Genomic DNA, 113,973 nt, shown 5'->3' on the forward strand with positions numbered 1-113,973 from the left:
ATCTCAGAAAATTATGGAAACACCACGGAAATAGACAGGAAACAGCAGGGGCAGCATGCATGGATGCCTCTGAGGCTGCCTAATCGCACCATTACGCCAGATTCTGGGCAACACCCTGGTGGTAACCCCCAAGACAATTTTGGGCGACAGTGTAGTGGTGAGCCTCAAAAAATCATAAGTGAGAACCTGGAGGTGACCCTCACAAACAATTGGTTTGAAAAAGTACAGAGGTGCACCCCTGAATGACAGTCTGTGACTGAGATTGCAGGTGAACCCCCTAGAATTGTAGTCTGGCACACCTTGGTGGTGAACCCCTAAATTACATAGTTTGACTGAGTTTGCAGTTTACAGCATAAGGATGAATCCCAGGATGACTTTTTAAGACTGAGATTGCAGTTTACAGCATGTCATTGAACCCCAGAGTGGCTTGGTTAGACTGAGATAGCAGCGTAACTACCCAAAAATCTATCCTGACACAGCATGGTGGTGACAACAGAATGACCAAGTTAGATGAGGTAGCAGGTCAACCACCCAAAAATTCAGCCTGACACAGCATGGTGGTGAAAACAGAGTTACAAAGTTAGATGAGGTATCGGGTGAACCACCCAAAAATTTTACTTGACACAGCATGGCGTTTACAACAGAGTGACCAAGTTAGATGAGGTAGCAGATGAACCACCCAAAAATTCGGCCTAAAGAAAATGTAACAGCGCTACATAGCACAGATCAGATGAGACACACAGGTAAGAGCAATAATATAGAAGCTCTCACTTGATGAGGTTGTGCAAAGGGAGGCACAACACTCAACAAAGGCATATAGTAGGACCTCAGCTGCTCCCCAACTTATCCATATAATAGATAATATTACGACCAGAATCAACCTCCCTCCAACCGTAGTTTAATGAGGTGCAGGTTCAAGGAGTCCACGGAAAAAATGATGATGAAAATATTTATTTAACCTCTTAAGGACGGGGCCAATTTTTGTTTTTGCGTTTTAGTTTTTTCCTCCTTGTATTTAAAAGGCAATAGCACTTGCATTTTTCCACCTAGAAATCCACATGAGCCCTTATTTTTTGCATCACTAATTGTACTTTGCATTGACAGGCTGAATTTTTGCATAAAGTGCACTGCGAAACAAGAAAAAAATTTAAAGTGTGGTGAAATTGAAAAAAAATAAATAAATAAAATTCTTTTATTTATGGGGTATTTGTTTGTATGCCATTCACCCTGGGGTAAAACTGACTTGTTGTGCATGTTCCTCAATTCATTAACGATTAAAACGATATATAACATGTATGTATAACTTTTATTGTATCTGATGGCTTGTAAAAAATTCAAACCATTGTTAACAAATATACGTTCCATAAAATCGCTCCATTCCCATACTTATAACGCTTTTATCCTCTGGTCTATGGGGCTGTGCCAGGTGGCATTTTTTGTGGATTTGATGCGACCAAAAATGTGCAATTTTGCACTTTGAGATTTTTTTGCGCTTACACCGTTTACCGTGCGAGATCAGTAATGTGATTAATTAATAGTTCTGGCGATAGCAAACATGTTTATTTATTTATTTATTTACTTTTTTACTTTTATTTAAAACATGGGAAAAGGGGGGTGATTCAAACTTTTATTAGGGGGGGGGGGGCTTTTTACTAATAAGAACACTTTTTTTTTTACACATATACTAGAAGCCCCCCTGGGGGACTTCTAGTATATACTCACTGATCTCTCATTGAGATCTTTGCTGTATACTTATACAGCAAAGATCAATGAGATCGGCACTCGTTTGCTCTCGGCTGCTGCACCCGAAAACAAACAAGTACCGAGTCGGGGTCAGCGCCATCTTGGAGCGGACCCCGGCCGGCACCAGACACGGATACCGCTCCTCCGAGACAACGTCCCGGAGGAGCGATCTCCGCCACTAGACACCAGGGAACGGCTGCATACGGTAACTTTGACAGCTGCCTCCGATTACCTGATTAGTGGGCAAGGCGATCGGACCGTGCTCGCTAATAGCCGCGGTCCCGGGCTACACGCAGCACCCGGGATTGCGGCGGTTCAGAGTGGGGTCGCCGCGCGGTCCCGCTCTGAACACCTCTTGAGGACATATGACGTACGGGTATGTCATATGTCCCTAAGAGGTTAAAACATTCATGGCGACACAACGCGTTTCCAAACCGCTCTGGTTTCTTTCTCAAGTGTCATCTTGTGTTTATAACCCTCCAAGTGTTTATGACCCTCCATAAACATTGTTTGAAGAAAGCTAGTTAGTCCTCTGAAAAATTGCCAGTTGGCTCAGCTTTGTGTAAGAAGAGATGGAGGAGGAGGAGAGGATACATGAAAAATCTTCATTTTGATCAGCTTTCCCCTGGTGGAGAGTTGAATTCTGGTAAAATCTAGGTTTTATTCATTTTAATAAGCGCCAGCTGCACTGAACACCCACTCTGACAACATGCTAGGGCAGGCCAACACCTCCAAGGCGTACAGCGCAAGTTCGGCACACATGTTCAGCTTTACAACCCAGTAGTTGTATGTGGTGGTGTCCTACCACGGGTGTTACAGTTATATACACTCTTCGCAAAAGTCTGTACTTATTGTACTTGTGTGGTGATGAAATAGTACTAAAGTTCGTCACTAGATGTTGCTGTATTGCATATGTGTATTTGGAAGACGCACAGCTAAAGGATGTAAAGGGTTATTCTTTCTCTATGTGCTACCTGAATCAGTAGCATTCTTGTTTTCTTCTCTCCTATCACCTCTCCATTTATTTTTTCTGTTGCACTCTACCTACTCACTGCGCACGTGGGTGAAGAAGGAGCAAAAGGTCTTTCGTGTTGGGCATTGTGGAGGAAAGATGCAAGCTAGATATCTCTCCACAGTGGTCCTATCCGAGCCCTGTGCCTCTGCCAGGTCCCCTTACCCCTTAAGTCAGTCTTAGCTAGAACCCCGTATGGGAAGGACGCAAGACAGTACACCTCTAACAACTTTCTTACAAGTAATGCTACACAGCACTATGCACTGTTAAACACCTTTTAGGAGAGGAGAAGCCCTAGACAACCTCACCGTGGACTAGGAGAAGTAACAGAGCAGGACAGTATCCACAAAAGCCAAAGAGCAAGGAACTGATCTAGATAGAGCAAGGTTGCAGTAAGCCTCTGAACTCTATCTCGCAGCGCAGGTGTCAGCAGGGAACCCTCAGCATTCCGCTCATCCCAGGTAAAAAGGTCTGGTGCCTATGTCACTCTCTAGGAAGGTTCAGCCGAGTCTAGTGGGCAGAAGGTGGTGTGAAGACTAACTCAAAGTCAATACATGGTCACAGGTGTTCTTCTTCTTCTAAGTATTCTACCTCATCCTCCAACATCCCGGCAGAGCACAGTACTACATGGGTTTTGACACTCACGGCATCCTCCTCTCTACTACTCTGTTTCTCCGTATCACTCAACGCACTATCCAGTCAGCACGACTATATCCTACACTGCACTTCTACTACTAATCAGGTTGCTGTATTGTCAATTATTTATTCAGAACTATTATCAAGTGTGTTATCAAGTGCTTTATCCAGAGAAACCTCATACTGTTGATTCTGTATGACCTGCTGAACTAGTAAACCAGTCTTCCTTACAATAAAAAGACTCTGGGATTTCTCGCTTTCCACCGACACAGCACACACCATAACCTTGGGACACTTCGCCTTTCTGCGGGTGGCAGTTCCGATAGTCCGGGAGGGTCACTACCCCACTCTGGCCATCTGTGATCACTCTAACCCAAGGGACCCGGTAGCATCCCGGCAGGACACTGACCACAGGGGAAAAGGGGACAGCCGGCCTTTAAAAATAAAAGCGGGCATGCCATCACACCTGTGTGCCTCACTGGCACTGACACTTAACACCTTAAAGAGAACCAATCATGGGGGGGGGGGGGGGGTGTTTGGGGTTTAATACTTTATTAAATTTGATTTTACTTTATTTTTATTTTTGTAAATAACTTTAATTACTTTATTTGTAGATTTCACTGTGTTTCAATTATGGTGCGTTTACACAGGCAGATTTATCTGACAGATTTTGGAAGCCAAAGCCAGGAATGGATTTGAAAGGAGGAGAAATCTCAGTCTTTTCTTTATGACCCGTTCCCTGTTTATGGTCCGTTCCTGGTTTTGGCTTAAAAAAATCTGTCAGATAAATCTGCCTGTGTAAACGCACAGCGAAGCAGGGGGTAGTCATTATTATGGGGGACTTTAAATACCCAAATATAAACTGGAAAGCAGAAACCTGCAGCTCCAGGAAGGGAAGCGTGTTTTTGGAAATAGTAAAAGATAATTACCTTTCCCAACTAGTACAGGAACCAACAAGAGGGGGGCACTCCTGGACCTAATCTTAACCAATAGGCCAGACAGAATATCAAAAATAGAGGTGGGGGGTCACCTAGGTAATAGTGACCATAATATAGTAAGTTTTCAATTATCCTTCAATAAAATAATTAGCAGAGGGGCTACAAAAACATTAAATTTCAGGACGGCTAATTTGCAAAAACTAAGAGAGGACCTTGGGAACATAGACTGGGACAATGCCTTCAGAAATAAAAGTACACAAGAGAAATGGGACATATTTAAGAGCATCCTGGGTAAATCATGTGAACGGCACATACCAATAAAAGTAGTAGAAATAAGAGAAATCCAATGTGGTTAACTTCAGCTGTAAGGGGTGCAATAAATGATAAGGAACAAGCATTCAGACTACTAAAACAAGAAGGTAGTGGGGAAGCATTGAGCAACTATAGACAGAAGAATAGAATGTGTAAAAAGCAAATAAAAGAAGCAAAAAAAGCAACAGAAAGAAGGATAGCCACAGAAAGTAAAACGAATCCCAAAATGTTCTTCACTTATATAAACAACAAAAGACTTAAAACTGAAAATGTTGGTCCCCTCAAAAATAAACTGGGTGTAATGGTAGAAGGGGAAGAGGAAAAGGCCAATCTACTAAATACATTCTTCTCTACTGTATTTACAGAGGAGAATCCCATAACAGACGACATGACTAGGGATAATATAAATCCTCCCATAAATCTCACCTGCCTAACACAACAAGAAGTGGGGAGACGCCTTAAAAACATTAAAATCCATAAGTCACCGGGCCCAGAAGGTATCCATCCTAGAGTTTTGCAAGAATTAAATACTGTGTCAGACAGACCGTTATTCCTAATATTTAAAGATTCTATTACGACAGGGATTGTTCCACAGGACTGGCGTATAGCTAATGTGGTACCAATATTCAAGAAGGGGTCAAAGAGCGATCCTGGAAACTACAGGCCCGTAAGTCTAACATCTATAGTAGGTAAAGTATTTGAGGGGTTTGTAAGAGATGCTATACTGGAGTATCTTAATGAAAACAATCTTATGACGCAGCACCAGCATGGATTTATGAGGGATCGATCCTGTCAGACTAATCTGATCGGCTTCTATGAAGAGATAAGTTATAGACTGGACCTGGGGGAGGCTGTGCATGTTGTGTATCTGGACTTTTCAAAGGCATTTGATACTGTGCCGCATGAAAGGTTGGTCTACAAAATGAGGATGCTGGGACTCGGGGAAAACGTATGCAAATGGGTAAGTAACTGGTTGTGTGATAGAAAACAGAGGGTGGTCATTGATGGAACATATTCAGATTGGGTTTTAGTTACTAGTGGGGTACCACAGGGGTCAGTGTTGGGTCCACTTCTTTTTAATATTTTTATTAATGATCTTGTTGAGGGGCTACAGAGCAGAATCTTCATTTTTGCAGATGATACTAAACTGGGTAAAGTAATCAGTACAGAGGAGGATAATATCATATTACAGAGGGATTTGGAGAAGCTAGAGGCTTGGGCGGTGAAATGGCAAATTAAGTTTAATGTGGATAAATGTAAGGTTATGCAGTTGGGCCATAGAAATATTAAATACAGTTATGTGCTAAATTATAATACACTAGTGATGCACGATGCACCGAAATATCGATACTAATATCGATATTCGGGGCAAAAAAACGGTTCGGTACCAGGATTTCCTGGTATCGATACTTTATGTTAAGATGTGCAATAGCGCAGCTTAACATAAAGTATAGTGCAGAGAACACGGCGGGCAGCTAGCTTAGCACCAGCCGTGCTCTCTGTCTGCTCCCCACCCCCCGCGCGGCTCACCAACTCCTTCTCCATGCTGCCTAATCCAGGTGTCATCTCGGACATCTCTCTCCCCCTCCCCAGCAACCAGCGGGGGCCGCCCGGGTACGGCATGCCGCTGTCACTATGGAGCGGCATTCATACTGGACTGGATTGCGTTGTGACTCCCGGCCCCCGCACACAGGCCGCAGCCTCCTCACTACGGGACAATCTCCAAAGCAATCGGCTGCTGCGCACGGAGCGGCTCGGATGCTGCTGACACAGCGGCATCTACACAGTTAAACCGGCTATTTAACTGTGTAGATGCCGCTGTGTCAGCAGCATCCGAGCCGCTCCGTACACAGTAGCCGATTGCTTTGGAGATTGTCCCATAGTGAGGAGGCTGCGGCCTGTGTGCGGGGGCCGGGAGTCACAACGGAGCGAGGAGAGTGACGCCGGGACCAGGCAGCATGGAGCAGGAGGTGAAGGTTCTGCTCCACTACAACTATTACTATCCCCAATGTACTATACTAGTGCTGGGTCAGCACCAGTATAGTATGTTGGGGATAGTAGTTGTATAGCTATATGTCCATAGTATAGCCATACTACTACCCCCAACCTACTATACTGTACATCTGCCCTACTACCCCCAACCTACTATACTGTACATCTGCCCTACTACCCCCAACCTACTATACTGTACATCTGCCCTACTACCCCCAACCTACTATACTGTACATCTGCCCTATTACCCCCAACCTACTATACTGTACATCTGCCCTATTACCCCCAACCTACTATACTGTACATCTGCACTACTACCCCCAACCTACTATACTGTACATCTGCCCTACTACCCCCAACCTACTATACTGTACATCTGCACTACTACTACTACTCTACTGGCATCTGCCATACTACTAGTACCCCCAACATACTGTACTGTACATCTGCCCTACTACTACTACTACTACCTCCAACCTACTATACTGGCATCTGCCATACTACTAGTACCCCCAACATACTGTACTGTGCATCTGCCGTACTACTACTACCCCCAACATACTATACTGTGCATGTGCCATACTACTACTACCCCCAACATAATATACTGTGAGTCAGCTTCACTACTATTACCCTCAAAATACTATACTGTGTGTTAGCCATACAACTACTACCCCCAACATACTATACTGTGTGTGACCCATACAACTACTACCCCCAACATACTATGCTGTGAGTCAGCCATACTACTACTACTACTACCCCAAACTACTAATAAAAACAAAAAAAAGGGGGAAATATTGGCATCACCACATGCGTAATTGCACGTTAAAATGATCACCTTCCCAATCTCGCACAGTATACAGTGTTCCAAAAAAAGTCATATATCCAAACATGGTACCAATCAAAGCTGCAAATCATTGCGCGCAAAGACTCTCAGACAGCCCTACAGGCTGAAAGATATGAGAATCAGAAAACAGCAATTTTTAACACATGTATTTAAAAAACAAACAAAAAAAAAAAACATAACTTTTGTAAAATTTGTACAGTGTAAGTTGTAAATTAAAATGAAAATATATTGTACCATTGTAATAGTACGGACCTGAAGAATATAGATAACATGTCAGGTATATTACATAGTGAACATTGGGGAGTGTTATATCTGCAGTTGAGGGGGGGCATTATATTGAGTTATTATTGGGGGGGGGGGGGGGGTTATACGCTAAGTATCGAAATGGTATTGAGTATCCAAATAAAAAAGTTGGTATTGGTATCGAACTCAAAATATTGGTATCGTGACATCCCTATAATACACTGGGTAAAACTACTTCCGAAAAGGACCTGGGGGTATTGGTGGACAGTAAACTCAACTTTAGTGATCAGTGGCAGGCAGCAGCTGCCAAGGCTAATAAAATAATGGGGTGCATCAAAAGAGGTATAGATGCTAAAGATGAGAACATAGTTTTGCCTCTTTATAAATCACTGGTCAGACCACACATGGAATACTGTGTACAGTTTTGGGCACCGGTATATAAGAAGGACACAGCTCAACTAGAGCGGGTGCAGAGGAGGGCAACAAAGGTCATTAAGGGAATGGGTGGGTTACAGTACCAGGACAGGTTATCACGCTTGGGGTTATTTACGCTATAAAAAAGACGTCTTAGGGGCGATCTGATCACAATGTACAAATATATGAATGGACAGTACAGAGGTCTTTGTAGTGGTCTTTTTACTCATAGGTCTGTAACCATGACAAGCGGGCATCCTCTACGTCTAGAGGAAAGAAGATTTTATCATCAGCATCGACGCGGGTTCTTTACTGTACGAGCGGTAAGACTGTGGAACTCTCTGCCACATGATGTTGTCATGGCCGATTCATTAAATAAGTTTAAGGAGGCCTGGATGCTTTTCTTGAACAATATAATATTACAAGTTATGGGCATTAGATTTCCGATGATACGTTGATCCAGGGATTGTTCTGGTGGCCACTGGAGTCGGGGGGGGGGTTGGGGGGTTGGGGGGGGGGGGGAGTTTTCTCCCTGTGGTGGGGTGGTTGTCGTCTGCCTCGTGGGGGTTTTTGCCTTCCCTGGATCAACACAATAGGGTTTCCCTAGGTTGAACCTGATGGACTCTTGTCTTCTTTCAACCTTATTTACTATGTTACTATGTTACTATGTAGCATGCCCTGACAGCCGGTGTATAATTACTACTACTCCCAGCATGCCCTGACAGCCTGTGTATAACTACTACTACTCCCAGCATGCCCTGACAGCCTGTGTAGAACTACTACTACTCCCAGCATGCCCTGACAGCCTGTATAGAACTACTACTCCCAGCATGCCCTGACAGCCTGTGTATAACTACTACTACTACTACTCCCAGCATGCCCTGACAGCCTGTGTATAACTACAACTACTCCCAGCATGCCCTGACAGCCTGTGTATAACTACTGCTACTACTACTCCCAGCATGCCCTGACAGCCTGTGTATAACTACTACTACTACTCCCAGCATGCCCTGACAGCCTGTGTATAACTACTACTACTCCCAGCATGCCCTGACAGCCTGTGTAGAACTACCACTCCCAGCATGCCCTGACAGCCGTTGTATAACTACTACTACTCCCAGCATGTCAGCAGTATACAATGTGTGTGTCTGTGTAAGCAGTATACACCATGTGTGCCTGTGTAAGCAGTATATACCGTATGTGCCTATGTAAGCAGTATATACATTGTGTGCCTGTGTAAGCAGTATATACATTGTGTGCCTGTGTAAGCAGTATATATAGTGTGTGCCTATGTAAGCAGTACATACTGTGTGTGTCTGTGTAAGCAGTATATATCTTGTGTGCCTGTGTAAGCAGTATACACTGTGTGTGTCTGTGTAAGCAGTATATACCGTGTGAGTCTGTGTAAGCAGTATATACCGTGTGTGCCTGTGTAAACAGTATATATAGTGTGTCTGTATAAGCAGTATATACATTGTATGTATGAGTGTCTGTATGTATGTGTATATGTGCCTGAATGTTTGTCTGTGCTTGTATGTATGTGTGTGTATATATGTCTGTAAGGCCTCTTCAGCTTCCTCACACACCCCAGCCAACCCCCAGCTTAGCCTTTGGAGTCTATGTACCATGAGATGTGATGGTGGCAGTGAAGCGGGACCTTAGAGCGATTCACTCATTTGCATCAGTACGCCTGCGCTGCCACAATAGCAAAATTTAATATTAGGTCTCTCTGTGCAGTCATATAGTATTGGGTCCCTCTGGGCATCCGCCATAAAGTAGATGGCCCTCTGTATAGCCCCCATATAGTAGATGACCCCCCTGCAGTGACAGTATAAAAATGCATGTGTGAACACAGCCTTATAGATAGATAGAAACAAACAAACAAGCAAGAACAGCTCAACTTCACACATGACAGGCATAGATGTAAAGATTTTCATGGATTTAGATACACTGGCTCACTATCATGTATCTGAATTACCACAGGATTAGATACACAGGCTTAGCAGCACAGTGCCAATTATCTTGATATCAGATGCAAAGCACAGATAAACTCTCTAAAATATGTTGGGATACACTGGCCCAGTAGCTTCAGGTATTGTAGGTTTAGATACCCATTTTCACCAGACATTATCACACATAATAGGTTTAGTTACACTGGAGAAACGTTATTGTCCAAAGTACTGACTCTGCTGTTGATTAGAGGCTGCGGTGCACACAAGCTTGGAATACTGCAGCAAGCTTGGAATACTGCAGCAAGTTTGAAATCTGGGGGCCTGGCTTGTGTGTACAACTGCCAGCCCCAAGATGGCAGCTCCAGTGAGCTGTTTCCATGGTATGTTCCTTACCTTATAATGACAGAATTAAGAGCTCTAATGCTTCCAGGGGTGATTTGTTTTATGTTTAGTTATATTTACTTCCTCCCTACTGTAAAATGACTGAGTATAATTTTTGGTGATTGGTTCTCTTTAAGGCCTGGCTGTATCTCAGCCAACCACCACAGGAGTAGCGTCACACTTCACCACCTAGCAAGTGACCGTACGATCCTCCAATATAACTTCATCACTGGGGGTATACACCACATATGGAGCAGAGTGATCACGCAGGACGTTGGTTTGGTCAGCTAGGTACTCCCTCACCATCTTTCTGAACAGCTCCCCCTACCCTGTCTAGACTGGGGACAGGTGACTTAAGGCCCTATTCCATCAACAGATCTGTCGACAGATTTGCCAAAGATTTGAAGCCAAACCCAGGAGTGGATTTGAAAAGAGGAGAAATCCAGTCTTTCCTTTATGGCCTGTTCTGTTTATAGTCTGTTCCTGGTTTTGGCTTTAAATCTTTGGCAGATAATCTGTCGTCAGATCTGTTGGTGGAATAGGGCCTTTACTCTCTGAGGTGCCATAAAACTGGCAAATGCCTTGGAGAGTGTCCCCCCTGCTACAGAGTGTTCCTCTGCCTCTACATACTCCTTTCCTCTGCAGGAATGAGAGTGGAAAAGTTCTGCTTGTACCGAAGGTCCAGGAGGGTGAACACCCAGTAATCGGTGTTGTCAAAAATGTTTCTAATGTGAGGGTCCTGGGAAACGCAGCCTAACATGAAGTCAGCCATGTGCGCCAGAGTCCCAACATGCAGGAATTCCCTCTCCTCAATAGACTGAATCTCCATTTCCTCCTCCTCCTTAAACTCCTCCTCTTTAGCCCATATGTGGTGTCGTACAACAGGTGTTACAGTTAGATACACCCTTCGCAAAAGTCTGTACTTACTGTACTTGTGTGGTAATGAAAGTATTACTAAAGTTCGCCACTAGATGTCGCTATATTGTATGTGTGTATTTGGAAGCCACATGTCAGGGAGTCCTGGGGTCCGGGAAGATGGCAGTCCCTATACTTGACCTGCAACCCCTCTCCCTGCCTACTTGCCCCCCTGGGCTAAACCCCAGAGCAGCAACTGGGCGACAGTCCCTAGCCTAACTAGGGATGCAGGGCGGTAGACAGAACACACAGACAGGTATATAATAACAGGTCAGACAGTCCGAGTAGGCAACAGGAGGTAATGTCAAAATCCAAATCAGTAAGCAAAGGGTAAACAGAGTCCGGTCCAAGGTCAAGCACAGAAGGTAATGCAGTACAGAGGATGAGGCAAAGGCAAAGTCCAAGTCAAGGTGTCAAATAACAAGCAGAGTAATGGATACGCTGGTGTAGCTAGAGACCAAACATACACTGCCAACTTCTGCTAGTAAAGTCCAGACTAAATGCTGCCAGAACTCCCGCCCCAGCCACTGATAGGAACAAGGACAGTCTGACAGCTGAGATGGAGACCAATAGCAACCAGGGATCAGCTCCTGTGCTCTGAATGGAGCAAGCCTCAAGAGCAGCTATCAACACCTGAAGGCTTAACCCCATGAGCACCAGAGAAGAGGAGTCAGGAGAAGCATGAAGCTGGATGTTGGCTCCCTGGCAGCACAGTGTGATATGTGGGAATCAGGTCAGAGAGACATTGGGCGTTGGCTGGTTCTTCCAGCCAAATTCCCACACAATGAACAAACTCTAGGGGTGGTATTACACGGGCCGATGGGGGCCCGATAATACATGTAAACGAGCAGCGATCTGCTAGATCGTCGCTCGTTTACTGGGCCTATTACATGGCCTGATAATCGTTTAACAAGGGCTGCAAGGACATCGTTACCGTGGGCATGTCACACAACAGTCGGTGAGCAAGCAGTTGTAAGTGCCATTGCACTGTCCTAAGGGTGGCAGTATCTGTGGTTGACTTGCGGGAATGCGCACAGTTGCGTCGCACCTTGGTGAGCAAATCAGACAAATTTGGATAGGTCTTAAGGAACCGCTGAACCACAAGATTGAACACGTGGGCCAGATATGGAACATGTGTGAGTCTGCCGAGGTGCAGAGACACCACCTGGTTATGCCCGTTGTCACACACAACCATGCCTGGTTTGAGGTTCAGCGGCATGAGCCAAAAAACGGTCTGCACCAGGATGCCCTCTAACAGCTCTTGGGCGGTGTGCCTCTTGTCAATTAAGCTCATCAGTTTCAGCACCGCCTGTTGCCGCTTACCCATGGCAGTGCTGCTGCACCTAGAGTTACCGACTGAAGGCGCTGTGCTCGCGGATGGTAATTGAGAGGAGGAGGAGGAGTTGGAGGAAGAGTCATGATAAGCCTTAGAAACCATGGCTGAGATAGGACCCTTAATCCTCGGTGTGGGCAGCACATGAGCGGACCCAGGACCAGACTCGGTGACAGCTGCTACCCCATCTAACTTGGTCACTCTGTTGTCAACCCCGTGCTGTGTCAGGCTACATTTTTGGGTGCTTCAGCTGCTACCTCATCTAACTTGTTCACTCTGTTGTCACCACCATGCTGTGTCAGTATACATTTTTTGTGTGGTTCGGCTGCTACCTCATCTAACTTGTTCACTCTATTGTCAACCCCATGCTGTGTCAGGCTACATTTTTGGGTGGTTCTGCTGCTACCTTATCTAACTCGTTCACTCTGTTGTCACCGCCATGCTGTGTCAGGCTACATTTTTTGGTTGGTTCAGCTGCCTCATCTAACTTGGTCACTCTGTCCAGAAGATAGAGGAGTTTAACTATTGTAGAAGTGTGAGACTGACCAAAATTTCTCAAATTTGTGAGGCTGGAAGTATTAAAAAACTGGAAGTATAAAAAACTGGAAGAAATAGCAGGAAAAAAGATCATGTGGTTGCGATACGGTCAGCTGAGGAAAGCACTAGAAGCCTCCAGCGGGAAATGGTGGGGCCCTTTTGGATGTGGACTGGGGAGAGTTGGGGTCCTCTTCAGGACTGCCCGTCGATAGTTCGAGGGGGGTCCAGATGGGAGGCCTGAGACTTTGACCTGGGTCAAGAAGGTGAAATATGAATGGGATGCTAAAAGTGATATAGAAGAAATATATATAGGAATGTGGAGGAGTGAATTTGAAGAATGGATGGTGATGATCTTGTTAATTTTGTTTCCTTTCTTCTTGTGCTCTGGTAGGGGCATAAAAAGGGGCATTCATTAAGAGTTAAAGTAGGATATGACAAGGAGTAGGGTGTCAGAATTGAAGTGGGTATAGAGTCCAGTAATTTATTGGTGTGTAAGACGGGCGAAACCAGGCCTGCCTTTTGGGAACTGATGAATGGAAATAGTTGGATAACCTTGCTTAGGATATCAAATTGATATAACGTCAGCTAGTGAAGGTGTGGGATGGAAGTATATGTTACTACCTCTGATTTCATTTTTTTTCTTTAATATGTTAATGTATTTGTCAGTGGTTTTTGGAAAGATTAAATAAATTGAGAGGAAGAATGACCTGTGTCAAAAAGATATATAGAAACAAGTGTGTGCAAAATATGTATCTTTTTGACACAGGTCACTTTATTATACACTTTTTTATTTTATTGGATTCACATGTTTGTTGCCTGTTAGCTTTTATTTATTTGCATTGGTCATCTGATTTTATATCATCTGTGGTATGGATTAATTTGGGCTCCCTGGTTACAATATTTCTTTAGGAGGTTACATGATACACATTGAACCTTATAAGGCTCTGTGTAGTTTTTTGTCTTATATGTTTTTAAATGGTTTTATATTGTCTGTCTATTTTCTTGGTTGTGTTTAATAAAATATTACTATTATTATAAAACAAACAAAAAAAAAACTAAAATGTGGTCACTCTGTTGTCGCCACCTGGTGTGATACAGGTTGCACACCACAGTCCGTAGGTCATCCTAACTTTTTTTTAAAGAACCTCCAGACTTGTGAATATCTAGGCCTCAACACAGGAGCTTCACTCTGTGAAACAGTTGCTGATCTACTTGCTCTGGCCCTGCTTCTCACTCTGGCCACCCCATTGCCTCTTCCAACCTGTTCTGGTGCTTTTGGGCTTTGGGACAACTGCTCAGGTGGCTGCTGAGCATTGGTTTGTGACTCTGGGAAGGGTCCTGAAAAGAGTTCCTAGTAGTATACCGCAGAGGGGCAAAGATTCAATCTGGCGTCCCCCCTCCCCCCCTCCCCCCCCGAAACTCACTGCGGATGCCATCCCTGTTTACTCAATGGCAGACAAACTCGCAGCCCGCCCCATTAACCCGCCGGCCGCCGGAGACTATACATTACCAGTTCCCCCCTCCTACTTGCTTCGGCGGTTCCCGGTGTCTTCACTTCCCGCTCGGCCAATCAGTGCACTGCGGCGGGGCAGCGCACTGATTGGCCGAGCGGGACGTACCAGGAACCGCCGAAGCAAGCAGGAGCGGGGACCCGGTAATGTATAGTCTCCGGAGGAGGCGCCGTTGTTCTGCTACCTGCTGTCTGTACCTGTGAATTAGGCGGCGAAGCTTCCTGATCTATCTCCAGTGTGACACCCAGTGTAATGTGATTCTATGGTGCTGTCTCCTAATGCACAGGTACACTCAGCAGTAGAGTTGATCGTACTTCGGGAAATCCTAGGTTCAATTGAACTCGAACATTCACAAACCTGTTGCATTAGATTGCTGATGCCTTCCCGATTTGTGGGGAAGGAGCAGAGTGCCCGGGTACCGACTGGAAATATGGGATTCAGCCTGCGTAATAGGAATTCCAGTCGGCACCCGGGCTGTCTCATCCTTCCCCACGGACCGGATCAGCAATCTAATGCGGCAGGTTTGTGAATGTTCGAGTTCTATAGAACCTAAGATTTCCCGAGGTTCTATCAACTCCACTCAGCAGTGGAGACAACAGCAGTAACACCTCCAGTAAGGTATAACCTCACCAAATTCAAAATAGAAATAATTTAGAAAAATGACAAATACAGGTGCTTTATAGATCGGCGTAGGGAACTTTGGCTCTCCAGCTGCCTCAAAACTACAACTCCCATCATACATGGACAGTCAAAGCTAAAACTTTGGCTGTCCAGACATGATGGGAGTTGTAGTTCTGCAACAGGTGGAGAGCCAAGGTTCCCTACCCCTGCAGATAGTAGGTAAGGTTTATATAAATGTGATCTTTGGATAGGGCAGTTATTAAGGAGTTAAGTATATAATAATGTACAACCAGAACAGACCCCTAAATAGACACTGGACCCAGCTCTCTTTTGTGTCTCCCCCATCCCAGACAAGTGTCACCCTGTACCCCCCTGTACCTCCTACCCAGACTGTGCACCCCTGATTGTCCTCCCCAACCCACACGGTAATGTCTAAATCACACCTGTATCTTCTTTCTACCTTCTCCATAGTGCAGTGTGCATACAGGACCTGCGGTGACATCATAGTCACATGTCAAGGTCCTTCACCATCTCTTTACTCTACTGTTTCCTGGCTGCTGTTTAGCCTTAATTTGGGCAAAATCGTGGTAAAAATGCTGCGATTTTGCGCAAATTATAGCTAATCTGCAGCCAGGTAAAAATCGCCCCTGTCTCCTCACACTGACAGAGGGCAGGAGCTTCCAGGCTGCCTCATCCACTGTGATCCTCTCTCTCAGCTCCCTGTGATGGCACCCCCCCTGGTCTCGGTGCCCGTGGCAGCTGCCCCGCTTGCCCCCCCCCCCCCCCTAGCTACGGCCACTCCCTTGGCAAGTGTGGATGGACTGCGTGGAAGACTGGAGTGAATGTAACTCAGAGGACACATTGATTCACTGGACTGGAGTGAACGTAACTGAGAGGACACACTGATTCACTCCAGTGCAGTGATTCAAACAGATAGCAAAAATGTATTCACTAGACTGTGGTTGGTGTACCGCAGAGCACACACTTTTTCACTGGACTGTAGTAAATGTATCTGAGAGCAAACACGTATTCACTAGACTGTAGTAAATATAACTGAGGGCAAAAACGTATTCACTAGACTGTTGTGAATAGTATGGAAGAGCATGCACCAGTATTTGGCGAGCTTAAAATGTATCGCTGAAATGCTATGACAACTAACAGACAGCACTCATCATTATTAGGCAAGCCAAGAATGTACCACTAAGGTTATTTTTTTCTTAGTTTTTTTTTTTTTAAATAGCGCAGTTGCAGTATGCGGCCAGGATAGGTGTAGCTGCTCTACAGGTCCCAGCAAGCCAAGATGCTGCAGCAAAAATGAGCACTGGAAGGACTTTTGGTGTAGTCCATGGAGTCTGTGTGTATCAGGTGCTGTTTCTTTTAGAGCACCCGTTACACTGCACACTGCACAATCAGGATAGTTGTAGCTGCACTACAGGTCCCAGCAAGCCAAGATGCTGCAGCAAAAATGAGCACTGGAAGGACTTTTGGTGTAGTCCATGGAGTCTGTGTGTATCAGGTGCTGTTTCTTTTAGAGCACCCGTTACACTGCACACTGCACAGCCAGGGTAGGTGTAGTTGCACTACAGGTCCCGGAAAGCCAAGATGCTGCAGCAAAAATGAGTACTGGGAGGACTTTTGGTGTAGTCTATGGAGTCTGTGTGTACCAGGTACCAGGTGCTGTATGTTTTAGGGCACCCATTGAAATGGACACTCCACAGCCAGTATAGGTTTAGCTGCACTACAGGTCCCAGCAAGCCAAGGTACAGCAGCAGCAAAAATGAGTACTGAGAGGACTTTGGGCAATTTCTTTGGGGTCTATGTTGACCACGTGCTGTCCCCTTTCTGGCACCAGTCACTCTGCACAGTGTGCAGCCAAAATGGAGGTAGCTGCACTACAAGTCCCAGCCAGCAGCCAAGAGGAGGCCACTATTTTTCCCACCGTAACACTCTCCCTGACAGACAGCAGCTCTCTCCCTAAGCTCATCCAGCCTGCGTCTGAAGCGAGCATCGTGGGACCTGATTCTATGCCCAGGTCATCTGATCTAGCCACCCAATCACTGCTATCGACGTGCAGAAGTTCCCACGTGATGCTAGGAGGTCCCAAAGCCTCTCCTGCATGTTGATTGGCTGAGAAAAAGCCGCCAAACATGCAGGAAGAGGAATATGCCATTTCCTCGAGTATCACGAGATGCTCGCCCAAGTACCGAGCACCTTTGAGTACCCTTATACCTGAAAGAGTACCAATCTCGGACGAACATGTTCGCTCATCTCTACTCACAACAATTACCCTTTCATGGACCATTGTGCGACATCTAACTACCATCCTAACGTCTTAAAAACCATGTGTCACCATGTGTGTCTGTAAAAATAGGATATGAATGCTACTATTTCTTGTCACAAGTGCCAGTGAATAAAAACTCCACTGCTCTGATAACAAATGTGTTGTGTTGTAAATGGTTTAATTGGTCTACACCATGGGCACTAAAACTATGTGTTTCGTTGGGGATTATCATATTATTGGGGGTGTAAAGAGGGAACATTTTATTTAAAAAAATACTTATGGTGGACTTTTCTTAGAGAGACACAGACTTGGTTCAATTTTATAAAGGCCAGCCTCTCCACACTGGGGCAAGACAGCCCCCTGTTATCCCCCTTATGGATGCCTCCCTAATATCCCCCTTATAGATGCCCCCCTAATATCCCCCTTATATATGCCCCCCTAATATCCCCCTTATATATGCCCCTCTAATATTCCCCTTATAGATGCCCCCCCCTGCATATTCCCCCTTATACATCCCCCCCTGTTATCCCCCTTATAGATGGTCCTCTAATAATCTCTCTTATACATGCCCGCCTAATATCCCCTTGTAGATGACCCCCCCATCCCGCATATTCCTCCTTATACATGCCCCCACTATCCCCCTGATAGATGCCCCATGGGCAGAAGAAAAAAAAAAGAAAAAGCACAATTCACCTAACAAATCGTTCCTCCGTCACTGCTCTCTTCTCCTCTGGCTGCTGCTCCGCTCCCTGGGGGTTTCCCAGGGAGTTCCGGGCGGCGCACACATTAGGAAGCTCAGTATGCGCCGGGGCTGGTCAGAAGTTTCGGCCCCAGCGCACACTGAGCTTCCTGATGTGTGTGCCGGCTTGGACACCCCCAGGGAGTGCAGCATCAGCTGGGGGTCAGATTGCCTCTTGTGACCGCAAGTAGAATACTGCTTGCGGTCACAAGAGGGATTGGGAAGGGGGCCCACGACAGCACTTTAACTGTCGGGGGGCTCTGCCGCCTGACAGTTAGTGTGCCGCATCAGCGTGGTGGGCCGGGGCCTACAGGAGGATCCGATGCTGAGCCTGACAGTGGTGGGCTTGCAAAGGGACGAGACTTCAGGGCAATAATGTACTGGGAAAATGGGACGGGGGACCATCCCAGGGACCAAAAAAGATATATATATATTAGTATTATCTAGTTGTATTTTTTTTTGTATTATGTCTTGTTTAGCTGTGGTTTGTTTGTGTACAATGTCTTGTTTAGTTGTAGTTTATTTGTGTATATTTCATTGTTTTGGGTGGTGTTAGGTCATGTACAATGCAAGGTTAATTGTACATAGTTTTTTATCGTATATAGTAGTGTATATCATTCATTACATTAATATGTTAGGGTTAGTATTAGTAAAAATAAATTTAGGATATATTGTAGATATAGCTTTTATAGGCTGTTAGTGGGGAGGAATGAGTGTGGTGTGTTCGTGATGTTTTGCTAATTTTTAAATTTTTTCTGTTAAGATATGGTATGTTTATTTTTGTATGTTAAGGTATGGTATGTTTATTTTATTTCTTGCTATATTTAAAATTTTAAGAATAAAAATAGTGTAGTGCCTATTGTGAAGACTTCAGACAGCGAATGTTGTCTCAGCAGTGGTGGTGTTTTTCCCCTGGTCCAGATGGAGGAGGCAGAGGTAGATGTGAAGGACCCACTGCTTGAAACTGAGGCAGCATAATGCTGACTTGCAGAGATGGGGCTGCGTGATTGTAGCTGTATCCATTGTTGGTTATGGACAAGGAGTGGCATGGGTGGGGGTCCCAGTTCTTCCAGGCAAAGGGGTGTTTGCATTCTGTGTGTTGATGTATAGAAGTAGTACCTGGGTTTGAACCAAAACCCCAACCCACTCTATGGTCACAGATGCTGCAGATAGCATCATGGTCTTTGCTACCACTGATCGCAGTGGATGATTCTTTGTAGCAGGCACACTGCTAAACTGTTGTGGAGTGCCGCCACTTCCTTGACATACCCTTTGAGTACCTATGCCTTCCTGAACACCAGTCTGGAGACTAGCTGACGCTCTAACCTTTCCACCTTTGCCTCTAAACCGACAAGCTGTGGATGGGACCTGACGCTGGCTTGGTTAAACAAAAAAAATCTTCATCCCCTGATGATGTTGTCATCTGAAAACTGAGATTTCACATGGGGTCTGCAACATTATTATTGTAGTCTGAGCCCTCCCTTACTCTGCTGACTGCTTTGTGGCGTAAAAACCCCTGGAGTCTCAATGCTGCCTTCCAATTGCTGACTGTCCTGACATTACTTCAAAAGATCTTTAGAGTACAGAAGCTGAGACTCTGAAGAGCGTGCTAGGATTGACAGAAGCTCTCTTGCTGTTGATCCTCCAAAGCTGACTTGCGGCTGAGACACAAAAGAAGACGGAGCAAAGGAAACGTCCTGCCCTTGGCACGGATTGCTGTTTGCTGAATGATTTCCATTCCATAACAGAAGCCTGGCTGGTATTCCCCTGACCACTGGGTGCTACTGGGGGTTGCAACCTTTTGTCAAAGGCTGTTAGGATCACTATCTCTGCCGCTGCCATAGGCCATACCTTAAAAGGGGTCAGACTTCTTTGGACGCTTTGACATCCTTACAGAGGAAAATTCACCCGGAAGAACTGGTTTATTTGAACTGAAGTGACACGTATTGTTGCCACCTTAATTACGGGGGATACAAGAGGTGCCACACAAGGAGAGGTGAAAGTGTTGTTGAAGGGGGATTGGAACATGTTTTATGGTTTATTAGAAAGAATATAGATTTTACGCCGCTAATCCACAAGTGTCCACTGCTGTCCAGGGGTAATATTGTCATTTAAAAAAAAAAACTCTGTTATAGTCCCACTATTGTAGCTACAATTCGCGAATATTCGAGAATCTGACCGAAAAATTGTGAATCTTGCTAAATAAATTTTTGACTGCTTTGCTCATTTCTAATTACCACATTGCACAGCAAACACAAACCAACCCTGACAGAGCAGACCAACCCATGAGAATAGTAAATAGTGAAATTACTCTAAAATATAGTATTATATACCTTAAAACACCTCCTGGCATTATATTCCTGCAACACCTCCTGGCATTATATTCCTGCAACACCTCCTGGCATTATAATCCTGCAATGCCTCCTGACAATACTAATGAAACCCCTTCTGGCATTTTACTCCTGCAGCATCTGCTGGCAATGAACACCTCCTGGCAATACTCCTGCAACACTTCCTGGCATAATTTATTTTTATTTAGAGTTTACACAAAGTGGGCTTGTAATTACTATTGACCGAGCCCACTATAATAAACATTGGTAGTGATTGGTGAATTACGTTATCACAAAATAGGGCCAGACCCTATTAAAGCGTAATATAGCGTAATATAGCCAGTAGTACTGTTTTTCAGACATATAAGTACTCTGTGTAAGTGTTACCTAAAATGTCTGTGCCATATGTAAAGAAACTCCTATGGATCATATTCCACTACACAGAAATCACTACTACAGTGTGATATGATGTTGTAGGCTTATTTTGTAATCCTGGGCTGTGTTCCTATCGGATATTTCTTTTACCAAGGTTTCTGTGTAGGGGAATATAATCCACAGGAGTTTCCTTGGTGAAGAGCCCATCTGAACCACTGCATAATGACCCGGCGTCTCTGGATTGTTTTTCCATCTGACAGAGCGGGAGGTTAAGCTTCTGGTTGAAGGCAATTTTACCTTAGAAGTCCAATTATCTAGTGTCCCATTCAGACTGGAAGAACGGTACTGCTCAAGCAAAATTATTATTTTTTCTTTGTTTACAAATGGGACCCCATGCATTCTTAACAGTAACCTATTGACCTGCTTCTGCATACAATCCTAAAAGCAATGTCTAGGAGACTGCAACTAAACCTACTGAGGCACCAGCTCAGAAAAAACTAATCAAGCCCTAGGGATGAGATGTCTAGCCTTCATGAAAGACTGTTTCATCTGAAAAACCAGATCCATAGTGCTATAATCATAATGTCCAATGTCATTACTACCCAAATGGTATGCAGAGTATGGACATGTTCCCACTGCATAAGACACCGTCCGTTCGGTGACCCAGCCAGGTCACGGAATGTCCGGTGTCAGAGAAGATCATCCTGGCCGGTACTGCAGAACCGGCAGGAAGATCTTCACTGCCAATGAATTTGGACGCGGGCACATCCATGTGCGCCCGCATCCAAATTCCCCGCTGCACACAATGGAGCGTGCGGCCAGGGCTGCATGCCCCATTCTGTGCCCTGAATAGCAGCTGCAGAAAACTGACATGTCAGTTTCATACGGTGCCGCTAGGGATCCCGGCCGGAGTGTATACCATGTGTCAGAATTCCTTAGAAGGCAGCACTACGTAATTTCCGTAGTATTCAAGACCGTGATTATTACGAAACTTACGTAGTGGCAACATAGCCTATATTGAAGCACAGTAATCTATTTGAAGAAATATCAACCTCACTCAAGATATACACTACCGTTCAAAAGTTTGGGGTCACCCAAACAATTTAGTGTTTTCCATGAAAAGTCACACTTATTCACCACCATACGTTGTGAAATAAATTGACAAGGTTTGCTTTCGTCAAAGAATCCTCCTTTTGCAGCAATTACAGCATTGCACACCTTGTTGAGGTAAGCTGGAGAAATTGCACCCCACGCTTCTAGAAGCAGCTCCCACAAGCTGGATTGGTTGGATGGGCACTTCTGGCGTACCATACGGTCAAGCTGCTCCCACAACAGCTCAATGGGGTTCAGATCTCGTGACTGCGCTGGCCACTCTATTACCGATAGAATACCAGCTGCCTGCTTCTGCTGTAAATAGTTCTTGCACAAGTTGGAGGTGTGTTTAGGGTCATTGTCCTGTTGTAGGATGAAATTGGCTCCAATAAAGCCCTGTCCACTGGGTATGGCATGGCGTTGCAAAATTGAGTGATAGCCTTCCTTATTCAGAATCCCTTTTACCCTGTACAAATCTCCCACCTTACCAGCACCAAAGCAACCCCAGACCATCACATTACCTCCACCATGCTTAACAGATGGCGTCAGACATTCTTCCAGCATCTTTTCATTTGTTCTGCGTCTCACAAACGTTCTTCTTTGTGATCCAAACACCTCAAACTTGGATTCATCCGTCCACAACACTTTTTTCCAGTCTTCCTCTGTCCAATGTCTGTGTTCTTTTGCCCATCTTAATCTTTTTCTTTTATTGGCCCAAAATCCTGCAGCCGCCTCTTCACTGTAGATGTTGACTCTGGTGTTTTGCGGGTACTATTTAATGAAGATGCCAGTTGGGGACCTGTGAGGCGTCTGTTTCTCAAACTAGAGACTCTAATGTGCTTATTTTCTTGCTTAGTTGTGCAACACGGCCTCCCACTTCTTTTTCTACTCTGGTTAGAGCTTGTTTGTGCTGTCCTCTGAAGGGAGTAGTACACACCTTTGTAGGAAATCTTCAATTTCTTAGCAATTTTTCGCATAGAATAGCCTTCATTTCTAAGAACAAGAATAGACTGTCGAGTTTCAGATGAAAGTTCTCTTTTTCTGGCCATTTTGAGCATTTAATTGATCCCACAAATGTGATGCTCCAGAAACACAATCTGCTCAAAGGATGGTCAGTTTTGTAGCTTCTGTAATGAGCTAGACTGTGTTCAGATTTGTGAACATGATTGCACAAGGGTTTTCTAATCATCAATTAGCCTTCTGAGCCAGTGAGCAAACACATTGTACCATTAGAACACTGGAGTGATAGTTGCTGGAAATGGGCCTCTATACACCTATGTAGATATTGCACCAAAAACCAGACATTTGCAGCTAGAATAGTCATTTACCACATTAGCAATGTATAGAATGTATTTGTTTAAAGTTAGGACTATTTTAAAGTTATCTTCATTGAAAAGTACAGTGTTTTTCCTTCAAAAATAAGGACATTTCAATGTGACCCCAAACTTTTGAACGGTAATGTATAATTTTTAATTGCTCTTATGCAATAAGGTTTATAAGGTACTGTAAGTATTTACATATTGCAAGAACTCGAAAATGATAATCAGTGTTTGAACATTCATCCATTTTGTTAGTATATCATCATAGAGGATGTTTCAGTTCTATAGACTTTTATTAACAGTTATCTAGAAAATATAAATACATTATACTATTAACCCCTTAAGGTCAAAGCCAATTTTCGTTTTTGCACTTTTGTTTTTTCCACTTTATGTTTAAAAGGCCATAGCACTTGAATTTTTTCACCTAGAGACCCACATGAGCCCTTATTTTTTGCGAAACCAATTTTACTTTGCAATGACAGGCATTATTTTTCCATAACATATGCTGCGAAACTGGAAAAAAATCATTTGCGCTGTCAAATTTAAAAAAAAAGGAATTTGTTTTGATTTCGGGGAGTTTTGCATTTACGCCGTTCGCCCTATGGTAAAACTGACTTGTTATGCATGTTTCTCAAGTCATTACGATTACAACGATATGTAACTTGTATAACTTTTATATTATCTGATGGCTTTTAAAAAATTCAAACCATTGTTAACAAATATATGTTCCTTAAAATCGCTCTATTCCCAGGCTTATAGCGCTTTTATCCTTTGGTCTATGGGGCTGTGTAAGGTGTCATTTTTTGCGCCATGATGTGTTCTTTCTAGCGGTACCTTGATTGCGTATATATGACTTTTTGATCACTTTTTATTAATTTTTTTCTGGATTTGATGCAACCAAAAATGCGCAATTTTGCACTTTGGAATTTTTTTGCACTGACGCTGTTTACCGTGCGAGATCAGGAATGTGGTTAATTAATAGGTCGGGCGATTACGCGCGCGGCGATACTAAATATGTTTATTTATTTGTTTATTTATTTATATTTATAAAATGGGAAAAGGGGGGTGATTTGGACTTTTAATGGGAGAGGTTTTTTTTTATTAATAAAAAAACATTTTTACTTTTATTTTTACTTTAACTAGAAGTCCCCCTGGGGGACTTGTATATAGACAGCACTGATCTCTCATAGAGATCAATGCTGTGTATATACACAGCAAAGATCCATCAGATCAGTCATAGATTGCTATGGCCTGCTGCAGGCCATAGCAATCTATTGCCGAGCAGGGATCAGCGTCATTCCGACGCTGAGGCCCGGCACAAGCAGTAGAACGGATCTCCCCCCAGCGATCGCATCGCGGAGGGGAGATCCGTCCCACTAGACACCAGGGACAGGGAGAGCACAGCATCTAAGTGCAGCTGTCAGGTTTGACAGCTGCACTTAGAGGCTTAATTAGCCGGCGCGGCAACGGGACCCGCGCTGGCTAATAGAGGCACTGCCCGGCTGCACATGTCAGCCGGGATCAGCGCCGTTCAGAGGGGGGTCCCCGCGGGAGTTAGCCTGCAGCAGAAAGCCAGAACAAAGGGATTACAGGCACAGAGCTGGGTGACAGCTGTAATCAGAGCTCAGAGAGGTCAGTGCTGATGGTCAGAGGAGATACAGGGTAATATATTTGTAGATTAACTCTTTGTTGCCCTGTTTTGGTCTTTTATTTAGCTCTCTCCATAGGAGAACAATGAAGACGGGGGGAGAGCTTCATATTGCTTTTTCATGATAAAAATGCATTTTTCGGCTAATAAACCCAATGACAAAGTTTCTTCAAATCGCCTGGACTATTGATTTCTGCCAAAAAAAATGTTCACGACAGTGACACTTTAAATCCACATACTGTATATAGGAACATATACTGTATGTAGAAACATGAATGACCACTAGGTGGCATGATAATGCTGTAGTAATAATTATGAGTGAAATAAATAGCACCAGTAAATGTTGGGAAATTGTCCGTAATAATATTAGTATTGACAAGGTTGTAGATGTAAAAGCATTATTAGCAAGAATAAGTATGAGTGAAGACTCAACTATAAGAGAAAATAGGATTCAAATTACATAGAAGGTGGCATGGAAAACATACTAACACATAAGGATACTCAAGAACAAGGAGAAAGATGGTGCCTGAAACATGAATCAAGGGTATTAGTGTATTGTAAGGCTAGCTATCGGTAAAACTGCTTAAGGTCCAATGCACTTACAGATTTGTGTATGGAATGGGTTTTCAGGTCCAAACGACGACTGAATGCTGCTTTCAGGTTTATATGGGGGAGTTACATTATTGCATATGCACGTATGAGCTTTCTGTAATGCGTTACAAAACTCAATGTAATGATGATTGTAGGTAAGGTAATGTATATATCCTTTACCTAAAATTATACAGAGGAATGATGCATTACTTGATGAATATATTTGTAAAGGTACAATTAATTATAACACTTTTACCTTCCTTAAAAAACAGGACCATGTGACCCTGGTATTTAAGATCTTGCTGAATATACATAAGCAACTAGAAAAGTCACCAGGGAGGCCTATTGTTGCCTCAACTGAATCATTATTATCCTCTCTGGCCATTTAGCTGGACCGCATTTTTACCCCATTAATATGCCACGCCAGATCATTCATCCTTGATACATCAGATTTTTTGAGCATTTTCTGCATGGGGGGGAGGGGGTGGGTTATTGGAGTCTCTTTAAGACTAAAAGTCAAGCAACACAAAAGTGAGGATACAGTCAGTTTTCTGGATACCCAGGTTGAAAGGGATTGGCGACTGGGTGGACCTATAATAAAAAAACACTGACCATAGCGGCCTATTCCACTATCAGAGTAACAATTCTTTACCTAAAAAAAAAAAATCTTTAGAAAAAAGGTTTTTCTAAAGATTCTGTACATATGCATTTATGTTATTTTGTTCTAAGAACTTGTCTAAGCCTGTTTTAAAGCCTTCGACTGGCTTTGCTGTGACAAGATCCTGGGATAGACTGTTCCACAGATTCACTGTTCTCTTTGTAAAGAAGGCTTGTCGCCTCCGGAGATTGAACCTTTTTCCTCCAGGCGGAGGCAGTGATCCCTTGTCTTTTGAGGGGTTTTTACCTGTAACATCTTTTTCCCTTATTTCTTGTAGGGGCCATTAATGTATTTAAATAAATTATTCATATCTCCTCTTATATATCTCTTCTTAAGACTAAACTAATGCCCATCTTAGTACATTTTCCAGCTCTAGGATATCCTTTCTATGAATCGGGTTTCAAAACTGAACAGCATACTCCAGATGAGGGTGCACTAAAGCTTTATACAGCAGTAATATTATATCCCTGTCCTGAGAGTGCATGTCTGTTTTAACCCTTAAACGACGCAGGAAGTACCCATACACACTGGTGCCGCTAGGGGAAGTTCAGAAGGGGACGCAGCATCCCTACTCTGTTGTAACCGCCATGCTGTGTCTGGCTGAATTTTTGGGTGGTTCAGCTGCTACCTCATCTAACTTTGTCACTCTCTTGTGTCTGGCAAGATTTTTGGGGGGTTCACCTGCTAGCTCTTCTAACTTGGTCACTCTGTTGTCACCGCCATGCTGTTTTAGGCCGAATTTTTGGGTGGTTTACCTGCTACCTCATCTAACTTGGTTACTCTGTTGTCACCGCCATGCTGTGTCAGGCTAAATTTTTGGGTGGTTTAGCTGCTATGTCAATCTAACTAAGCCACTCTGGGGTTCACCGCCATGCTGTAAACTGCAATCTCAGTCTTAAAAAGTCATTCTGGGATTCAACCCCATGCTATAAACTGCAATTTTCACCACCAAGGTGTGTCAGACTACAATTCTAGGGGGATCACCTGCAATCTCAGTCACAGACTGTCATTCAGGGGTGCACCACCGTGCTTTTTCAAACTAATTGTTTCTGACCTCCAGGCTCTCAAACACGATTTTTTAGAGCCACCAGGCTGTTGCCCAGAATTTGGCAAAATGGTGCGATTAGGCAGCCTCAGAGGCATCCATGCATGCTGCCCCTGCTGTTTCCTGTCTATTCCCATGGTGTTTCCATCATTTTCTGAGGTTTCCAGGATTTCACGCAAGCTTCCCTGTGCAGAGCTTTGGTCCCCTGCAAAAATGCTGGAGTCTCCCATTGACTTCAATAGGGTTTGTAATTCAAAACGAGCACCCGAGCATCGGGAAAGATTCGACTCGAATAATGAGCGCCTGAGCATTTTAGTACTCGTCCATCTCTAGTCCATGGATTCTATAAGTTCAATGTGTATAGTACATACACTCATGCATGTAAACAACACTGCCCTCTCAGCATGAGCACCTCTGGTTCTGCGTGCAGAGACTGTCCATGGCCCAAAAACATCCAAACCAACATAGGTAATCGGTGGCTCAGTGCTTGTCCTGTCAACTGGCTAGTCAGACATTTGCTGTTGCTGTAATTTTCCTCTTGACTTGCAACATAGAACACAGTTGTGAATTAGGTGAGCAATCTGTCTTTTTGCTCCTACTATCCACAGGCCTGCAGCCCTTAAAGCACCCTCAGTGAAATGTCTGCCCTGGTGCTCCACTCTTTCATGGTAATGCCATACGAGCATTGTAGTAACATGATGATGGCTAGGAATAACTAGATTTGCATTTCCAGGGAAATACATAGTGCTGGAAAATAGCGCCCCCTTACCAGTGACTTCCTTCTAAGAAAAACTTTAACCCTGGGTCCCGTCCCTTTAAGAGCAACTTGGGTCCCGTCCCTTTAAGAACGACTTGGGTCCCATCCCTTTAAGAGCAATTTGGGTCCTTTCCCTTTAAGAGCGACTTGGGTCCCGTCCCTTTAAGAGCGACTTGGGTCCCGTCCCTTTAAGAGCGACTTGGGTCCCGTCCCTTTAAAAGTGACCTGGGTCTCGTCCCTTTAAGAGCAACATGGGTCCTGTCCCCTTAGGAGCATCTTGGGTCCCGTCCCTTTAGGAGCAACTTGGTTCCCGTCCCTTTAGGAGCATCTTGGGTCCCGTCTCTTTAAGAGCGACTTGGGTCCCATCCCTTTAAGAGCTAATTGGGTCCCATCCCTTTAAGAGCGACTTGGGTCCCGTCCCTTTAAGAGCGACTTGGGTCCCATCCCTTTAAGAGCGACTTGGGTCCCATCCCTTTAAGAGCGACTTGGATCCCGTCCCTTTAAGAGCGACTTGGGTCGTGTCCCTTTAAGAGCAACTTGGGTCCCGTCCCTTTAAGAGCGACTTGGGTCCTGTCCCTTTAAGAGGAACTTGGGTCGCATCCCTTTAAGAGCGATTTGGGTCCCGTCCCTTTAAGAGCGACTTGGGTCCCATCCCTTTAAGAGCGACTTGGGTCCCATCCCTTTAAGAGTGAATTGGGTCCAGTCCCTTTAAGAGCGACATGGGCCTCGTCCCTTTAAGAGCAACTTGGATCATGTCCCTTTAAGAGCTACTTGGGTCCCTTTAAGAGCGACCTGTGTCCCTTTAAGAGCGCACTTTAAGTAGCTCTTAAAGGGACCCAGATCACTCTTAAAGGGACCAAGGTGGCTCTTAAAAGGGACCCACGTCGCTCTTAAAAGGGACCCACGTCGCTCTTAAAAGGGACCCATGTCGCTCTTAAAGGGACCCAGGTCGCTCTTAACCCCTAGGCGACCCTGGACGTATCAGGGCCGCCTCCATGTGTTCAGCGCGGGGCCGCGCTCTGAACCGCCGCGGTGCCGGGTGCTACTCGTAGCCCGGGACTGCGGCTATTAGCGGGCACGGTCCAATCGCCGTGCCCGCTAATACAGTAATCGGATGCAGCTGTCAAAGTTGACAGCTGCATCCGATTACTTGATGCAGCCCGTTCCCTGGTGTCTAGTGGGGAGGATCGCTTCTCCGGGACGTTGTCCTGGAGGAGCGATCCATACATCAGCGCCGTAATGGTCCCGGCTCAGCACTCGATTGCTTCCGGCTGCAGCAGCCACAACACCACTGACATAATGTTTGTCCTGAATCTGACGAAGGGGCGCCATAGCCCTGAAACGCGTTATTGTTGGACTGAATAAATCGTGTTTTATGTGAACATCGGTTTCTACTACGTTGTTTGGTGGTGAGCGCAATCTCCAGGTCATTTTTTTTGTCATTTTTGGCACCTTTTGGTTTTACCTGACTCCACGGGTCCTTGCACAAGGAGCCCGGTTTAGACCTGAAGACTGCTGCTACCCCAATCCCTGGAAGGTGTGTTGGACACACCATTACATGTGCTGTTGGGTGTTGTGGCTCTGCTTCCACAACCCCAAAAGGTGAGCAGTGATTTTTTACATGTGTTAGACCATTATTTCAATCCAGAGGTACTACTCTATGAGGCGCTCTGCCTTTCTTTTTGTTCTTTGTTTCTAATTATGAGGATTACGTCATTCATTTTACACCTGTTCCTGAAAAACAAGCCCTCACTTGGCCCTGTAAATGAAAAAAAAAAGAGTTATAGCTCTTAGAAGGCGAGAAGGAAAAAACTAAAATGCAAAAATGAAAATTGGTGCCGTCTTTAACCCTTAGAGGACCGGGCCAATTTCAATTTTTGCGTTTTCGTTTTTCCCTCCCTGTGCTTAAAAGCCCATAGCACTTGCATTTTTTCACCTAGAAACCCACATGAGCCCTTATTTTTTCCGCCACTAATTGTACTTTGCAATGACAGGCTGAATATTTCCATAAAGTACACTGCGAAACCAGAAAAAAATTCAATGTGTGGTAAAATTTCTTTTATTTGTTTTTTTTCCCTTTTTACGCCGTTTGCCTTGGCGTAAAACTGACTCATTATATATGTTCTTCAAGTTGTTACGATTACAACGATATGTAACATGTATAATTTTTATTGTATCTGATGGCCTGTAAAAAATTCAATCCATTGTTAACAAATATATGTTCCTTAAAATCGCTCCATTCCCATGCCTATAAAGCTTTTATCCTTTGGTGTATGGGGCTGTGTGAGGTGTAATTTTTTGCGCCATGATGTGTTCTTTCTATCTGTACCTTGATTGGGCATATGCGACTTTTTGATCGCTTTTTATTACAATTTTTCTGTATTTGATGCAACCAAAAATGCGCAATTTAGCAATTTGAGATTTTTTTGCGCTTACGCCATTTACCGTGCGAGATCAGGAATGGGATTAATTAATAGTTCTGGCAATTACGCACGTGGCGATGCCAAACATGTTTATTTATTTATTTTTATTTATAACATGGGAAAAGGGGATTTATTCACACTTTTATTAGGGGAGGGGGCTTTTTATTGATAACACTTTTTTTTTTATTTTACACATATACTAGAAGCCCCCCTGGGGGACTTCTAGTATAAGTACACTGATCTCTCATTGAGATCTATGCTTCATAGATATGCAGCATAAATCGATGAGATAGGCACTTTGATTGCTTCCGGCTGCTGCAGCAATTGAGTGCCGAGCCGGGATCAGCTCCATTACGGCGCTGAGCCCCGACGGAGAAGGATGTGTGGATCCACCCCACTAGATACCAGGGATGGCTGCATTCAAGTAATCGGATTCAGCTGTCAACTTTGACAGCTGCCTCCGATTACTTTATTAGCGGGCACGGCGATTGGACTGTGTCCGCCAATAACCCCGGTCTCGGGCCGCGCGGCCCCGCTCTGAACACATGAAGGCGGCCCTGGACTTACGGGTACGTACAGGGTCGCCTAAGGGTTAAGGGGTTAACGGGAACTTGAGCAACAACAAATATTTCATTGTGTCTTTTTTATTCATCTCACAATTTTATAATTCTTACTGCAGTGTTGGTTTACTTTGACTTGAACAAGTCTGTGAGTTGACAGGGAAACAATGCTATTGAAACATTGCATCCTACAATCTGCCTGGTTACCAACTGCCTGAGCCTAGCTTTTTACAAACAACAAACTGAATTAGACAATAAAACTACTCAATGGGCACTTGAATAAGCCACCGTAACTCACTTGTTTTGAAAAACTGGTTCTGTAGACAAAACCACCCAAGGCAACCTGCTCCTCCCAACTTTCTATCAAAGTCTTTTAGAAGGGTCAGTAGTAGAGATGAGCGAACCTCGAGCATGCCCGACTTCATCCGAACCCGAGAGTTCGGCATTTGATTAGCGGTGGCTGCTGAAGTTGGATAAAGCCCTAAGGCTATGTGGAAAACATGGATATAGTCAGTTGCTGTATCCATTATTTCCAGACAACCTTAGAGCTTTATCCAACTTCAGCAGCCACCTCTAATCAAATGCCCAACGTTCGGGTTTGGATGAACTCAAGCATGCTCGAGGTTCACTCATCTCTAGTCAGTAGTAAAGGACAATTCCACACCTCCTCCATCTTTTACTTACTACCCTGCCTCATACAGCTCAGTCACTTATCAAAACCCTTTTGGCCACAGCTCAACTCCTATTGGCAGCCTCCTGGAAACAGTATTTCCTTCCCCCTTGCGCTGGATCTTCACCAGAGATGTCACCAAACAACAATACATCCATTTAGTGATGTATTTAGTACACACCCATTGTCTACTCTCATGTGCTTCCCATTAAACTAGTTATCCTTTCACAGACCTAGTTAAACTGGATTCATAAAGGATACAGCTAGCATTGTGGTAAGTTTGAGCACAGTTTGTACATGATAATAGGAGATAGATAGATAGATAGATAGATAGATAGATAGATATTTTATGTAATTTAGCTTTGTAATATTTTGTATTGTTTCTCCTCAGGCATAATGAATTCTGTCCTAAAGTTTCAAAGTTATGTGATATCATTAGGTGCTTTCTGTTTTCTGATGAGCTTTGTTTATCATCAAAGCCTTGAAAAGGTAAGAAATAATTCTAATGTCTAGTTATAGTATTATTATATAAAATAATGGTAGTATGTGATTTACTAAATAATGCAGTGAAAAAATATATTAACAATAGCAAATCATCTGAAAGCAAAAGGTATATTAATACAATTACCTGTTCCACTAGCATATACTGTAAGTATTGTTAAGCTTTTGTCATGTGAGTTCATGCAGTCTACATGAGAAATACTATTCACTTTATTCTTTAACCCCTACAAAACTGAGCCCATTGATGCATGGATGTCCAGGTCAAATTAATGCAATGTTTCTTCCTTCTTTTTTGCCCATTTACTTTTTCCACTTAATGTTTAAAAGGCCATAGCACTTGCATTTTTTCACCTAGAGACCCACATGAGCCCTTATTTTTTGCAACACCAATTGTAATTTGCATTGACCGGCTTTATTTTCCCATAAAATATGCTGCGAAACCGGGAAAAAATAATTTGCGCTGTCAAATTGAAAAAAGGATATTTATTTTCATTTCAGTGACATTCATGTTTACGCTGTTCGCCCTATGGTAAAACTGGCATTACAACGATATGTAAATTGTATGACTTCTATTTTATTTGTCGGCTTTTAAACAATGAAAACCTTTTTTAAAAAACTAAAGTATTTAAAATTGCTCTATTCCCATCTTTATAGCACTTTTATTTTTTTGGTCTGTGGAGCTGGTTGAGGTGTCATTTGTTGCACCATGATCTGTACTTTCTATCGGTACCTTGTTTGCGTATATGCAACTTTTTGATCACTTCTTATTAAATTTTTTTCTGGATTTGATGCAACCAAAAATGGAATTTTTTGCGCTTCTGTTGTTTACCGTGCAAGATCAGGAATGTAATAATGTAATAGTTCGGGCTATTATCCATGCAGCGATACCAAATATGTTTGTTTATTTGTTTATTTATAAAATGGGAAAAGGGGGGTGTTTTGGACTTTTATTAGGGGAGGGGATTTTTTATTAATAAAAATAAATGTACTTTTTATTTCACTTTAAAACGACTCTGTACCCACAATCAGAGCCCCCCCCCCCCCAAACCGCTTGTACCTTCAGATAGCTACTTGCAGCCCGTGGCAAACGGGAGTATCTGTGCCCTAACTTTGCACCACCTCTCCGTCCCTCCTCCCCACCCTCTTCATCATGGGCTGAACATGGGCTGGATCGTTAAGCACCTGTGCAGTGTTCAGCATGGAGAAAATGTTCTAGTGACATTCCTAATGATGAAGAGGGTGGGGAGGAGGGACGGTGGTGCAAAGTTAGGGCACAGATAATCCCGTTTGCCACGGGCTGCAAGTTGAAAAGTTGTTTTTTAGGACAATAACTGCATCACCTGCCGAACAGACCCCAGGACAGATCTTGGATTAAAACCAGCTGTCCGGAGGTACAAGCGGTTTGGGGGGGGGGGGGGGTCAGATTGTGGGTACAGAGTCGCTTTAACTAGAAGTCCCCCTGCGGACTTCTATATACACAGCATTGATCTCTCATAGAGATCAATGCTGTGTATATACACAGCAATGATCAATGAGATCAGTGATACATTGCAGACCTCAGTGATACATTGCAGACCAGAGCAATGTATTGTCCAGCCGGGATCAGCGTCATTGCGACGCTTAGGCCCGGCCTGGCCAGAAGAACGGATCTCGGGGGGGGGGGGGGGGGGAGAGATCCGTCCCATTAGACACCAGGGACGTGCGGAGAAGAGCATTTAAATGCAGCTGCTAGGTTTGACAGCTGCATTTAGATGCTTAATTTGCCGGCGTGGCAACGGGACCTGCGTCGGATAATAGAAGCTGCGCCGGGAGCGGCACTATTCAGAGCAGGGTCCCGGTGGGACCCCTCTCTGAACTCCCCTCGGGCCGCCATGACGTACCAGGTACATCATGGGACGTGAAGGGGTTAAACTTTTATTGGGAGGGGGGTTTATAAGGTTTTTTTAAATTCTTTTTTTAACACTTGTTTTCACTTTAAAACATGCAATCTATTGTGCCATAGCATAGCATAGATCAGTGTTATCGGCGATCTATGCATGGAGCCTGCCTGAGAGCAGACTTTATACATTGAACGCTAATCCGACAGGACGGAGGTAAGTGGCTTACCCTCACCTGTTGTTACAAGAACCCCGCCAAAGGGGAACTCCAGGTAGAGGTAAAAAAAAATAAAACTTTTGCAGAAGCATATGGCATTACTTAACTATCTATCCCAGTTTTGAAACTACCAAAAATCCATTTGCTTTCGGGGGCTTTGTTCTGTTGTGTGTTTCTGTACTTCCTGGTTGAGCAGTTTCCAGAATGCAGTACAGGTTCCAGAATGCAATGCTTTCCCTCAGCCAGGGCCAGGACAAAGAGTAGGCAGGGGTAGGCGATGGCCTAGGGCAGTGATTTTCAACCAGTGTGCCGTGGCACACTAGTGTGCCGCGACACATGGTCGGGTGTGCCGCGGGGAAAGTTCCCCAAACTATGGTGCCCCTGTGAATCAGGAGAAAACAATGGGGGAGAGAAACCTGGGGATGGGGGAGAAACAGGGGAGAGAAACATGGGGATGGGGGAGAGAAACAGCGGAGAGAAGCAGGGGGGAGAGAAGTTTGGTGGAGAGAAGCACAGGAGAGAAGTATGGTGGAGAGAAGCACAGGAGAGAAGCATGGGGGAGAGTAGCACAGGGGGGAGAAGAAAACAGGCCCAGGTTTCACACTGAGTGAGTATAAATACATTTAGAATCTATATTATTAACTATATGTATAATATGCACTGTTTTAGTGTCATTTTGTGCCATTTTGGTTGGTGGTGTGCCCCGGGATTTTTTAAGTATAAAAAGTGTGCCGCGGCTCAAAAAAGGTCTAAAATCACTGGCCTAGGGCACCAAATGACAGGGGGCGCAGTCTGGATGGGTAACTAATCTAAACAGGTCATTTTTTTTTCAGGCACAGGCAGCTTGGCAGGTTCTGGAAGTGTATCACACAGCACAGAGCACAGGCCCTGAAAATACTCCCCACTCATCATTCATTATAGTTCAGTGGGGGCGCTCTTATCAGGACCTGTGGCCTGAGCTGTTTGATCTACTTCCAGGACCTTATGCTGAAGTTTGGCCGCCTGTACCGCTATGTGTAGCTGCTGTTCAGAGCCAGCTTGCTGCTCAACATGCTCTCCCTGCTCAACTCGGTGGGACCTGATGCACTGACCCTGGCTGCTGGACAGTCTGGTCCCTCTCTGTGCTGAGACCACGGACTCCAGCAGCTTCCTTTTAGAAGACACCAAGCACATGCTGCTGCTCACCCTGGCCTTTATTCCCAATCCCTGGTGCTGCAGGTGAGGAGGAAAAGTTTACAGAAGCTGTGCTGTTAACCCTTCAATACTGCAGAGTAAGTATATTCTGCAGAACCTACATGCTGCACAAAAGAAAGGGTTAACAGCAGCAGGCTTCACGTCTTATCTGCATTGCTGAACTCCGACCTGACCTCTACACAATACAGAAGCTGGGGAAGGGGCATAGAAGTAACTGGTCTGCTCTGCTGTTAACTCTTTCTGTACTGCAGAATGTAAGTTATGTAGAGTATTATTCTGCAGTACAGGAGGAGGTAACAGCAGAACAGACTGTCACTTTTATGCCTCCCCGGCTCCTGCACTGTGCAGAGGTCTGAGGTCATCAGCAGTGGCAGATTATTATAATGGTGTTTGGGGCTCTCAGGGGGTCTCTGATTGCTCAAAGTGACCATAACATAATCTGGTCACCAGCAGCTTACTGTTATCCAAAGTGCTGTCCCACAATTGCAGCAACTGTACTGTGCTCAGCAGTGTGCTTGCTCTGAATCTTCTCTCCTGGTCTACTGCACCATCCACCATCCACTGCACATGGGTCTTAGATCACTTCAGAAATCCCTGCAATGAGAGGCCGAGGGACCCATGTACCGCACATACCTGCATGCGGCGTCCGGAGCCTCAAAAGTGTGTGTGTGTGGGGGGGCCTGTTTATAGGTCTGTCCAAGGGCCCATAATGCTGTTGAGACGGCCCGCCTGTCTCTTGTGGCCGCACTCAAGTACTCAAGCACAGACACCGCAAGGGGAAAGCGGCCTCTTGTGACCGTAGGCAAAACGTGAGGTGCCCAGGTGAGTATAAGTGTTTTGGTTTTTTTTAGTTTTGTTGTTTTGGAGGATGCCTGCTATATGGCAGGGGGGCTAACAAGGGTTATATACAACTGGGGGAGCACACAGGGGGTCTATATACTACTGGGGAAGCACACAGGGGGTCTGTATACTTCTGGGGAGCACACAGGGGGTCTATATACTTCTCGGGGAGCACACAGGAGGTCTATGTACTACTGGGGGCAACACACAGGGGTCTATATAACTGGGGCAGCACACAGGGGGTCTATATATAACTGGGGCATCACAAAGTGGGTCTATATACTTCTGGGCAAGCAAACAGGAAATCTATATACTACTGGGGGCAGCACACAGGGGTCTATATAACTGGGGTAGCACACAGGGGGTCTATATATAACTGGGGGCAGCACAGAGGGGATCTATATACTACTGGGGGCAGCACACAGGGGATCTATATACTACTGGGGGCAGCACACAGGGGATCTATATACTACTGGTGGCAGCACACAGGGGATCTATATTCTATTGGAGGCAGCACACAGGGGGTCTATATACTACTGGGGGCAGCAAACAGCAATCTATACTATATTGGGGCTGCACAGAGGGTCCTTACTACTATAATAGGGCAGAGGGACACCTTAAAACTATGGGGGCACAGAGGGGTTTAGAGGACCTAACTACCCTATGTGTTGGAGCCTAAAATGTTTCTCTGGCAGATTCTGAAGAAAGGATACACAGCCAGGAAAAGACTTCAAGGTGGCCCAGGCTGGATGGAGAGAAAAAGAAAAAGTGACCGACTCTGATCAGAGAAGATCACTGTGAGTCACTGGATGAAACTGCACTCTGTTATAGGGTTGTAGTGGTAGTGGTTATGGTGTGGCAGTATTATGTAATGGTATCATTGATTATATCTTCCTGTTTTGTTCAGACTAGATTGGAGGCAATATGTAATCACTGTATAAGATAACTACCAGATGTATTGGGGCTGTTCATACAATGTGGGGGCACTTTCAGGGCATTATACTGTGTGGGGAGCACTGATTCTGATAACGTTGGGTTCAAAGGGAGGCGCCATTTCCCTTCTCTTCCTAGGGCACCAAAGCTCCTTGTCCCGGCCCTGCCCTCAGCTGTTTACCACAGGTCTCCAACCTGACCATTCCCCGCCCAAATCTGTTGCAGAACATCTAGGCTGTGTTCACACATTACAGTTTCATTGTGTTACTGAATTATTTGCAGTACTTTATCATTTCATTGTGGTCCCACCCACACAGTGCACTGTGTTCTCTACCTATAACGCTGATATTGGAATAAAGTAGATAACTTTTTGAATTTAATTAGTTTTTTGTTTCTTTTCATTTTCACACACATATTGTGATCAAGCATCTGTTATCTTTGAAGTTGAGCCCCACAATAAGCACTTTATCTGATATTATCTTACATGGAATATACTGTTTATACCTTGTTTTTTCTCCAGGTGGGATTGGCAGTGCATCCTCTCTGCCGTTTAGCATCATTTAATTGTGTTACTGTATAATTTTTGTGAATATGCTGCAGTACTGCAATATGCAAAAGAAGAGCCTGTGGAGCCTCATCAAAGAGTCTCGAAACACAGGACTAGCCAGATATCCCTCGGGGTAGGACCCAGCCAAGGGGCGGCTCCTGTAAGGAAACCACCAAAACCACCATATTAAGTGGCCCTATAAGTCAATGTAATGACAAGGGAAAACCAAGGCCAGGTAACCATCCACATACAACTGTTTCGGGGGGTTGCCCCTCATCAGTGTCGAGCAGGATTCTGGCTAGGTGGGAGCAATGCCTAGTAGAGCCATAAAAAGAAACAGATCGCTGATCTCAGGGAGACCAGCCAAATGACAACACTGCCGGCTGCTAGTGAAAGCGCTCAAAGCAGTGAAGTCCTAGGTGCATTGCCCCCTGGGAAAATCGAATATGCAAAAGAAGAGCCTGTGGAGCCTGATCCAAGAGTTTCTAAACACAGGAATAGCCAGATATCCCTCCAGGAAGGACCCAGCCAAGCGGCGCCTACTGTAAGGACACCACCAAAACCACCATATTAAGTGGCCCTATAAGTCAATGTAATGACAAGGGAAAAACCAAGGCTAGGTAGCCATCCACATACAGCTGTTTCGGGGTGTTGCCCCTCATCAGTGTGGAGCAGAATTCTGGCTAGGTGGGAGCAATGCCTAGTAGAGCCATAAGAGAAACTGATCTCCCTGAGATCAGCAATCTGTTTCTCTTATGTCTCTCCTAGGCATTGCTCCCACCTAGCCAGAATCCTGCTCCACACTGATAAGGGGCAACACCCCAAAACAGCTGTATGTGGATGGTTACCTGGCCTTGGTTTTTCCCTTGTCATTACATTGACTTATAGGGCCACTTAATATGGTGGTTTTGGTGGTTTCCTTACAGGAGCCACCCCTTGGCTGGGTCCTTCCTGGAGGGATATCTGGCTAGTCCTGTGTTTCGAGACTCTTTGATGAGACTCCACAGGCTCTTCTATTGCATATTCATGTTTCCCAGGGGGCAATGCACCTAAGACTTCACTGCTTTGAGTGTTTCACTAGCAGCCGGCAGTGTTGTCATTTGGCTGGTCTCCCTGAGATCAGCGATCTGTTTCAGTACTGCAATGAAACTCCAACAAGTGTGAACACAGCCCTAATTTCAGTGAACTTGCAGCACCTGCTTCTGGCTGGCCAGAGATGGTGAATCACTCAGGGGACTGGGGTATCCAGCCAAGCCTCCTGTGACATCACGCCCTGCCCCCTGTCTGCATCATCAGCCTGTGCCTAACAAACACACACAATGTGAGACAGAGGCATGTAATCTTTGTCTCCTAAAGTGGGAGAGCAGTGGGAGCAGGAAACAATGTGAATTGGCACAGAGGCCATTTTTCTTCACTTTCTGGATTTCACACAGCTACCAGTGTGGCAGAACCATACAGATATGGTAATACATTATATAGACACATCAATATAACTTTTAGGCTATGTTCACACTACGTATATTTCAGTCAGTATTGTGGTCCTCATATTGCAACCAAAACCAGGAGTGGATTAAAAACACAGAAAGGCTCTGTCCACACAATGTTAAAATTGAGTGGATGGCCGCCATATAACAGTAAATAACTGCCATTATTTCAATATAACAGCAGATGTTTTAAAATAACAGCAAATATTTGCCATTAAATGGCGGCCATCCACTCAATTTTAACATTGTGTGAACAGAGCCTTTCTGTGTTTTCAATCCAAACCCCATGCAGCAGCCCATGGGAGGGGAGATGTAATATTACATGGTGGCCTTTGATATAGATGGTGGCCATCTATACACTACATGGATGGCTTAAAGGAAATGTACCATCAGGTACATTGGCTTTAAGTATTACCCATGTATAGAATGGCGCCAGCGTGGGGAGGCCGGTGCTACAGTCCTTTTTTTAAACCAGTATTTTTGTTTCATTTTTTTTTCTTTTTGTTTGGCGGTACAAGGAAATTAAATCTTATATTTCTAGAAGCAGTCAGCAGTCGGGCTTCTAATGCTGAATAGCAGGGAAAACTATTGGTACTTTAATACAGGTTTAGGCTATGTTCACACAACGTAAAGAGACCGGCTGTTCCGTGACCCGGACGGGTCATGGAATGGCCGGTCTCTGCTCAGATCACCCTGGCCGGTACTTAGGTACCGGCCGGATTATCTTTCTGGCCATAGTGTTCTGATGCGGGCGCATCAGCGCGCACCTGCATCAGAACTCCCCATAGGACACAATGAAGCAAGCGTCCGGAGCCATTGTGTGAACTGACAGGTCTTTCTGCGGCCGCAGAAAACTGACATGTCAGTTATTTGCAGGTCCGCATGGGATCCCGGCCTGGAGCATATTACGATGTGTATACGCTCCGGCCAGGATCCCATAGCAGATAAGGCAATGTTCCACTCTGCATAAAGTACGGCCGTTGTTGCACTTGGTACTTTTACGTAGTGTGAACATAGCCTTAGGCCACGTTCAAACAACGTATATTTTGAATTAATCACGGCCACTGTTGTGACTTGCATTGCTCTAAAATCAATGGGATCCTAACAGGAGTGTATACCCATAGAGGAGATTTATCAAACATGGTGAAACTGGCTCAGTTGCCCCTAGCAACCAATCAGATTACGCCTCTCATTTCTCACAGACTCAGATTTCTTACATTTAGAAAATGAACGGTGGAATCTGATTGGTTGCTTGGGACAACTGAGCCAGTTTCACTTTACACCATGTTTGATAAACATCCCCCATAGTATATACAGTACATGGGTAATACTTGAAGCGAACATTCGCTGATAGTACATTCAGGCTAGGACCTTCTGGTAGCATGTCTTTATACATTAAAAAGGACACTACGGTTAAAAGAAGCATTTTTTTAAACAATATTTTTGTTTCTTTTTTTTTCTTTTTGTTTGGTGATACATTAACGCTGAATAGCAGGGAAAACTACTGGCACTTTTCTACAGCTTTTAATTAATCACGGCCGTTGTTGCGATTTGCAATAACGGTTGTGATTAATTCAAAATATGCCTTGTGCTTAAATCGATGGGATCCCAGCAGGAGTGTATACATATAGTATACACTCTGGCCGGAATCCCTAGCGGCCACAGTGAAAACTGACATGTCAGTTTTGTGCGGCTGCTATTCATTGTATAGCGGCCACACAGAACTGTCAGTTCACACAATGGAAAGTGCAGCTCCTGGTGATTGCTAGATCATCCGGGCAGCCCATAGACACTGGTGTAGCTACCATAAAGGCAGGGCACGCAGCCGTGGGGGGGCCCGGGCCCCCAATAGCAAAGGATGGCCTGCCTTCATGATGCTACGACACGCATTTTAGGACGATTCCGCCACCCACCCCCATATCGCCGCTGCGTTGGCAGTGTATAGGAGCGGCCCCAACGCTATCCCCTGTCTAGGCTTCCCAGCTAGCACCCAGCTTCGTTCGGCATGGCCGTAGGAGCGGCCCACCTCTAACACCCGCCCCCCTCCCCGTCCCGCCAATGACAGCGCCCCCCCCTCCCCCGTCGCAGCGTGTCGGCACGACCCCAGCGCCCCGTTGCCATGGATCCCCGTCCCTGCCATCCCTCTGCCACCCCCCTTCTACTGGAGCAGTGTCCTGGAGTCCCCCAAATGGTGTTTCTGGGCCGCCCGTGACCCCCGTTCTCCCCCTCCTCCTGAACGAGACCTCTCCCTACCAGACAACACAGCACCAGAAGAGGAGGCCTCCTGGACGAGAGCTCTCCCTACCAGACAGCACAGGACCAGAAGAGGAGGCCAGAGCAGGAACCAGGTCAGGTAAGATTACCCACAGAGAACTATAACCCCCACCATGTCCTGCCAATAGTTCATGGTGGGAGTTTTGTAACCTGTTGCTCCCAGTGTTGCAGTACTACAATCTCCATCAAGCCCTATTGGCAGTACATAATGGGAGTTGTAGTTCTGCAATGGATTAGAGGATGACTCAGTATGGAGGGGGGAGCAATGGCACAGTAATATGCAGGACTACATCTCTCAGCATGGTGTGTTATAATATACAGGACTACATCTCACAGAATGTTGTGTGGTAATATACAGGACTACATCTGCCAGCATGGTGTGTGGGGTAATATACAGGACTGCATCTTCCAGCATGGTGTGTGGGGCAATATACAGGACTACATCTCCCAGCATGGTGTGTGGGTAATATACAGGACTACATCTCCCAGCATGGTGTGTGTGGTAATATACGGGACTACATCTCCCAGTATGGTATGTGGTAATATACGGGACTACATCTCCCAGTATGGTGTATGTGATAATATACAGGACTACATCTCCCAGCATAGTGTGTGGTAATTTACAGGACTACATCTCCCAGCATGGTGTGTTGTAATATACAGGACTACATCTCACAGAATGTTGTGTGGTAATATACAGGACTGCATCTTCCAGCATGGTGTGTGGGGCAATATACAGGACTACATCTCCCAGCATGGTGTGTGTGGTAATATACGGGACTACATCTCCCAGTATGGTATGTGGTAATATACGGGACTACATCTCCCAGCATAGTGTGTGGTAATTTACAGGACTACATCTCCCAGAATGGTGTGTTGTAATATACAGGACCACATCTCCCAGCATGGTGTATGTGGTAATTTGCAGGTCTACATCACATAATAGGAGTTGTAGTTCTTCAACAGATAAGATTATGTCAGTACACGAGGTAGAGCCAGCACCACAGTGTCTCACAACTCCGAAGCTTGCTGTGCCTTCATGGCGGCTCACAACACGTCGCATGGCAGAGAGGGTTTCTTTTGTGGCCTGAGGCAGCTGTGCACCTCCATCCACATTATAATGCGCCCACGCCGCTGCGGTGACTCTCTTGTGACCGCAAGCATTGTTTTGCTTGCGGTCACAAGAGTCCGGCTGATGCGTGGCTACCGGGGGTGTCCCGTCCTATCCCCAGCAGCGCGCGCATCAGAGAGTTCCCCGTGCGCTTGTGGCTGTGACGTCCGGTGCACGGGGAGCTCTGTGATGCGCGCGCTGCCGGGGATAGGACGGGACTCCACTGGCAGCCGCACATCAGCCGGGGGACAGACGGAGCCTGCAGGACAGGAGAGGATCGACGGGGGAACAGATGGCAGGTGAGTTGTTGGTTTTTTTTTTATGTTATCTGCTGTGCACAGGGCAGGGGGGGGAAGAGGGGGAACATCTATAAGGTGGGGGAAGAGGGAGAACATCTATAAGGTGGGGGGGGGAGAGGGGCAACATCTATAAGGTAGGGGGGGGAGAGGGGGACCATCTATAAGGTGGGGGGGAAGAGGGGGGCCATCTATAAGGTGGGGGGGAGAGGGGGACTATCTATAAGGTGGGGGGGGACCATCTATAAGGTGGGGGGGAAGAGGGGGACCATGTATAAGGTGGGGGGGAGAGGGGGACTATCTATAAGGTGGGGGGGAGGGGGACCATCTATAAGGTGGGGGGGAAGAGGGGGACCATCTATAAGGTGGGGGGGGGGGAGAGGGGGACCATCTATAAGGTGGGGGGGGGGGAGAGGGGGGCCATCTATAAGGTGGGGGGGAAGGGGGGGACCATCTATAAGGTGGGGGGGGAGAGGGGGGCCATCTATAAGGTGGGGGGAAGAGGGGGACCATCTAAAAGGTGGGGGGGAGAAGAGGGGGACCATCTATAAGGTGGGGGGGAGAAGAGGGGGACCATCTATAAGGTGGGGGGGAGAGGGGGACCATCTATAAGGTGGGGGGGAGGGGGACCATCTATAAGGTGGGGGTGGGGGGAGAGGGGGACCATCTATAAGGTGGGGGTGGGGGGAGAGGGGGACCATCTATAAGGGGGAAAGAGTGGGACCATCTATAAGGGGGGAAGAGTGGGACCATCTATAAGGGGAGGGAAGAGGGGGACCATCTATAAGGGGAGAAGGGGGGACCATCTCCTATTGGATTAGCACCCTCCTCTCCTGACATCCTCTGTGCTGCTGGGACCTCCCCTATAAGACCAGCGCCCTCCTCTTCTGACATCCTCTGTGCTGCTCGGACCTCCCCAATAGATCAGCACCCTCCTCCTGACATCCTCTGTGCTGCTGGGACCCTGTGACCCTCCTTACTGGGGGTAGCAGCAAGGGACCAAACATTATGTTTATTGGGTCCAGCAGGGAGGGGAGGCAGGCAGTGTTTATTGGGGACAGCGTGGGGGGGCAGTAGCGGATTATAATGTGGGCAGATTGACCGGGGGGGCCCAGGTTGGGTGGACAGCCCGGGGCCCAGGGTACATTTAATCCGCCACTGCTCCCCCCATACACATACTCACTTTGCCCGGCGCAGCATTCCTTTATTCTCCCAGCTCCATGGTGCACGAGTGGCACGCCGGGGAACTGCGCCAGGACAGGTGAGTATGTGTCTGGCAGGTGGGTGGGAGTGGGGGGGCCCATACAGTTTTTTGCTATAGGGCTCCATGAATCGTTCATTTCTATTACACACGACGATTATCTCCTGTAATGGCCGATATTAGCTGAATACGGACGATAATTGTTTCGTGTAATAGGGCCTTTACGCTGTGTGAACCCGGCTTAAAGGGGAACATGTTTACTTCAAGGTAACCTCATTGTAAAATTGAGCTTGGATGTGTCAGGAGCTTTTGAAGAATATACAGTATGTCAATGCACAATGGGAAAGAGAGAAAGAGAGAAACAGGGGGCGCTTCCTTGTGTGATAAAAGATGACCAGGTAAATGGTAGCAGGGTCTTACAGGGATCCACTCACCTGGAAAGCTTGTACAAAATTTAGGCACAACTCTATATGTACCATAAAGGGGTGTACTCCGCAGCTGTACTGGGGAACGTCACCACCGACGGTGGGAGAAGCAAATGCAGATGTGTAATCAGCCGATTGATGATCATTAAGATGTGCCTATATATTGTTCATGTAGTGTCTGCTTTGTATGCTTGATAAAGGCCCATGTTAGCAATATAGGGCCGAAACGCATTGCAATAAAGAGTATATGTTTACTATGCCATCTACCTCTGGATGATCCCTGGTTGCACCGCTGTGTGCAAATCTGAATACTCCTGCGCTTATTATACCTGGTGTGGTTTCAACTCTTGGTCCTGTAATCGGCTGATTACACATCTGCAATGCACAATGGAGGACACAGCCAGTTTTGCTTTTTGTCTTTTGTGTGTGTGTGTTTGTGGTTTTTTTTTCCTCCTTAACTTCTAAGACCCATAACTCTTCTAAGCCACATGAGGGTTAGTTTTTTTGTGGGACCAATTGTTTTGCTATAATAACACCCTTACTTTTACCATACTTCTACTGCAACATAAGGGGAGAGAGAAGAGGACAGGGACGCCTCCTAGTGTACTATTATGGCAAGAAAGAAAAGTGATTAAAAAAGCTCACCCGATTGAGTTGTGCTATAAAATAGGCACAACTCTATGCAGCATGTATGTGGAGAAATACCGCAGCTCCTGCCAGGAAACTCCGTAGCAAGGGAGTGAAGCAAAATGCAAGATGTGAACCAGCGAGGAACACTGGACCCAGGGGATCTCTGGCACAGTTGATGGGCGCAGGTATTGTAGTCTCCAAAGGGGTGGTCTCCAATGGGTGGTATTCAGTATATGGTCACAATGGACCAAATACAACTCTGCAGGTAAAATATGTAGGGATTTTTATTAGTAATAACAACGCGTTTCGGCCCTCCATATCCTAGGGGGCCTTTGTCAAGTATCACATACATTTGGTGGCGACTCGTCTTATATAGGAATACACTTAGTGGGGGCTCCGGCTACTTCCGGGTTAGGACAGCGGGTCAGGGATATATAAAACATAACAATATAAAGCAAAGGTCACTAGCTCAAACACTCAAAAAGTCTTTACGCAAGTACCTTGTACCATCCAATGCTCTGTCAGAGTTCATAATTGTGTTTGTGTCTTCTCCCGTATCCTGTATTCAATCCGCTCATGGTCTTGTGAGAAGTAATCACATGATCTGTACAATGACGTCCCAAGTCCACGTGATGTGCTGTTATAATGACGGCGTCTGTGGGACGCAAATTACGTACATATGCGCAAAGTACGTAGCCCGCATATGTAAGCTTGAGATCAGTAGACCCAATGTACATTAAAAGCATTTGGGGCACTTAACATGATTAGTATTTACACAACATGAATTTTATGTATAGCTAGACATTAAAAAATAATACCTAGTGTATGGTGAGTACTAGCAATTAGATAATTACCAGTATAATGCATGTTCTACAATGAATAACAATAAATAAATAAGTGCAACAAATAACAATACATAAATGAATAAATAAATATATACTATATATATATATTTATATATATATTAGGGATGGTCCGAACCGAGTTCGGTTCAAGTTCGTACCAACCCGAACTCTCGGTAATGATTCCCGCTGTCTGCCCACTCCGTGGAGCGGGCGGATCCAGTGGGAGGACCGCCTGGAAAACTGGGATACAGCCATAGCCATAGGCTGTATCCCAGTTTTCCAGGCGTAACTCCCGCTGGATCCGCCCGCTCCACGGAGTGGGCAGACAGCGGGAATCTGCTGCCGAGCGTTTGGGTTCATACGAACCATAACCTCGGCAGGTTCGGACCATCCCTAATATATATATATATATATATATATATATATATATATATATATATATATGAAAAATATCTTATTAAAGCAAATTAGTAGATTATTATTATTGATAAATAGATTATGAATGGACATTGTTATTATTATTATTATTGATAGAAATATTATTAATATTGATGAATAAATTGATGAATAAATTACCTTATATATAACAAATTGATGAATTATTAAATTAAATAATTGCACTGGGTATTATTGTTATTTAAAGAAGAATATTATAATTTTATACAAACCGTATCTAAATTAATTCAGACAATCTAATGAGATCATTATTTCTTGTTTACATATATATTATTTTTTATTACTATTTTCTTTTTTTAGTCTATGCATTCGTTTAGGCCCTCTGGTGTGAGGGTTTGGATTTTGTAGATCCAAAAAGACTCCCTCTTGCAAAGGCGAGACTAACGGTCTGAACAAGTGTCTGTAATTTGTTCGATGCAACTGTCATGTTTCTCTGTAAAGTGTCTTGAGACACTTTGCTTCATGAAGCCTTTTGTGGTGTTATATCTGTGGCCATTTATCCTCTTATGAAGCAGTTGCTTTGTGCGGCCACAATATTGTATCCCACAACTACAGGTTAAGAGGTAAATAACAAATGTTGAGGTACAATCTAGCCTTTGTTTAATATCATATACCATATCCGTTGCGTGTGATTTAAAGGAGGTGGCCCCATGTGCTATATTCACACAGCATAAACAAGAAGCTTTACCGTATCTATAGATACCTTTACTTTGGTGCTTCATACTATGATTACCTTCTTTAGCCGCTTCATCTTTTTTAGGGTTACGTATTCTGCTGGGTGCGATCATATTCCTGACCCTTTGGCCTCAGCGATATGTCAGCTTCGGGATGTCTGGGATATTTTCATGGAGGTAGGTGTCTGAAGTTAAAATGTGCCAATGTTTAGATTAAATTCTCCTGATTGTTTCAAAATTATCATTAAACGTGGTAATAAAATGGGGCAGAATCTTCATAGTTGTATCTTTTCTTTGTTTAGGTGCTAGTAATGATTTCTGTTGTACCCCTCTATTTTTCTGGATTGCATTTTTAATCAGATCCCTCAGGTACCCTTTTTCTTGAAATCTTTTTGTTAAAATCTTACTTTGTGCTATAAAATCTTCCTCTATGGTACAGTTTTTACGGTTACGGAGAAATTGGCCGCAGGGGATATTGCGAATCCATTTTTTATGATGCCTACTTTTATAATTCAAGAAACTATTCGAGTCTACCGGTTTAAAATTAGTTTAGACATCTAAAAACACAATCTCATCACAATTATACGTTGGTGTGTTTTTAGATCTCGTAATCAGCCATTTAAATAAATGTATCACCACAAAAACTCAATTAGAATAAATATATCTATTTATTCATTTATGTATTGTTATTTGTTGCACTTATTTATTTATTGTTATTCATTGTAGAACATGCATTATACTGGTAATTATCTAATTGCTAGTTCTCACCATACACTAGGTATTTTTTTAATGTCTAGCTATACATAAAATTCATGTTGTGTAAATACTAATCATGTTAACTGCCCCAAATGCTTTTAATCTACATTGGGTCTACGGATCTCAAGCTTACGTATGCGGGCTACGTACTTCGCGCATATGTACATAATTTGTGTCCCGCAGACACATCACGTAGACTTGCGACGTCATTTTACAGATCATGTGATTACTTCTCGCAAGACCACGAGCGGATTGAATACAGGATACGGGAGAAGACACAAACACAATTATGAACTCTGACAGAGCATTGGACGGTACAAGGTACTTGCGTAAAGACTTTTTGATTGTTTGAGCTAGTGACCTTTGCTTTATATTGTTATGTTTTATATATCCGTGACCCGCTGTCCTAACCCGGAAGTAGCCGGAGCCCCCACTAAGTGTATTCCTAAATAAGACAAGTCACCACCACATGTATGTGATACTTTAAAAAGGCCCCCTAGGATACGGACGCTTTGTTATTACTAATAAAAATCCCTACATATTTTACCTGCAGAGTTGTATTTGGTCCATTGTGACCATATACTGAATACCACCCATTGGAGACCACCCCTTTGGAGACTACAATACCTGCGCCCATCAACTGTGCCAGAGATCCCCTGGGTCCAGTGTTCCTTGCTGGTTCACATCTTTCAACATAAGAAATACAGTGGTACCTTGGTTTAAGAGTAACTTGGATTTAGAGTGTTTTGCAAGAAGAGATCAGGGTTTTTCAAAATTGTAACTTGTTTTAAGAGCATTGCTTTGGTTTAGGAGCTCCCTTTACTGGGTGGGGGCGGGAGTAGGGGAGGGGCGTGATCTGCATAGGTGGTCTACAGCACTGTACTCTGATCCAGGAACTCTCCCTCACCTTCAAAATCATGTGTTTCCCATCCTCTCCATTTCTGCTATAATCTGCCTGCACTTACACTCATTCACACTGCTGTATAGAGAGGTTTCTGTCACTCTCCTGCTGCACAGCTCTATGATTCTCACTTCCTAATCGGTCCATGCTGAAAACCCCCCTTTCCCCATTGCTGTCATGTGATCACATAGACCTCTGACAGCAGCCCTATTTCTCTACTCTAGTCTGTTTTACTACGCTACAGCTCCATCCTGTATCTACAAATTGCTTCTGTATTTTCAGGTTTATGCACTTACTATACATTATACTCCACATACTGATTGCTATACTGTACAGTAACTTAAAATATCACACATTCAGCTGTTTCTAAATGTTTGTTTTACATGTTATTTAGACTAGAAAATCATTATTTTTAGAATCTGGAACCAATTGTCTGCATTTCAATGATTTTTTAATGGGAAAATTTGCTTAGGTTTAGGAGTGGATTTGGATTATAAACACAATCCCGGAACTAATTATGTCCGTAATCCAAGGCACCACTGTAGTGTATAATATGTGGGTCAAAAAACAAACACAAACCCTAGCTCCTTGAATCCTGTTTATGCTGTTCACTGTGTAGAAATAGTGACATGTTAATGATAGAAGAGAAAAAGAAAGACCGGCACAGCCTGGAGCTGTGCAAACTACAGTGTGAGTTTACTGATCCAAAGTCCAGATGGAGCTCTGCAAGCTAAGCAGCAAATGAATACAAGTCCAATAAAATCCAAATGCCTCAGATGAAACTTGCTGCACACATTATTTAGGGTTAGGAGGAAGCAAGGTGTGCCACACGAAACAGACGATTTCCACGTCCTGAAAGTTTCTTATCAGATGTTTGAATGTTGACAGTTTATCTTTATACTGTAGCTTAGTATAGTTATAGCTATATCATTATCATATTTAGGCTATGTTCACACAGTTAAAATGACAACCATTTTGTTCGGACAGCTGTCATTTAGCGTTAAAAACTGACATCTTTTATTAATGACATCCACAAATAATGATCATGTCTTATACAGTATTTGTTACGTTTAAAACAATTAAAACCTTTAAAAAAAGTTTGCATTGTCATATCCGCACCATTCACTTTTAAAAAAAATTATTTATATATTTTTATTTATGAAGTTGTGTAAGGTTTTTTTTTGTACAATGATCTACAGTTTTTATTAGTATCATTTTGGTGTAGAGGGGATTTTTTCCATTGCTTTTTATTCCAATTTATTCCTGGGATGTGACACTATAAAAACTCCTGCAGCCAATAATTGGGCCGGGTATAATTGGCTGCAATTTAGCCGAAAACCAGGCAAACGCTCAATTATTGGCTTCTCGCATCTTTTGAGCCTGCTTTAAAATTTACACTGGGGGACATCGACTAAATGGGGACTACACAGGGGGCCATCTATTATAGGGGGACCTACACACAGGCCCGCTTCTGCCATGAGGCGGAATGAGTATTCCGCCTCAGGCGGCAGATTTTGCGGTCCTGCAGGGGGCGGCATGCCCGGCTGATAATCTGGCGGACCGGGCAAATGCCCACTGGGCCGCCCAGATTATCAGTTGTACGGCCGCCACTAGCTACCACTAGCTACCACTAGCTGTTCTAACCAGTCCATTGAGCTTCCGGGACAGGTCACCTGATGCACGCCGGCCCCGTAAGCTCACAGCTCCAGCCCCGTGCGCCGCACCTCTCCCGCGGTCCTGTGCGGTCAGCTGTTACATGTATGCCACTGAGCAGGAGACTAGAGAGGTGCGGCGCGCGGGGCTGGAGCTGTGAGCTTATGGGGCCGGCGTGCGTCAGGTGACCTGTCCCGGAAGCTCAATGGACTGGTTAGAACAGCTAGTGGTAGCGGAGCCCCCTGCTTTTAAAGGGGCAGATCCGCCTTGAAGAGCTCCGGCGGCCGCGGCCCCTGGCGGCACAGACCCCAGAATCGGCCCTGCCTACACAGAGGGCCGACTACTATAGGTGGACCTAAACAAGGGTCTAGCCACTTTGGGGGGATGCAAGTGGTTGCGTTTGCTGTCACAGGGTATGTGTTTGGCTTTCCATCTTTAACATTTTGGCTTTATATATAGATGATTTGTTTTTGTTCAAGTTTTAATTTGTGGCAGTGTCTCAGAAGTGTTTGGGGTTGTTCTTCAGTGGAAAGGTAGCTGTTATTGGGACACTCATGTTTTGTGGTTGCTTGCAGGCCCAGATCAAATGGCAGCTTTTCAATGCCAGAAGGTGCTTACCTGTTGGGTATGGAAGGTATTACCAGCAATTGGATTTTGATTGAATTACATCGGTATGTCTGCTTAGATTGGCCCTAGACTTCTACTGCGTGTCGGGGTTAAGACCTAAATTGTGTCCCTTTTAGTGAACAGAAAAAAGATATCATATTTGTGGGATGGGACTTTTTCAGACTGCCTGGTCTGAAAAAGTCCTGGAAAAAGAATGGGGGGAGGCTGGATCTCTAGGTTACTCTCTTGGTGGAGGGAGTAAACAAGTCCAGGAATAAGGTAAATAGCTTTGTGGCCAAGTTCATGACATGTTATAGAGCTATTGCGCTATGCCATCTGGGGCTATGTTCACACTACGTAAAACTATGCCCGTAGCTCTCGCCGCAGAACTACGGCCATAGTTTTGAGGGGTGGAACAAAGCCTGATTTTCAATGGGATCCCGGCCGGAGCGTACATACATCGTATACGCTCCGTCCGGGATCCCATGGGGCGCCGGAAAAAACTGACATGTCAGTTTTCTGCGGCCGGAATTCAGTGAATTCCGGCCGCAGAAAGACCTGTCAGTTCACACAGTGAAGCAAGCGGCTCCGGCCTCTCGCTTCATTGTGCGCTATGGGAAGCTCTGATGCGGGCGCGTGCTGATGCGCCCGCATCAGAGCTCCGCACCCGGAAAGATCACCGGGTTGAGATCGGCTGAGACCGGCCGGGGTCACGGAACGGCCGGGTGTTCACGTTGTGTGAACATAGCCTGAAGGTGTAATGGGATCTGCCTCAATGTGGTGGGAATGTATGTGTGAAGTTTCTCTTCCAGATTGGATTGAGGTGGCCTTGGGGAGACTTAAATGCTTAAAGGATAACTCCGGCCAAAACATGTTTTTTAATATGTTATTACATAAGGAAAGTTAGACAAATTCCTAATATACATTAATATAGGAAATGCACATATAGAGCTATTTTACGTAATTTAGTAGATCAGGCAGGCTTCAAATTCTTTACACTTCAGGTGTAATTCACATGAAGTGTTCAGCAGGGGGTGCGCTAAATGTAGAAATCTAAGTAGTATATTGTTTATGGAAGTCTATGTAGTGTATTGTCTATGGAAGTCTATGTAGTGTAGTATTAGTGAGATGATTTTTTTTACTGTAGAATATCTTTTAATGATTTTCATGGAATAATTTGGGAAGCAAGGAGACTTGTATCTCCCTCTCTCCCTCCCGGTGTGAACGCTTGTCATCGGCAGCACAAATTATTCCAAAAAGAGATGGATGGCACCAAGCAGGGAGGGAGAGAGGTGCCCATGCACCAACTACCTCCTCCCTCCCTTCCTGCATGGTGCCGTGGGCCATATACACACTGTACTGCTCCCTCCTTTATCTCTGTGGTTTTCAGGATGCTCTCCATTTGTAGGCTCCCTGCATGGTAGCGTGAGCCAGATACACATTGTACTACACCCCTATCATCTGCTGATACTATGAGCTGTCCTGACCCGTGCTCAGCCCGCTTGGCACCAGGCAGCATGGGGAAGGAGGGGGGAAGGTACTGTAGTTAGATACACGGGCACCTCTATCCCTCCCTACCCGGTGCCATGCTGGCTGAGCATGAGTCAGGAGCGCTCATAGTATGAGCAGATGATGGGGGAGTAATACAGTGTTTATCTGGCCCATGGCACCGTACAGGGTGGGAGGTAGTTAGATCTCTCCCTCCCTGCTCGGTGCCGTCCATCTCCCTCTCTCCTAGTGTGAGTGCTCGTCATCGGCAGCACAAGCTGGGGGGGGGGGTGCGCATGTATGGTATCCATTTGCTTTAAAGTGATATTGTCATCCCCTTTCCATATAAGGAGTTCTCAGCACCATTCTTAAGCTAATATTGTGGACATTTCGTATCTATGGCTCCGTTCACACGGATTAAAACTTGCAAAATTCCATGGCCCCTCATTGATGACATATGCGTCTAAGCCACGTCCCCTCCACAGCATCATCAGAATGGGCCGACCTACAGGCATAGCCCTGCCCTCCCTGTAACAGCCATGTTAGAGGGGATGGGGCCTAGGCCTCTAGTTCGGCCCATTCCAATGGCTTCTGAGGGTTGGGGCCTACAATGACATAATAGAGGGGGCGGGGGCTACAGTGCAGATGTGGGTGGAGATATAGGGGTTCCACGACCATTAAGCCAGATAGAGAAAAATATGCAATGTTCAGAATATAAGCTTGAGAAGGGGGCTGAGAACTCCTTATATGGAAAGAAAAAAAAGGAATAGTGCATACAGAATATACCCATATATATCCATAGACCACATAACCTCACAGACGCCAAAAAAGTTGTCGTTTTGGCATCTGTTAAGGTTTTTTCTGCTGGCTTTTATATGGTTATGCACTGGATGGAAAAGCACAGACCTCTAAACTATTCCATATAATAGGATAAAAGTAAAAGGCCCTTTCCACCCTTTCTATTTAAAAAGACGTCCTTTATTGCTGAGATTTAACTGATTGCAATGCATAGCTGTGCAATGCACCCAGTGTATAAAATTACGGACATTATCTGGGTGGAAGGCAAAATAATGATCATATCAATTATTTTCGGACGTCTTTTGCAAACAGCGAATGTTATTTTTTAGTTCACACAAAGTTTTTCTTTCTCCATTTTTACTATTAAATTCAATTTACTTTTCAATTAAAGACACACCCAAAGGCCAATTAGTCCCTCTAAACTAGAATAATGTGCCAGCAGCTGTTATCAGGGCCGGCGTCAGCACCTGGCTTACTGGGGCAAGTGCCGAGGTGCAGTGCCTGGCTCGCTAACTGTGAGTGCTTATATGGAGCGCTCACAGTTATATAATGCAGCAGTAGAGGTATGGCAATTGGTCTGACGGGCATCCAATCCTCAAAATAACGGACGCCATTTTGGACTCAAAATGACAGACATCATTTCAAAAATGATAAACGGACAAGAAAAAGCAAAAAAGAACAATAAACAAAAAAGTATATGGCACTGTATACAGATTCAATTGTCACCACTGTAGGAACTTTTGGATCTTTTTATGATGAAGTAGTTACCAAGGATCTTACCCCAGCCTGAACTTGTTCATGCTTCCTGAAAGTGCCCATTTCCTATTGGTAGTTGCATTTGTCATCATGTTAAAAAAAATATACAGTACCAATAAGTGGCATCAGTCGCCACCATACTGCCATGGTGTAGGAGGTATCCTCTGACATATATACCCCTGCTGAACACTGTAAAAGCACAGTGAGAAAAGAGTATCAGCAATGAAAAAAGGCTGAGGAATCTGAACTTATTATTTCAGTCTCCTGACGACACACGATGCAAAGATATGTTTGGATTTAACTTGATGGATACAATTAGTTGACTATACAGAAGAAAGGCTTATTAAAAATCTAGATGTATACAAAAACAAAGAAAGGTTACATGAACTTGATAAAACGTATATGCTGTATATACAAAGCCCTTGCTGTAACTTCTCACATTTTCTGATCTTCAGCTTCAGGATTTCTTCTTAAAGGGGTTATCCAGCGAAATTTTTTTCTTTCAAATCAACTGGTTTCAGAAAGTAGATATATAGATTAAATAAATAGCTAGATAAATAGATATAGATTTGTAATTTACTTTTATTAAAATATCTCAAGTTTTCCAATACGTATCAGCTGCTGTATATCCTGCAGAAAATGTTTTCTTTTCAGTCTGACACAGTGCTCTCTGCTGACATCTCTGTCCGAGACAGGAACTGTCCAAAGCAGCAGCAAATTCTCATAGAAAACCTATCCTGCTCTGCAGAGTACCTGTCTTGGCCAAAGATGTCAGCAGACTGAAAAGAAAACATTTCATGCAGGACATACAGCAGCTGATAAGTATGGGAAGACTTGCGATTTTTAAATAAAAGTAAATTACAAATCTATATAACTTTCTAAAACCAGTTGATTTGAAAGAAAAAGATTTTTACTGGACAACCCCTTTAACTTATAAAATCAGCAATAAATCTATGCACTTTGTGCACCAAAAAATTATATGCTGCATTTGAACTGATATCTTGCTACTAATATTATCTTTTCACTACTCTACTACCGTCTGACAGGATTCTGATAAAGAGAATGCTATTTTAACAACTAATGCTCCTGAGAAGATTTCAGAAATAGAAAAGCAGATATGGAAAATCTTCAATCATATAGACCAGAAGATATCTAAAGTAACTGTTATGCATAAAGATAATACAACTAGTGCAAAGAATAGCAAAGGATTCATTATAAACACCCAAAACAGTTATTGTGTTGGGGATCAATTAACTGTACAAGTTGATGTATATGATTATCTGGGAAAGAGGAAAACCTATGGAGGAGACTATCTTAGAGCAAGAATTTCCAATCCTGATACGAGAGCTGGATCTTCAGGGAGGATTGAAGATTTTAACAATGGAACATACCATGTTCATTTTACCTTATTATGGGAAGGTAAAGTTGTGGTAACCGTATTTCTCATGCACCCAAGCGAAGCCGTCTCTGCTATCTGGAAGTCAAGAAATAGCTGGTATGGTCAACTAGAATACTTAGGAAAATTCACAAGTGGAAATAAAGTAGCGGTGACAAAGTGTGGATTTGTTCTGGATAAAAAAGATGAACTCTGTGAATATGCTGATCATGAAATTGGAGAATACTTTTATTGTGTCAAGCCTCATAATTTCAGCTGTGGATCATTTACTGAGTTTCAAACTTCGAAAACCTATGCTTCACAGCTGTCCAGCTTGGAAAACAGTCTCCTTACAAGGTATAAATCATAATAAAATGTATTGTTAGAATATTGTTCTATTTGCATATATGTGAGGGCCTCTGTTAATAATCATGAGCTTAACACAACAAAACACACGATGGTAACCTACAGTAAAAGGAATGTGTCACTAAGATTTTCTTTTACTAATTAGAGAAAGATACTGGAACATCTGTCTAATCTGTTTTCATTTGTGACTGTAATCTTTTACAAATTCCAGGCAAAATCACAAATGTTCAGTGAATCTTTTATGCATGAGACAAATTGATTTACTCACATAAAAGAAACCGCAGTTGCACATCACTACACAGAAGGTGTGACAGGGGATAAATTATTTTATCACCCAATTCACTCCTCCTAGTCTAACCTGTTTTACATAATTTTATATAGCAACAATAATTAAACTATCCCCATTTGTAATTACCAGGTTCTATACTATTTTGGAGCAGAGCCATCTTCCCCATTGGGCAGGGTAGGTGTCTGCCCGGGGCCCATGACTCATAGAGGGCCTCAGGCCTGGACTGACAATCTAGCTTATCAGGCAAATGCCTGGTAGGCTGCCCAGATGGTCAGTCTGGGAGGGCGCTCCCTGGTCTGCAAATTCAAATGGTGGGATACTAAAGATTAACTGGCAGCGCCGTGACCACACTGCTAATCAGAGGCTGAGGGCTGCCACCGGATTGAGGGGACTGCCTGCTGCCAGTCAGGCTTCCATATGGGTACTATTGAGGGGATTGGCTACTATATGGGGAACTATTGTAAGACTGGCTACTATATGAGGCACTATTGGAGGCCTAACTACTATATGGGGGCACTATTGGGTGGGGTAACTAGTATATGTGACATTACTTGGAGGACTTACCTACTATAATGGATACTAATGAGGGAATTAAAAACTGTAGCCAAGATTTATCAAAATGTGTAAAACATACAGTGGGTAAACTTCCCACAGCAACCAATCACAGCTCCTCTTTCATTTTACCAGAGCTGTGAGATGAGCTGAAATTGATTGTTATGCGGAATTTACACCAGTGTATATTTTACATCATTTAATCTCCCCCCTATATGTTTTATATGTCTGATAACTGCTGTATACTCTATAGTGTGCAAGGTGATAATACTCTTCAGCACCTGTGCACAGCTAGTATCTGATCGTATCTGAAATTATGTCTGCATGGCACGGTTAGCTCTATGGGTGAGATGACATTTGTAAGTGGACTGGTGGAGTTTTTGTGCCAGGGCTGCCCTGGGGGGCCCCTTTGCACTCTGCACACTGTAAAACACTGACTCTCTTGTAAGAACGAGGTCACAGACCGAACCACAGGGAACTGTCTCACCCTACACCCCCATCATGTAATTGTATTGGCTAGGGGCTGTCTGGGCTGTAGGGTTGCTTTGGAGATGTGGCTGGGAAGGTTGGGGGGGTTTGGTCAGACTTGGTGATCTCAGACCATGCCCCAAAAACTGTTAAATTTCAGACCTTATCTCCCAAACGGAAATATTTTGTTTAGAGGTTTCCCACTTATTTAATAAGAGCTGTGCTTCACATATCCCTGCGACAAGAGGCTGATGGACCCACCCACTGCACGATTACATCATCATAATCATTTTGCATGCATGCACTGGGCCTCGAAAGCAGTGCATGCTACCAATAATGTGCATTTTTTATTGTAAGTGATTGTATTGGCTAGGAGCGGTCCGGGGGAAGGAGTAGGGTTGCTTCGGATGTGGCTGGGAAGGCATGAGGGGTTGCAAAGTTGGGGTGGGTTTGGTCAGTGGGTGGATGGGGGAGGGGTGCAGTTCACTCCTCTCCCCAGGGGCCCATAATGCTGCTAAGACTGCCCTGCTTTGGAGCCAGTGAGCATTTTTTTTCAGGGGGCAATCGTCCTCTAACTAGCTTGTCCCTTAGATTTTTATTTTTTTTTAAAAGGAAAAAGGGGTTGTGTAGTCACTATGGACATTCACTATCGACTCTAAAACGTGCAATTCTCAAAATATTCACAAACAATTGTGCAAACATATTCACATGGTACTGACCAAACGTAGGCCTGCAACAGTTTGTAGAACTTTTTTGAATGTCACAAAAGATAAATTTGCTGCAAAATGTGGATTATGCTAATTTTCTGTGAATACTGGTTTATAGATACTTTGACCAAAAATTTACAAAAAATCCAATTATTAAAAATAGGCTCAAAGCCCTTGATAAATTCCTCAATATATCTCTAAAAGCATCTTCCTTCAAGAGACACCAGCATTTGTTAACTGCAGAGCGTATTACTGCATTCATGGGACTGGTCTAAATGTGATAACAACCCTACCTGGATTTTGTTTTTTCAGAATATTTTTTCTAAGTAACTGTTGGCAATCCATTTTTTTCGCTCTCAATTTCGCTTTTTAAGATTTCCCCTAGCTAGCAGCCTCAAGCAGTTACTACAAGAAAGCAAAAGACATGATGCCCTATCAAAAAAGGAATCAAAACAATTCTGTCTGTATTCACATTTCACATTGGGGGTCTTGCGTACCTCATTTAATCACATGACTGAAATCAAGTTTGTATGCACTGTCTGGCCTTTGGAATCTGTGTTCTCTGAACTGATGCCCTGTTGAGTTGGTGGCTCTGCAACCCTTTCAAAGTATTGTTATATATAGAGCAGGGTCTCCCATCCCATGACCAGTCATATTCATGACTAATATTATTAATTACGAGGGGAAAAAACACCTAATTTTTTCATAGTATATAATTTAATCTCAATTACCTAGAAACTCTGGCTATGCAAGCCTCATCCCCCAAATTTCCTTAAATTTGGATAGTTTCTTATTCTATTGGCCTCCATCAGTTCCCTAATAGTAACTCTATTCATTTCTTTTCTTTGTTCATAAAGTGGTGCCCATGGCGATATTCACATCTGAAGGATACAATATCTAGTTTTATGTGGAACTATTTTTTTTATTAATTGAACAAGAGACATTTTTTCTGATTCAACTCTACTTTAATGTTTATTCCAAATGCTAAACAATACAAGACCAATATCTAAACAGCATGGGGCATCTCCGCAGCAAGTGTATCAAATCCCCACCATCAACTGAACATATACTACATTTATTTGATTTGCAAATTCTCATTTGAAATATTTTAAAAGGAGTAAATTGTGCCCTGTAAATAATGAAAAATTGTAAAATTTTGTGATTCAGGTATTGTTCAAAGTGTGCCTAGTTTTTACACCAGTGGCAAAGATCATGTAGAGAGGTTTACGATTACCTGCAGGGCATGGCAAAACTAGGGTATCTCCATAACCACATAACCACTGATTCTCTCCCAAAACTTATAAACCACTGAGCATGACCACAGGCAAAAATAATTATCTGCCCCCTCATATACACCCTGTGATACAGTTGCAGAGTCATCTCTAGGCTTGATGGCTGATATTTAATACTCCTTTTAAGAGCCCTTAGCAGGATTGAAACTGTCAATCCTGATATATCCCCTGTCAGTGCTTAATTGAAGTGCGTATAGTCAAAGGGTGTGGGCAAGAATTCCATTCCACTGAGGAAACAGCTGAGAGCACTTTAGAACTATAAGTATGCACTTATAAACATTAAAAAAAGGTATATTATTTGTTGGGGACATCTTTAGCTAAGTTCAGAGAGATAGAAAGAGAATGAATTGTGTGTGTGCCAGCAGTTGGGAAATGGTGGTGCTTTACTTGAAATAGGAATTGTCCAGGTAGGGTCAGGTAGGGGCGAGTATTAAGGCTGCATTCACATGTTCAGTGTTTTTCCTGGTCCGTGATTCTGGTCTGCTAGCTACTTACGTGATCCGTGCAAAACTGTTTGTGTTGTCATCCGTTTTGCATCCGTGTCCATGTTTTTCACGGATCTGTTTAAAGCATTTATAATTACATTGATTATATCACATCAGTGTAGAGGGTAGAGGGTAGACGGTAGAGTTTTTTCCATAGTGTTTCCTGAAGAAAAATACCATCTGGCTTAAGCTGTTTTGATTGGGTGACAATTTTCTTAAAGCAAATGTACCACTTCACGTAATAAATTTTTTTATATGACCTGGTTTGCACGGGCGCATATATCCCAGTTGGCTGGCCATTGTTCAAACTGGTTTCTTGATATGCAATTAGTGTGCTCTGTGCACTGGAGGCAGGCCAAGTGCACCCATTTCCCATCCCCTGGTTGATGCGCCTATTGGAGCATAGGGGCACTGTCCCCTTTAAGGACATTTGCTGTACCGGTATACCAGAAGGTTCTGAGGCTTTATAAAGCAAGCTCAGGAGCTGAAGATGAGGGTGAGGACTGGTTGCTATCAGCATGTAATAGATCCGACAGGGGGGAGGAGCTGTGTGTCAATGGTTGCCATGTAATGCATTGTGAGTATGCTACCTGAGGAAGTGACTTTTTTGGAACATGAAAGATGTTTTTGAGTTGTACACAATTGGGGACATTTATCACTGTTTCCCCTAGTGTTTTCCATGGAAGCCTACCATGGCCTACAGCAGCCATAATCCCCGCTCACCTGATAGGTAGGGGGCACGACAAGGTGGCACTTAATTTATCCAGGATTATGCCTGGACCTAGGCTTAAACCATGCAAAAATCTACACCTGCTCCGGAGAAGGCGAAGGTTTTTGTGCATGCCCTGTAACAGGCGCTAAGCTGGACAAGTTTACTAATAGACCGACACTGAGTTAGTAAATCTGGCCAGTTAAGTGGGGGTGGGGCTTTACAAAAACATGGTCACTTTTCCACCTCTCTTGTCTCCAGTTGGGTGGGGTTTCAAACTCCATTGAAGTAAATGGAGCTTAATTGCAAACCACATCTGAACTGGAGACAAGAGAGGGGTAAAGAGGCCATGTTTTTTTAGCGCTGGATAACCCCTTTAATCATAGATTACTCTTCCTTTGTCTGTCAACTACTATGCTTAGAGCTCAGGTAATATGGCTCCTAACTATGTTCAAAAATAGTCCCTCATACCTTAGTCCAAAAAACAGATTTTATAGTTGGCTGTGTTGTAGCATGCAGTTTTAATTTCTGTAGGTTTAGAAACACAGCAATCCAAGAGACACATTAAAACCATTAAGATTAGGAAAAGATTGATATCTATAAGCGACCTACAGTATTCACGGTTAATCAAAGTCTTGCAGCGATTGGCTCTAGCCCTACAGTATATTTGACTAGGGGTTATTTCCTTTTTCCAGAAGGCTTTAGGCAGAACAGTATAAGACTATGTTCACACAACGTCAAAAATAGAGAAAGAGCGTTCGCTTTTGCGAATTTAAAACAACGTCCATTTTTTCCGTGATTTAATGACTGCAATGCAGTGCATTGAAGTCAATGAAAAGACGGACGTCCAATGCACACAGTGTATTGAATAACAGATGTTATTGCCGCGGATGTCAAAATAATGTTCATTATTTTCCAATGTCTTTTGCAAACAGCGGACGTTTTTTATTAGTTGTTCACACACAGTTTTTCTTTTGTCACCGTTCTTTCTCCGTTTTTACTATTAAATTCAATGGACTTTTCAATTAAGCCGCATCCAAAGGGTAATTAGTAACCCAAACTAGAATAATGTACCAGCAGCCGTCATTGCACTGAATGGAGGCCAGATAGCTAAATGATGTCCATTATGTTAGACTCAAAATGATAGACGTAATTTTAAACAGAACAGCAAAAACGTTGTGTGAACATAGCCTAATACTGTTTATCAAAGGTGGCAGTAGAGAGCAAACAGTTAATGTGTGTGAATGTGAATGGGTTTTACTCTTTGATTGCTGTTACCTGAAAATAATAGAAAAATGTAAATTTAACCGTGTGCAGTACATTACATATACTGTACAACTTTAAAGAGGATGAACCATCAGGTACATCCTCTTTAATCGGAAGCTGGTGCCACGGTCCATTTTTTAATGGCGCTGTTCTATCAACAGGTCCTGGCCCGGTGCTGAAGTACAGGAGGTGGGCCGGCCCGGCCCCAGTGGGAGGGAATTCCCTCCCCTCTATGACACAGCTTTATTAGAATCAATGGAGCCGTGTCATACAGGGGCGGGGGATTCCCCCCACTGGGGGCTGGCCAGCCCGCCTCCTGTGCTTCAGCTCCGGCCCGCGACTCGTTGATAGAACGGCGCCGGGGAACGGGGGCGCGGTTCAAATAACGGACCGGTGCACCGGCTTCCCCGTGTCGGCGCCGTTCTATCCCTGGGTCAGATTAAAGAGGATGTACCTCATGGTACATCCTCTTTAATCAACAAGTCAGGTGTTTCTTACATCCTTTATATCTTACGTAATATGTGGTACTGAGTTCCTGCACATGATCTTGTTAACTTTGTCAAACATCACTCATACTCAACACTTTATGGGTTGATGCACTTAATTCTAATCCTGTTTTATAATTTGCCTATGTGTAGTAACGTACAAACTAATCCTGCATAGTCTGATCCTGCAGATCTGTACAGGAAATGTAGGCACAAATTGCTAGGATTTTTGCTAAATGTATTAAAAATATACAGTATGTGATAAATTAAAATATCTTTTTTTTTTAACATAGGTCAAATGTCAGAGTGGAAATTCCAGTACATATGCCGGCCCTTAATGTAGTTCTCTGTAACAGTAAGTAAACCTTTCTTTAAAGGGGGAAAGGTGTCAAAATGAGCTTGTGATATTTCATAAATACATGTAATTAAATCATTACCTCCAGTAAAGGCCTGTATGTTAGACAATATTTTTCAATCTGTCTTTGCAAGGTTAAAGGACAAGTGCCATTACTTTTTCCCAGTAATTGAAGCACATTACAAAGTTATATAACTCTGTAATATGCTTCAATCACCTATCTGCCTCCCTTCCCTGTCTTTTCCCCCCTCCACCCCCCACCAGGAAGTGTCCTGAGTCACACAGACCTGATTACTGTCGTCACCGTCACCAAGCTATTCTCTCTGCTCCTTCTCCTGTTACACTAGCCTCCCCCCTCCCCTGCCTTGTCAGGTGACAGGCTTGCTAAGCTCCCATTGGCTGAACTACTGCAAGCCATCACTTGTCACATCTCACTTGCTTATCTTCCCTCTGAATGACTCCGGCACATAGGCAGCCCCCCCCCCCCCCCCACCACCTCATACCCTCTCTCCTACCGCTATGGACTCAGTGAAGGAGTCATGTCACTACAGAAGATAAGCTGAGCAAGCAGAGTCACCTGACAAGGAGGGGAGGGGGAGGCTGGTGTAACAGGACCTAGAGCAGCCCTCCTGCTGATGACTCATCCTCACAAGAAGGAGCTGCCTGGTGACGGTGACAACAGTAATTAGGTCTGTGTGAGTTTAGTGCACTTCCTGGTGGGGGGTGGAGGGGGGAAAATACAGGGAAGGGAGTCAGATAGGTGATTGAAGCATATTACAGAGTTATATAACTTTGTAATGTGCTTCAATTACTGGGAAAAAGTTTTTCATGGCACTTGTCCCTTAATTAAAGACATTAAAGGGGTATTTCACTCAAACATAACTTTTCATATGTTGCTGCCCATGGTGAGACTAACAATTCATTCCATACTTGTTATTATCTATTCTGTCTCCTTCCCCCGGTTCTGAGATGCTGCTTTCTGTTAAAGGAACAAAAAACTGTGTGTATGCCTTTCTCTCTTTCTCCCCCCCCCCCTCCCCCCTTCTGAGACAGCTGGCTGACTTTTATCTGCAACATTTTAGCTTCTTTTAATGCTGTGAGCAACAGGATTTTGGGAAGGGAGGAGGAAGAAAGCAGAGACTAAAAGAAAAGCTTACATACTGTAGTTTTGTGTGCCTTCAGCAGAAAGCAGCAGCTCAGAGCTGTGGGAAGGAGACTAAATAGATAATAACAAATATGAAATGAATTGTTATTCTTACCATGGGCAGCAACATATGAAAAATTTAGTTTGAGTGGAATACTCCTTTAAACCTATCTAGAAACTATTATAGAATAACAAACCTTGACATAATGGTCATAACGGTTGATTGCCCGCAATCATTCATTTTTATGAGGTAATGAGAAAAAGTACCAAGCTCTGTATAATGTGTTTGCATTGTTTTTTTGTGTGTTTACTGTATTTGTTTAAGGGGTGCCAAGGAGGGCAATTTATGGCCTTCATTTTTTGTTTATAAGTAAGTTGCTGGTAGCCCTATATACTACAGCAGTACCACACTTTATTTCATTTTTAGGCTATGTTTACAAGCTGTATAAACACCAGACGTTCCACGTGATCATGATCATTAATTCAGGGTGTAGATAGCGTTAACCAATGGAAGTTCATGTGGAATGACCGTTGTTTATATGTGGTGGACCCCTCCGTTGGATGTGTGGAGGAGGTACGGCCGGTCACTTGCCAAATGGTTAGGTGTGACCCAGTGCTATGGTGGTTGGCTGAGATATAGCCGTGCCCAGTGATGTTGAGTCGTGATGCCAGTGCCGGTTGGGCACACAGGTATGGTGGCACACCTGCTTTTATTTTACGGGGCCGGCTATGCCTTGATCCCCTGCGGACAGTGACCTGCCGGGTTGTTGCGGGGTCCCTTGGGTACTTATCACGGTGGTCCGGAATGGAATAGTGACCCATGCGGACTATTGGCACTGCCACCCACAGAAAGGGCAGATGACCCAAGGAGTGTGTGTGTACTGTGTTAATGCTTAACGGGGAACCACAGAGCCTCTTTAGCATAAATAAAATCTTGTTTACTCTGAAGATACTTGGGGTAGGCAGCAGATGATACAGCTTTGCCTTGATAGAATACTTTACACTTGATAGGTTACTTAATATTTTAGGATCCAGATCTGTATTTAGAGGAGAGAGAGTGGTACAGTCATGCTGTCTGGGTTGCGTGCTGAAAAGTAGAGGAGAAGATCAGAGCAGTAGAGAGGAGGATGTAGAGAGAGTCACAAACCAATGTAGTACTGTGCTCTGCCGGAACTTCAGAGGTAGAAGTAGAAAAAAACTTGAGAAGAGAGAGGGAATACTTGTGCCTATCTTTTGACTCTTTTGTCTTTGCACCACCTATTGCCCACCAGTGTCATAGAGGGTGACACAAGCCCCAGACCTTGTTACCTGGGATGAGCAGAATGCTGAGGGTTCCCTGCTTACACCCGAGCTGTGAGATAGAGTTCATGGGCCTCTAACAACTTTGCTCTAGCCGGGTCAGTTGCTTTACTTTCTTTATGGATACTGTCCTGCACTGTGTCTCTCCTTGTCCACAGCGTGGGTTAGGATGATCCCTGACTTGTCGTCTCTAGTGAAGGTTTAACACTGCATAGTGTTGAGTGGAGTTACTTGAGAAGAAACTGTAGGTAACGTCCTGCTTCTACAGAGTCTAACGGCAAAAGACACTACACTTCCTCTACCCAAGTGACTTCCTTCCTACAGCCCCTGTAAGGTGTGCTGTGAGTGGGTGAGGAGTGCGTATGTGAGAAGTAAGGACAAAGATGATAGGTGAGAAAAAGAAAGAACTCTCATCGGCATACAGATCCATGTGACACACAAATAAACAATAACCCTTTGGTTCCTACAGTCGTGCAATAACTGAGCATACATACTTATAACAACAGCATCTTGTGGCGAAACTCTGGTACTACTAGATCACCACTTTTACGAAGCACAAGCTTTTACGAAGGGTGTAACCAATAGCAACAACAGTGGTAGGAAACCACATATACAGCGAGTGAACATAGGCTAAACCTCCTAAATACCTAACAGCTAAACTGACAGTCAAAAGACTCAATGGCAGAACCTTTTAATAGACAATAGTGGTAGTTTTTTTGGAAGGTACATAGGCAAAGATTTTTGCCTCATCCAATTCTGGAACATTACATTGTCCACATAAAAGACATGGAAGGAAAAGGAGATAATAGTAGACTGAACAGGAGCTAGGTAAGTATAGGTATTTTATATATATATATATATATATATATATATATATATATATATATATATGTGTTACAGTGGAGGAAAACCTACATAAAGAGATGGAAATTACCTACAGGGGGATTGCCAGTCCCATCTCTTTTCTGATACAAAATGCATGAACTGCAGTGCTGAACTGACAGGTGAGTGCTCGCTTCTATCTTAATATCGTGCTGTGTAATATGGTCTTTAGTTACAACTATACAACAGCAACCATACAACAGTAACCAGACTACACATCTACCTTAAAGGGGTACTCCGGCGGGGGGCTCCCCGGTTCCAGCGGCGGGTCCCGTATCACGGCGCTCTGGTCCCTGGTGCCCGACTGCTTCCTGGTGTCTGACGCGGGCTCGAGACGTGACGTCTCAAGTCTGCTCAGCCAGTCAATGACAGAGGCGGGATCCGTTTCAAGTCCGCTCAGATCCTGCCTCTGTCACTGACATTTTGTATGACTGTTGGATTTTTGCACATGAACTGCTTAGTAAAGTTTTACAGGTGTTTTTTGGAATCCTAGTCAGGGACATCGGGTTAGCAATGCCTCCCGCCACATGATATATACTGTATAAAGCACTACTGCACTCAGCTAGCTGTGCACAACAGAACACTACTTGCCTTCCCTCAGAGACATGAGTCTAGAATGTGAATACTGCAGGGGGGAGATAACATGTGAGTAGAGATGAGCGAATATACAGTAATAACGAAGCAAATCACTTAGTTAGCTTGGCAGTCCGCTTATAAGCTTACTGTCTTTTAACGTGCCTTCAGTGCCGCTCCGCTCTGGGTGGCGGGAAAAGCTAGAACTTCTTTCAGTTTCCTAGGACTGGATCAAGCTTTTTCAGGCACCCAAGGAGCAGCACAGAGCGAAAGTGCTTATTGAAAGAAAAGGTAGGTTCACAATGTGTTTTTCCAGTCCATTTATTTTTTAGCCTACACAAAAGAATTATCAAACGGATCCATTTAACGGATTGTAAAAACGCAGTGTGAACCTACCCTTAATATTGGTAATGAGGATATCGGCACCATTGTAGAGATCTTTAACCTAATCACACTGCTGTAAAGATCCACTCATTTTTTGTGAAAAAAAAACGCATTATGTCCAGACTTGAAACTACAGATGTACAGCCATTTCCATAAGACTTTCTGGTTGGGAGGAGACCTTTATCAAGTACAATCAGCTGGTAAAGAAGCAAGGGAAGACAGTCTGAAGCAATGTGGTGGCCGCTATTCCCAGTGCCACCACATTGCTCCAGACCCTCCTCCCTTGCTTTGTTACTATCTACTTGATAAAGGTCAAATCATAAGCCAAACATTATATGGAAATGACTGAACACCTACATTCAAGTCTGAACATAATGAATTTTATTGAACATAACATAATTTTAAGTTTTTGCATTCTGACTTCTCTACACAGGTGTAATGGGTAAATTTAGTGTTTTTCATACCTTATTTTATATCATACGTCATGGTGCTTGTTTAAGTAAAAAGTCATCTTTTATCAATTGCAGATTGTGTTAAGTGGGTGGGGCCTCGTGGCATTAGCGCCACTTAGCCCCGCCCACAACGTCACCGTTGGCCCGCCTCCTCGACAGTCATTGGACCAGGCTGGCCTAAATCTGCAGTTGATAAAACACAATCTGCAGTTGATAAAAGATGACTTTTTACTTGAACAAGCACCATGACGTATGATATAAAATAAGTTATGGAAACTGCTAAATTTACCCTTTACACCTGTGTAGAGAAGTCAGAATGCAAAAAGGGGCTGACAGTGTCACTTTAAGTCTGAACATAATGCATTTTTGCTACTTTTGCAAATACATTTCTTTACATTGGCATTAAGAAAAAAAAAAGTGTAACGTAATTTTGCATCATTTCTGTAAAGTGTCACATATGCACTGCTTGTCCTACAATGGAAATACTGTCAGATGTCTATAAATTTTTTGAGTTTTTACGTACTTTTTTTTAATAATGTTTGATCTTTAATGCACATCTATGACAGAAAAATTACTATCTTTTTTATCTATGAAGGTACAATTTTGGAGCAGAAAAAAAAATGCAGAATTGGAATGGCTCTAGAATATCCCAGTGGACATGTCATGAATGAAATATGGTACCCCAAATCATGTACAATGAAAGCCTATCACAGTATGGAGGACCTAAACACATGTATGAAGGGAAAGTTTCTTTACATGTTTGGAGATTCAACAACACACCTATGGATGACATACTTTGTAAACAAGATGAAAAGTAAGTATTAAAAACTACAACACAACCAGGGCCTCTTTGTAGTCTCTCAAAGGCAGCATGTTGCATGGAGGTGCCATAAATGATACCGTCTGCTACTTACCACTGAATTCATTGACCCCATGACCTGCAAATGATAGCTGGACACAGACCTAGAATGCAAGGAAATCAGGATTGAAAACACTTTGCAGGTATTGTTATATGCTTCAGACATCACTACACTACGAGTGATCACCACCCCTCTCTATGGAGCACAAGGTGTAATGGTAGTATGAGCATGGATAAGATCCCCATGTGTAGTCACATTGCATTGACTCTTGTCAGGCCCGCTTCTGCCATGAGGCAGAATGAGCCTTACGCCTCAGGCAGCAGATTTTGCGGTACGGCAGGGGGCAGCATTATTTCCCCCCTGCTGTCATTTTTGTTAAGTATCACTTAACAAAAATGACAGCGGCCGCTCACCTGTCCCGTCGCCCGCACTCTCCGCATCCCGTCAGGTCCCGCGACGTCACCCTGCAGCTGTCATCGACCTCCAGGCTGTGGTGAGTGCCCGGGGTCAGTGGGGGACGCGCTGGAGTGATCGGGTCGCGCAGGGCCGCCCTGCGCGACCCGATCACCCCACTCACTCACCACGTGACGTCGCGGGACCTGACGGGATGTGGAGACAGCGGAAAGCGTGGGCCGGCTGCGGCGTGGGACAGGTGAGCGGCTGGTTGGGGGGGGGGGGGGCGATGCCATCACTCGGGGCGGCCGTCTGAGGTTTGCTTCAGGCGGCAGAGACCCCAGAATCGGCCCTGACTCTTGTTTATGTGAAGTGCCATTTCAGGTTTTGCCTCAGGCAGCAGAAAACCTATAATTGAGCCTGAACACAACAAAAGAAACATGGAAGGCTCTGTTCACATCTGCACTGAGGTTTCTATTTTTAAAATATACACAATGATCTGCCACACTCTTAGAATATAAGAATAGAATATGGCCCAGGTTTATCAGTCTGAGATCGAAATGGGCGTACTTTTTGTCTTAGACAGACAGCAACCAATCAAAGCACATTTTGTGAAGCAACAGCTGAGCTTTGATTAGTTTTATTCTGAGATACTGACTTTGAATGGAGTTTGTTGAGGTTTGCCACAATATAAGCCTTTTTGACAGGAAACACAGCACTGCATGAAGTGTGACAAAATCTGGGATGGAGGCTTTGACTAAGATTCTGATACTGATGTCATTGTAGCCTACAGTAAAATAAAATCCACTAGACACAGGCCAATATCACCAATATTACCTATACTGTACAGTACCCATGTACTGGTGATCCCAGCTGTACACAGGCTGTGCACGCAGGTTACATCACCAGTACAGCATGTCACTTAAGGACTCATGATGTATCGGTACGCCAAAAGGTCCAGGGGTTCCATGAAGCGAGCTCAGGAGCTAAACTCGCTTAATAGAGGGTAAGGACCAGCTGCTATTAGCTATTAATAATGGGGTGAAGCAATCACACTGCCACCCATCACTAATCCCTTAAATGCAGGTGATGGCAGCATTTAAGTGTCATTGACAGGAGCTGCACTTCTGTCACTGCCCAACTGAGACCTCGACAGTGTGACTGTGTCTCGATGGAGTTAGCTTAGCAATCTTCAAATAAAGTCTGCCACAGGAAGACTTTATGAAAAGATCACCGATAACACTGATCAATACTATACAATGGCATAACATTGACTGGTGTGCGCAATCTAATGATTGAATGTAATATTCCTTTGGGGGAACTTAAAAAGTGTGGGTGGGGGGGAGTTGATAAGAATATGACAGCCCCTCCCTCAATGAAAGTTTAAAAAAATTATTCGAAATCGTAGCGGGCCTAATTGCCCAATCTATAAGCTATAACCGTACAGTGAACAGCATAAATGAAAAAAACTCATGTAGGAGCCACAAAAATAAGACCCAAACAGGGCTGTAGGTCAAAAAATAAAAGCGCTATGGCTCTTAGAAGGTAAGGAGAAAATGACACCACTTACAAACTTACAATTTACCTTAATTTTCGCCCAATCAATGCCCTATATACCTTGATGCTGTGAAATTTCCAGGATTTAGGATTCCTGACCCACGTCTTTAACATTGGTGACCTGTAATCCTGCCATGAACTATAAAGCCCTTATTACATGGGGCGACAAGTTCCCCGCTCACTGACGGTGCTATTGCATGTGTCAGCAGAGAACAGGAAAGATCTTAAGATCTGGGGGGGGGGGGGGGGGGGGGGGGGGGGCTGCCCGGGTGATCGCTGGATCGCCCATAGAATATAGCAGTGGTCTGCTGTCGCTGCTCCTATTACATGGAGCGACGGCAGCATATCGCTGATATTGTGATCATTAGTCTTTCAACATGTTGAAAGACATCGATCAGCCAACATCGTGCATGTCAGCTGATCATTGTCTTCTATTTAACAAGACGATTATGGGCCGTAACGGCCGTTATCAGCCGAATAAGGCTGATAATCGCTTTGTGTGATAGGGACTTAAGTCTCTTATTATTGTCACTTGACTCGTTTGTGTCCCTTAACCATATTCCCACATATTGCAGACCCCACCTACTTTAAATAATCATTCCGCTACCAATTTTATACTTTTTTAACTTGGATGATTAGGTTTTGTGATTCTATTTGGTTCCATAAAGTTTTCCAACATGTTCTTTCTTTCTACCAGTGTTGTGATGATGCCGGTGTTGGTCTATGTGGTATACCGTGGCTCCATTTTCATTTCTCAGAATGGACTGTGATTGGTTGCTATTTGCTTAGCTGCGTCCATTTTTGTTTGGTCTCAGACAGATGAATAAATCTGGGCCCATATGGTTCCCTTTCTACCTATGGTTCCCTTTCTACCTATAAAGGGTCCCTTTCTACCTCTTTTCATCTTTTGTACATCTTCTGGATTGTTTCATTGAAAAGTTAGTTATCTGGCAATATAACAACATAATTCAGGATTATGATGCAGTTCTCATTAATAATTGTTTTATTACTTTTTCAGCATTGAAATTACTCAATGTCTATGAAGCCGAATGGGCATATACACACTTAGCTGTGGACACTGAAAGGAATATACATGTTGTTTGGAAAAGACATGGAAGGCCATTTGTGCATCCATCCTTTATATCACTCAGAGAAGAGCGATATATTCCACACGAGATTGACCTTATTGGAGGCAACAACTATACTGTGATTGTGATAACCATTGGGGCACATTTTAGACTATGTCCTGTCTATCACTATATAAGAAGACTCATTAAGATTCGTCGAGCTATAGAACGCCTCTTCATCAGAAGTCCACAAACAAAAGTCATCATTAAGACTGAGAATACAAGTGAGATGGCAAATGAGTATGAAGGGCTGGGTGATTTCCATGCATATGTCCACTACTTCATAATGGAAATAGTCATTAAAGGTCTCAATGTTGGATTTATTAATGGCTGGGACATGACCACAGCTTTTGATACAAATGAAATGCATCCACCAGAACCTTATATAAAAAATGAGATAAACATGCTGATGACATATATATGTACATGAGCTTTACTATTGTTTATTTTATGTATTAACATTTACAAATTGTTTTGCTAAAGTTTTATTAAATGACTTTGACAGGTCCTCTTATACTGTAGTTCACAAGCACTGGATGCACTGGAAAATGCAAGTGATTAGCCTTAGGGTCCATTTACACAGATTATTACACACAAGATTATCTGCCAAAGATTTGAAGCCGGATGAGAATATGTTGTATGTATAGGTAAGGTATACTAACCATGTAATAACAATAGTAGTCCCAAGCTATAATCTATACAAGAACAAAAACAGGGAATAAGCTGAAATATAACCTTTATTGGTATGCGGAATAAAAGTATACTATATATACAGTGTAACAGAAAATTTATATACATTGTGCATGTAGCACTAAACAATATGTACAATGTGCATATAGCACTATCTCTCCTCTCCAGGAAATAGAATGACAATGCCACAGAGCCAGTAGTAGAAGCTGTGTAAACAGTCACATAGTCCCCAGTGATCCTCAGCCGAGGAGAGGATAGGTATGTCAGTCAGCGCAATCTATTTCTCGGTTCTCTATGATATCGGTATTGTCCAAACAAAATAAGTGCAGGTCACTGTCTGTTAAGGAAAAGGCAATCCGAAATGTCAGTGTGTCCTGTCACTGTCCGTACCGTCACCTTTACCCTATGCGTTTCTGTCACCCTTATCGGTGACGTCATCAGGGGTTAAGAGGTGCACAAGAAGAAGGTACACGCATCAACAAAGTTACGGTCATCAGTGCCCTTTATATATTCGAGCCGTGATAGGGTACACAGAATATTGGCATCTACTGTAGATAACTGTCATCAGAGCCCTTAATATATTCCAGCCATGGTTAGGTGCACAGAATATGGCATCTGAGGAATGATGAGGAGATGGTGGAAGCGTGTTACTCACTGTACCCATGTGTCTGGACCCATATGCAGTATGTCCCAGAACGGCAGTGGCCAAGATGTGGACAATTCTGCAGGGTCATAAAGAGTAACAGTGAGTGGTGCTGTGTTCCCAGTGTAGCCTTCCCATCTTCTCCTGTGAACCGGAGATGTCTTCCAGTCAGGCTGCAGTGGAGTGTACAGTGGCGTCATCAGCTGCTCAGCCGCGATTGGCTGAGCATAACTGTGCTCAGCCAATCGCGGCTGAGCACAGTTATGACGCGGCAGAGGGGGGCCAGCATGAGGGACGGCAGGAGCGGGTCGGCCGGCCTCCCAAAAATAACGTCTTTGACAAGATTACAGATGGGGTCGTTCGACACGGATCAGGTATGTATACTGCACTACACTTCCGGGTACACGGGCGGGGGGCGGTAAACACGGGAAGGGGGCCATTCACATATATAACATACATCACAAAGTTGTATAACTTTGTAATGTGAGTTATTTTGTGAATAATTTCTTAGCGCTGCACTACCCTTTTAAGTTACTGTAGATTTACCAACCACTTCTGCGGGAAGTTGGTTTCAAGTAAAGTACTTTCAGTAAAGTAATATTTTTTTCATGTTGCTTTACATTCCCCCCCCCCCCCCAACTAAACTTAGATTGTGCCTCCTTGTTTATGTGCTCAATGTCATATTAAAAACACTTTCCTACTGAACCTAATTTAGACCTTTAACCCCTTAACGACATCGGGCGTACGTATACGCCCCCGCAGGGTGGGCTTTAACGCAAACGGGCGTATACATACGCCCGATGTTTCCCCGATCGCTGTGTGTTCACACACAGCGGTCGGGGAAGATGGCCTGCTATAATGTATAGCAGGCCATCTCTGCTCGTCGGCACGGGGGGTGATTAACCCCTCCCGTGCCGACGATCGCTGCTATATGCTGATCAATACAGATCAGCATATAGCAGCTGAAAACAGCTTTCTGGGTCATCGGTGACCCGGTGGCCCGGAAAGCAATGGCGATTGGTGCTGTCCGAGATAGCACCAATCGCCATTAGTGTCCCCAACAAAGATGGCGCAGATGCCACCCCCACGATCGCCGTGATAGGCCGGCCAGTACCGGCCGGCCCATCACGGCGATCATACTGTAAAAAAACAGTATTGCCGAGTTCTGCACCCCTCAGCTAGGTAACTGAGAGGTGCAGAACAGGTGTGTGTGGTGCAGGTGTACCATACTCACCTGATCTGGCCGTCCGGAGCGAAGATCTGCGGTCCGCGCCGTCCTTGCGCCGTCCTTGCGCCGTCCTCGCGTCGCTTACGGGTTCGTTCGTCCAGCGTCGGAAATCTTCGGAAACACTCGGGTCTTCGGGTTCGCCAATCTCCGGCAATCTTCTCTCTACTGCCCCCTAGCGGCTGATCAGTGAATATCATTCACTGATCAGTTGCTTTGGGTTAAAAAGATTTTTTTTTTTCATTTTTTTTTCTTTTTTTGCGCCCTAACGCCGCTGAGTACTGATCAGCATCGCACGTTAGTGCGACGCTGATCAGCAACTCCTCCTTTTTTGGCGTAGAAGCGTTTTTTCCCCCCTATATCCTACCGCCACTGTCTGCTGATAAGTGCGGCACATAAGTGCGGCATTTATCAGCAGCTCCTTTCTTGGCGTAGGGATATTATTTTCTTACTGTCAAAAAAACTTAAAAAACACTACATTACACTACACTACATGAAATAAAGTTTTACAATAAACATTTACATACCCCATATACTAGTCCCCGTATTAAGATGGCCCCCAGGGTGTTTTCAGCGTCGGACGCCTATGTTATTATTGCCTCCGACACCGAAACAGCCAGTGAGGATGAATGGGGGGGTTCGTTCTTTCCTCCATTCATCCTCATCGTCCTCATCATCCAGTGACGTTTCTGGGGGGTAGCGTAGCGTACGCTGCCCCCCAGACACGTCTTTTCCGCAGTACCGTCCCATCAAGAGATGACGGTATGGCGTGAAATTCTACAAACTCTGTGACAGTACCTCAGGGTACTCTTACAGATTTAGGGTAGGTGCATACTGCGGAATGGCGAAGGATAACCCTTTGTGCATTCCGCAGCTGGCACCCGCCGGCGGACTGATGCAGGCGTGCGTCTCCGCCCGTGTCATAGACTCCATTCTATGCACGGGCAGATTCCGTTGTCCATCCAAAGAATGAACACGTTCATTCTTTGGACAGAGGGCGGAATCCGCCTGTGCATAGAATGGAGTGTGACACGAGCGGAGACGCATTCCTGCATCAGTCCGCCGGCGGGTGCCAGATGCGGAATGCACAAAGGGTTATCCTTCGCCATTCCGCAGTGTGCAGGTTCCATTACAGTGTATGAAGGAAGGGACACCCGAATCCAGCCCCAGATGCCCCCAGATGAACCCACTCCCCCCCTCCCGTCCTCAGAGTTAGTGGGAAGATTGTCCGGGAACTGATCTTCCCACTGCTGGATAAAGGTTACCACCTGTACGGGGATAACTTTTATACCAGCACCCCCTCTTCCGGTCCCTCGCTGCCCGAGCTACGGTAGCCTGCGGCACAATCCGAAAATATCAGAAGCAGTAATAGCGCCCTAATATTTAGCAGCCATGGAGTGGACCCAGCACTTCTGGATATGAAGGACCCCGTATCGCACCAGGGCAACATTTTCCAGGTGACGTCCCCCACACTGGAAAACAGGAGACCCCAGAAGAAGTGCAGAGTGTGGCATAACAAGGGGATCAGGAAGGACACAATTTTCCCGTGTGACACCTGTCCTGATCCCCCCGGCCTTTGCATACTGGATCGCTCCAAGGCATACCACACGTCATTGGGGTTCCACATTTTCTAAATTCTGTCCCTTATTCCTATTTCAGGGGTCACGTTGATCCGGGGATTATTCTGATCGCCATTATCGAGTCGGGAAGGAATTTTTCCCCTGTGATGAGGCTACTGTCGTCTGCCTCACAAGGGTTTTTTGCCTTCCTCTGGATCAACACAGGTTGAATTTGATGGACACCTGTCATTTTCAACCTTATAAACTAATAATTGGCCTAATACCCCCAAATAAATTAGAATTGTCCCTTTTCCCCAGCTAAATTGGCATGGCCGCCATTACCATTTGAGGATGCCATGATGCAATTACAGAGCCTCTGTGCTGCCGGGACAGAAAAAAAACCCCACAAGTGACCCCATTATGGAAACTACACCCCATAAGGAATCTAACAAGGGGGGCAGCGGGGATATGGCCCCCTGGTGACGGGCACATTTGTGGCGTGAAAATGAAAAAATGGTATTTTATATTTTCTCGGCACATGTTCTACATAAGTGCCCGTCACCAGTTGGGTCCATATGCTCACTGTACCCCTTGTTGGATTCCTTATGGGGTGTAGTTTCCAGAATGGGGTCACTTGTGGGGGGTTTCTACTGTCCTGGCAGCACAGGAGCTTTGTAATTGCGACATGGCCTCCATCCTCCATTCCAGCCTCTAAATAGCGCTCTGTGCCTTTGGTGGCTTGCCCTGTGCCCATATGGCACATTATGCCCACATGTGGGGTATTTTCGTAAATTACCCTACACGTTGTGTTCTTTTTTAACCCCTTGTGGAAAAGGAAAAAATCAAGGCTAGGCCAACATTTAGTGTAAAAAATGTTTAATTTTTACACTAAATCATTGATCTTGTCTTGATTTTTTCATTTTCACAAGGGGTTAAAAGATAAAAAAAAACACTAATTGTGTAGCGCAATTTCCCCTGAGTACGGAAATACCCCACATGTGGACATAAAGCGCCATGCGGGTGCAGGGTAAGCCTCCAAAGGGAAGGAGCGCCATTTGGTTTTTGGAGGCTGGAATGGATTTCGAGGGCCTTGTTGCATTTAAAAGGCCCCTGTGTTGCCAAGACAGTTGACCGCCCCCACAAGTGACCCCATTATGGAAACTACACCCCTCAAGGAATGTAACAAATGGTGTAGTGAGCATATGGACCCCACTGGTGACGGGCACAAATGTGGAACAATGTGGCGTGAAAATGAAATATTACATTTTTTACACTATAATGTTGGTTTAGCCTTAAATTTTTCATTTTCACAAGGGGTTAAAAGAGAAAAAAACACACAAAATGTGTAGAACAATTCCCCCTGAGTCTGTAAATACCCCACATGTGAACATAAAGCACCGTGTGGGTGCAGGGCAAGCCTCCGAAGGGAAGGAGAGCCATTTGGATTTTGGAGGTTGGATTTGGCCAGAATGGATGATGAACGCCATGTCGCATTTACAGAGCCCTCGTGCTGCCAAGACACTGGAAACCCCCCACAAGTGACCCCATTCTGGAAACTGCACCCCTCAGGGAATCTAAGAAGCGGTGCAGTGAGGATAAGGACCCCTTGATGACGGGCACATTTGTGCCGAGAAAGTGAAAAAATGAAAATTTTCCCTTTCACGTCACATTGTTCCACATTTGTGCCCGTCACCAGTGGGGTCCATATGCTCACTGCACCCCTTGGTAGATTCCTTGAGGGGTATATTTTCCAGAATGGGGTCACTTGTGGGGGGTTTCCAGTGTCTTGGCAGCACGAGGGCTCTGTAAATGCGACATGGCCCTTGAAATCCATTCCAGCAAAATCCAGCTTGCAAAAGCCAATTGGTGCTCCTTCCCTTTGGAGGCTTGTCCTGCGCCCGCTTGGCACTTTATGTCCACATGTGGGGTATTTCCGTACTCGGGAGAAACTGCGCGAAACGTTTGGTGTTTTTTTTTTTCTTTTATCCCCTTGTAAAAATGAAAATTGAAGGCTAGAACAACATTTTAGTGTAAAAAATAGAATTTTTCATTTTTTACACCACATTGTTCTGAAAATCTGTGAAGCACCTGTGGGGTCCAGATGCTCACCGCACCCCTTGTTACATTCCTTGAGGGGTCTAGTTTTCTAAATGGTGTCCCTTTAGGGGTGTTTTTTAGGTTTTGGCACCCCAAAGCCTCTGCAACCTGAAGTGGTATGGTCAAAAATGACCAAATAAAACGGAGGCGTTGAAATTCACTAGGCGCTCCCTTATATCTGAGGCTTGTGGTTGCGTCAAATAGCGCAATAGAGCCACATATGGGGTATTTCTATAAACTGCAGAAATGGGGCGATCAATATTGGGGTGCATTTCTCTGCTAATAGGTTTATCATTATGAAAAATATTGGATTACAATAAAATCTCTGCACAGAAAATAAAAATTTTCAAATTTCTTACACACTTAACTTTTATTTCTGTGACTCCCCTAAAGGGTTAAAACACTTTCTGGATGTGCTTTTGCAGAGTTTGGGGGGTTCAGTTTCTGAAATGGGGTGCCTTGTGGGGCTTTCTAACATACAGGCCCCTCAAATACACTTTAAACCTGAACAGGTCCCTGAAAATATCTGATTTTGAAATTTTACTGAAAATTTGGTAATTTGCTGCTTATGTTTTACGCTTTCTATTGTCTAAAAAAAATGAAATATAGTTTAATAAATGCCGCCAACATAAAGTAGACATGTTGCTAATGCTATTTAATATATAATTTATGTGGCATAACCATTTTCTGTATAAGCAGGAAGGTTTCAAAGTTGGAAAAATGCATTTTTTCTAAATTTTTCACGTTATTTTGGTGTTTTTCATAAAGATTCGTTATGAGTATCGACTCCATTTTACCAGAAATGTGAAGTACAATATGTCACGAGAAAACAACCTCAGAATTAGCCGGATAGGTAAAAGCATCCCGAAGTTATTAATGACTAAAGTGACACAGGTCATATTCATAAAATTTGTCTCTGTCCTCAAGGCCATTTCAGGCTCTGTCCTTAAGGGGTTAAAGAGTCCGAGCGAGTGCCGAGCCGGGGACGGCGCCATCTTGGAGCGGTCCCCGGCCAGCTTACATCCCGGAGGAGCGAGGGAGGGTCCCGGAGGAGGGAAATGCTGTATTCGGTAATCGGATGCAGCTGTCATGTTTAATGCATCTGATTACTGTATTAGCGGGCACGGCGATCACCCGGGACCGCCGCCGTCCAGAGCTGAATGCCCGCACCCGCACGAGGACGTACAGTTAAGTCCTCGTGCGGGAAAGGGTTAAACTGGTATGCTTCCAGGGCTCTATAGGACAAGGCAGTGATGTATATTTACTAGAGACGCGTGAATAGTATTCGATCGAATAGCAGTATTCGAAAGATTCGAGTTGGATAGAATATGTGATCGAGTATTCGAATCTAAATTAACTTTACTAAAACAGCTAACCAATTATTTAGCTGTTTTAATAAAGTTTACTGCTTCCTGGGAAAGCAGGGAAGCAATATTACAATGATCGGTATTACTGGGGTTAGCGATCCCTGGCAATAATGCCGATTCCTGTAATAGTTAATATTAAAATAATAAAACAAAGTTTTGTTCTAAAAAAGTTATTTTCGTTGTTCAATAGCTTAATTAAAACGAATCCATGCTTTTGCAATTAAATATACTGTTAATAAAAAAATAAATATTATAAATAAACGTATATATATATATATTTATTTATTTACAGAATATTTAACCCCTTCAGGACCAGGCTAATTTTCGTTTTTGCGGTTTCGTTTTTTCCTCCTTGTGCTTAAAAGGCCATAGCACTTGCATTTTTACACCTACAGACCCACATGAGCCCTTATTTTTTGCGTCACTAATTGTAGTTTGCAATGACAGGCTGAATTTTTGCATAAAATATGCTGCGAAAGCAGAAAAAATTATATGCGCGGGAAATTAAAGAAAAAACCACCATTCTTTTTCTTTGGGGGGGGGGGGGGGGGGCTTCATTTTTACACTATGTGTCCTATGGAAAAACTGACATGTTATATATGTTTCTCAAGTTGGTACAATTACGATATGTAACATGAATAAATTTTATTTTATTTGATGGCTTGTAAAAAATTCAAACCATTGTTAACAAATATATGTTCCTTAAAATCGCTCTATTCTCATGTTTATATCGATACCTTGATTGCGCATATGCAACTTTTTGATCGCTTTTTAAATTTTTCTGGATTTGATGCGACCAAAAATGCGCAATTTTGCACTTTGAGATTTTTTTTGCGCTGACGCCGTTTACCGTACAAGATCAGGAATGTGATAAATTAATATTTTCGGTGATTACGCACGCGCCGATACCAAACATGTTTATTTATTTATATTTATAACATGGGAAAAGGGGGGTGATTTAAACTTTCATTAGGGGAGGGGCCTTTTTATTAATAACAAAACTTTTTTTTTTCTTTTACACTTATACTAGAAGCCCCCTGGGGGACTTCTAGTATAAGCACTCTGATCTTTCGTTAACATCTATGCTGTATAGATATACAGCATAGATCGATGAGATCAGTGTTCTATTGCTTTTGGCTGCCGCAGCCAAAAGCAATAGAATGCAGAGCAGGGATCAGCGCCATTACGATGCAGACCCGGCCGGCACCAGACACGGAGATCACTCCTCCGTGACAATGTCATGTGATCTCCTCACTAGACATCAGGAAAAAGCTGCAATGAAGTTTTCAGATGCAGCTGTCAACTTTGACAGCTGCATCTGAAGAGATAATTAGCAGGTACGGCGATCGGACCGTGCCCGCTAATAGCCGCGGCCCCGGGCTACATGTGGCCCCCGGGACCGCAGCGGTTCAGAGCGGGGTTGCCGCGCGGCCCCGCTCTGAACACCCCCACCCCCCAACACAAAAATGTGTTTTATTAATTAAATATTAACTACTACAGGAAGCTCTATTGCCGGAATTACCTATTGCCGGTAATACAGCTGAATGTAATAATTAATACTTTACGTTAATTAAAACAGCAAATGTTTCTTCTAATGATGCTATTTTTTTTATTACAGTAGCAACATTAGAAGAAACATTTAGATTTATATGTCTGCTCAGCTGGCTAAGCGGACATATAAAGAGCCGGTCCCGTCACACTAAGCTCGGTATGCCTGGGACCGGCAAAGAGAGAAGATAGAAAAAACAAAGTAGGGGGCTCTACCAAGATAAATCAAAAGATGGGGTGCCACTCAATGTCTAGATTGTGACCATAATAAACCAAAAAAGAAAGCAAAGACTAGACATAAATCAAGAGTGCACTCCACATGCCATATATGAAAAAGTACCAAAACATTTTTATTGAAAATCACATAGAACACTACAAAACACAGTTAAAAGCAATAAAAAATTCCAGTCAGGAACACACAAATTCATAGTCAACCCAGATAAAAATGACTATCAATGGGTATATGACCTATAGGGGGTTGCATGCAAGTAATATTGCTACCATGACCCAAAGTTGGTGAATATATATTAGAAAATATGTGACAATCAATTCCCCAGGCAAAGCGTGCAGCAAAATAAAAAAAACACTAATATCATACAGTGAAAAATTTAGATAATCTACATCAAGTAAATAATAAGTTCAGATGACTTAAGTTGTAATGTTGTAAGACTCGATGCCTGGGTTGAAAAAGGTCATGGAGCAGACACTCCTGGGAGAAAAGCTCCACGCGTATCGTCACCCTCCGGTGACTTCAGCAGGAGGCATCGCTCAGTATACTCTGATTGGGTGATATGGGTGATATGGTTTTCTGTGCAGTTTTCTTTTTTGGCATTTTGATTTTGTTGCTTATTTTCGGGTCTTACAACATTACAACTTATACCTAAGTCATCGGAACTTATTATTTGCTTGATGTAGATTTTCTCAATTTTTCACTGTAAGATATTAGTGTTTTTTTATTTTGCTGCACGCTTTGCCTGGGGAATTGATTGTCACATATTTTCTAATATATATTCACCAACTTTGGGTCATGGTAGCAATATTACTTGCATGCAACCCAGGGTAGGTCATATACCTATTGATCATATACACCAATGCATCCTCCCTTGGGTGCCACACTGTAAGCAGCGATCTGTAAAAATGCTGCATACTGTAAGGTGCACAACACAGCTCACAATGATGGGTGTTGTGCTCCTTTTTGTGTGTTTTTTTGTGTGTTTCTCCCTGTGGATCCTGTAGATTACAGCAGATTTGATAGACTACGTCGATGACCAGAGGTTGTTGGGATTTTTTTTTTTTTATAAAAAAACAAGGGGTCTGGGGGTGTTTTAATTTAATAAAAAATATTTTTCACTTGTGTTGTGTCTTTATATCTTTACTATATAGACTTAGTAGTGGAAGCCGTCTAATAGACGGAATCCATTACTAAGTCAGGGCTAAGAAGAGCCGGGTGCCAGTGGTCCTGGAGCATCAAAATTGGCGCTCCTGGACTCGGCGGCAGCAGGCTGGTAATATTAAGGCTGGGGAGGGCCAAAAACAATGGCACTTCCCACCCTGGTTTTACTAGGCTGCTGTTGCTTGGTTTTTATCCCGGCTGGTTATGAAAATAGGGGGAACCCTACACGTTTTGTTTTTAAAAAATAAATAAATAAAAAAAAATAAAAAAAAACTAGTAGGGTTCCCCCTATTTTCATAACCAGCCTGGTTAAAAACCAAGCAACAGCAGTGTAGTAATACCAGAGTGGGAAGGGCCATTGTTTTTGGCGATTTGATGATCCGGGATCACTTGCACCCGGCTCTTCCCAGTACCCCTGGTGACATTGGGTACTGGTTTAATAATGGGGGGGGGTAAGTGTTAGCCATTTTATACCGGCTAACACTAAGCCCCGACTTAGTAATGGATTCTGTCTATTAGACGGCTTCCACTACTAAGTCTATATAGTAAAGAAATAAAGACACGACACAAGTGAAAAATATTTTTTATTCAAATAAAAACACACCCACACCCCTTGTTGACCATTTTATAAAAAAAAAAATCCCAACAACCGCAGTTCACCGACATAGTCCATCGAATCTGCCGTAATCCACAGGATACCGATATCTGAAAAACAAAAAGGGAGAAACACACACAAAAAAACACACAAACAGGAGCACAACACCCATCATTGTGAGCGGTGTTGTGCACCTTACAGTATGCAGCATCTTTACAGATCACGGCTTACAGTGTGGCACCCAAGGGGTTAAGGGAGGATGCATTGCATCACCCTTAAACCTTTGGGTGCCATACTGAACAATCTGGCCCCCAGGCGGTTAAGTAAGGGTCCCCACTTAACCCCTTGGGGGCCAGACTGATGTCAGACTGCACCCAAACCAGCAAGGAAGGGGTTAAGTGACCCCCCTTCCTTGCTGGGATGGGTGCAGTGCAAGGGGGGGGAGAGCTTTCTAATCGACCTCCGATTTGTTCTATCTTCTCTCTTCGCCGGTCCCCTGCACACTGAGGGGACCAGCTCTTTATATGTCCGCTCAGCCAATCAGCTGAGCGGACATATAATTCTAAATGTTTCTTTTAATGCTGCTATTGTGATAAAAAAATAGCATCATTAGAAGAAACATTTGCTGTTTTAATTAAAGTAAAATATTAATTAGTACATTCAGCTGTATTACCGGCAACAGGTAATGACGGCAATAGAGCTTCCTGTAGTAGTTAATATTTAATTAATAAAACACATTTTCGTTCTAATAAAGCTATTTTCATTGTTCAATAGCTTAACCTCTTAGGGACATATGATGTACCCGTACGTCATATGCCCGGAAGAGGTGTTCAGGGCGCGGCCGCACGGCGATCAGAACCGCCGCGATCCCGGGTGCCGCATGTAGCCCGGGACCGCGGCTATTAGCGGGCACGGTCTAATCACCATGCCCGCTAATTAAGTAATCAGAGGCAGCTGTCAAAGTTAACAGCTGCATACGATTACCGTATGCAGCTGTTCCCTGGTGTCTAGTGGCGGAGATCGCTCTTCCGGGACGTTGTCCTGGAGGAGGGATCTCCGTGTCTATTACCTGCCGGGGTCTCCACCAAAATGGCGTTGACTCCGGCTCGGCACTTGGTTGTTTTCGGCTGCAGCAGCCGAAAGCAATCAAGTGCCGATCTCATTAATCTATGCTATATAAGTATATACAGCATAGACCAATGAGAGATCTGAGTGCATATACTAGAAGTCCCCCAGGGGGGCTTCTAGTATATGTGTAAAAAAAAAAAAAGGTGCTGTTGTTAGTAAAAAGCCCCTCCCCTAATAAAAGTTTGAATCACCCCCTTTCCCATGTTATAAATAAAAATAAATAAATAAACATGTTTGTTATCGCCGCGCGCGTAATTGTCCGAACTATTAATTAATCACATTACTGATCTCGCACGGTAAACGGCGTAAGCGCAAAAAAATCCCAAAGTGCAAAATTGCGCATTTTTGGTTGCATCAAATCCAGAAAAATGTAATAAAAAGTGATCAAAAAGTCGTATATGCGCAATCAAGGTACCGATCGAAAGAACACCTCATGGCACAAAAAATGACACCTCACACAGCCCCATAGACCAAATGATAAAAGCGTTATAAGTATGGGAATGGAGCGATTTTAAGGAACATATATTTGTTAACAATGGTTTGAATTTTTTACAAGCCATCAGATAAAAGAAAAGTTATACATGTTGTATATCATTGTAATTGTAACGACTTGAGGAACAAGCATAACAAGTCAGTTTTACCCCAGGGCGAATGGCGTAATAACAAATACCCCCCAAATAAAAGAAATGCGTTATTTGTTCAATTTCGCCACACATTGAATTTTTTCCTGGTTTCGCAGTGTACTTTATGCAAAAATTCAGCCTGTCATTGCAAAGTACAATTAGTGACGCAAAAAATAAGGGCTCATGTGGGTTTCTAGATGGAAAAATGCAAGTGCTATGGCCTTTTAAACACAAGAAGGAAAAAACGAAAACGCAAAAACGAAAATTGGCCCCGTCCTTAAGGGGTTAATTAAAATGAATACATACTTTTACAATTAAACATACGATAAATAAATAAATAAGTATGCATATTTATATATATATATTTATTTTTTTTATTAACAGTATATTTACAGTAATTGCAAAAGCATGGATTCGTTTTAATTAAGCTATTGAACAACGATAATAACTTTAGAATGAAACTTTGTTTTATTGATTAAATATTAACCATTACAGGGATCTGCATTATTGCCGGGGATCGCTAACCCCGGTAATACAGTGCCCTGTAATACTGATTCCCTGCTTTCCCAGATGCATTCCAGAGGTGTTTGCATCACTTTCTAAAGATCTCTTGGACTTGGTGACTTCCAATTCGTCAAATCTTGATTTCCAGGTCCCAAGGATTTTTCTCCCATAGACTATAATGGGATTCGATATTCGATCGAATAGTCGAATATCGGGAGCTATTTGAATCGAATCCAATCGAATCGAATATTAGTAGATGTGATATAAAGCAAGTTTGCAATTTACATTACATGAAGGCAGTCATGTGATTCACTGACGCATTGAGCTGTGACGAGGGGCGTACCTAATAAGGGCCGGGCCCCATAGCAAACTTTGGTTTGGGCCCCCTTCGATCCCACTGTAATCCCCGTTTGTTGGCCATCTATCCAGTAGATAGCATGTATTAGGCATCTCCCCTGGCATTCCCCCAGTAGATAGTATCCTGCATGGTAGACATCTCCCATAGTAGGCATTTCCCCTAGTGTTCTACCCCGCACAGTACATAGTGTCCTCCATGGTAGGCATGGTGATGACAGCTCAGGGGGCCCAGTGTATTTCAGGGATGGGCCCCCTGATGTGGTGCTAAGGTGGTAGTAACGTCCCAGGCTATGACTCTGTGTACTGGCCAGGACTTCACGTGTTAAGTCTCTTTTTTTCAACCAGCACAAGTATATAAAGCTGCCTTCAGGACACTGGATCTGGATATTTGAAGTTCAGCTTTGTTTCACAGCATGATAACCCCCCCAAAAAATAATGAATGTGTATTGCAAACTTACTTTATATCACATCTACTGTTGATTTTATATCACATATACTATTGATTTTTAAGTTCTAATTAGGGATGAGTGAACCGAACCGTAATGAACCAGATTTGTTACGAACTTTGCAAAAAGTTCGGTTCGGCACCGAACCGAACTTTGAGAGTTTGTAACGAATCTGGTAAAAATAACAACGGCGACGCAAACTTTTACTTTTTTCACAGAATAGACCAGAATACAAGGGATTATTACTCCTATAATTCCTTGTATCCTGGTTTTCTGTGAATATCAAGATGTGTGACGTCACCTCTGTTAGGGTAAGACCTTAAATTAGTCTCCTCCGATATACCTGGGTGCTGCCTAATCAAAAATGTAATGTGAGAGCTGTCTGTGAGTATTAATCAAGACACATGAAAGCAACTTCAGTATATAAGCTTATCGAATTTATTAAGGGAAAATCAGTTCATATCTTTACAATAAGGTTCAAAAAATAGGAGAACCCCATTTAGCCGCAACAACAGAGTTTAAAAAAAAAAAAAAAAAAAAGTCCTATCACCGTCCGAGAAAAAAAAAGGAAAAAAAAAAGTCCCATCACTGTCCGAGAAAAAAAAAAAGTCCCATCACTGTCCGAGAAAAAAAAATTTCCCATCAACTGTCCCATAGGCTGTCCCATCACTGCACAGTTGTGTAGAAAAATGTTGGCGACTCATTGGGATTCTTGGTGTCCAAGACCGTGCACCCCAGTGCTGATGTCTGGTCCTTTAATTATGGACAAGGGCAGTATATGTCTGTTAGTGCCCATTGGGATAACATTTCCCCAGAAGACCACCAGAAAGTTAGCCCATTCTTGCCACTGTCACCTCCCCGGTGCTTTAGGGGGCCAGTTCTGTAAAAGTTCTGCCTCCACCAGGTTGCAACCATCCACCACTTTGACTGCAGTCCAACCTGCCCCAGTGTCTTACCATGTCAAGCCCGGCGCTCTCAGGCTGTCCTCCATTTTGTGAGCCTGGGTGAATGGAGCCACAGTGGGCAGGAGTTCCTCTGGACGAGATATATGAATGGCTGACCCAAGGTCAACTAACGGTGGGAAGAGTTGTAGCCCACAAAGGGAGAAACCTTTTCTCTGCAGTGCAGCAGGGAGGGCTATGTCATACACCTTGTATGGCACATGTGATAAACCTCATAGTGCACAGGTTTCTTCAAACATGTCCTGCCAATTGTTGATCCCTTTTGAGGACGCGACTCTGTGAGCAGGCATCAATGACATCATCCCATTCGTCCGTGTTCTTGAAAGTGCGGTGAACAACATAATCAGCAAGAATTCCCAGGCCACCACTCCAAGGCGGAACATACTCCTCCTTCATGAATAGTCTGTTCTCAATCATACTGGCCTGGGTGCAATCAGGTACTGCCTCCTCCTCCTCCGTCAATTGTCTGTTCTCTACCACACTGGGTCCAATACAGTACTATTACTGCTGCTGGTTCCACTGTCAAATGTCTGTTTTCCACCCTACTGGGTCCAAGGAACTTTGTGTCCTATGTCCCATGTAATCACTTACACCTTGGCTAATTTTTTGTTCACTATTTGTGCATTTAAATTTTTTTCCACTTTTTTCATTGTAATAGCAACTGCAACTAAACAAAACTATACCTTAACAGACTCCCACTATTGTAGCTGCAATTATTCAGCCATTATTGCAAGTTTCATTTTAGGTTCGGTTTGTACGATTTCGAACTTTACGAAAATTCGCCAGATCGAACTGAACCGAACTTTTCAAAAGTTCGCTCATCCCTAGTTATAATGATAGTGACACTCTAAGGCTAATGGTCCTTTTACACGGGACGATTGATCGTTCAAATTCGAACGATAATCGTACGTGTAAACGCAGCGAACGATCAAACGACGAGCAAAAAATCGTTCATTTTGATCTTTCAACATGTTCTCAAATCATCGTTGATCGTTCGCAAAAAATTCGCAGATCGTTGTAAAGATGTAAACATTCTTTCAGCGATTTCACCTATGTGTAAGATAGGCTTAAACGATCGCAAAATTTTCCGTACGATGTATCGTTCCGTCTAAACGCTGATAGTTATAAAAAAAACATTGTTCATTCAAAATCGTTAATCGTGCGATCGGGCGAATTATTGCACCGTGTAAAAGTACCATAAGTTCCCTATTTTTGAAAAGAACAACCATTGTTTCCATTAAAACAATCGGCATTCTTTTCATACTGCAATGATATGCATTGGAGTCAATGGAAAAAAACGTCAGTGGTTTTCACACAATGTGTTGTTTTAAAGTGACACTGTCACCTCCTTTGTTCATTCTGACATCTCTACACAGGTGTAATGGGTAAATTTAGCGGTTTTCATACCTTATTTTATATCATACGTCATGGTGCTTGTTCAAGTAAAAAGTCATCTTTTGTCAACTGCAGATTGAGTTAAGTGGGCGGGGCCTCACAGCATTAGCACCACTTAGCCCCGCCCATAATGCCACAGTTGGCCCCGCCCCCTCGTCGGGCATTGGAACAGGCTGGCCGAAAGGTCTAGACCCCACTGGCCAACCAATGGGCATCAAGGGGGCGGGGCCAATGGTACCATTGTGGGCGGGGATAAGTGGCGCTAATGCCGCGAGGCCACGCCCACTTAATACAATCTGCAGTTGATAAAAGGACACTTTTTACTTGAACAAGCACCATGATGTATGATATGAAATAAAGTATGAAAACCGCTAAATTTACCCTTTACACCTGTGTAGAGATGTCAGAATGCACAAAGGAGGTGACAGTGTCACTTTAAGTGCCAAATAACGGCCATTGTTCAATGCATAGTGTGAAAACAACAGCCTTTGTACCATTGACTTCAATGCATATCAATGTAGTATGAAAAGAACAGCCATTGTTTTAATGGAAAACAACGGTTATCCTTTTAAAAAATAGTATGTTTTGTAAACATAGCCTTAATCTGTCAGCTGCAATACAAGTTACAATCTGCTGACACTGTTTTAGATAGCTTGTAGATAAGGATGACACCTGGTATCTTTCATACATACATTTGTGATTCCAGAAGGTAGAAAATGCTTTTATTATATAGCAAGAAAAGCTTCCCTGAGCTCCTGAAGTCCTGAAGTGCACCAAGCTGTAACACCTCTTCACTCCCACTCCCATACCTGCCCTGCTTGGGACTCCAGGTGTCAATCAAGCAGGGAGGGAAAGATAGGAGACATTCCAGCTTGCAGCTATTCAGCAACTTGGAAAAACCTCATTGACTCTTTGTATCAAAGAATAAAAGCATTTCTCTACATCCTGGAAGCACAGCTGGATATGTGTAAGGTTTTGAGTCTAAAATAACTGACGTCATTTCCATTGACTTCAGTGCATTGCACTGCAGTCAGGTAAATCGCGGCAATAAAGGACATTTTTTAAAATAGCAAAACCATCCGCCTTTTCTCTATTTTTGACGTTGTGTTAACATAGCCTTATGCTGTTACCATTGTTTTGCCTTGTTTGCAACTGTCAAAGACCTTGTTTTTTTTCTATCATTATGTTTGAGCTGGCCTCAGGTTTAATTAGTGCTTTCATATCTTTGATTACCAGGTTTAAATGAAAATGTCCAGACTATCCCCTGTATGTATGCAGAACCTCTGCAACCTCTGTGTCTGCTTTTCAGTTTTTCCTTCTCATATTACACATTATACCCAGGCAGCGAGCTCTTCACACAGACTTACTGTATAAACTATTGGCTACTGATGTAGAAAGTACAAAGAGGTTATAATAATGGAACCTTCATTGTGCATATAATTTTTTTTAAGGCTAGGTGCACACACTGTAGAAACAATGATTGTTCCGCCATGAATAGCCATTGTTAAACACTACCTTTGCGTAGAATTAATGAGATTAGAGATTAATTAGAGATGAGCGAGTAGTAAAATACTTGAAAGCTCGAAATTCGATTCGAATACTCTGTGTTGTTCGACAATTCAATTGAATATCGCAACCTATTAAAGTTGATGGAAATAAATGCTTGTTTCTTATGCTGCGTTTACACAGACAGATTTATCTGACAGATTTTGGAAGCCAAAGCCAGGAATGGATTTGAAAAGAGGAGACATTCCAGTCTTTCCTTTATGACCTGATCCCTATTTATAGTCTCTTCCTGGTTTCGGCTTCAAAGATCTGCCAGATAAATCTGTCTGTGTAAACGCACCAATAGAAACTTAAATTCAACCACTCAGAGGTCATCAAGTCGACATAACACCTGAGAAAATTATGCCAACACCTCTGGAATGCACCTGGGACAGCAGGGGAAGCATGTCTGGGTGCATTTAACACACTTAAATTGCAGTATTACACCACTATCTCAGATAGAGGTACAGATGTAGCCAGGGTTAACATGATCCCTGACGCAACAATTGTGTCAGGGAGCTATGTTATGTCAATTAGAGTGTCGAGTAATGGCACTTTTACACGGAGCAATAATTCGCCCGATTTTGAATGAACAATGTTTTTTTTATAACGATTAGTGTTTAGACGGAACGATACATCGTACGGAAAATTCGCTATGCGATCGTTTAAGCCTATCTCACACATAGGTGAAATCGTTGAAAGACTGTTTACACTGAACGATCTGCGAATTTTTTGTGAACGATCAACGATGATTTGAGAACATGTTGAAAGATCAAAATGAACGATTTATCGCTCGTCATTTACACGTACGATTATCGTTCGAATTCGATCGTTATCGTGCAAATTCGAATGATAAATCGTTCCGTGTAAAAGGACCATTAAATGCGTCATTGTGATCAAGTCAACACAGGATACATCTGTATTAGCAATCCCTGGCAGTAATACCAACACCTGTTTTAGGTTGCATTTACTTAAAACGTCACTTTTATTAAATTAGTTTAAAAAGTATTAAAAAATGCCACAATACAAATATTCACCCTGGTCTAATCTCCAGACCCAGTGTAAGGATCCCACAATCAACTTATTACACAATTACTGATAATTATACTTGTATACAAAATCAATTTTAGTACTAATGTATTCAGCAATTAGCCATATATAGGGGAACTACCCAATGCGGTTCCCCGCACAAATGCCAATGTATTACGGTTCATCAGGGGTTAAAAGCTCCCTTATGCGAACACACAGTGCAAGAATCAATAATAGGTACACAGTAAAAATCATATAAATGCCAAAGTCAAGGTTATTGTAGAAGATATACCCTGCAAGGGGTGGAGGGACGATATGACACAAAAAGAGGTGTAACTACATAGAATTTTACTACTATCCCAGCTCTGATTGTTATGACTTTGAACCCCAATGACAGATTTAGCATCATGACAGATTTAGCACAAAGGCTGCACCATTCAGGCGAGCATACATAAATAAATAAACAGGGTCTATGGATATATGATACAGCTCATCCGAGCCTCTTACTCTGCCCCCGCTGCTGATCAGAATAATTCCTGTGGCAAGCAACCTGTGTGGCTGCTCACATGGCATCCTGCGCAAAATTAGAATAAACTTTTGCTGTTTTAACTAAATATAGTTAATTATTTTCCTGCTATAATGGAATTGACGGGAAGGTCATACTCACTATTCGGGAAGGGGGGTGGGGGTCTTCTTTTTTGATTATGCCTGCTCAGCCAATCAGTGGCCGGGCAGGACACCGCCTCAGACGCTAATTGGATGGGCGGATATATAAGGAGCCAGAGCCTGGCATACTGAGCTCAGTGTGTCAGGCTCTGATGAAGAGAGAAGGTGTGAAGGGCGAGTATGACCCCCCCCCCCCCCGCATTGCACCCATCCCAGCAAAAAGGGGGTCAATTAACCCCTTGCTTGCTGGGATGGGTGCAGTGTGAGATCAATCTGGTCCCAAGCGATTAAGTAGGGATGCTGTACATCCTCACTTCACCTCAGGGGGCCAGTCTGTCTTGTTTGGCACCCAGAGGGTTAAGTGTAAATGCAATGCATCTTAACTTAATCCCTTGGATGCCACACTGTAAGCAGCTATCAATGACCAACATTTTGGGGGATTTTTTTTTATAAAATGGTGAACGAGGGGTGTGGGGGGCATTTTTATTTGAATAAAAAAGTTTTTCCACTTGTGTCTTGTGTTTATTTCTTTAAATGCTTAGTCGTGAAAGCCGTCTTATAGAGGGAATCCATTACTATGCTGGGGCCTAGTGTTAGCAGATAGAAAATGGCTAACACTAACCTCATCAATATTACACCAGTACCCAATGCCACCAGAGGTACTGAGAAAAGCCAGGTGCCAGTAGTCCCAAAGCGGCAATACTCACCTCTGACGTCTTCAGCACCTGACGTGTACCAGGTACCTCTGGACAGCCCCCCAGCTGAGATGCTGTCCCTCCTCAGTCAGTCACTGATAGGCTGAGCCGCTCTGCCAATCAGTGACTGCAAGGCTGTCAGCGGGCTGGAGAAGGCCGAAAAGTATGCCAGGGGAACTCAGATAGGTGAGTGATCATTGGTAAACTTTACTAAAACAGCTTAACAATTGTTTAGCTGTTTCATTTCATTTCATTTTCATTTTAGCTGTTCATTTAGATTTGAATTATTGATCAGCTACTTGATTGAAAACAAATATTTCAAGTAGGGCAATACTCGAGTAGGGCAATCGAATAGCTATTTGTTCGAGTATTGCTCGCTCATCTCTAATCATGATCATTAATTCTGGCTGTAAGTTGCGTTAAACAATGGCCGTTCACAGGGATTAGAGATTGTTTGTACAGCGTCTGAATGTACCCTTAGGCTTTGTTCCCACACAGTATTTTTGATCAGTATTTTGGTCAGCATTTTTCAACCAAACCGGGAGTGGATTGAAAACACAGAAAGGCTAGATTAACTTAATGTTGAAATTGAGTGAATGGCTGACTTTAAATGGCAAATAATTGCTGTTACTTTAAAACAACGGCCATTGTTTTGCAATAACAGTCTTAATTTGTCGTTAAATGGCAGCCATCCACTCAATTTCAAGAGTGTGAGAACATAGCCTTTCTGTGTTTTTAGTCCACTTATTGTTTTTGTTGCAAAATACTGAGCAAAAATACTGTGTGGGAACATAGCTTAAATTTATTTCTATTTTTTTTTCCAGTAAAACCTGAAAAAAACACTTTTCCATATTCTTAATCTTTCAAATATGCTGCATTCCCCTCATGCTTGTGGACCTAGATGTGTTTGCTACTTTTGTGATTATTTTAATAAAGATACTTTAGTATAGCATCTCTTACAAAACCCCTCAAATACTTTACCCACAATAGATGTAAGACTTACAGGCCTATAGTTTCCAGGATCACATTTTGACTACTTCTTGAATATTGGTACCACATTAGCCATGCACCAGTATTGTGGAACAATCCCTGTCATTATAGAAAAATATAGGAAAAGGGTCTAATACAGTACATAATTTCTGAAACTCACAGATGGACCCCTTCTGTACCTGATTATGATTAATTTGGATTTTAATGTTCTTTAAGGTGCCGCCTCACTTTTTGTTGTTAGGCAGGTAAGAGATTTATGGGAGGATTTACATAATTCCTAGTCATGTTATCTGTTTGGATTCTCCTCTATGAACACAGGTATATAGATATATATATATATATATATATATATCTAGATAAGAATTTATTTAGTAGATTGGCCTTTTCCTCAACCCCCTCCACCATTAGGCTATGTTCACACTATGTATGTGTGCGGCTGTATTTTTTATGCGGCTGTAAATGTGCGGATGAAACTACGGCCGTGGGAAAAAATAGACATGCGGCTGAAAACATACGGTCATTTACTTGGAAATCTGGTTCAACTAAAAATAACAAATAAAATCTTAAGAAAGTGATGCAAACACCTCTGGAATGCATCTGGGAAAGCAGGGAAACAGTTTACATGAATTGCTATTACCGGGGTTTGCGATCCTCTGCAGTATGCCGATGCCTCTCATGGTTAATATATTGAATTAATAAAACACATTTTCGTTGTAATAAAGTCCCTTTCATTGTCCAATAATTAAATTTAAACGATTCCATCATTTTGCAATTAAATATACTGTTAAAATAAATATATATATATATAAATAAATGTATATTTATATATATATATATATATATATTTATTTTTGACAATATATTTAATTGCACAATAATGGATTCGTTTAAATTAAATTATTGAACAACGAAACTGATTTTATTTCAATGAAAATGTGTTTTATTAATTAAATAAAGTGTATATACTAAGCGTATATTATACACGGCGCTGTACCAGTTTGGCAATTAGTGTGCTGCTTAGGATGCGGAGTGGGGATACCCGTAATTCCCCGTATAAGTAATAATAAAAACAAACAAAAAGATTTGCATCTAGCGCAACTAAGTGAAACTCATGAAAGGATCGTTACTCACGATGTCTTTTTCTTTTACTTCCTCCTGGTGGTGAGATGTTATAATCCTTCCAGTTTGGGGTTCCAACAAGGTGGATATAGTCCACGCTGGGAGTACACCCCGGCCGGTGGCGTAGTCTCAACCAGCTAATGTTCCGGTAAAGGTTCACTGTGACGTCACAGGGTTTGTTACGGAGTAAGGTGAGGACCAAACTTTCGGAGTAAGTTTGGTCGTCACCTTACTCCGTAACAAACCCTGTGACGTCACAGTGAACCTTTACCGGAACATTAGCTGCTTGAGACTACGCCACCGGCCGGGGCGTACTCCCAGCGTGGACTATATCCACCTTGTTGGAACCCCAAACTGGAAGGATTATAACATCTCACCACCAGGAGGAAGTAAAAGAAAAAGACATTGTGAGTAACGATCCTTTCATGAGTTTCACTTAGTTGCGCTAGATGCAAATCTTTTTGTTTGTTTTTATTAATTAAATATTAATTAGTACAGGAAGCTCCAGTAAGCCGTTAATTCATATTGCCGGCAATAGAGCATTCTGTACTAATCATCACTTTACTTTAATTAAAACATCAAATGTTTCTTCTAATTATGTTATCACAATAGCATTATTAGAAGAAACATTTAGAATTATATGTGCGCTCAGCTGATTGGCTGATCGGCTGAGCGCACATATAAACAGCCGGTCCGCAGTACAGTGACTTCATTGTGCTGCGGACCAGCGAAGAGACAACATCGGGGTGAGTATAGAGCTCTCCCCACCCCCTCCCCAGCACTGCACCCCTCCCATCAAGGAAGGGGGGTCACTTAACCCTTTCCTTGCTGGGATGGGTGCAGTCTGACATCAGTCTGGCCCCCAAGGGGTTAAGGGGGATGCAATACATCCTCCCTTAACCCCTTGGGGGCCAGACTGTAAGCAGCGATCTGTAAAGATGCTGCATACTGTAAGGAGCACAACACCGCTCACAATGATGGGTGTTGTGCTCCTGTTTGCGTGTTTTTTGTGTGTTTCTCCCTTTTTGTTTTTCAGATATCGGTATCCTGTGGATTACGTCGCATTACGTGGACTACGTCGATGACCAGCAGTTGTTTGTTGTTTTTTTTTTAAAGGGGTTGTCCGGCGATAAAAAATTATTCACAGAATAACACACATTACAAAGTTATACAACTTTGTAATGTATGTTATGTCTGTGAATGGCCCCCTTCCCCGTGTTTCCCCCCACCCACGCTAGACCCGGAAGTGTGGTGCATTATACTCACCGCATGTCGTGTCGTCCACGGTCTCCGATCGTCAGCAGTGACGTCTTCTTCGGGAGCTTGGCGGATCTTCCCGAGTGCCGGCCACCCTCTGCAGCGTCATCCGAAGCTCAGCCGCGATTGGCTGAGCATAACTGTGCTCAGCCAATCGCGGCTGAGCGGCTGATGACGCGGCCACGTCATCAGCTGCTCAGCCGCGATTGGCTGAGCACAGTTATGCTCAGCCAATCGCGGCTGAGCTTCGGATGACGCTGCAGAGGGCGGCCGGCACTCGGGAAGATCCGCCAAGCTCCCGAAGAAGACGTCACTGCTGACGATCGGAGACCGTGGTCGGCACGCGACAGGTAATGTATAGCGCACCACACTTCCGGGTACACGGGTGGGGGTGGTGGGACACGGGGAAGGGGGCCATTCACAGACATAACATACATTACAAAGTTGTATAACTTTGTAATGTGTGTTATTCTGTGAATAATTTTTTATCGCCGGACAACCCCTTTAAATAAAATCGTCAATGAGGGGTGTGGGGGTGTTTTTATTTGAATAAAAAAAATTTTTTACTTGTGTCTTGTCTTTATTTCTTTACTTTATAGACTTAGTAGTGGAAGCCGTCTAATAGATGGAATCCATTACTAAGTCGGGCCTAGTGTTAAAATGGCTAACACTAACCCCCCATTATTACCCCAGTACCCAATGCCACCAGGGGTACTGGGAAGAGCCGGGTGCCAGTGATCCCGGAGCGTCAAAATTGGCGCTCCTGGACCGGGCGGCAGCAGGCTGGTAAGATTTAGGCTGGGGAGGGCCTAAACCAATGGCTCTTCCCACCCTGGTGGGACCCCATGCGTGTTTTTTTTTAATAAATAAATAATAAAAAAAAAAACGCATAGGGTCCCCCCTATTTTTATAACCAGCCGGGTTAAAAACCAAACGACAGCAGCCTGGTAACACCAGGGTGGGAAGAGCCATTGGTTTAGGCCCTCCCCAGCCTAAATCTTACCAGCCTGCTGCCGCCCGGTCCAGGAGCGCCAATTTTGACGCTCCGGGACCACTGGCACCCGGCTCTTCCCAGTACCCCTGGTGGCATTGGGTACTGGGGTAATAATGGGGGGTTAGTGTTAGCCATTTTATACCGGCTAACACTAGGCCCCAACTTAGTAATGGATTCCGTCTATTAGACGGCTTCCACTACTAAGTCTATAAAGTAAAGAAATAAAAGACAAGACACAAGTTAAAAATTTTTTTTATTCAAATAAAAAGCCCCCAACCCCTCATTGACAATTTAAAAAAAACAAAAAAACAACAAACAACCGCTGGTCATCGACGTAGTCCACGGAATCAGACATAATCCCCAGGATACCGATATCTGAAAAACAAAAAGGGAGAAACACACAAAAAACACACAAACAGGAGCACAACACCCATCATTGTGAGCGGTGTTGTGCTCCTTACAGTATGCAGCATCTTTACAGATCGCTGCTTACAGTCTGGCCCCCAAGGGGTTAAGGGAGGATGTATTGCATCCCCCTTAACCCCTTGGGGGCCAGACTGATGTCAGACTGCACCCATCCCAGCAAGGAAGGGGTTAAGTGACCCCCCTTCCTTGCTGGGAGGGGTGCAGTGCTGGGGAGGGGGTGGGGAGAGCTCTATACTCACCCCGATGTTGTCTCTTCGCTGGTCCGCAGCACAATGAAGTCACTGTACTGCGGACCGGCTATTTATATGTGCACTCAGCCGGTCAGCCAATCAGCTGAGCGCACATATAATTCTAAATGTTTCTTCTAATAATGGTATTGTGATAACATAATTAGAAGAAACATTTGATGTTTTAATTAAAGTAAAGTGATGATTAGTACAGAATGCTCTATTGCCGGCAATATGAATTAACGGCCTACTGGAGCTTCCTGTACTAATTAATATTTAATTAATAAAACACATTTTCGTTGAAATAAAATCAGTTTCGTTGTTCAATAATTTAATTTAAACGAATCCATCATTGTGCAATTAAATATACTGTCAAAAAATAAATATATATATATATATATATATATATATATATATATAAATATACATTTATTTATATATATTTATTTTAACAGTATATTTAATTGCAAAATGATGGAATTGTTTAAATTTAATTATTGAACAATGAAAGGGACTTTATTACAACGAAAATGTGTTTTATTAATTCAATATATTAACCATGAGAGGCATCAGCATCGGCATACTGCAGAGGATCGCAAACCCCGGTAATAGCAATTCATGTAAACTGTTTCCCTGCTTTCCCAGATGCATTCCAGAGGTGTTTGCATCACTTTCTTAAGATTTTATTTGTTATTTTTAGTTGAACCAGATTTCCAAGTAAATGACTGTATGCTTTCAGCCGCATGTCTATTTTTTCCCATGGCCGTAGTTTTATCCGCACATTTACAGCCACATAAAAAATACAGCCGCACACATACATAGTGTGAACATAGCCTTAGCATGCAATCCGTTCAAAAAATTGTGTTTGCAGTATTTTTTTTCGTTTTCAAAAACGGAACTTAAACGGATCGATGCAATCCGTTTTTTTTTTTTTTTTTTTATAATGATAGTCAATGACTGCTTTGCACTCAGGGGAGAGGGGAGCCCATGAAACAGGCAAAGTCCCCATGAAACAGAAGACATCACACTTTGGCTAGAGCAGAGAGTCTAGGCTCCCCTCTCCTCTGAGTGCAAAGCACTCAGGGGAGAGGTGAGCCCAGACTCTGATCTAGCCAAAGTCCCCATTAAACAGAAGACATCACACTTTGGCCACTGCATGAATCAGAAATGCTGAAAAATAAAAAATAAAAATATTAAAGTACAGTTCAAATCATTCCTTCTTGCCAGTCCCCGGCATTGGAAAGGAAATATTCTGCAAACTGGTCCCTCATCTGGTTGACTGCTACTGTTGATCTTCGTGCAACGTCTTGGAGGGGAGCCAATGTGGTGTCCATTTCTGTAAGCTCAGATGAGATACAGTATGCTGTTTAGATAACACAAAGTTGTGAAGTACAACTGCAGCTTTGATCAGTTCATCCACGACATCTGGCTGAAGTTGAATGGTCCGGGTAAAAGCTCTCCATTTTGCCGTCAGGATTCCAAAGGCACATTCTATAAAACATCTTGCTCTGGTGAGTCTCTATTTGTAGATCCTTTGGCGGTAGTTAAGGCCACAACTGGAATATGGCTTCAGAAGGTTCTCGCACTTCTGGAAGGCCTCATCAGCAACAACAACAAAAGGCACAGGAGGTCCATCAGTTCCAGGAAAGGGCCTTGGATCAGGAAGTCCAAAATTTTCAGTGTAGAGCCGTCTACCTATAGCAGAGTTCTTGAAGACTCTGGAGTCGTTGGTCCGCCCAAATGAACCACTGTGCACAGCTACAAACTTGTACTGGGCATCAGCTATGGCCATGAGGATGATTGAGAAGTAATTCTTATAGTTGTAAAATTGTGAGCCGGTGTTCTGAGGCTTCTGGATCCGGATGTGCTCCTCATCCACAGCACCAACACAGTTGGGAAACTCTAACTTCGAAGAATTTGTCTGCGATGTCCATCCATTGCTGTGTGGAAGGATGTGGAATGAAATCCTCTCGAAGAGAATCCCACAGGGCCTTGCACGTGTCCTGCACGATTCCGGAAATTTTCAAAGGCGAAACTGGAAGTACAGAGAAGAAAAGCTCTCTCCTGTGGCAATATATCTGTAAAAAAAAAAAAAGTTTAGTAAAAATAAAAAAATAAAAAAAATAATTTATTTTGGGATATTTAATTGCATACCTCAAAGTAACCCTTAGGCGCTCTTCTGGAGAAACGCTTCTGCGGAATCTGGTGTTCTGTCGCTGGATGGTTGGACGCACATGCCGAAGAAGATCCTCAAATCTTGACATCTACATCCTTAAGTACAGTCATGGCCAAAAGTTTTGAGAATGATACAAATATTAATTTTTACAAAGTCTACTGCTTTAGTTTTTAAAATGGCAATGTGCATATAATCCAGAATGTTATAAAGAGTGATCACCTTAACAGCAATTACTTGCAAAGTCAATATTTGCCTAGAAAATGAACTTTATCCCCCAAAACACATTTCAACATCATTGCAGCCCTGCCTTAAAAGGACCAGCTAACATCGTCTCAGTGATTGCTCCATTAACACAGGTGTGGGTGTTGATGAGGACAGGGCTGGAGATCAATCTGTCATGATTAAGCAAGAATGACACCACTGGACACTTTTAAAGGAGGCTGGTGCTTGGCATCATTGTTTCTCTTCTGTTAACCATGGTTATTGCTATAGAAACTCGTGCAGTTATCATTGCACTGCACAAAAATAGCCTAACAGGGAAGAGTACCGCAGCTAGAAAGATTGCACCTCAGTCAACAATCTATTGCATCATCAAGAACTTCAAGGAGAGAGGTTCCATTGTTGCCAAAAAGGCTCCAGGGCATCCAGGAAAGACCAGCAAGCGCCAGGACCATCTCTTAAAAGTTTTTCAGCTGCGGGATCGGGCTACCAGCAGTGCAGAGCTTGCTCAGGAATGGCAGCAGGCAGGTGTGAGTGCATCTGCACGCACTGTGAGGCGGAGACTCTTGGAGCAAGGCCTGATTTCAAGGAGGGCAGCAAAGAAGCCACTTCTCTCCAGAAAAAACACCAGGGACAGACTGATATTCTGCAAAAGGTACAGGGAGTGGACCGCTGAGGACTGGGGTAAAGTCATTTTGTCTGATGAATCCCCTTTCCGATTGTTTGGGGCATCTGGAAAACAGCTTATTCGGAGAAGACGAGGTGAGCACTACCACCAGTCTTGTCTCATGCCAACTGTAAAGCATCCTGAAACCATTCATGTGTGGGGTTGCTTCTCAGCCAAGGGAATCAGCTCTCTCACAGTCTTGCCTAAAAACACAGCCATGAATAAAGAATGGTACCAGAATGTCCTCCAAGAGCAACTTCTTCCAACCGTCCAAGAGCAGTTTGGCGATCAACAATGCCTTTTCCAGCATGATAGAGCACCTTGCCATAAAGCAAAGGTGATAACTAAATGGCTCAGGGAACAAAATATAGAGATTTTGGGTCCATGGCCTGGAAACTCCCCAGATCTTAATCCCATTGAGAACTTGTGATCAATCATCAAGAGATGGGTGGATAAACAAGAGATGGGTGGATAAACAAAAACCAACAAATTCTGACAAAAAGAAAGCATTGATTGTGCAAGAATGGACTGCTATCAGTCAAAATTTGGTCCAAAAGTTAATTGAGAGCATGCCAGGGAGAATTGCAGAGGTCCTGAAGAAGAGGGGTCAACACTGCAAATATTGACTTGCTGCATTAACTTATTCTAACTGTCAATATAAGCTTTTGTTACTCATAATATGATTGCAATTATATTTCTGTATGTGATAAAAACATCTGACAAAAATACACATAAAAACCAGAGGGCAGCAGATCACGTGAAAATATAATATTTGTGTCATTCTCAAAACTTTTGGCCATGACTGTAGTCAAAGAACTTCTAGGGGTCTCTGCATAGTTCCACATAACGGGTTGCGTAAGTACCACGGGTCATCCGGCAGGAGGGGATTGGGTGAACCCAAAAACTTTGTCTCTTCCTAGCACGCCGACAATTTTTCATCCGGATCATCGTGATGTCGAAACTGTAAAGCAAATGAGAAGGCAACATTTTGGGGGAAAAAAAGGCAGTCAAAGTCAAAACAGCAGAATAGGGCCACCTCTCTCTCTGTGCTTGATCTTTAGACTAGCCTTCATTCCATAAAGCCTTCTTTTATAGCCTCCTGGGAAGGAAGGGGAAGAGCTGGAAAACCCCCCCAGTGAAAAACAGACACAAACGGAATTACAAACGGATGACAACGGAAGCAAATGGATGGCAAGCTTTCGCTAATTTTACTAAAATAAATGGATACACTAACATTTTTGGCTATCCGTTTGCATCCGTTGACATCCATTAGCAAATCCGTCTTTAGCTATCCGTTTACAAAAAATTTACGGATATGTCAGTTTCATGTAAAAACGCTAGTGTGGCCGAGCCCTTAGTAACTAATTTATGTGATATGACTTGATATATCTAAGAATCGCTAGCATACATTAAAGCATCACTGAGCTATAAGCACATAAAGTGAGACAGGTCAGATTTTGAGCCTGGTCTTTAAGGCCCAAATAGTCTTGGTCATTAAGGGGTTAATTAAATGCTTAGTGGGGGAGCTACAAAAACATTAAACTTCAGGAAGGCTAATTTCCAAAAACTAAGAGAGGACATTGGTGACATATTGTAGACTGGGACAAAGCCATGAAAAGTAAAAGTACAGAGAGAAATTGGATATCCTGGGTAGATTTTGTGAACGACATACAGTGGTACCTTGGTTTAAGAGTAACTTGGTTTAAGAGCGTTTTGGTTTAAGAGCTCACAGTTTTTCAAAATTGTGACTTAGTTTAAGAGCATTGCTTTGGTTTAAGAGCTCCCTGTACTGTGTAGGAGCGGGAGTGGGGGAGGGGCATGGTCTGCATAGTAGGGTCTAAAGGTACTCTGACCCAGGAAGTCTCCCTCACCTTCCATGTCATAGCAGATTCACTTCAGACTGGGGCTTACATCAGGGGACAGGACTGTGGAGATAATCTCTTCATAGCTGTAACACCTCTCTCCCCGGACAGAGAGTGCTACTATACTGTGCTCACATCTGTACTGTTCATTCCCTTATGCTCCTGCAGTCTCTGTCAGCCCTTGTTTCCCATGCTCTCCATTACTGTACAGTAACTTATAATATCACATACTTTGCTGTTTCTGAATGTTTACTTCATCTGTTTTACATGTTATTCAGAATAATAAATCATTATTTTTAGGATGTGGAACCAATTGTCTCTATATCAGTGATTTCTTATAGGAAAATTTGCTTTGGTTTAAGAGTGGATTTGGATTCCAAGCACGGTCCCAAAAACAAATTATGCTCGTAATCAAAGGCACCACTGTACACCCTATGGGAATAAACAGAGTAGAAATAGGAGAAAACCAATGGTTAATTGCAGCTGTTAGGGATGCAATAAGTAATAAAAAGCAAGCATTCAGACTACTAAAACAAGAATGTGGTGGGTAAGCATTGAACATGTAACAAATAAAAAAAACAAAACTGAAAATGTTGGTCCCCTCAAAAATAATCTAGGTGTAAGGCTAGGTTCACACTCTGTATCTGTGCGGCTGTATTGCGGGCGGTAAATCATCGGCCGGATTTTTCCGGTTCATGCGTACGCTGGAAAGTATACGCTATACGGCTGCACAGTGCACACTATGTATGAATCTACGGCCTAAAGGAGCACTATTTGGTCAAACGGAGCACAATAAAATATCATTGAAACCTATGGGGATTATAACAGATCCGACTATTTTTGTTACGCTTTCTCTAAAACGGAAAACGACTACTGAATAGTGCTGGAAGTACGAAGGCTAATGTGAACATAGCCTAAGTGACATTAAATATAAGTCCTCTTTATTCAGATTTTTTTTAGGGACCAGTTCTCTGCAGGCTGAAGTAGATTAGATGGCAGTACCATTAGCGGACAATTCTATCTCCACTTCTATCTTTTAGGATAAATTTAACAATCAACTCCTATGTACGAAAGATTGATTCATAAAATACCTGTGGAAAGCTTTTTTTTTAAAAAAAAAATAATAATAATAATTCAGCAATGCAAACTGACAAAAATTGGCTTTTGCCCACTCAGAATAAATTTAACAACCAACTCCTATGTTTGAAAGATTGATTTGTAGAACACCTGTGGAGAGCTTCTTTTTTTTTTTAATTATTCAGCAATGCAAACAAACAAGACAAAAATTGGCTTTTGCTTACTGAACTGCCGTCCTGCACCCTCCCTCGACCTAAAATCACTGCCTAAAAAAGACCTATACAATTGTGAAACAGTTGGGTCCTCTACATCCTCTAGTGAGTAAGGTTCTTTGTCTGCCTCCTCCTCCTCCATCACTGCTGAGACCTGCTTCCACAGAGTGCCTAACGCTTGTTCAGAAAAAATATAACTAGAACGGTGATGCTGACAAGGGCATCATCTAGACCAGGGGTGTCAAACTCAAATACACAGTGGGCCAAAATTAAAAAATTGGACAAAGTCGCGGCCAACCATGATAATTAATGAAGATTGCATGCAGCAATGCGGCGTTCCTGGCACTGCCTATCCTAAAGTAATTTTACCAACATGACAGTTACCTGTTATATCCCTCAAGCAGTAGGTAATCCCATAATTGTGCCCCATGTAGTAGCCATCCCAAATAGTGCCCCATACTAGCCAGGCCTACCATTAGAGACCTACATAGTAGCGAGCCCCCCCGATAAAGTCCCATATAGTAACCAGCCCCCATTAGTGGCTTATATAGTCGCCAGTCCTCCCAATAGTGTCTTATATAGTAGTCAGCCCTGCCCAATTGTGTTTTATATAAAAGCCAGTCCCTAAAATAGTTTCTCATAGAGTAGCCAGCCCACCCCAATAGTTTTTTTTATAGTAGTCAGCAGGGACGGATTAACTTCACCATAGGCCCTGGGCTGTTCACCAAGCCTGGGCCCCCCACCCCACTGTAACTATGGCAGCATTAACGTGGCTTTCATAGTACAGGATAGATAATGTCATGATGCCCTGATTTGTGCAAATCATGGCAGAACTGTATCCAGGAGACAATAAACCACTGAAAGTATAAGTCTTTTTAGGTGGTCATGGGCCCCCCCTGGAGCTCAAGGCCCTGGGCTACCGCCCGAAAAGGACCTATTATAATCGGCTACTGGTAGTCAGCCCTCTCCAGTAGTCTTATATAGTAGCCAGCCCTCCCCAACAGTCTCTTATGTAGAAGCCAGTCCTCAAGAATAGTCTCTTAAATAGAAGCCAGCCTCTACTGTAGTTGTTCATGACTGCCCCCTAGCTTGGACTCACCCTTCCTGTGGCTCGAGAGGCGGCAGGAGGCGCCCGTCGGAAGAGTCGCGCGATGACGTTACCACATTGCCAGATCTGGGGCACTACTGAGATATTTCTAGGCCACGGGCTAAAAACTGCCTGCAGCCTACGAGATTATTATATGGGTGGTCCAATCAGCTCTACGGACCACCCATATTAAAATCTGCTGCAACATCAGGTGGACCAAATCTAACACAGCAATGGGAAAGCATGGCGGGCCAAAAATAATGGCACCACGGGCCAGATTTGACAGGACTGATCTAGACTGACCATTTTGGTGGCCTCTTCAAAACTGGCAACAATGGTGCACAGATCCTTCACCTGTCTCCATGAGTGAACACCGCAAGGTACGCACCACTGCTAGTCAGGCCATGTGAAATTTCGTACTGCATTACGCTGCTGCCACAATCGCTGGAGCATGTGGAGTGTGGAATTCCAGCGTGGTGCCACATCATATATGAGATGGTTGACAGGGAGGCCCAGATCAAATTGCAATGCTGCCAGTCATGCCGAAGCAGGGTGCGAGCGCCGGAAGTGGGAGCTAAGACTTCAAGGCTTCTTCAGCAGACAATCAAGACCCACAACACGTTCATGAAGTGTGCCAGACAAGGAAAGTTTGTTAGCCTGCCGATCTTAAGGACAGCAAGGAGATTGCTCTCATTGTCCAACACCACCAGTCTGAGTGCGCAGAGCCCTCCACAGCTCTTGACCTGGTTGTTGATGGTCTCCAAGACCAAATAATTTAAGAAAGGCCTGGTTTCTCTTGGCACGTGCTACCTGTCGAGGTTGGGGATCCTGGTCTGCACCATGGCAGCAGTTTTGGAGAATGTCGACGAAGACACACAGGCACCAGAGGCAGTGTCATCCACCAAAGTTACCCAGGGATATATAACGACCTTGACCATGTTTACCGACCATGTGTCAGCATCCCATTGTACATTCCACGTAAGATAATATTGGATAGAGATTTTAGCCTTAGTGTGGGGCTCAACTTCAAAGATAAAAGATGCTTGATCACAATATGTGCGTGGAGATGAGAAGAAAAAAAAATTGAACAGTTCTTACCTGGTGTTACAGGTAGAGAATACAGCGTGCTGTGTGGTGTTACACGTGGAGAATACAGTGTGCTGTGTGGTGTTACAGGTAGAGAATACAGTGTGCTGTGTGGTGTTACGGGTAGAAAAATACAGTGTGCTGTGTGGTGTTATAGGTAGAGAATACAGCATGCTAAGTGGTGTTATAGGTAGTAAATACAGCGTGCTGGGAGGTGTTACAGGTAGAGAATACAGTGTGCTGTGTGGTGTTACAGGTAGAGGCTAGGTCCACCCAACTGTGCGGCTGTATTTGCGGCTGTAATTGTGCGGGGGTATTTTTGGTGGTTCATGCGTACGCTGGAAAGTATACGATATACGGCTGCACAGTGCACACTATGTATGAATCTACGGCCCTATCGTAAACGGACCCGTAAAAAATTAACAAGACCATTGTTTGCGGCTGGAAATGCGGCCGTGGATTGACAGGCGGTCCGTACGGAGTACTTCAAAAATAGCCGGCAATGATGCCGAATGCCGATGCCTCTAATAGTTAATATATTAAATTAATAAAACACATTTTCTTTGTAATAAAGTCCCTTTCGTTGTTCAATAATTTAATTCTAACGAATCCATCATTGTGCAATTAAATATACTGTTAAAATAAATATATATATAAATAAATGTATATTTATATATATATATTTATTTATTGACAGTATATTTAATTGCACAATAATGGATTCGTTAGAATTAAATTATTGAACAAAGAAACTGATTTTATTTCAACGAAAATGTGTTTTATTAATTAAATATTAATTAGTACAGGAAGCTCCAGTAAGTCGTTAATTCATATTTCCGGCAATAGAGCTTTATGTACTAATCATCACTTTACTTTAATTAAAACATCAAATGTTTCTTCTAATTATGTTATCACAATAGCATTATTAGAAGAAACATTTAGAATTATATGTGCGCTCAGCTGATTGGCTGATCGGCTGAGCGCACATATAAAGAGGCGGTCCGCAGCACAGTGACTTCATTGTGCTGCGGACCAGCGAAGAGACAACATCGGGGTGAGTATAGAGCTCTCCCCACCCCCTCCCCAGCACTGCACCCCTCCCAGCAAGGAAGGGGGGTCACTTAACCCCTTCCTTGCTGGGATGGGTGCAGTCTGACATCAGTCTGGCCCCCAAGGGGTTAAGGGGGATACAATACATCCTCCCTTAACCCCTTGGGGGCCAGACTGTAAGCAGCGATCTGTAAAGATGCTGCATACTGTAAGGTGCACAACACCGCTCACAATGATGGGTGTTGTGCTCCTGTTTGTGTGTTTTTTGTGTGTTTCTCCCTTTTTGTTTTTCAGATATCGGGATCCTGGGGATTACGTCTGATTCCGTGGACTACGTCGATGACCAGCGGTTGTTTTTTTTTTTTTTTAATAAAATGGTCAAAAAGGGGTGTGGGGGTGTTTTTATTTGAATAAAAAAATTTTTTAACTTGTGTCTTGTCTTTATTTCTTTACTTTATAGACTTAGTAGTGAAAGCCGTCTAATAGACGGAATCCATTACTAAGTTGGGGCCTAGTGTTAGCCGGTATAAAATGGCTAACACTAATCCCCTATTATTACCCCAGTACCCAATGCCACCAGGGGTACTGGGAAGAGCTGGGTGCCAGTGGTCCCGGAGCGTCAAAATTGGCGCTCCTGGACCGGGCGGCAGCAGGCTGGTAAGATTTAGGCTGGGGAGGGCCTAAACTAATGGCTCTTCCCACCCTGGTGTTACCAGGCTGCTGTCGTTTGGTTTTTAACCCAGCTGGTTATAAATATAGGGGGGACCCTATGCGTTTTTTTTTAATTATTTATTTAAAAAAAAAAACGCATAGGGTCCCCCCTATTTTTATAACCAGCCGTGTTAAAAACCAAACGACAGCAGCCTGGTAACACCAGGGTGGGAAGAGCCATTGGTTTAGGCCCTCCCCAGCCTAAATCTTACCAGCCTGCTGCCGCCCGGTCCAGGAGCGCCAATTTTGACGCTCCGGGACCACTGGCACCCGACTCTTCCCAGTACCCCTGGTGGCATTGGGTACTGGGGTAATAATAGGGGGTTAGTGTTAGCCATTTTATACCGGCTAACACTAGGCCCCAACTTAGTAATGGATTCCGTCTATTAGACGGCTTCCACTACTAAGTCTATAAAGTAAAGAAATAAAGACAAGATAAGTAAAAAATTTTTTAATTCAAATATAAACACCCCCACACCCCTCATTGATCATTTTATTAAAAAAAACAACAAACAACCGCTGGTCATCGACGTAGTCCACGGAATCAGACGTAATCCCCAGGATACCGATATCTAAAAAACAAAAAGGGAGAAACACACAAAAAACACACAAACAGGAGCACAACACCCATCATTGTGAGCGGTGTTGTGCGCCTTACAGTATGCAGCATCTTTACAGATCGCTGCTTACAGTCTGGCCCCCAAGGGGTTAAGGGAGGATGTATTGTGTCCCCCTTAACCCCTTGGGGGCCAGACTGATGTCAGACTGCACCCATCCCATCAAGGAAGGGGTTAAGTGACCCCCCTTCCTTGCTGGGAGGGGTGCAGTGCTGGGGAGGGGGTGGGGAGAGCTATATAGTCACCCCGATGTGTCCTCTTCGCTGGTCCGCAGCACAATGAAGTCACTGTGCTGCGGACCCGCTAATTATATGTGCGCTGAGCCGATCAGCCAATCAGCTGAGCGCACATATAATTCTAAATGTTTCTTCTAATAATGCTATTGTCATAACATAATTAGAAGAAACATTTGATGTTTTAATTAAAGTAAAGTGATGATTAGTACAGAATGCTCTATTGCCGGCAATATGAATTAACGGCTTACTGGAGCTTCCTGTACTAATTAATATTTAATTAATAAAACACATTTTCGTTGAAATAAAATCAGTTTCGTTGTTCAATAATTTAATTTAAATTAATCCATCATTGTGCAATTAAATATACTGTCAAAAAATAAATATATATATAAATATACATTTATTTATATATATATTTATTTTAACAGTATATTTAATTGCAAAATGATGGAATCGTTTAAATTTAATTATTGAACAATGAACAAACGAAAATGTGTTTTATTAATTCAATATATTAAACATGAGAGGCATCGGCATCGGCATACTGCAGAGGATCGCAAACCCCGGTAATAGCGATTCATGTAAACTGTTTCCCTGCTTTCCCAGATGCATCCAGAGGTGTTTGCATCACTTTCTTAAGATTTTATTTATTATTTTTAGTTGAACCAGATTTCCAAGTAAATGACCGTATGTTTTCAGCCGCATGTCTATTTTTTCCCACGGCCGTAGTTTCATCCGCACATTTACAGCCGCATAAAAAATACAGCCGCACACATACATAGTGTGAACATAGCCAGAGAATGTAAAGAATACAGTATGCTGTGTGGGGTTACAGGTAGAGAATACAGCGTGCTGTGCGGTGTTACAGATAGAGAATACAGTGTGCTGTAAGGTGTTACAGGAGTATACATCTCTATGTGGGTGGGACCACAATGAAATAATGCAGTGCTGCAATTAATTCAGTAACACAATGAAACTGCAATGTGTGAACACAGCTTAGATGTTTTGCAACAGTTCTGGGTGGGGGATGGGCAGGGTGGAGGACTGTGATGAACAGCTGAGGGTATGCAATGCATTTTGGAACCTGTAGTACTGTGTACAACTGTTCAACCAGGAAGTAGAGCCACAAAATACAAAATGAAGACAGCCCCCCCCCCCCCCCCCCCCAAAAAAAAAATTGATTTTTGGTAGTTTCAAAACTGAGTTGGACTTGTAAGCAATGCTATATGCTTCAGCAGGTTTATTTTTTTTTTTACCTCTGCCTGGAGTTCCCCCTTAAATGGTAAAGATGGAGAAAGGACAGTTAAAAAAGAAAAACTGTGTGTAAACAAGTAAAAAATAATATCCGTTGTTTGCAAAAGACGTTCGAAAATTGATCTTTATTTTACGGGCGATTCAAAGGACATCCGTTATTCAATGTTATGCAAATGACGTTTGTTATTCTATAGACTTCAATGCAATTTACTTAAGGTAATTAAAATGATGCAATTGTAATGGAGCAGGTGGATGGCAACAAACTCACTCTGACGCCTGGGTATTATTAGAATAACTTTACTGATGATAATGCAGCAACAGGCAGATTCCTATGTAGCAGGGACACAGTCTATTCTAGAAACTTGGTAAGTAGCAGGAAGGATGCAACTAATGCTGCGTTTACACGAAACGATAATTGGCCCGATCGTACAATTAACGATGTCGGAGTAACAATTTTTTTTTTCATAACGATCAGCGTTTAGACGGTACGATATATTGTATGGAAAAATCGTTTTGCGATCGTTTTAAGATTGCGCGCCCGCAGCCCGGCCCCCCGCTCGTCCGCAGCCCGGCCCCACGGTCAACCGCAGCCCCCTGCACCGCCCCGATCGCCACCCCGCCGTTCCGATCGCGCCCCCCCGCCGCTGAAGAGGAGCACTGATTGGCTGATGAGGAGCCGTTTGAAATTCCCGGCTCCCCTCTTCAGCCAATCAATGAACTTAAGAGGGGAGTCGGGGATTTCGAACACCTGCTACGCGGAGCAGGTAGGGTATGCTCGTGGCCGGGGCGGCAGGGGCGATCGGAGCGGCGGGGGGGGGGGGGCGATCAGAGCAACGGCGGCAGCGATCGGGGCGGCGATCGAGCCGGCGCAGGGGGCTGCGGATGAGTGGGGGGCCGGGCTGGGGCCGGGGGGGCCAGTCTGCGGGGGCCGGACTTTCGCACGACAACAGTTTACACGGAACGATCGGCGAATTTTTTGCGAACGACGATTTAACAACAAGTTAAAAGATCAAAATGAATGATTTCTCGCTCGTCGTTCGATCGTTCACTGCGTTTACACGTACGATTATCGTTCGAATTCTATCGTTATCGTGCAAATTAGCACAATAATAGTTTCGTGTAAACGCAGCATTAGTCTGTGTGATATAGCAAAACTATATGCAGTCTTGTAGGGGCCCCCACTTTCTTATCCTCCTAGTAACAATGGACTCCCCTGCAGCTCCAGCTCTGTCTCCCCTGAGCAGTACCCTCCTCCTTGCTGCAGTGATGAGGCTGGCTGGACACTCCTGTGTCAGTGCTTCTCTCTCCCAGGTGCTCTGCACTCCACTTGCTAGCACTGGGCTGTGTTGCTCTCTTCCTTTGGTGCTGCACACTGCTATGTCTGCTGTAGCTCTTATGGACTTGGCTAGGCTGTCCTGCTTGCTGTGGATCACCTTGTCACACCACTCTTCAACTCTGTTACAGGTCACTGTCCTTGACCTCCAGCACTGGGATGATCTCTTCCTACAGGAACTGGGTTTGTCACACTTCCTGAATCTCTGACTTTTTCTTCCCCTGTTATCTATGTTGCTCCTAGCTGGGAACTGACTCCCTCTGCTGGATGGAGGTGATAACATCCAACCTCTATGCTCTAATATTGCAGCAAAACCTGGCAATACACAATAATGTACATTTTCCTTTATTTTTCCTTAGTGTAAACATAGCCTTTTACTGACTCCCATCTCCTTCGATGGAAGCAGCATGTTCTTAGCGGGCTGTTTTTATAGTAGCTACGATTCATCTACAGTGACTTATCAGTGCTAGAGGGAGGATTGCCTGCAAAGACATTGTCTGATCTCAAAGGGGGCCTTCACACAGAAATTTACCTCACATATATTTGAAGCCAAAGCCAGGAATGGATTTGAAAAGAAGAGAAATGTCAGTCTTTCTTTTATGACCTGTCCTCGTTCAAATCTCGTTTGAATAATAATAATCTTATTATTTGTAGCAGCTGTCTGGCGTCTTTATCCACAACACACTTCATTCTGGGAACAGAACAATTACCACGCTCCATAAAAATAATAACTAAGTACTGAGAACATGCTACCACACCTCTTCTAAGTAACAAGAACGCTGTCCAACCAGTTGCATAATATTCAGAAATTGATTATACTTAAGTTGTCTCCCCAGAATGACTCCACCCTTACATTTCCCTATGCACATAATACAATCTAATGCATTACACTTCCTCAGTGTTAACCTCTCTACCTTGTCATTCTGCTAATCCTGGTTACTAATTCTGTTATTTGAGCAATGACAGAACAAAAGGCACTTAACTACATCTAAGTTTGCATGGGAACCTACCCATAAAGTGAGCAGTTTATAGTTTTATTTGATAAATACTATTTCCTGACACTACATGTTACACACACACACACACACACACCTAAATAAAAAATATTGTGGCACCTACAGTAGTATACAAACAGAAGGACTCTGTATAGTCATGCAACATTCAGTCCTGCCAGCTACATATCTTACTGACACATAGGTGATATTACTGTAGGTCATGGGTCTCCAAACTGCGGCCCTCCAGCTGTTGCAATACTACATTTCCCATCAAGCCTGGACAGCAAAATCTAAAGCTTTGGGAAGGCTGATGGGAATTGTGGTTTTGCAACAGCTGGAGGGCCGCAGTTTGGAGACCCATGCTGTAGGTAATCCCAATAGTGGTGACAATTGTAAATCCCAATAGTGGTGACAATGTCAAATGAAAAACCATGCAAATCTCTTCACACATAGTTAAAGCCTTCCATGGGAACAGAGCCAATGAAATTATTGTTCTGATATAGTAACTATCTATTGCTTTTTTAATCCCTTTCTAATTATATGCTATAATATTTGTATAGTTTTATAGGAGTATCCCTATATAAAAGAACAATAAATTACTTTCGGCATGTTTAATGGTAACTTGAGCAGCAACAAGACTTCTGCTTGAATAAGAATTTTTGATGCAATTTTTTTTTACCTCTGTTTAATGCCAAGTAACATAAATGTGGTTTTGTGTTTAAACAACTAAATTGTATTTTCATATGCGGTATGATATGAACTCTTAAAAAATGTAGATTGTGGGAGCTCTATAGACCTTTACAATGTGCAGTAAATATTTTACACACTTGTGCCTGATGGCTATACAGTGGTACCTTGATTTAAGAGCAACTTGGATTGAGAGCATTGCTCTTTTAATAATTGTGACTTGGTTTAAGAGCATTGCTTTGGTGTAAGAGCTCACTGTACTGGGTGGGAGGGGGAGTGGGGGAGGGGCATGGTCTGCATAGAGTGGTCTACAGCCATGTACTCTGACCCAGGAAGTCTCCCTCACATTCCAAATCATAGCAGATCCACTTCAGGCTGGGGCTTACACCAGAGGATAGGACTGTGGAGGTGCCTTGAATTATACTCGGAATTCAAGGCACCACTGTATATTGTATGACCCCTATTTCCCAAGCTCTTGGCCATATAGGATTGTTGAAGTATTTATAGACATTACACATGCTCATCTTTTATTATTTTAAAAATGTTTTTTGTAGGTAAATCTCTGGATGTGTGTTTAAGGAACAAACATGGTTCTAAAGCATTTTACATAATGTTTGGCATAATGTCACATAAATGTGGGCATGGCTGTCTATAGCTTATAAAAAAAATGCAATTGCCAAGTTACTATAGTGGGGCCTTGGATTACGAACACAATTCGTTCCGCGTGGGGGTGAGGGGTTCCTAGCTGTAGGCACCCTGGGCTAGAAGCGGCCCTGAGCAGCAGTGTGTATAGCTGACTGTAAGTGCAGGCACATTATAACAGCAGTCTGTATAGCTGAGTTTGAGTGCGGGCACATTATATCAGCAGTGTGTATAGCTAAGTGTAGAAGCAGACAAAAATACAAGAAGTGCAACAACAACCCACAGGTGCAAGATCTTACTGTATATACTCCTCCCAGTGTACACGATAAAAACCTGCTCTGTAGATATTAAAAAATTAGCATCTTAGCAAAATATTTGATCAGAGTGTACCATGTCACCATGTTAAGGTGTCCTCAGAGACATGGTCCCTACTCTAGCATTTCCACACTAGCAATGGCCTCTCCTGGGCTGAACAAGCCTACAACTGGGCAGAAAGGATTCAAATGATCTCTTTTTATAGCACCCTTGAGACATAGGTGGAGTGCAAGCCAAAATGAAGCAGCCACACACCCCACATTCAACAGAAAAAAAGAAACAAAAAAAATTTGCAGCACCTCTATGCCTCTGTTCACACTTCAGGTTGCACGCTGCTTGTGGCTTAAAGGACAAGTGCCATGAAAAACTTTTTCCCAGTAATTGAAGCACATTACAAAGTTATATAACTCTGTAATATGCTTCAATCGCCTATCTGCCTCATATTCCCTGTCTTTTCCCCCCTCCACCCCCCACCAGGAAGTGTCCTAACTCACACAGACCTGATTACTGTCGTCACCGTCACCAGGCAGCTCTTTCTTGTGAGGATGAGTCATCAGCAGGAGGACTGCTCTAGGTCCTGTTACACCAGCCCCCCCTCCCCAGTCCAAGTGATGGCTTGCAGTTGTTCAGCCAAGGGGAGCTGAGCAAGCCTGTCACCTGACAAGGCAGGGGAGGGGGGAGGCTGGTGTAACAGTAGAAGGAGCTGAGAGAAGAGCTTGGTGACGGTGACGACAGTAATTAGGTCTGTGTGAGTTTCTTTCACTTCCTGGTGGGGGATGGAGGGGGGAAAAGACAGGAAAGGGAGGCAGATAGGTGATTGAAGCATATTACAGATTATTATTATTACATATTATAGCTAAGTCTAAGTTCAGGCACATTATAGTAGCAGTTTGTATAGCTGAGTGT

At 43.5% G+C, this 113,973-nt stretch overlaps 1 protein-coding gene across 4 annotated transcripts; it reads left to right on the forward strand.

Annotated features, from left to right (window-relative positions):
• The first annotated feature begins 10,421 nt into the window (after positions 1 to 10,421).
• Positions 10,422 to 71,868, forward strand: LOC138769261 (NXPE family member 1-like). 4 transcript variants are annotated; one of them, XM_069947608.1, is made up of 8 exons: positions 32,279 to 32,367; positions 47,470 to 47,560; positions 47,686 to 47,752; positions 48,357 to 48,460; positions 55,388 to 56,073; positions 62,629 to 62,690; positions 68,020 to 68,238; positions 71,253 to 71,868. In XM_069947608.1, exons 5-8 carry the CDS (start codon positions 55,508 to 55,510, stop codon positions 71,789 to 71,791), a joined length of 1,386 nt encoding a protein of 461 aa, XP_069803709.1. In that variant the 5' UTR covers positions 32,279 to 32,367; positions 47,470 to 47,560; positions 47,686 to 47,752; positions 48,357 to 48,460; positions 55,388 to 55,507; the 3' UTR covers positions 71,792 to 71,868. The 4 variants fall into 4 exon arrangements, with proteins under 4 accessions (XP_069803707.1, XP_069803708.1, XP_069803709.1 ...); XM_069947606.1 differs by lacking the exons at positions 47,470 to 47,560; positions 47,686 to 47,752; positions 48,357 to 48,460 and adding an exon at positions 10,422 to 10,472 and having other exon boundaries at positions 32,270 to 32,367; XM_069947607.1 differs by lacking the exons at positions 47,470 to 47,560; positions 47,686 to 47,752; positions 48,357 to 48,460 and adding an exon at positions 32,101 to 32,152 and having other exon boundaries at positions 32,270 to 32,367.
• Positions 71,869 to 113,973: the final 42,105 nt, after the last annotated feature.

This window comes from Dendropsophus ebraccatus, chromosome 12, assembly GCF_027789765.1.
Source record: "Dendropsophus ebraccatus isolate aDenEbr1 chromosome 12, aDenEbr1.pat, whole genome shotgun sequence".
Classification (NCBI taxonomy): Eukaryota; Metazoa; Chordata; class Amphibia; order Anura; family Hylidae; genus Dendropsophus; species Dendropsophus ebraccatus.

What these genes read in the sequence shown, in the direction of transcription:
- LOC138769261 (XM_069947606.1), top strand. Translation starts at nt 10,445, where the DNA reads ATGGCAGCTCCAGTGAGCTGTTTCCATG. An exon ending in ATCATCAAAGCCTTGAAAAG is followed by an intron (nt 32,368 to 55,387) that starts GTAAGAAATAAT and finishes ACCGTCTGACAG; the next exon opens with GATTCTGATAAAGAGAATGC. An exon ending in CTTTGTAAACAAGATGAAAA is followed by an intron (nt 68,239 to 71,252) that starts GTAAGTATTAAA and finishes TTACTTTTTCAG; the next exon opens with CATTGAAATTACTCAATGTC.